Source organism: Tauraco erythrolophus, chromosome 7 (assembly GCF_009769465.1).
Source record: "Tauraco erythrolophus isolate bTauEry1 chromosome 7, bTauEry1.pri, whole genome shotgun sequence".
Lineage (NCBI taxonomy): Eukaryota > Metazoa > Chordata > Aves > Musophagiformes > Musophagidae > Tauraco > Tauraco erythrolophus.
In genome coordinates, this window is record NC_141471.1 from 50,220,099 (window position 1) to 50,336,841 (window position 116,743).

The 116,743-nt window shown below is 40.2% G+C and overlaps 1 protein-coding gene across 1 annotated transcript; it reads left to right on the forward strand.

Moving 5' to 3' along the window:
* Window positions 1–5,368: 5,368 nt before the first annotated feature.
* TRAK1 (trafficking kinesin protein 1) lies at window positions 5,369–113,599 on the forward strand. The gene is made up of 15 exons (XM_086615168.1): window positions 5,369–5,454; window positions 7,945–7,956; window positions 35,164–35,444; window positions 52,652–52,870; window positions 89,204–89,280; window positions 92,667–92,783; window positions 99,019–99,119; window positions 99,942–100,050; window positions 102,339–102,417; window positions 102,834–102,964; window positions 103,510–103,584; window positions 104,772–104,909; window positions 106,571–106,647; window positions 111,917–112,153; window positions 113,134–113,599. The coding sequence occupies exons 1-15, from the start codon at window positions 5,369–5,371 to the stop codon at window positions 113,597–113,599; spliced, it is 2,205 nt and encodes a 734-aa protein (XP_086471294.1).
* Window positions 113,600–116,743: the final 3,144 nt, after the last annotated feature.

Below are 116,743 nucleotides of genomic sequence, written 5' to 3' on the forward strand. Positions count from 1 at the left end.
GGATAGGACATGTGCTCGGTTTGCTTTTCTACTGACAACCTCCTAACATTGTTTTGTGGGCTTTTAGCATAATCAGGATGACACCAAGCCAAATCTTATTGAAAACCAGCTAACAGTCTGTTCAGTTTGTGCTGTCTGTCTGTCTTTAAACTGATTTCAGCAAAAAGCTGTGCAGTCCTTGGTACCTGTTCGCCATCTGGAGCAGCAGGCTCCCGTGTGGATAGAGGCAGATGTACCCAATGTCTGATGCAGCTTTCTGCAGCTGCTGGTTGTCCCACAGGCTGGCTGTACCTGGCTCTCATCCCTGTTCATCAGCCAGTCCCTGCAGGCCCCTGGCATGTGGGTGCCTGTGTAAGTCTGTCAAATGTACGCTGAATTCTCTAATAAATGACCATTAATGTTTCCTTCTTTCTTCTTTACCTTAAGAGCCGTTTTCGTTCAGATGCACTGAGTGAGCATCATTGCTTGTCTTCAACATCTGTCCTTCCACATTAATACTGAACAGTAAGGTTCCCTTTAAATGTAAACTTACTGCTCTGCTTATGCTGGTGTATGTTGTAAAACCTAAGCATGAATTGTTTGATGTAACTCAAAGGCAGAAAGCTTGCGCGCTGCAGAGTAAGGAAATATTTCATCTTTAAATATGAAGAATGAGCCATAGTGGTTGATTCAAACTGGAAAGCACTTGTTTACTTGGAGCATCACGAGGAGAGACATTTGCAACTGCTAGTGTCTTGTGTAGCGTGGGTACATGTGTGGAGAACACATTGTGTGTAGAGAAGGAGGATGGAGGTGGGGAGGAGACTTCAGGGTTTCTTTGGTTTGTTTTAATCCGTAGTAAAACTTTCTCTGCTGATGTCTGGAACTGGTGAATTTAGCTGCTTGATCTTTCTGTGTAACTTGTCATCGTGGGTGCGATGAGTACTGTTACAGGTATGCCATACTGAGGCATGGAGCGGTGTTTTGAAATCTGTTGCTTTCTGCTGGCTCCAGGGTTTTTTATGATACTATGCAGATTGGTAAAAGGCCTGAGTGTTTCTCCTCAGTGTGTGTGTTTGGGGTGTGGTGGTTGTTTGGAGTGGTTGTTTGTGTGTTTTTTTGTTTGTGTTTTTTTGTTTGTTTGTGGGGTTTTTTTTTGGTTTGTTTTTTTTTTTTTTTTGTGGTGTAGGATTGCCAAGGCAGAAAAGGACTATTTGGGGAACAAGCTGCTTCTTTAAAATTCTCATTTCTGAGGTTGAATTGCTTTTAGCTTTTTTAATACTAGGCCACAAATGTGCATTAGACAAAGAGGAAAGTGGAAATAGTTCCTCTGTTACAATACTCAACCCTATTTTTGCAAGACCTTAAGTCTTTCTAAATTAATTCTAAATTCTAAACTTTGTCTGTATTGTGGATTATAGCTTTCTTATAGTAGCCACATACCTTATTTGTACTTTAATATTAAGACAGCCTACTGCTTTGCCCGCATGCTGAGAGAATAATCTGCTGTTTACTGACTGTGCCTGGGTATCTGAAAAGCTGAGACACATTCCACATGTTCTATTTCTGAATAATATTTTATCCTGCCTACATACAGTATTTTCAGAGAAGCTGCAGAGGAAGGATTTTTGGATTGAAGGCATACTTGCTTGTGTGGGTGTGAAAGGGTGGTGTAGGGGATATTCTTCACTGGAAAAATGATACACAGTTTTCTCTGTAAACTTTCTTGGCCCGTCACTTCAGTTTGGATCTTTACACCCACCATGTCCAATAGCAGTTACTACAAAGGGCAAATTTTTGTTACCTTGCGTTAGTAAGACAACCCTAGTTATTAGCCCAGACAACTATTCCCTTCCTCCAACCTCTACTTAGATTATTTTTAAAAAGAGAGTGACTTTTTCCTTCCTGACCACCAAGCTAAGATGGTATTGAAAGTTGTATTACAAATTTATCCAATAAAATACTTTAGAAACGTTGAGTTGAAATATGTTGCAGGTAAAGGAAATAAAGAAATGTCGTGCTTTGCATGTAGGCTGATTCTGAGGATGGATTTGTTGTTTGATTGATTGTTGTTTTTTTTTCCCCATAGGAAATGGACTATTAAAGAACAGATGTACCAGACTGTAGACTTGAGTTAATTCAGATTCCTCTGCAGTACCACCATGAAGCAGACAGTCTTGAGGATATGCAGTGCGAGTAGATGGATGATGTAGGTCATGCAGGACTGGATTGTTCCTACTGGGATGGCATAATGTTTTGTGGATAGGCAGAAGACGTCTAGTTAATGCCTTGAGGATTCAGAGATCTTGTAGTATCAGAAAGGTTACTCTTGTTAATGAAAAAATCTGTGTGTAAACAGCACCAAATAATTGCTTGTTGCTTATAAAGGTCCTATGTTTATGTTTTGCAAAATCTTGGGTAACACTCAGGTGTCCGAATCTGTCATTTGCTGTTTTCCCTTTTCTTGTTATCTTTCTGTCATCTCATCCTTCAGGAGCATAGCTGATTGCACTTCTGTAAGAGTTTAATCTCACTGCATGTACTGCAAGTATGTTAAGTAAAACATACTTTGGAATTTATACATGCCTTTTTTTTTTTGTCAATTAAAAAAAAATGGGAGGGTAATCATTCAGTAGCAGCTTACCCAGGTACTGCTCAACAGAGTGTCTTGAAGGAAACTACTTTCTCCCTGTGGAAGTCAGATGTATAGTTGATGATTCCTTTAATTAACCTCAAATCAATTATTTAGATTGGAATGGAGTAGAATGCCTTGAAGGTCTGAGGTGTTCTGATCGGGCAATTCACATCCACAGTTACATAAAAAACAATGACTTGTGTTTCAGAATAAACTTTGCCAAATAATAAACCCAAGCAAATCTATACAAAGTTTAGTAGCCAGTCAGCTGTAGAGTTAAATCCTAATTTATCTCACTGAATGTTGAACAGTGATACAGTCTGGCAAAGGATAAATAATCTTACTGTCAGTTCATTCTTGATTATAGTGTCAGCAAATCTTCCTGCTGCTAAAGATAGATGGGCAAGACAGATGGAAGATGGCAATTACATGGACTCACTGAGAAATCTAAATGAAAAATGTTGGTGGAAAAATTCTCAATGCTCAGAAAATGTAAATTTTGTAACTGAAAAATAAATAAAAACAAATGGATTTTCAGAATTTGAATTATCTCCTGTGATTTCAGTGAAACATTTGTGGAAATCCCGACTTGTACACCAAGCACGTGAACAGGAAATCTTCCTTCTTAGTTCTGCATGTTGGTGAAAATAAATGTTTTTCTCTGAAATTTCAACCTTAAAAGATTATTTTATTCCATTCCCTCACCACTAAAGGGCTGTATTTACATATTGTTGCAAGTGTTAGTTCTGGATTGTTTTTAACAGATACTGGTTGCTGAAGGCCTACTGCTGTATTTCTTTCCTTCCTTTTTTTTTTTTTTTTTTTCATTTTCATTCTTGGGGAAGAAAGGGAAACTTTTCTTTTAAAAATCAGTTTTATGTATCTCTGCCTTTTAAAGTTCCATGGTACTGGAAAAAATGTATCTCCCTAACAATGAAACTAAGTGGTGTAAGTAACTTGGGGATGAGAAGATGTCGTACCTTTGAAATACGACAGGTACAATATTTTTCTCAGTGAAAAGTTCTATGTGAAATACTTTCATTTGCTATTTAAATAAACTTTAAATCTCATTACTTCACTATCAGGCTCAAATTTAATTTCTCCTATTGCAGGTGTTTGTGTTCAAGCTTAAGATGAAGTATAGAAGTGCACATGGGAATAGAATTACATTTGCAAATGTAGATCACCTTATCAAATCCACCACTGAGCGTATGGTGAATTTCAGTCTTCTGTAATCACAGTCTCATGCTTATAACAGTTCTTGCACTTTAATATGTTAAAACTGCGTGGGTCAGGACTGTTGTGAAGCAGGAAAACAGTGATAGAAAAGGCACTGCGAGTATCTGCAGCTCCACTGATAAAGTAAGTGACGGTTTATGTATTTTAAAGGTTGGACATTATCCAGGCATACTGTTATGCTCAGTCTTGAACTGAAGAATAATGAGATGATTGAATGCAAATCAATCTGAAAATATGCACGAGTGTAAAGGATTCATATAGTGAGAAGATCAGTCCAAAATGAGGAATCTTCTGATTAGAGTTGGGTTTTCAGCATCCAAAAACTTAATGCAATGGAGAGTGCTGTAAATAATCATCGATGTAGGTGTGAGCCTTTTGAATAATTACAACTGAACTTTTAAATAATCTAGATAGTAAGACAGGAGTGGGAAGGTAACTTCTAATAAGCAAGATCAGATGGGAAATGCTTAAAATTGTGTTATCCTTTATTTTGTCTGAAGGAGCATCTGGGTTTGGAGAGGTTTTGCAGAGGAGTCACGTTTCATGTCTACAAAGGTTCAAAAGTTTGTCATTGGTGCAGACTTACCCTTGGAAGACAATGTCTGCATGTCCTTTGTTTTGACACTGAGAGTTGGATCACAGTCCACAAAGAGAATTGGTACTGGGAGAAGAGGTGGCTGCAATTGCAAGCTTGTCCTGAATGTGAGGGGACAGGAGACTGTCTGAGAAGAGCTGTTGTGATGTGTCTTGGAGGAGAAATTAAGAAAGGAAATTGCTCAGTAGTTTTCTTGAGGAATGATAATTTATTTCTAAATTCTTAAAACTCAAAGTGTGCTGAGGTGAACAGTTCAGACACTGTGTAAAAATGCCATTTCGAGGAGGGCAAAGTTCCCGACAGGCTTTCCTTTGGAAGATAATTTCAGCAAAACAGGGTTTAATTTGTGGGAGTACTTCTGTGATTGCCGGATGAGCTCATAGCTCTGTCCTCTCATCAGTTTTTCAGGACTTGCAGCCTTAGTCTTTTGAAATGTGTGCAGTTTTGAAGTACTGCTTAATTTTGTTTTATATATAAATCTTACTTCTTTTGTGAAGGGTTTGGAAACATTTGCAGTGTTTTCATGATGGTATACATTTCCCTGTTTTGTTTCCTATGTGGTGTTAAAAGGAAAAGATTTGCTGTCATTTAATCTGTCCAGCGGATGTTTGCATACAGTTGTCTATACTGCTCTGTGCTGAAATTAAAAATTTTAGACGTGATTAAGAATGTAGATGTTATAAAATGCACTCCATAGACCAAGGTTTTAACGCAGCAGACTGAAGAGAGGAGTAGTCTAACCCTTTCTCTTTGACTCAGTTTGGTAGTTTGCATAGCTGCTTTGCCAAGAGAGGGTGAGGAATCTTGTGTGTGAGCCAAAGTTACAATTGCATTCAAATGACCTTACAGCATCAAGAACTGCTCATGTGAGGGGAAGCGCAAATAGAAGCGACACTTAAAGTGACGAGCCTGCTAGCCAAATGGTGAAGTTCTGGAGGGGAAAAGGAGGGTCGAGAAAGGAGAAACGCTATGCAGATGATCAAGACCAAAAAGAGTTGAAAACCAGGTACAGCAATGGCTGCTGCGGAGCTGTGATCCCCAGTACTGTTCGTCTCTCTCAGAGCTTCGCTTTGAATGTACTGTGTATGTAGTGTGTGTGCAGAGGCATTGCTAGCTGTGTTTTAAATTAATGCAAAGGAAGGGAACATGGCAAATGCTGCTTCAGTACTTTTCGGATTCCCTTACTCTGCAGTTTAGTTGAATGCTGTTTTTCAGCTGTTGCGCTGGATAACGTGCCTGACCTCTTTCTCAAATAATGCTGAGCTGCTGTTGTGCTGTCAGATGCAGGTTTTGTTTGGTGGGGCAGGGGGAAAGACTTATGCTTTGATGTGCAGAAGTAGGGCATTGACAGTGCCCTGTGCTTGAACGGGTCAAGGATCACTGCTCACCATGGCTGCTTTCTCCCTCCCTGCCTCAAGGTCTAAAGTTAGTCCTAGTAAACTGCCATGTTATTTAAAATGCTGCCACCGTTTGTTTGAGGGTTTTTTTTAGAATAAAACAGAAGGAATCTGAGATAGATAATATTTGTAAGGTCACAGATGAAACTGCTTTGGACATGAGATATCTTAAGTCGTGATATTATTAAACAAGTGATGGGAGTGGGCAAATGAGTGCAAGCTGAATTACTTGCATAGTTTTGGAGGCTTTCAGCTGCAAAGAAATTGCAGTTATTTGGCATACTTATATCGTCCTATATTGATAGAACAAGTAATTTGCCACTGATTTCTATTGGCAATCATGGAGCATCAGAGGCAGGAAATGTGTTAATATTTATGCCATATGTACTAATCTTTAGATACGCTGATAGATAAAGTTTTGCAACTTTAAGCCTGCTTTTTGAAGTATGCTATTAGTGATGCCTGTCTAACTGGTATCTGGACTTCATTCTGTTGTTAAAATGGAAATTCTTACAATATAAGGAGCTTAGACATGAGTGTTTCCTTTGAAACACAAGATAAGTTGTGCTGGGGATGTCATCGTTTTATTAAGCTCATTTTCTGGATGTGGTTTGAGTTTGCTTCTCTTATCTGTATTTAAATTTGAAACCAGGACTTTAAAACAGAAAAAGCAAAATGTTTAAAAATTGATGCATAAATTTTGGGTGCTATGAACTATTTTCTTCATAGAACTTTTTTTAAGAATATTTTTTTTAAAGCTTGATGGGTCTGAAATACTAGATTGCTGTTGGAGAGTTACATGCTTGTGTTCTGGTGGCTGAAAGGTGGGAAAGCTATTTAGATTGCCCTTTCTCCCCACCCCCTGCCTTGTTACTGTTAGCTTGTTTGCTTACCAATTAATTTTAATGTAATAACCTTCACTTCCGTAATCAAATGAGGAACAGCTCTTTATAATTTGCTGATTCCTTTTACTACTCTACAACTTGGCTGTGTCTGAACTCTGTTAAAAGAATGAGTACGTTTAGTGAATTTGTAAAAAATTTGCAACTGCTTCTGATCAAGTTAAAACAAGAAATCAAGTTTAACTTTATTTTTCACATGCTCTTTGTTACACAACCCATTTCATCTCAGAGCCAAAATAGTTTAAAGGGCCTTGCCATGGTTGGGAGCTTTTTCGCTTTGGAACAATGCCCATAATAATAGCTGTTCCTTGCTCTATGATTGACTGACTTGAAGGAAGCTGACATTTCTTAATCAAAAGCTTTACATTTTGAAATTTTATAAAAATGCTTTGAACGGGCACCACCAGCAATACCTAAAATCCTTAACACAGTCAAAAATCTCAGTGCCACGGCTGTTTTTAGACTGTTGTAGGAAAGCAAAGGGAAGGAAATGAGACGTTTTTGTAGAGTTGTTAGCATCTGTAACATGACTTTGCAAGTTATGGGAGCATAATTGTAGCTGGACAGAGATGGAGTTAGTATTGAGCAGAAAGAATACCCTTACTGTTAGCTCTTTGTATGTGCCTCCTTTTCTGTCCCCAGTATTTCAGGTAAGATTACATTGCAAACGAAGAACACTTAAATTCTGGTAGGAGCCCTTGTCTATAGGGATTAGACTAAAAAATCTAAAGTGTTTTTGAGTGATTTTTCTTGTCCGTTTTCATATGGCTCACTTTTTCCTCCTGTAAATTCCTGTTTCACCTGCTGATAAGGAACATAAAGGTACAGTGAATGCAAAGAGTAGTTTGTATTCTCCCTGTTTGCTTAGCTTACCCACACTTGTTTCCATTAAGGCTATTTCCAGTGAGATGCTTCATCACAGAATGGCTCAGGATTTGTCCCCATTTTTTTTATTTATCTCTAAAATACAGAGGAACACCTACCTTGCACAGATGTGGAGTGATTTTTAGGTCTTGTGGAGAAGGTCTTTTTGAAGGAACATGTTAAAATCGGAAATATTTTCAACAGACTTTTATTTCTTCTCACTCCACTCCCCCCTGCCCCTTTGTGTTTCCCAGATGTTGCTATTTCATGTATATACTACTGTGGCATGGACTGCAATGGAATCTTTGAGAAGAACAGTTGGAGGCAGAGGAGACTATGTGAAAGGTGCTGGTAGAAACTGCCCTGTACTCAGGAGGTCTTGTTCAGTGAGCAGCCTGGTTCTAAATATGTAAACCTTTGGATAAGGCAAAGGGCAGGTCTGTACTAAAACTTGCAATCTTTGCAGACTAGCAAGAAAACAGAGTAACTTAAGTCTTTAAACAGAACTGAAAGTATTGGGACTAATTTATAATGCATTTACTAGCCTTCCTAACTAGGATTTTAGTTGTATTTATTACAAGACAACTTGTTTCAAATACAAAATTAAAGACTGAGGTGGTTATTTGGCCTTTTAGAGCAGTACAGCTTGCCTTCAAACCATTACTAGTCATTGTGGGGCTGTACAGGAATTACTGGGAAAATCTGAGGATTAGAAGTGTATTTCACCTTGTTGTTTCCATGTTATTAGATTTTTAAATACTGAAACTATTTCCTCGTCAACTGTGTACTGTTCCCTTTGATCCCAACTCATTCTGAAATCCTTTTGCTGTAAAAGAGATGAAACGTGCTTCCTGATGCCTTTTAACTTCACACATACAAGATTTCATTAGAGAGCGGGAACTGAAGTTGAAAAATGTAGCTGACAAACATTCAATACAGGAGATGCAGAAAGAATAGCTGCCTAGTTAGGCTCTAAAAATCATGTGAACTTTAAGCCACTCAAGAGCTTAATTTAGTGGAAGACTGGCCCGAGAGGCTTAATATAGATAGCTCAGATATCATGTGGAAATTCTAATTTAGACATGTATTGATATAAGAGACCTTGAGCTTATTTTTATTTGTTCCTGGGCAGTTTGTTTGTTTGCTTTCCTCCCTTAAACTCACTCTTTATTCTCAGGAAATGCAGTACACTGACAACTGTTACTGTACAACTACACCTGACTGTACCAGGGAACACGAAGGAAGATCAGCCTTCTGATACTGGCACTTGTTTCAGTTTAGCCAGTTTGCCGTGGAGTTTTCAGTAAGCTGGAACTGCTCCTGGTAACTCTGACTGGGAAGGTAAAACAGCTAGTGGCTCTGGTCAGGATATCCTTCCACTTGCTGAGAAGTGTTGGTGACTTTTGAACCTGGCTTTTCCTTTTCTTCCTGTGAGTGAAGTTCTTGAAGTGGTGAGAGACAGCTAATGTGGTTGGGAAAATACTTGTGTCTCAAAGTTGAGAGGAAAGCAAGTAAGTTAACTCAGATGAATCACCCTCTCAGTTCCCTCCTTCCAATGTAAAATGAAACAAAAGAAAAACTTGAGTTTAAGTGTTTCTCTTGAAACAGCAAAATTTTTAGATCAGGCAAATTCTTCACTCTTCTCTGCCTCTTAAAGATGCAAGTTCACTGGGCTTTCTACTTTTTTTTTCTTTTTCCTTTTTTTTTTTTAAAGTTGTTTGAGCTCTAGTTTGCTTGCATGTTTCCCAATACTGTAACTTCAAATTGTAGCTATTACATCAACAGTGCAGTAATTTTTAACTCAGTTCAGAAAACTTGTTTCTGGCGTTGTCATTAACATCAGTAGGAGGGTCATGGTGTAACTGTTGTGACTTGCCCTCTGATGAAAGTGTCATGGGAAAAACAAATGGATGAATAGATTGGCTGTGTGTTTACAGTACCCATGGAGAGTTCTGCTTTGCTAAAATCTACATTAAGCTTAGGCAAAAAACCCACCCACACTCTAAAGCTTTAATTTAAAAAAATCATTGCCTTCAAGTATCACTTCAATTCCGCGCAGGAATTTATTTGGGGTAAAATGATATGTTGGTCTGGAAGCAGCTGGGGATTTTAACTGTAAGAGGTAAAATGCTTCTGAAGCATGTGTTCAACGTCTGGAGTAGGTGTAGTTGATATCACTCCCAGACTTCTGAAAATTGACAGCCCTTAATGCAATCACAGTTTATGACATGTAACTAACTGTACTTACGGATCTATAACTTCATAACTGGAGATTCAATTTGGGAGGTATCATTATGAAAGCCACTGTTGTCTTCCAGGTGAAGAATTAAAATACCTCAAGATCTTTACAGAAGCAGAGATGGAGTAGATAGAACACCTTCATGTTCAAAAACTTTTTGACAGGGAATGTTTCACTACTTAAATTCTCTGTGAACAATGCTGACTTCTATAAACCATATAGAATGTAAGTAATAAGAGTCAAACCAAGGCTCTTTTTGATGGATTGCAGAGTTTTTGCTGTAATGACACAAGAAGTCTGTTATTCCATCCACTTTGAGTAAGTCACAGTACTGTCCTCTGGTAGCAGTGAGCGGTGGAAGTTGCAAAAGTTTGTGGTCTATACAGGGAGGACAGTTTTGAGTATCAAGTTTCAAAGTCTTGCTAACTTTTTCTGTGTCTTTCTGAAAGATGGCAAGTTCTTTTTGAATTAAAAAGTCTCACATATAGATGCTGTGAGTCAAGGTGATTTTTTTAAGATGCCTAGAAAATTTTGGATGACACTTAAGTGTAGTTATACAGAGCAGAATGCCATCTTATGTGGCATCTGAAGATGACCTCCTTCTTGTCATGTCTTACATTTGCATTTGCCATATAATTTAAAAGTAATTAGAATCTATCAGTTAGCATACAACTAAGTTTTTGAAGGGGGAAGGAGGGAAATATTTATCTTTTGTCTTTATCGAACAATGTTGCATTGCTTTGCTACTGACAGGAAATGACTGTCTCAAGTTTTTGAGTGAACAGCTATGTGAAGGACAGCCTCAGTCTCCGATTCATTTGTATTAGGAATAAGTTTTGTTACAGCTGCCTTCCAAAATGCAAAATAAATGTTTTTATGTACAACTTTTTTGAATACCAGACTAATCCCTTATTCCATTAAATTTTTGCTGTTAAGCTGGAGAACTCAGTTCTAGAGATAGAAGAGAGAAGAAGCAACTGGGTATTTTTGGTGTTAAAGCACTCTTTTGTTCTGTGAAGTGCTATCAAAATTATCATACCTTCTCGAGGTTTGATGGAAGCATGCCCTGCATACCTTTTTGAGAATTTAACTGGCCTTTAATGCTGTAGCTCTGAACTTTGGATAATGGAGGATCTCGTGTGCATTTTTCCTGTAGTGATTATAGCATGCAATGAAACAACAGAACCCACAACACAAGTATCCACACAAAGTGACCTGGGCAAGCCTTTTAATCCCTCTGTCTGTTTAATTGCTGTTTTATAGTGAGAAAAATAGCTTTGAGTATGAAGAGCGTTGCACTTCACGTATGTGACATTTTGTAGGCATTACATGTTGTTTATAAAGACACCCAGAGAAACAGTTGTGGAAGACTGATGAATTGTGAACTAATACGTATTTAAGTGTACTTCATATTATCAATGTGTTTCTAGCATGTTCAGATTTTACAGTCAGTATTGCTTTTAACACAAAAAAAAGACATTTTTAGCAAAATTTTAACACAATTTTTTGAGATTGCCCGTAAAGTATCTACCACTTGGGGAAAGCGTTATACTTTCTGCCTGGGATAGGCATGGATGGGCATGCGGTAAAGGCTTTCCTAATTCAACAAACCATTCTTTAGTCTGCCTCTTTATTCTCTCATGTCATCAGACTGAGCTGTGGGGCTGTTACTAGGTCTGCAGAAATGTTTTCCACTGATAATGTACATGTCTTGTAGTTGAGAAGCTATTTTTAGCAGTCTGGTTAGACTCTTAGAGTCACTGAGGGACAGAGTCCTGGCGGAGAGATGTAAAAGGAGGCTGCCAAGGTTTGGAATGGGAAGGGGGAAAAACCAGCTTCCCAACTGTTTTGTCTATTTTTGCCTGGGTTGTTATTTCCTGGTAACTTGCTAAGAAAAGGCACATGTTTCAGGTTTATTAGCTTGTGTTAGGCTAGGAATAATCTAATGTTAGAATTGCACAGGGGGAAACTTCCATTTTCACTATGATGATATTCAAAGGCTGCCTGGATCTCAACAAACTGGCACCTTTTAACTAGAGTGAATTGGAAAAGTGCCGCTCTTCACTATATGTTAGTGAAAAGGCTCTGACCTGAGACAGTTTGGATGAAGTGGGAGATGTATTAGTTTGTACACTGCATGTGCTTATATGCAAGACTTTTTTCCTGGTTGCACAGTAACCGGGGAATGGTGATGCAGACAACAGTGCCACTGAAAAAGGATGTTGTTGTAAATTGTGGAACCTTTAATTTGACCATGATATACTGCTACAGGCAGCTTTTTAGTATTTAAAATTTGATACTTTAAAAAAAACTCTCATGAGCTTCAATTTGATCTATTTTATTCGCAGAACGATTGTACAGAAAGACAGCTGAGGTAGAAATAGCACAAAGCACAAGAGCGGCCACCATTTTACATGATTATGTGCTACATTATGAACTCGGGGCAGGAAAGCTGCTGTTTTTCCTGATGGCAAAATAGTTAGTGAGACTCCCCCAAATACATTGTCATGCTTTCCCTCGCCTCCATTCCAACTGTTTTTTATTTTTAATTTGTGTTTTGTTTTAGTGCCTAAGTTAAAGGTCATCCTCAGTGTTTTGGTCTCCATGTGCATGACTGAGTGGATGTGTTTTTCTTCACTTTCATGTTTATCTTTGCAAATAAAATCTGCAGGTAGAGAATTTAAAATGGAATTCAAAGCTGTTTGAAGCTTCTCTAAATGACATACCTGGGAACACTGCGACATAACAGAAACATTTCAGTGATGTGTGTTTCATTGGGGGCACCAAAGGTAAAGTGAAATAGGCTATGTGAGTTGCTCCAGTGTTTCATAAAATAACATTCCATGCAATTGAAGGTTTGCAGATGTGCTGAAGTGAAAGATTAGACACCTCTCTTTTTACTATTTATTGTTAGGTTTTTTATGTTCCGCCATGCTGTTGCTTCATATCAGGGTAGTGTTGTCTACCTGTTATGGGAAAACTAGTTTTGTTGAGTTGGTTTCTTTTTTCCTTTCTCTCAATTGAAAATATCTTTTGAAAAGTATGTTTTTCTTTCCTCTAGCCAGTCAGAATCGGTTCATGCTGAATCTCATCTTTCTTTATTTTGACTGGTGGACGTTGGTCCTGCTGAGACTATAGTATGGTGGCTGACTTTTGTGCTACGTGCAGTCTTGCAGATTTTGTTGGGCTTAATCTGGTGGTGCAACTTTGCATGTGTAGGATGATTGACTCTAGGAAAATTCTGCATATGGCATTTCAGCCTTGTCAGGTTAGGTATTTTCTGCCCGCTGTCATGTAGAACATGTGATGTGTTCTGGGTAATTTGCAAACTTGCTAAGCTAAAGTTGTTTTATTTTTACAACTGTTTGCAATTTGTTTGAAGAGCACTGACCATAATGGTTAAAACCTGGTTGCTGTGGTGGTGCCCCTCGTCTTGCAGCAAGGGGAACACATGGTGAATGCAAACTCTACTATGGTAGCGAACCATTAAATGCTTGGTGTTAAAGACTGATGGCATACATGTCTCTGTCACTGAGTCTGGTAGCTGTCCTAGGGAACATAAGGATGATGTGGCCAGTGTCCTCTAGTTGCCTTTTACTTCGCAGCGTGAATGAACAGGCAGTGCTGTGCAGGTATGTTTGGAGCAAGGACAGAGCGTGCTTGAACTCTAAATTCTCTTCCTATCCTCATCTGTAGGATACACTTCATCTGTAGGAATATATGTGCATCTACGTTACTTTAACCAGAATTGTTTTTAAAATAAAAATAACAAGTCCAAGAACTGAGCAAACAGATTCATATATCTTTAGTGACGTATTTATGGTGCATAAATGCAAAACCAAGCTTCTTTTCTAATACGAATACACTTGTGCAAGGGGAAAGAGGAAAAAAATCCATCTGAACTTGGAAACATACTGCTGCAGCTAAACACCAGTAAATCATATATGCACTCTAGCAGCAAGAAAATATTCTTCTTTATGCTGGCTATATGTTTGGGTTTTGTATGGTTTCTTCACTGCACTGTAAATTGGTATCTCTTTATTGGAGCCTTTGAAGAGCTGATGAACAGCTCTGTTCAGTGCCTTCAGGTCCAAACACAACGTAAAGCTTCAGGAAGAGTGGAGACCTGTGAAATTACACCATTATGCAGAAGTTAGAAGGAGAAAACTTGTTAAAAAAAAAAAAAAGCCCCCCCCCCCCCCAAAAAAAAAAAACAACCCAAAACGTAGTGCCAGTTGTTAAGTGATCTGCTGTCTGCTGCTCAACTTGTCTGTGTTGCTATTTCTGCTTTTTCTATTTCACTGTAGATCTAGCATGGATTATCTGAAAACTGGGAGTTGTAAAATACCCTTCTGTTCCATATTGACAGGGCTGCATGAGCACTCATTTGGCAGTAGGATTCTGTGGGAGACCCTATGAGTGTATGTTGTGTTGTTTCCATGCAGTTTCATGGTGTGTTCTGGGAAAAATGGTCTCTTATCTGTCCCTTATGGCATGCTGTGCAACTGATCTTAGCCTAGAAAGTCATGGATCCAAGTTGAGCTGCTGACCTTTTCCTCCTACTTATTTATAAACTTTCGTGTTTCTACTGCAGTCAGTGTCGGTAGAGCGAGACTGAGGAAGAGGGTGTTTCAGCACGGGCTCATCCTTCTGGGAAAGTGGCAGTGTGCCTTACTCACATTACACATAGATTGTTTGGGCTGTGGGCAGGGGCTGTGCACGCAGCTGGTGTGGGTTTTGGTGGCTGTGGAGCCTGGACTGAAGAGCAGCTTTGGAGCAAGGGCATGAGTGGTGGAACTGCAGACCTACCATGAAAACTTGTGGATCTGTCAAAAGGAAGATCTCTAGGAGGGTTCTGGTGCCACTTGTCACTATCAAGACATTCACCTCAGAGGGGCTGTGCTAGGCTTTCTACAGTTTAAATGCTGGCTCCCTTTTTTTAGCTAGAGGGCAGTGGCTTATTTTGGCCTTGATATGTCAGTTGCAGGTGTTGATGGTGATGGAAGTTTACAAGGGAATTATTGCTAGGCCTGGGTCATGAGAAACTTACAGTGCTTCCTGTTTTGGCCATGGAGATTCCAGCCTAATGATGGATATCAGTAGAGTATTTTGGTGATGACTTTTTATTGAATAATACAAATGAGGGATGTGCACACTCTTTTTCTTCTTTTTCTGTTCCCATGGTGTGGGACAGGTGTGTGAATACCGAGCTTCTCTGCTGTGGGCCATAGGACCTTACAGAGGCTTAAGAGCATGTGGAAGAAGAATGGAATATTATAAAGTGACAATTTTGAAGTGGTGGCAGAATATTTTACTGAGGAGAACAGAAAATTATTCTTAGTAGATACTGGAGGTCGTGTCTTTACTGAATCCTGCAATTAGTACAGATGAATAAACTAATTTTCTGAAAATTGAGTCTGGTTCCAGAACAGCAAGGAAAGTAAGGGTGGTCTAGTGTACCCCTGTCTGTACTCTGCAGTAGGAATAACTCCATGTTTCATTCACTGCATTCTGGTTAGGGGAAATATTGCAGTTTTTGGCATACAGTCTTGTCTTTTGCTTGAACTGCTGCATGACCTGTTTGGACTGCTATATTCTTCTGACCAAAAGGATGACCAAGAATTTGTTAAACAAAGCCAAAACTGTTACTCATACAGGATGATTGATGGCCTAGAGATCTCTGCTGGTATTTGTCAAACTTTTTAATGTCACTTCAGCATTTCTTGCTGAAAATTCTGTTGGACCTCAAACTCTCAGGCAGATGTGCTTGTGCTTAAAGCATGACTAAATTTAAATGGGAAGCTTTTCTACGTGTACTGTAGAAGGAGTTAAATATGTTAACTTCATTTCAGGGAAGTCAGTGCCTAGGTAGAATACAGAAATTGTTTTTCTAAAAATTCTCTCTTTTAATGATGTGATGTGCAGCCCTTTCCAAGTGAGTTCTTTTTTCCCTGTTTGCCACACTAAGTTTCAAGGAAGTGCTTCGGAGAGTTTCATGTTCTCTCTTGACAGTAAAAGTGATGTGATAAAGCTTTGAGGTCCGGTGCTAGAACATACAGGACAGAGAATCTAAAATTAATGAAAGCTAAATAATGAAATTGAGAGTGCGCAATCTCAAAGCACTTTTTAGTCTTATGACCTTCAGCTGTCAAATCTTGGCTTCTTTCTACCTGTTTTAGCTTGTGTAAGAGTTTGTATGTCAAATGAGCAATCTCCACAGGGAATTTACAGAGTAGGTAAAGAGATCTGTTCCTTTCAGGAAATCCTGTGTTTATATACAGGATTGTACTTGTAGGCCTTGCTTTCCATTTTGCTTGTTGATCTAGAAATCTGAATCTTCCACAGCTCCGTTGACAGAAGCTTGGGTCTTCATGCACAAGCAAAAAGTGTGCAAGTCTTTAAAACAGTCAGACAATTACTTTGGCTTTAGTGATACTTTCCTATGCTTTCCTAAAAGTCTGCAATCTTCAAATGTAACTGTGTGTACTGTAAGTCCAGCAGATGTTCCGATCTTAAATTTGAGTAAATATTCTTGTTATTTTAAAGAAGCTGAGTATTGGGAATGATAGTTTTGCTTGTGATAGAGTATGTGCATAAGTCAAGGAAAATGAATCTTAATTGTCGTTCTGAGACTGATAGGACCTTTACTCGGCCAAATTTACATAATTAAAAAAACCACACTTTCAAGGAAGACGTTTCTAAGCATCATAATATACGTTTGTTGAGAGATGCTGTCTTTTAAACTGGGGAACATTAGTGATATTTTTATATATTTTACAGTTGAATGAAGAAGTGCTTCAAATGTTGTGTTTTCCAACTCTGTAAACCTACATATTGTTCTTCCTACTTTTGCCTTTACCATATGTCTTAATATTTTACCAAATTTGTCCAGTTCCTCTTCCTGCCAAAGCAAGGATTGCTTTTGATGCTGTACTGAAAAATGTCACTTTTAGAGAAATGTCAGTCTACCAAGTTGTAGAGTACACATAGGAGAAAAATAATCCTTGAGATACAGGAATAAAGTTCATCAAAGAACTGTTTCCCCTTACTGAAAGCTGGCTTGGTTGCTTGCTTGAGGCTGTTGGTATACTCACAATGCTTTCTGACTGGGTGCTAAGATATGGGTAAGTCGTGAGGCATGCTGATAAGTCGGAAGCTGGATTCACTGATGGGTGGTGGGTCGGCTTGCCTAGTCCGCTTACAGAAGTTTTAGGTCTCCATCAACAAACACTTAGAATAGAGCAGCAGCTGGCAGGGGACAGTTTGGTCAAGTGCTCTCTTACTGCCTGTGCCATGACTCTGGTGAGTTAAGTGAAGTTCAGTGTTCTTCAGTACTATCTGTTGTGCATTTTAGAGAATATGTATGTGCATACAGGAATTTATCCAAGGACAACTTCAAGAAGCACTGTGTTTAAGTGTTATTGCAATTATTTTCCAAAATCAATGTCCAAATTGCTGGGAAACGTTTGATCTGTCTGTATTGAGTGACTTGAGATTTTTATTTTTGTGGTCCTTGAGGGAAAGCCACAATGCTAGATTTCAACTTCATTGTGTAATTAAGAAAGATAGTTCAGTCTGCAAATGAAGCAAAAACATAACATGTATTACATTTAATTTGCATTTTTACCCCTTAGCTTGTGCTTTTGTGCAGTTCTACCTTGTAAGGAAACATTTTGTTGTTGTTGGGTTTTGGTGTGCGTTGGTTTTTTTTGTTTGTTTCAAGACTGTATCATAGCATTGCTCTTGCCGTATTCATGTTAATGCCCCTGAAATTTTCTAAAAACTCTGTTCCCAAATCTTTGCTAGTGGGACTTTGACTTTAATGGCATTAAGCCATGGATAATTGGCTCAGTTTCCTAAAATTCCACAGCGTGTTGTTAAGATAAACATTTCTGGGTTCCCAAGAACACAGATGCATGTATATGGTAATATACTGGGTATACAGAGCAACCTTGTAAACAGCAAATTCTTATTTTCGTATTTCATTCTCAATGTTTGCACACAAACTTCATAAGCAGGAAAATGACTTGACAGAGTAATTGTGCCAGTTACTAAACTACATTGTAGCATTTTAAGAAAGGCTGTGAGATTTTTCTTTTGTTGTAGCCGTTAACTTCTATGGGAGCAGAGAGAAGCAGTTTTGCGTTGGCGTGGTGTGTTGAGATGTACCCTGATTAGTCAGCAGCACATGTCTCAGTTGCTGGGAAGTCCATGTGACCAAGGCTTTGGTATAACGCCCCGGATTGCTGGTTGTTCAGAGTTTGTAGTCTTGTTATGTCACCCCTCAGCCCTGATACCTAAAGTGACTTGTAAGGCCCACGTATCCACAAGCGTTGAAGATCTGGCTTTCTCTTTACTGAAAGGGCTGTGATCTGCATTGCCCCCAGCCCAGAGCTTTAGAGAGGGGCTACAATTATAGATCTTGTGACAGAGCTGGGTTCAGTTCACTCATGTCCTCTGAAACGTAATAGTATATGGTTGAAAGTGTTGCTCTCATACGTAACTAAAGACGACAAAAGAAAATGGATATGAGGCCCAGAGATACTTACAGCCAGTTAAAAAATTGGGATAGGTTCTGAGGAACTCGGAGCTCATTTAGGGTTGTAAGACAACCTTGAAGAGTGAGGGAGGTTCTCACTGGACAGTGGCAGTTACTGGAGCGTGTGGGGAGGCTTGCTGCCAGGGAGTGAGGGCCAGTGATGCTAGTGAGCCAAAGCAGGTCTTTCTAGTGTCTTACTCAGAGCAGAAGTTGGTGGTCTGACTGTCCTTGGAGGTAAGCTTCCTAATAGTCATTTTTAAAATTGCTTCTAGCAGCGAGAGAAAACTTCAAGTTCTTACCTTCTGCAAAAAATGGGATGTTCTTATTCAACAGATTGGGTTTTGATTTGTTTGGATTTTTTTCTTTTTTCTTTATCATCTTTTTATATGATTCAGCTTGGTTCAAAGCAGTTAACTCAGTCTGAAAGTAAGTGGATCAGGACAGAGAAGGTATAGTGTGTGGGGTTTTTTTTGGTTTTGTGTTTGGGGTTGTTTTTAGGGCAGTTTGCAAGGAATTTTGTTCCTTTTTTCTATCAGATAGTTCCTCTCACTCCTGCTCTCACTGTCTCTGTGCAGTAAGAAATCGTAAAGAAAAGCAGCAATCTTAATTCTGTTACATGGTATTTTGTGTAAATGTTTTCAGAAGGACAGCTATTAAAATTCGAAATAATGATACTTCTCCAATCCTGTAAAGCAGCATTTTTAAAAAATTCGTACCAACTCTGTGTAGACTCTTAAAAGTCATTGTGGAGAGTGAGAAATTAAAAAAATACTTCTGTAATAGGAGAACAACAATAGTAATGCAAAACAAGATTAAAATCCACACCCCTGCCCCAGGTTTTAAATCATGATGAATATCTGGTTTGAGTCAGTCTGTTCTTTGTTTAGTGTTACTTGAATAAAACTTAGTCCTAATTTGTTTGTAGTTAGATTAATTGTGTCTTTGTTTAAACAGTAGTGGTGGTGGTGGGAAACCACCATTCTAGCATGGTCTTTCAGCTGTTTTCACTGCTTTTCCTTGTTCTGTAATGTTGGCCTGAGGAAGAAGGTATGGCTTGGTCGGCTGATCAGGGTTTTAGCTTGGAATGGTAACGTATTTTAATTTGAATACCTACTGCATGCTGTCTTAGGCCCAGGCACTGCTCAGTAGGGTGGTTTGGGTTTTTTGTTTTATTTTCCCCTTTACTAGTAGCTAATTCGTGTGTGTCTAGTGCACTTTTGCCTCTGTGTTCTGCTTCTGGTCAAGTGCTCTTGCTGGTTCTTCTTGTGGGTAGGAAATGAGCTCAGTTCTCAAGAGGCGACACGGTGGTGTTACCTCCTCTGCTGTGTTTCAGAGATTGTGGTCATCCCCCAGCTTCTCCCAACTAGTAGAAAAGCAGTACTGAATACTCACCTGTCTTTTGAAAGTCTTTGAGAATTATGGAGAAGTAAAGAAGTGGGGAACTTCATGCTGTTGTGGTGTATAAACAAACAACACTTTTCAGGTTTCTTTTATCACTGTTCTGTCCGTAGATAGACCTGGTTTGCTGCTGGTGTAATAGTTTCTGCCATACCTGAACTGTTTGACAAATCTTTGATACCTGCCTTTTTTTAATGGTACAAGGAGATGATGCTGGTAGGCAGCATATGTGTTGATGTTCCAAAGCTGATGTTGACATAGTTTAGCTTGTGTATTGACTGTGTATGAGGCAGGAGTTCGTACAGGCTAGATACAACAGCAACCTAATCCCAAGTGATTTGGTGATTGGTTTGGTTGTTGGGTTGGGGTGTGTTTTTGATTTATTTTTGTTTTGCTTGTGTGTTTTGTTGGGTTATTTTTTTTTTGGGGGGGGGGGGGGGGGGGGGGGGAGAGGGGGAAGAGGGGTTGGAATTTTTTAAGTCCTTAGATCCTTGCCTTCACTTCAACTAGTATTGGACCCATCTCATATTGATCTACCCCAGTGAGCACCTTGCATGTGCATGGATGTGAATAGAACGTACATGTTTGAGGTGTTTATAGTTTACATTGCTGTACCTCTGAGCTTTGTTTTGTTACCTGATGAATTCTTTCTTTGACTGCACATGCAGTTCTCATACACTGTACTAGTGGTGGTGGTTGAACAGCTTTCCCTTTCCAAGACAGGTACACAGCATGTCTAGCTAACATCTCCCAGCCAGTAGCGTGATGCATCGCGGGAAAGGGAATGCACTAATTTTTAACTGTTTTCACTTTTATTTGTTCATGGAGGGGACAGTGAGGGCAAGTTTGGTGGCCTACATTAAATAAAAAGAAAGGGAACTGTAAAAAGCTCCCAGTGTAATGCGAGCCTCACACAAGGAAGACCTATTTATAGAACCCAGCAATATTTGCCTCCAGGAACTTCAGAGCCGAGAGGGGCAGCGTTACATAAAGCCGGGTCAGAGCACACTTGTGCGCTCACAGCTGCGAAGGTCAGAGCCAGGGCTTGTCTTACAGTGCACTTCCACTCTCCCTTGGCCGGAGGGGAGAAAAGAGTGATGGGCTCCTTTTGAAGGCCAGATCCTAGTGGTGAGAAACTTTGGTTTGTGGAGAGCAGTGAGGTGGTTTTGTTTCGTTTATGTTTTGTTTTGTTTTTCTTTTCTTTATGGGGCTTTTTATTTGTGATGTTTAGACTTGCATTAATTTTTGAGAAAACATGACTCTGTCTTGAATGATGTCTTAATGGTCAAATAAGGCCAAACAAGGTCACAGCAGCAGCTTTGGGGACCCTGAGATTAAGGTTTTATGCTGTACATGTTGATACTATCGTTTAAGTATCCTTTTGGTTATTGCTGCTGCTATTCTGGCTTTTATTCTCTAGTGGTGACTCTTCTTTTCCAAATGCCATTGCCATGCTGCTGGCAGTTAGCCAGGAATTGCTTTGGTTCTTGGATGCCTTCATCTGCTTAACACTTGTTGGTTATGAGGCTTTATAAAGAGTGATTCTAGAAAACCTTCAAATCTTTAGCTTGAAAGCATTCTTTAATGGTTTCATAGGCAGAAGAGCCCCTCTTGGGAGGCATATACCTGAGAAGATCCTTCATGCCATGTGATATAACCACTGGGTGTTGATACTTCTCTGAAAAGATTGTGTTTGGCTAGGTTAGAAAAAAAAAAAGCAGCACAGAATATAGTTTAAACATAATAGAAGGCTTGAATAAAGGGGTCTGTGTGATGTTGAGGTTGCAGATGGCTTTGGTGTGACTGCCTGGATCACTGTATGCAAAAGCACTGTTAAGAAAGCAAGGCTGTGTTTCCTCCAGAGCAATCCAGGAAAGATGCTTGATTAAAAGTTTCTTAAATGGCTTTTAAACTTTGGATAAGGATGTAGTCTAGAGTTGCCCAAGATGCTTATCCCTTTAATTTGCTGTAAAAATAATGAATCTCTTCTAACATGAGAAATGCAGAACTTGTTTTTATGTAAAGTATTTGAAGGTGGATAAACTACTTGTCACATTCTGTCATTCACCTATGACACTTTCACTGTTTATGCCCCTCTAGTTAGAGGTTTAACTAAGCAGTCCATTCTGCTTATTTAAAAGCTAGCTCCTGAGTGGAAAATAAAATGGTTTGTAAGAGGGTATATAATACAGGGCAAGATTAAAACAACTCAGTAAATTATCTGGGGAGGGGGGGTGGTGTGTAAAAGCCAGACCTATTGCAAATCGTTGTTTCTTTATGGTCTGACAAAGTGCTTAAATGGATGTAGGTGTTTTGACGGGCTTTTGAGCCCACCCACTCAGTGAAGAAATTGTTTTTAAATTTAAAAAAATGCAGACTTTTGTAGATGCAAGATGTGAATTAGTAAAGAAACAAGCAAGTTGAATGCTTGAAGCAAGTCTTATTAAGTTACTTTGATAAATTCAGTGATTATTTTCCAAAACACAGGCTGACGACTATATTCAGAATTACTAAGGGTAGGCCAGCATGTTAATCTGTTTCACAGATTAGACAGACAAACTGGCTTTGCTTTACTCCGGTGTCTACATGGGGCATTTTGCAGCTGAAGAAAGTTTTTTCATGCAAATGAAAAGCTTGAGGGTTCTTTTTAAAGAACTTAGTAAAACTTAGCAGACTTAGTACAACAGAGGTGTTTAATGGATTTACAAAGTGATGTACAAAACAGGGAAGAACATTTCTGGTGGGACTCGCTTGCAAGTACATTAAAAGGAGGAATTTGCACACCCTGAAACCCTCTGAAGTGTTTAACTGTCAATTAGTAGTTAGTAAATGAGAGTTAGTAAACTAGTAAATGAGAATACAGGATCAGAGCTCTGCAGCTTGATTCAGATGCTAAGAGTGGAAAGTTCTCTCAATCCCTGGGTACCCCGAGGTTCTATCTAAATTAGCAAATACTTTGGTGTAGTGGTTTAGCCCAGCCGGCAACTACATTCCACTAAGCTGCTCACTCACCCTTCCCTACCCCCAGGGAAGGGGCAAGATTAAAGGGTAAAAGGGAAGGATACTCGTGGGTTGAGATAAGAACAATTTAATAATAATAATATAAAATTAAAAGTAACAATTATAATAAAATATATATATATGCCACAATATGTACAAACAAGTGATGCACAGTGTAATTGCTCACTACTTGGTGACCAATGCCTGTTCCATCTGGGCAAGTGATCCTGAAACAGGTGAGTCCTGACACCACAAGGCCAGACAAGTGAGAGGCTCGAAAAGAGAATGAGAAAGAGAGAGAGAGAACTCTGAGAGATGGGGAGAGAGGACTCTGAAAGACTGAGAGAGCCCTTGGAAGAGAGTTCCCAGAAGAACAAGAGCTCTTCTTCCTGGTCCACCATCATATATGTACTGGGCATGATGTTGCATGATGTGGATTACTCCATTGGCTGCTTTAGCCCTCAATCCTTAATCTAAATTTAAATGATATGGGAGTTGTGGATCTTTTGTCCTGGCCATGCTCCCCCTCAGTCTGTTGTTCTCCTGCACACTGGCAAAACATGGGAAGCTGAAAAGTCCTTGAGGTCTCAGTACCAACTATAAACATCAGTGCAGCGTCAACATTCTTCTCATAGCGAATCCAAGACTAAAACCAAAACACAGAGCTCTTCTAGCTGCTAAAAAGAAAAGCTAACTCTGTCCCAGCCAAAACCAGGACATTTGATCAGCAGGGATGGATGAGTAGATCAAAGTTGTTGGCGCTGAAGCTTCTTAAATCTTCATTACTGATTTGGGTGGGTTACTTTTACATTAGATTTAGCTTGGCATCTTGAGCTGAATGTCCCACTTACCTGTGCAGTTTGAAGCTTTCTGAAGGAGAAAAATGTCATAGATACACACCAGACGACCCTGCAGTGATGTAGCCCACAGGGTTATTTGGAGTCTCATGTCTCTGTTTGGCAGCAGGTTGCATTTAAAGCACATCTTGGAGCAGAGTTTTCAGGTTCTCTTACTGTAAAGGGAATTGATTTTTCATGAGCACCAAAGTTGTTCTGAAAAACCAAGTAGTTCACAGTAAATGGTTTTGCTTCAAAACTGTGCTGCTGCTCTAAACCAAATAGTTTCATTAAGTATGAGAGTATGCATAGCAAAAGGACAACCTGGAAGAAAGGGCAAGATTTTGGTCGGAAGCACTAGAAAGATATTTTTTTCCCTCTTTTAAGGAAATATTTCTTTAAATTCGTAGATGTTTGCAGTGGTCAAGCTGCTGCTTTTGACTAATGAATAAAAGTGTTATTTGAAGCACAAAATCTGAGCTAGATAGATAGCTAAAAACTGTTCAAAGCTTAATCATCACCACAGGGTGCAGCCTGTGGTTCTTGGGTAGCACCTTACCTGTAGCAGTGTTACCGAAAATCTGAATAAGAAACTTATCAACACCAATGGGATGTAGATAAGCAGACACTTCTTTATTGCGGCGCCAGGTGCACGGGGGATATCTCCTCCTAGCGTGCGCACCTTGCACCAAAATTAAACTTTTTATATAGAGCTTACACATTGAAATCCATTAGGTAATCATACATAAACATATTGTTTCCCAAAAATCATTAGCATATTCTCCTCCCATTTCTGATTCTGCGCAATAAAAGTTAGAATCATCTAGAAATGAGTCTGGGGTGTGATATGGGTAGGTGGTCTGTGAGTCGGTGGTCGCGATCTCCCCCTGCCGAAATTACCTTTTGCTTAAGTTCACGGTTTCTGGCAGGTACCCATAGACTGTTACAAAACCGTTACGGTTGGCTTTGTTCATTTTCATTAATCTAGACCTTGATAGCTACATGTATTCTTCTAGTTCTATGTAAGTATCATAAATCAGTTTACAAATCAACTCGTACTACATGTTCCTATTAAATAATTCTGACCTATCCCGTTGATCCTGGTACGGGGCTATACAGGGAGTTCCATAGCAGCTTGTGGTTACTGTACGAGCTTACTTTTCATTAAAATGTTGCTTATAGCTTTATATTATTAAAATTAATTACAAACTATATTAATTACAAACTATTGATTAAATTTTAATCACCAAAATTCTAAGTATCAGTAACATTTTCCCCCTTTGAAAGTGATGAAAGCTATTTCAATACTTTTACCACTTTCATTTTTATTGTTCAATAGTTACTTATCATTTTCAAAGCTAATATTTGTTTCAGCATATTTTGGTGGTGAACCGTAGTCTGGTGGAATAGTAGGTAACTCTCTCATGATTCTGCGATTGATTGCAATTCTATTAGCAAACTGTTTTTTTAAACAATTGTATAATAGCATGATCATTAGGAAGACAATTAGCAACAGAAACAGAGTTTTAATCAAAGATAGGATCCAAGAGCTTAGATTCCAGCCTAGTCCTTTGAAAACTTTTCCTATCCAATCTTCTGACATATCTTCTGGGATTGATTCTGTTTCTTTTTTAACTTTTTCTAGCAAATCCAAATCATGCTCTACATCCTGAGTAATGTTTGGAATGTGTATACAGCAGTGGTCTAATTTATCATCCTTCTCTGAATATTTTGGCTTTTCCCTAGGAAGGGCTACTGTTTTGGAGGGAATTAATGCCATTTGGAATGCTTGTTTTTTTGCTACTTTCTTCGCTGTTCTGTCAGCTAAATTACTTCTAATAATTTCTTTTGTGTTTCCAATTTGGTGTGCTTTACAGTGCATGATTGCTACTGGTTCTGGTTTCTGAACTGCTTGCACTAATTGTAAAATTTCATTTTGATGCTTAATGTTTGATCCTTGAGAGGACAATAATCCTTTTTCTTTCTACAGAACTCCATGGACATGCACTACTCCAAAAGCATACTTGGAGTCAGTCCAAATGTTCACTTTTTTCCTTTCACTTAATTCTAGGGCTCGAATTAAAGCAGTAAGTTGTGGTTTTGGGGCTGATGTGGTGCTTGTCAATGCTCTGGCTTCTATAGCTGTGGTGTCTGTTGTTACCGCATATCCAGCGTATCGGACTCCTTGCTCCATAAAGCTGCTGCCATCTGTATACAATTCCCAGTCTGGTTGCTCCAGTGGTACATCTTTCAAATTTTCACGACTGGAATAAACATACTTGGTAGTAGCCAAACAATCATGTTCCAGTTGTCCTTCTTCCTGTGTGGAGCTTAAAAACACTGGAGGATTTACCAGGTTAGTTGTTCTTAGAATCACATCATCCTGTTCGGTTAGTACCACTTGGTATTTTATCATCCTGCTTGGGGATAACCAATGACCCCCCTTTTGTTCTAAAACAGTTGTCACCTTGTGTGGGACATAGACTGTTATTGTCCTTCCCAAAGTCAATTTGCGAGCTTCCTGTATCAGCAGCACTGTTGCTGCCACTGCTCGCAGGCAACTTGGCCATCCCTTACTCACTGTGTCCAGTTGTTTGGAGAAGTATCCGACAGGTCGCTTCCAACTGCTCATCTTCTGGGTCAACACTCTCAATGCTAGGTGTTGCCTCTCATGGACAAACAACTGAAAGTCCTTAGTTAAGTCTGGAAGTCCTAAAGCAGGTGCTGACATCAAAGCGCGTTTTAATTCGATAAAAACTTTTCATTGATCTGGTCTCTACACAAAAGGAGAAATCTTTTGGGCTTCATATAAAGGTTTAGCAATCAGCTTGTAATTCATGATCCACAGGTGACACCACCCAGCCATTCCCAAAAATGCTCTGAGTTCATGAATATTTTCTGGTTCAGGTATATTGCAAATAGCTTCTTTTCGCCTTTTTCCCAATTGTCGCTGCCCTTTAGAAATTTCAAAGCCCAGATATATCACAGTCTGGCAAGCTATTTGGGCCTTTTTCTTGGATACCTTGTACACATTTACTCCCAGAAAGTTCAAAAGATCTATTGTTACCTGGATACAAGTTGACTTCTCCTCTGTAGCAATCAGTATATCATCCACATATTGTAGCAGTAGATGTCCAGGCCTTGGTTTCTCTTGTTTCCATATCTCAAGTTCTCTCGCCAACTGATTTCCGAAGATCGTCGGACTGCTTTTAAATCCTTGGGGTAGCCTTGTCCATGTTAATTGCATCTTTCGTCCAGTCTGTGGATTTTCCTACTCAAAAGAAAACAGTTTCTACTTTCTTTTTCCAAGGGTATACAAAAGAAAGCATCTTTTAAATCAAGCACTGTAAACCACTGATAGGTCTCTTTTAACGAGGTTAGTAACGTATACGGGTTTGCTGCTACTGGGTAAATATCTTTGACTATTTGATTCACTGCTCTTAAATCCTGTACCAGCCGGTGTTCTCCGGACGGTTTTCTGACTGGTAAGATAGGAGTATTGTATTCAGATTCACATTCCTTTAAAATCTTATACTTCAAGAACTTGTCAATTAATTTCTTCAATTCCTGTCTGATTTCTGGTTTAATTGGATATTGTTTCAATTTGACTGTTTTTGCTCTTTCTTTTAATTCTACTTTAACAGGCTCTGCCAGTTTTGATTTGCCAGGGATATCTGTTTCCCATACTGTGGGAATCACAGCCAAATCTACTTCTGAAGGAATTTCTTGTCCTTCGGTTGTTTTCTGGATCATCAGAATTTCACCTGTTTTTGATTCTGGTATTTTTAAGAGAATTTCTCCTTTTTCAAAACTGATCTAAGCATTTAATTTAGACAGTAAATCTCTTCCCAATAAGGGTACCGGACTTTCAGGTACATAAAAAAATTCGTGGGTAATTATCTTTTTCCCAAATTTTAAATCCAGGGGTTTTAGGAATGGTCTGCTTGCTTCTTTCCCTGTGGCCCCTATAATATTTACTGGTTTTGTTCCAATTTTTCCTTTACAAGTGTTTAATACCGAAAATGTTGCTCTAGTATCCACTAAAAATTTAACTTCTTTTTCTCCCAGCTTAATTACACCCAGAGGCTCAGCTGGGTTCCCCTCCAGTCCCCTTCAGTCATCTAGCATCATGATTTTAGCCATTTCTTGCTGAGCATTGCCCTTTCTGGGGCAGTCTCTTTTCCAATGCCCTTCTTCCTTACACAAAGCACACTGATTTATTCCTAGGGGAGTGTTAAAATTCTTGCCACCACCGTTCACAAATCCTCCTCTTCCACTAAATCCTGAACCTCTTCCTTTGCCTCGTCCTCTATTCACTGTTCCTGTCATGACTGCTAGCAGCCTGCTCTCCCGAGATTTTCTTTCCTCCTGTTCTCTATTGTTATACACCTTCCAGGCTGCTTCCATCATTTTATTTAAACTCCTAGAGTCTTCTTCCTCTAACTTCTGAAGTTTCTTTCTTATGTCTGGTGCTGATTGTCTCATAAAAACCAAAGCCAATTGTATTTGTGCTGCCTCAGTTTCTACTTTTAAATCAGTATATTTCCTGGCAGCTTCCTTCAATCTCTCCACAAATGCTGAGGGAGATTCATTTTTATCCTGCCTTACTTCATATAATTTAGACCAATTCAAAGATCTAGGCATAGCATGTTTAATTCCATATAAAATCCATTTTCGATACCGACTCAATCTCTGTCTGTGCTCCGCATTATTTGGATCCCACTGCAGATCCCCAGATGGAAAATTCTGTTCCAAAGTTCCAGTCATATTTTCATTTAGAACTGCCGCTTCAGCCTGTGCTCTACCTGCTTTCAACACCCATTTACTTTTCTGTATCATCCAGTAAATTATCTAGAATCACCTGCAAATCGCTCCAGTCTGGGTCCTGCATTCTATTTATAGTATCCACCACTCTTCCTACTCTTTCCGGATCTTCTCTATGAAGTCCGGCTGCCTGTTTCCAAGCCAACAAATCGGTAACTGAAAAAGGCACCTTTACATACACCGGCCCATTGCTGCCAACTCCCTGCCGCAGGGGAGCTGTTGTGTGTGTTTGCTGTCGAGTTCTCCTAGAAATAGGGGTATGAATTACAACCTCAGAGGGACCCTCCTCGGCATCCTCAATGCCACTGCTTTCTGGTTCTTGCATCTGTTCCTGATATTCTTGACCCCGATTTCTTTCTCTCTTAGGAGGAGATATATCTAATTCTGGTCACTCATCAACTTCAGGAATAATCCTCTTTTTCAAACAATCCTTTCCAATTTCACATGTTGAACAACGCTTTTTCTCCTTTTTATTCCCTGTAGCAACAGCCAATATCAGACCATGTCAATCTGTTAATTTACACTCCTTCTGCCAATCTTTTCTTTGCCTTAAATAGAAAAACAAATCTACATAAGGTATTTCATCCCATTTCTCTTCCCTTCTACAAAACCACGTTAACTGAAAAATAGTATTATAATTCAAAGTACCATTCACAGGCCATACTACTTGATCTTCTAATGTGTATAACGGCCACCAATGATTACAATATTCAATCATTTTGTTCTTTCGCAAATCATCTCCTATATCTCCCCAATGTGCTAATAAGCATCCTAACGGAGAAGTTCTTGGGATTTTGTCATTTGCAGCCAAATTACTCATACTTTTACTTTTAAACAAATGAGTTAACTTAGATGCTATGATATAACTGTTTTACAATACAATATACAATCACTCAAATCTGTCACTTTGTTCTTCTCCGACTGCACCCCTCACGGGATAACAGAACCACGGATCCGAACCTTGCACTCACTTCGGAACTACGTCCCGTCTCAGTCACCCACTCACAAGTCCCACAGGAATCGCCTCGGTCCTCCACCGGCCAAATCCCCCGCAGGAGACCGGAACTGCGGCCAGAAAACTCCGCACTCGCTTCGTGTTCAATTGCACGTCTCTCTCTCATGGTGACACTCGCACAGTTCTGTAATTTATTATCTTGAGTACAAGCAGGAATAAACACAAAACTCAGCACCTTAGTACTCAGTCAAGAGAAACGATTCCACAATAGAGCACAAAAAAACCTTCTAACTTACGTTAGAGGCACAACTTATAGAACACTATGGCTAGCATATAGGTTCCAAGTCTCTGCTATGTCCAACCCTGCAATAGCTTTCGCTTATGACTTACGGGCAGACGCCTAGGCTTCCACTCCACGAGGATCCTCTGCCCAACCCTATGCAGCTTTCACCGCGACTGACAGGCAGGCTACAGCGAGGGGACTCAAACCCACTCGCAGTGGGACTCGAACCCCCTCTATGTGGTGAGACTCAAACCCACTCACAACGGTGGGACTCGAACCCACTCGTTTAAAACAAAGGAAGTGTCTTACCCAAAATCCAGGGGATGTCGCGAAGAACCTTATGGATTGGGGATCAATGGGTGTCCCTGAGAAATCCTCGGTGCCATCTGGAACCGATCAGGTCCCCGACTCCTTCGGTCTCCTTCAGCAAAGTCCCATCTGGGTCACCAAAACTGTTACTGAAAATCCAGAATAAGAAACTTAGCAACACCAATGGGATGTAGATAAGCAGACACTTCTTTATTGCGGCGCCAGGTGCACGGGGGATATCTCCTCCTAGCGTGCGCACCTTGCACCAAAATTAAACTTTTTATATAGAGCTTACACATGCAAATCCATTAGGTAATCATACATAAACATATTGTTTCCCAAAAATCATTAGCTATTCTCCTCCCATTTCCGATTCTGCGCAATAAAAGTTAGAATCATCTAGAAATGAGTCTGGGGTGTGATATGGGTAGGTGGTCTGTGAGTCGGTGGTCGCGATCTCCCCCTGCCGGAATTACCTTTTGCTTAAGTTCACGGTTTCTGGCAGGTACCCATAGACTGTTACAAAACCGTTACGGTTGGCTTTGTTCATTTTCATTAATCTAGACCTTGATAGCTACATGTATTCTTCTAGTTCTATGTAAGTATCATAAATCAATTTACAAATCAACTTGTACTACATGTTCCTATTAAATAATTCTGACCTATCCCTTTGATCCTGGTACGGGGCTATACAGGGAGTTCCATAGCAGCTTGTGGTTACTGTACGAGCTTACTTTTCATTAAAATGTTGCTTATAGCTTTATATTATTAAAATTAATTACAAACTATATTAATTACAAACTATTGATTAAATTTTAATCACCAAAATTCTAAGTATCAGTAACAGGAGTTCCAGGCGTTTAGTGACTACAGTAAACTGCTGTTGCTACAATCCAAGATGGTGATGAGAATAATGTTACAAGGTTACAAATGTGTGTTTTGTCATTGCTGGGCTCTGGGTAGGCACACTTTTTTATTTTATTTTTTGTTTTAATGACCAGAACCCAGAAATGGCTGACTGATGTGGAGATGTTTTTTCCTTTATCTCAGAACCCTCAAATCCTGGTTGTTGTCTGATGTAAATGTGTCTGTCAGATTTGAACTACTTTGTCTAGGTAGTTAGAACTGGATAACTTGGATTTTTTTTGTTTTTTTTTTTTTTTTAAAGTGGAGTACAGTACGGGCTAATGACAGCTTGATTTTGACTTGGCTTTTGTAATCTGGGCTGCCACAGGTACGCTGCAATCAGTACCCAATGTACTTCTTGAGGGGGTCTTAGTTACGCTGCAATCATTGTCCAAACTATTGTGTAGATCTACTGTTAGATGACAATGGTGTTTTGTGCATATAGAATTTAACCGCTTCATCTAGTAATCATGCAGACACTGTATTTTAAGCATTTATTGGGTTAGACTGAAATCTGGATATTGTACAGAGAAGGTGTGCAGGAGCAAGTCTTTGTGTTTGTGTCGCTATTCTTACAAAGTGCAAGTTTTCAATGAGTGCTTTTTAACAAACAGCTTGCAAATAAGGGTTTTTTTCAGAATCAGATGACCTGGTTAAAAACGGTTAGATGATAAACTTAAGGGAATTGTGCTCTCTTTGCATAGAGTTTTACACTGAAGAATTAAGTTCGAACATGACAAATTAAGTATTTCTTTAGACCCAGGTGTGTTTATTGGCCCCAAACTGGCATTGTATTTAGACTGGTAGAAATGGTGCAATATAGCCACTGAGGCAAAAGCTGAATTCTGTAATATTAGGTAGAAGAATTATTTAAATCCTGTGTGCAGGCTGCTGTTGACATCACAAAGTAGAAAGAATGAAATGCATGGTATTTTCATCAAGAAAAGTCATAATCTGACTTATAAATTGTTTACTTTTTGGATGTCAGAAGAAATAAATACAAAACAATAACAATTTATATCATCTTATTATGAATACTGTATATACAGGTGAGACTGACTAAAGAATAATGTTAATGTTTCATATGTTATGGGTAGGGCAGCTGCAGTGTCTGTTTCTCTTCCTGACTGTTTTGGCAATCTGGTGGTTACTGCTCAGCTGTAGTTTGTTTTTCATTTCTGCAACAGGAAAATTGGGAAGGAAATTTGAAAGAAAAGTGTGCACTCCTGGACTAGGTGGTAATATTTGCCTTGAAAAGAGAGGCCATTCAAACAGACCCACTATGGGTTTGATAGATAGTGTCTGAATAACATTTTTCTGCTGTGTGCATGGAAGTCAAGAATGTTAAATAAGTCTGAAAGGGAGCAGACATACTCATGTATGCCCGCTTTCTTCCCTTTGTTGTACAAGGTTTTACGATCAAGGCAAATTCTCTTCCTTAATGCAGAATTTGACTTTCTTGTGTCAATCTTACATGGGTTTCTGCAGCAGACCAGGCAGACTGACTTGTGGGTTTTTTTAGGGGGTGGGGTTTGTTGCTTGCTTGTTTTTTCAAGCTCTATTTGTTTATAGTTTCCATAACTGCCAACAGTGAAACAGCTTGTGTGAAAGAAGGGCATGTATTATTTCTGAATGTGCGTGTGTCTACATTGACCCGTTCTTAACAGTGACAAGGCAGCAGCTGTTGGAGTGCAGCTTACGGGAGGGAGAACTGATTCCATGGTACCTCACTGGGGTGAAAGTTAAGCTGGGTGGAGGGGGAGAGGTGAAATGCATTCAACACAAACTTCTAATGCAACTTGCAATGTTACGTTCTGGTCAAAAGTATTTTTGATGAGGAGTATGTGGGAGATAAAGCGGTGAATGAGTAAAAGCGATTGGATATGTCAGATGTCAGTGAGTCCAGAAAAGCTAAAAGATCTCAGGTTCCCAGAACTCACTTGAAGACTTTTACACACAAATCGCACTTTGGTTATCAGTGTTATTTCATTTGGTAGTGGCGTTATGTTCCTGGCTTTCTGTAGTTGCTAAGGCAGGGCATGGGGAGTAGGGGAGAGGAGGGCAACAAGAGCTGAAGAGTGCTGTTAATGCCTTCAGTTACTTACTCCCAGATGTGCTCTTGTTCATAACAACAGACTTATCTAACAGTTTCCCAAAACAAATGTGATTCACAAATGTGTGGTAGCAACCAGGACAAAGTGTAGCCCTTTTAATCAGTCTGTACTTCCAGTGTGTTTTCTTGCTTATACCTTAAGCTGTTTGTATCTTCAATGCAGAGGGGAAACAAATATTTGCATTTTGATTCCAACTTTGTTTGAACAACTAATTTCTAGTATTAGTAATTTTCCTAAAGAGCCACTTGAAAGGGGACCGTTTAAAAAGTAATCAGTGCAAGTGACCCCATTGTTCTTTTCAGTATGTACTGTGATAGTGCAGAAATAATGGATGCTCTGCTGTAAGATTTTCTGTTAAAGCACTCAAGTGAAACTTTCTGTAGCTGCTACATTACTGTTATGTGTGAGAGTATGGTATCATAAATTTATCATTTGATTTAATCTTTTCCTATAGCTGTTATGATTATATACAGGTTTTGAGGCCCTCAGTATGAGAGCTTAATTTCGAGGTTAAGTGATACCATGCAGAAATGCAAATGTATGGAATTGAGGACGACTTAATGAAAGGTCATTTTGTGGATAAGGAGGTTTTTTTTCCCCAGAGTTAATATTGCCCATCGGTTTTCCAGTAGTGGTGTTCTGAATTCAGTGTAAACAAGTCCTTGTTGACACCCTCTGAAAGGGGGAGAGAATTTTGCTTTTTTGTTCTTATGCCTGTGGTGAAAGGGGAAAATAGGCTGAGAAAAGACGATGCTTGTACAGTGTTATAACTTTGTTGCAAGGTTTTTCTGAAGCTTAGTCCCAGAAGGTCTAGAATGTGTAATCCGTATCTTGACAGGTTAGAGAGAGAGGCTTGAGTCTTGCAATGAGATTCTAGAAATACTGTCATGCTTTGGTAATGCAATAATGTTATTTCCTAGAAATATCAGAGAATACGATGCTAAAATCCTTAGTGTAACTTTATCAGCAAAATAAGATTACTGGGACATGTTCCTAGAGATTACAGAGAACCTTTTTCATAGAATTCTCCAGAAAACTTTTATTCCTTATTCTTAACGAAGTACTGAACATAGCATGCTCTGTTGCTGCACTTGCATATTGTTGCATCCACACCTGCTTGCAGGCCAGTGCATTTGTGTCTTCCTGCTGTCTGTCTGTCTTGCTTTTCCCACGTAGTCAGGTTGTTCTTGTGTTGCCTGTTCCTTATCTGCTGCTTATGCCTTCTAATACATATATAAAATCTTTTTTTCCTGCCGTTCAAGTCCTTTCCCAAGTCTGATTTTCAGCCATCTCATGCTTATGTTTTCCTTTCCTAGTAGTAACGAGCACTTGCATCTTTTCTTACACTGCTGATAACCAAAAGCAGTACCATACCACTAGTTGCTGCAGTGCCTTTAGCCCCTTGTGCAAAAGTTTCGGTGAAGTTTTTGGATGAGACGTGCTTTTCTTCATTCTCTGGCCAGTTTAATCTTTCTGAGGGCACTGGTATCTGTCTTTGAGGGACTTTGTTCCCTGTTCGCTGCTCCTCAGTGCTTCAGCCTCAGTAAGTGGACACCCCAGTGCACTTTGATTTCTGTTTCCTGTGCGCTCTGTAAAGGGAGCAAAGATGTCAGCTGGCAGTGAAGGGGCTGGGCTGTGCAGGGTGGCCCAGTGGAGAGGATAAGGCTAGCAGCATTATAGTATAATCTCCTAATCATTTCTGTATTGCTTAGCATCAGTCTGTTTCAAATGATGGTGGTGTTAAAGTATCATTAAATCAACTCGTGATATGCAGTCTGTCTGCATGGTGTCGCTCATGCAGCAAGGTGGGTCACACAGAACTTTCCTTCAGCTGACCTGAGAGAAAAGTAGTTGGTGAATGAGCCAAGGTGGATGGACTGTGCTTATCCAGATTTTTGCCTAACGCAACTTTGGGGTGTTTAATCAGCCATTAGTGAATAAAACTGTACAAGGAATAGCACTTCTACTTGATGTGACTGTGCAAAGATAGGCAGCTGCTCTGCAAAGACTGTTTGGTGTTTAGTATTTGCTGAATTTGTGAGGTTAAACTAATGGTTAAGGAACAGAAAATTATCTATTCTGATTTATGCTGTTTGGAATGACTTGAATTGAACATTTGTTTCCTTTGTGTTTTGCAGACTTCTTGAAGCAACTCTAGCAAAGAGAACGAGTTCTGTTTCTGCCAGCCGGACCCAGTCTCCTGTGCTGGTCCCCCTGATGGCAGTTTGTACAAGCCTGTGAAACCTGCCAAGCTGGACGCCACAGCTTTGCACGACTGCACTTTGGCCGCCACTGTGCCTCCTTCGGAGCTGTCGAGTCATGCAGTCCTAGCCTGTGACACAGGCATTCACGAAGAGCACTATGTAAGTGAAGCAGTGGAAGATAATGTGCCAGACTGCAGAGAGTACAGAGATGCCTGCACCATTACTGGTAAGCTGTCAAATCTTTTGTCTTGGAAAGGGTATGGAACGTATAGTTAAGCTTCTGTTGTTAAGCTGTTGGTGAGATATCTGGTTCATGGACGATGCTGCTGCTTTTCTGCATGTTTTTTTTCTGCTTCAAGAAGTGATTTCGCAAGCATCTGGATTTTCAGTGAAAGCACTTAGTAAGATTTAAGGCTCTTGCAAATAGGCTTGACCAAACTAAGACACTAATGTGCTTGGGAAGTTAAACCATTTGAAGTTTGTTTGGAAAATAAGCCAGCTGAAAGTCAGGAATGAGGGGAAGGAAATACTGCAGCTTAAAATTATGGAATGGTTGTCTTGATGTTCAACATAATTTAGGTTTTTATGTTGATAGAAGAATTGTTTTGTGGGAGAAGGCAATGGGAGAAACAGTATGTAACATCATGTTTTGGCTGTACGCCTTTTTGATTTTCAAAACCATTCCATTTTTGTCACATTAGTTCTGGAACTATAAAAGTTAATGTATACGGAACAGCTTCTTCTGCATGCTTGTATGAAAGGTTAAATGCCTTTTTATCATAGAGTTCATACAAATAAATGGAGTATGTGTTGAAGGGTGCTGTTTAAATAGAATTAGATTTTTAATGATGTGGTCAGCTGACCCAAATTTTTTGTGTTTGAATAATCGCTGTAACTCAGTTTAGTCATGGGTATGGCCATGAAATGACAGGCAGTTTCCATTCCAAATGCATGGCTTGTTGGCTGAGCTGTGAGGCTTCTTTTAGCTTAAAGTGACCTTGTCAGTTCCAAGGTCTTTTGGGAATGTTTGAGGAGTCAGCTGAGTTTTCATGAGGGACAAATGAGAGGGCTGAGAAAAACAGAAATAAGACTGGACCCCTCTAAGTGACTGCCAGATACCTTTTATCCTGAGTTACTTCCAGCCATTTCTAGAATCGTCTGTAGGTCAGAGAATTAGCCAATGGTGACTATCAACAGAGACTTTTATAGTATGCCTTAACTTAACCTAGCCCATATGCTGCGTAGTTGCTAAGGGTTGATATTCTGAAAAAAAGAAATGGAAGGGGAGAGATGGTCTGCATGTCCATCCTTGTTCCCTCGAGAAGACAAGGAGCAGAATAACACAAAAGTCACTTTCAGTCAGGTACATTCCTGCGTAAGCGTTTTGTCAACAGAAACTAACTCCCTACCCCTCCTCTCTTCTTTTCATGGGTTTAGAGCCTGTTTATAAACAGGTTACTCTTTTGGCTGCTCTCTAGGTATTTGCTTGGTAGAGACACTAGAGGCTCTACACATTACATAGGTGCGTTCCTGGTAGCATAACTGTTTCCCAGGTCCCTTGTAGAAGGATCTTTCTTGCAAGTTGTTCTGTTGTCTGTGTTGTCTCCTCTTTCCTCTCTCTCCTGTTATCGGGAAGACATTAACTTTCTGATTTTCTGTTTCTGACTACAAGCACAGACAACAAACTTTTTTCATGAATCAAGGTGCCTTCTTGATTATGGTTCCTTGAAAGGCAAGATAACCTCTGTCTTACTTTATAATTTTAAAAGTAGGTTTTGTTAAATGGGGGTCAGTGCACATCTTCCTACCTCACGCTTTTAAGCCTGATGTAGTTTCCGAATCTATTTCTTCTTGCTTAGTTGTCAGCCAAGTGTGGTTTACTTATTGATCCTGTAATGTTTTTTTATCAATTAGTTGTCTGCAGCAGCAGATTTCTACTGTTTGTGACCTGAGGACAACATGATAAGACTTGCAGTAGAAATAGTGGTGGTTAGATTTGGTTTAGTGTGGTTTGTTTTTTTTCCTTCCTTTTTTTTTTTCTTTTAAAGTGGATTTTTCTGAGTTTCAGCTCTTTGCTGTGCTTTAAAGATGTTAAAGGGCATAGACTGGGAGTTAGGAACTGGCATTATACTTCCTCTGTAAATCTCTGCTTCATCAGTAGTATGTGCTGATACTGCATATACTCCTGAAAGAAGCAGAAAGAGAAATACTTGCAGAGGAATAAGTGTTGTCAGAGACTCTAACATGAAGACTTTGTGTAGGTCTGATTGACAAGTTAGCACTATTTACACTTTTAAACTATTTAGTGGGACATAAATTGTTCACATCAAGTCTACATATACCATAATTTTCCTTCTGATGCTAAGCCTTGACTCATCCTAGAGCAGGCACGTTCAAATTCAGCAATCAGGAGAATCTGTTTTCTTTTAGTCTAGGATTAACACCTAGACCCTATTGTAAAAGTCATCTGCAAAAATTCTTGCAAACAAAGGCTTCAACACAGTTAAGAAAAAACTGGAGAACCGAGTTAATGCTGTGTGGTGATGCTTTCTGAAACATAACCAGCTAATGGTAATGTAATTGGAATTGACTCTTATGCAATTTAAGCCTAAGAACAAATTATATGATGTGCACATTTTGCTATTTAACTTTAAAAAAGGCCATTGGTGCTCAAAGAATTTTAAACTCTTGCTGCTTGCCTTTTTTTTTTTTTTTTTTTTTTTCCTCCCCTATTTCTTTGCTGGCAGGAGAGAGGCACTTCGGCATTCTCTGTTAGGAGCATGCTCTTTCCTGCCTGGGACCTGAGAGCAGATGTAATGTAGCTGAGGGTGCCTGGGCATTCCAATTGTGCCAAGCAATGTTTTCTTGGATGCAGGGCTGGCTTAAACATTTCCTGTCTCCAAACCACCCCAGAACTGTGCTTGTGCAGACTTCCGTGGGAGTGCAAACTGGAGATATTTTAGGTAACCAGTCTGGATAGAATTCCTCCCCCACTTTTGTGACAGAGGGGAGATGGGGGTTACTTTTTAGCTAGGTCACATCTCTGATCCATTCTGCTGTGTGCCTAGAAGCAGTTATGTTGGCATAACTGAGGGAATGAGCACTGCAGGGGTGGGCCTCAGTGACAAAAAACAGTGAGATGAAAAGTTTCCTTAAGCCAGCATTACCTCTGAGTGGGGGACAGCATCCTAAAATGCTACTTCTTTTCAGATCAATTAGATAGTAAAGTGATCCAAAACTCAAGAGTTGCCATAACTGAAGAGTTATGCCTGTGCAAGTAGATGCTTCTGAATCTGTGCTAATCTGAATGTGGATGAGCAAATGAAATAGGACAATTGATCCATTAAACAAAAAATAAAAAGATGTTTGTGAATATTTAAGAGTATTCATAAAAAAAAGTTGCTGATGGAGCATGTATTTTCTAAACACTAATAGTATTAAACCTGAAAATGGATTCTGTAGCTGCTGTAGTAATTATTTTTTTTTAATTATTACTTCATTTTGGTTTTGTTAGCAAGATTTAAGAGAAAAGTTCCATGTAGCCCGACTTAGAGTGCTTCTACTGCTGTCACTTGTGGAACTCCTACAGGTAAATGGGCAGAAAGAGACTCCAGTTCCGAGGCTGGTGAGCATTGGGACAGCACTGTATGATGTAGAACTGGCATTCTGCTACTGCATGTGTGAAGTGATTATTTTGTCCCGGTTTTTTTTTTCCTCCTTCGAACTTTTCTTGCTGCTACCATTCATCTGAGTGTTAAGATAGGCATACGGATGTAGCACCATCTAGTGTTCCTTTTGCTGGAGAGGGAGTCAAAGTGCTTTTAAAGGTGTCTGTCTTTTCTGCAATTGCGGTGCAGACACCAGTCAGGTGTCGATGGAAACAGCAGCTGAGGTTGGGGGCTTCCTTCTCTAACACCCTCCCATCCCTTTCTTTGTAAAGCAGGAAGGGCTGTAATCTTGACATGACAGAGTATTGGTAAGTTGCTCAATAGTACCAATTTTGTGAATTATAAAAGCCTTTAGTCTGATTGCCTTTTTTGCTTGTCCATCGGCTGCTGTCAGACAAATCCTGTCCTTCTGGAAATTGAGAGTAGGGTGGAGATAGAAATCTGAAATACCACTGGAGTATATATTTACTCTTGTGACAGATGTCAGACTGCCAGACTGTTTTTATAGGATGCATTTTTGTTTTTTTCTTTGTTTCTCTTAACTTACTGTGTTCTGCATATTTTAACATTCAGTCTGCTTTCTTATGTCTGCAGACTCGCTATTTGCAGTGATTTTGGCATGATATACTTTGCAGTTCAAGAACTAACTGCTTAATATGCCATGTAGGTTTCCTGCATCCTTTTCTGAAAAAGGAGAGAATGAATGGACTGTGATTTAAATTGCCTAGCTCCTTCATTAGTTTGCATGATTCATTTGTTCATTATACTAATTACTCCTGAATGCATGTAGGAGTGTGTTCTCTGGCTGTTGTGTTCTGGACAGTTTCCTGAGGGTTCTTGGGAAATTCTTAGTGGTGATAACCTGTTCTGTGTCTTATTTTGTTTGTAATTAACACCAGTTGATTTTTTTTTTTAATAAGTTTACATCGCTATGTGGGTCAAACTGTGAAATCCCTTATTCTCCCAGCTGGGAGGTACCTCTGAGAAGAGTTGGTGTTCTTTGACCTTGCAGGTAGTATAACTTCTACCTTATTGCACTACCTGCAATGATGGGTAGTCATAACATCCAGAGAAACCGCATTTTTCTTGCTCTTAAACCTCATGCGATCTCCCAGCAACAAAGACATTTGGGTGCAGAAATTTTTCTCTGGATTTTTGCCCTGCCTGTATCCTTATTCAGGCTTTAATTATGTTCTCATATGAATCAGGGCTTCTGTTCTCTTCCATCAACTATTACCACTCTTCATGGCAACGTCAGCCAGTTTTGATGCCTGACTGATCCTACAGACAACCAGTGTGATTCTGACCAATTTTCCTATAGTCATTTCATTTTAAAGGGTGTGTGTAAGGCCTATGGAATTTCCGTTTCAGTTCTCTCACGCCTCACACCCAAAGGTGCATGTTTTTGTTTGAAAGGTGGAATTTCTGTTCTTTCTATTCTGAATCTGACAAAGCATGACTGCCCTGAGATAACTCCTTAAGGATTTTGGTCATACAGGTTGTTACTACAATGCTTTACTCTTCTCATGCGGGAGATGGGAAAATAACCAACGCTGTGGTTGTCTTGTTTTGAGCGCATGAGGTACCACTAGACCGTGCATGCTTGGTAGTCTGAGAAGGTTGAACTGAGTGCTCTGTTACAGACTGGGTGGTTGTGCTCTAAGCAGTAAATGGTTACAAAAGTACTGATAAAACAATAACAATTTTGAATTGCTTTCCTCTATTTGAACCTCTCTGAGTTCTGTTGTGGTACTTTTCTCTTTTAGTGGTTGTTCCCTACACAGCATAAACTTGCTCTAGCACGTCCTTCTTTTGAGGTAGCTCCTTCATGTTTTTCTCAGTTTTGTCAATATGAGGGAAGAAGTGTAAGGTATGACTTGGTGGAGCTGGAACTCAAATGAAGAAAATAAGTAATGCTCTACTGGATGGGACCAGCTGTCTCAGGACTTTGTTTCTGACTCTGGCAACAGGAGATGCTGGGTCTGGAGAGCATGTGCACAGCCATCTTGGTCGTTACCTCTCAGCATAAGTACCCCTAGCATGCAGAACTGCTGTACTAGGGATATATATGTCCCTGCCTAGTTCTTTTAGTGTCTACTTAGTGATGGACCCTGTCTAAAACCTTTTCTAAAACCTTTCTGTATCTGCTGATTGTGTTCATGGTTTTTACTGGCTGTGTTCAGTGGTACTTATATGAATCTCCCGCTGGTTTCTGCCAGTATTTGTTTTTATAGTTATGCAGGATTTGGTGATATCAGTTCTTCATTCCCCTTATGATTTCTTTTTCACGATTTTGAAAAACCTTCAGCATTTTCACCCGCTGTTTTTTTCCTCTCCAGCTTTTGTAGTCTCTCCTTTAAAATTTGAGAACGTGGGCTCTTTGCTATTGCTGTCACCAGTCTCATTCTGTACGCTTGATGTAATCATGGTCTCTTCTCACTCTTCTTTGTGCCACTCCTATAAGCAGCTATTGCTAAATTCTGAGCACTCTTTCTTTCTCTAAAGCGTGCCAGAAGTGTTAGACCTAGTAACATGAGAACTCCCTCAGCATGACTGGAGCTGTTCTATGAGTCTGAATTTAGCTCTAGCATACTCTGACAAAATGATCCTATTCTCTGTGCCTGCTGCATCATTGCCTCTGTTTGAATTTCTGGCTGGCTTTTGGTGGATTCTGAGTCAACTTCACACAGCTTTATTTTTTTTTTTCCCCTGCTCTGCTTCCCATCGGTTGTTTTCCAGCTCTTACCATTTGCCAATAACTTAGTGTTTTTCCTGATTCCTTTCCTGTGACAGGTTGTTATGCTACCTCTTAGTCTATATTCTAGACATACCTTTTTTTTGTTTCAAGGATTATCGTTTTTGTTTTGGTGGAGATTTTGTTTGTTTGTTGGATTCCCTCCCCAGTAGAATTCTGCTGCTACTGCTATGTTCCTAATGCAGCCCTCTTGCTTACTGATACTCCTCTTCCTAGTATTATGTATGGGTTTTAGTGTAAACTGTCAATTCTAGAGTCACTATGAAAGCAACTGCGGGAATTACTGAAGTTCAGTGTGACATTTTTAAAATTTCCCTTGTTTTGGAAGCGCTTATCATTCCTAAGTATATGCTGTATTTGGGGTAGGGAAGTGCAAGAGCAGTAAGTACTCATCAGTATTCTGGGTTGGTTCTTTGGAGAAGGAGTTCCTGAAGGTATGTGCCTGGTGGTTTTTTGGGGGGTGTTTTTTTTCGTTTTGTATTTATTTTCCTGTTGCGGTGCACTCAAATAGTACTGGAAGACTAAAAAGCTATGTTTGGTTATTGGTGTATTTAAATATGTGAAAATACTTTTATTCGATAATTTACCTCCGTAACATGCTGACTAAGTACAGCTTTACCTTCTTCCCTCAATGTATGTGTGTGTATCCATCATGAGACAACAAATTTTCCATTTAAAGTCAACATCTGGAAAGAGCAAGCTACATAAGAATTCATTCTTAGGTTTTGTTTGTGAATCTAAAGCTTCCTTGGCAGCCATTGTTAGGGGCTGGCACATTTTGTAGCTGGGCTGAACAGCAAGCGAAAGCAGGGCAATTGCTTTTCAGGGTTTTCTGTACTTGGTGATTTATCAGTGGGTTTTTTGAGACATTCTCGGTCTGTCTTGGCAGCTGGAAGATTCTAATGCTTAATGAATGTGTTTATTCTTACTGCTGCTGAACAGTATGTTGCCAGCACGCATTTGATACATGAATAGCTTTTGTTCTTGCTCTGAAAGAATAGCTGTGGTGGTGGAGTTTCCTTTTATTTCTATTTAATGTACAAATAAAAGCACTAATATGGCTGCATTTATCTACAGGGAGAAACGTTTCCATACAGAAGCAAAATTTATTTAAATTTATGGCATAATGTACAGTAGGGCTTAAAATGGCATCTTATCACCAAGATAGGGACACCCAGCAGGAATGTGTGTGCAGAATGAAACCAAAGCAGGGAATCTTTAACCTAATGAACAACGACTTTCCTCTCACTGGAGCTGCAGTTTCTAATGGTTTTATCCTTATTAGCTTTGACATTCCCAACTTTGTCCCAGTATTTATTTGATGTGTTTGACTAAACCAAGTTTTCACCCAGTTTACTTCTTCAATTATTCTTCTATTGCCAAATGTAAGTAGAATTTCCTACTGATTAAGGTAACATTCTGGAAATAATAGTGCTCTAAGTACCCAAAACCGCGGATGTAGGCTGAGCCCAGTGACCTGTATGAGAAGACGGTTCTATGGCTTGTCCACTCTGCAGACAGACTTGGCCAGTGCATTTTTTTCTTCCCCTCCAGCTGGCAGCCTGGTCAGTGTAATGATTTTTCCTGCACAATGTTGTTCTTTCAGGTAATACTGAATGATCTGATCCTTCAATACCAATTCTGCTTTGTAGCAAAGGAAGAATTGTGATTATGTTCTGTGCAGCTTCCCCACCTTTGCATAAACCCTTTAAAACTTTTGGGGGAGAAGGGATATTCTTTCTTTTCCAATGATGAGCTGGGTTTGTTGTGGGGGAAGGGAGTGGGAGAGGAGAAGAAAAGCAAATGCTTAAAGTCTTTCTGCTTTCTACTCATATCCTTGCTCTTATTAGTGCGTGTTTGTATGAATTAAAATATGAAATGGCAGATAACTGAAGTGACATATGGTATTATATAGAGAAATGGTGAGAATCCCTGTTTGGGTTCTTCATTCTTCTCCGTGGGTTGGACTTCTCTTCTAGAATTCCTTTTCCATGATTCAGTATGCCCACCTGGCTACCATAAATACTGCCTACCTTTTCCGTTGTGCCCCACCTATGCAAGATGAGAAGTCCAGTTGAGATCTATATGTACAAGAGAGAAAGCTCTATGGGCCGTATTGAGTTACAGGTCAGCTGAAGCCTTGCTGTGGCAGCCTAGAATAGGGATACCTGAGATTGGCATGGAGTCTTTTGTTTTCCCATGGAAGACTGGATTTTGTGCAGTATTTTCCATGTTTAGAGGCAGAAGAACCACTGCTTAACCAACTTTGGTTAAAGGTGGTCAGGACTTGCAATTCCAAAATTCCTGTCACACGAGTCAGGTTACAGAAGCTGCCATGGCTGTTTGAGGAGTCTGAGTTTTAAAGTATGAAAGAACTTTATTGTTGACGAGCTTTTCTTCCAGCAGTTTGGCTTTGCAGCCAGCAATGAGACTTCTGATGTGTGTAGGATGCTAAGGCCAACTTTCCCTTTGGGCAAGTCAGTGAGTTGGGAGGATGGTGACTTTTCTTTTTATTAGAAGTAACCTTCTTTGCTCTAGAAGGTAATCACACGCTTTACATTAAAACACGTATCGTGTATACAGTCCTGAGTCAGCAGTAGTATTGTAAGATTTGAGTATAATTAGCCACATTCTGGGCATCGTAGAACTGAAATTGAATAGAAATATGGTGAGTTCTGAGGTTTTGCCTGTTACAGGTATACGTGCAGAGTAATTGTTAAATAGTGTTCAAGAAATACTTGTAATTCTGGACCCCAGTTAATATTTAATGCCTGTTTCTGTGTAGACCCATGGAACTCAAAATAATTAATGTCTACAGGTTGTTCCCTCTTCAGTAGACTAGCTAGCAGCGTAATTGCAGGGTTGACCTTTCATATCTGCCTTTTTGCTCTTCATTTTTATGTAGAGCTTCTCACAACAGTAATGACTAAGACACTCCATTCCATGATTGTCTAAATGGACAGAAAGCATTGGACAAATGAGGTTATTGGGCTGCTTCAAGCAGCCAGGAAATATCTGCTGGAAAAACATTTAGAGAAAGGCCATGTTTCTTTCTTCCATCATGGAATATGATTAGGATTTAGGTTTGTGGTCTGCTGAGAAAGAAGAATCCTAATGTAGTCATGGCCTCTTTAATGTAGTCACAGCCTCTTGGCTGGTTGTCAAGCTAGATTAGGTGACTTTTCTCAGAAGGAGTTTCCAGAATTTTCTCAGCCCAATGGAACAGGATGACTCTTCAAATTATGGAGTTGTATGTTTCTTCATCCTTTTAAAAATGGGAGTGATAGTGAATACATTGAAAATTTTAAACAGGGCGCTTCCTACGTAAATAGTAGAAAATGTAGTGCTCTCTTGTGTGAAGATACACATACTATAGGATATTATGTCTTTTTACATACAGAGAAACAAATTTGCCAAGTGTTACTGGTCTTTGGCTTCTAAGAAGGGGCACGGACTTTTGGTTTGTCTTCTCTGTGTGTATATGCATCTTGTGAAGCAAAAATAGCAGTCAAGATTCACTAGTATTTAGCATGAGATAGTCTCAAGTTGATGAACTTTTATTTCTTGCATTACATATGGCTGGACTTTAGTTTCCATGTAGTAGCCCTGTCTTCCAGAGAACTTTCCTTTTATTTAACTAGTAGGAAGCCAGCACTGGAATTGACCCTTTTCAGGTATTGTGTGCTTTTTAAAAAAATAATTTGCTTTTTATTGACGATCCATTTTCAAAGAGTTTTGGGTTACTCTGTTTTAAATTTTAGCAAGCTAAGTGTCAAGGGGAAGCACAATGTTCTGCTTCCTCCAGAGAGTTTTCTTGTTTCTCTCATCTTATTTTTCTTCCTGTGCTCTTATCTACTTCCCTTTACCCAACTGCCTCAAAAGGCTATGACAAATTAAGAAGTTTTAAATCTGTTGTGGGAAACTAAAGAATTTACCTGTAAGTTACTACAGAGACTTTTTTTTTAAATGTCCCTTTCCAAATTTTTTTAAGAAGGAGACGGTATTTAGACTGTCCCTTTCTGACTGTGGGCTGAGTACCAGCAGCTGGATAGTGATGCAGTGAGTAGCCTGGAAGATGTTCAGGGTGGGTGGGTGATACAACATGACAACCAAAGTTTGTGTTTTGAAAGTTGCAAAGCAGTGCTTCCCCAAGGTCACACCTAGAGTGTAGCTGCTCTGCTGGACATACCACTTCTGTGCAGCAATTGTTCCCTTTTCTTGGAGGACGCACTTCCACAAAGCACATCTACTTCGAGCTGTTGGCAAGATGTTGGCCTCCAGCAGGACCACCTGGGGCAAGGTGCTCTAGGAATGATAAGGTCTCTGGGCAGTTTGCTAGTGGTATTCCTTATCTTGACTTGTGTGTTCTGGTGTGTCCCTTCCTGAGCACAACCCTGACCTTAGCTGGTTCGTGGTGAGGTTGGGTTTATGAGTAGTTATTTTGCTCGTTTACAGCAACGGGCTGTAAACGAGAAACTGGCTGACAAAATGTCATTGGTGGTTTAGGGGTTTGGGTAATATGGCACTTCTTCACACCAGGTGGCAGTATCTACTGCCAGCAGTTCTGTAGAGACCTGGAAGTCCTTTTACCTTGAAAGGCGAGCCTCTGCTTGAAAACAAACCAATAAAACCATAAAGATCAAGGATGGTTTGGACCAGAATTCAGACAGATCCGAACTGAGTATTTTATTCCATGCAATGACCGTACCAATTAGCTATGTTGTATTGTGTTTCTGAAACTGGAGAGAACAGGCTTTGAGATTTGTGGAGTTTGTCTTCTCTGTGTATGGTTTTGGATATGTTTGGGTTTGTGTGGGTGGTGGTTTTTTTTTTTTTAATTAGTCCCCTACAGCCCTCTCCGTCCCTTCTCTTTGCTTTAGATTCTTTTCTCTGAATTTTTCACTACTTTTGTGTGAAGTTGATGCTGAAGTAGGTGCTCCTTGTTTATCAGTCAAGCTAGGTTTCATTTCTACAGTAAGATAGAACTATTCAGTTATAGCTGTAAACAGGTGAAACCCGAAAGCCTGGTAAGGAATGGAGATGAGCTGCTTTAGGTGACCATGTTGTTTGGAATGAAATTTTAAAATCCATCTACATATGGTTCATGTTGAACTTAGCCTGAGTTGAAGTAGTTCAGCTGATGTTGGATTGCTTGGTCATGGGATGCTGGCATAGTTTCTCCTATCCAGATAACACTGACAGCTAAATATATGTTTAACACTGTATGGGAAGTGACCTAATGTATTGCATGGCTGTGTTAGTGCAGGATGGAAATGGCAGTGGGTAACAGCACTCTGCACAGTGTCTTAGGATCTGGGTGACATGTGCACAGAGGGGGAGTGGCAGTTCTGGGAGCACTGTGCCCCTTTGATACAGTCAGCTCCTGTTGTTTTTAGAGTCTCACTCCATTTTCTGTTTGATCAACTTACTCGCTTGTCAACACAGGAGGGGTGTAAGTGTACATCCCAAAATAACCAAATGTAGTCCTATCCATGCTTGGTTGCCCTAAAAATTATACTTCATTCTTCTCCAGATAATTTATCAAAAAAAAAAAAAGCCACCCTTAATTCAATCTCCACAAAGAAAAGTTAACTTACTGTGCTTTTTAAATTGCTAGAGGTGTTGGTTAGAAGAGAGGGAATAGATGAAATAGTCAAGGGCATCAGATCAGCAAGTCCATAAAATTCCTTGAGGGAAATGTAAACAAGCTGAACAACCAGTGAACTTTAATGGCTGTCTTAAGTTGAGAGTGTGGTGGTGGAGAGGTTTAAGGTACTCAGACAAGGGAAAGTACGCCAGTCAGTCAAATGCCAATGTATGAAAAGATACAGAACATGCTGATAAGTAATCCATTAATAATTATCCAAGAGGTACTAAAGTAGGAAGAAATGCAGAAGAGAGCTCAATGGGAGTGTTCTGCCCCTTTTGAGTCTTTATTGCAAGAGTGGATTAGAAAATGACACAACAAAATCATCAGAGAAAAAGAAAGTCTCTGAAAGAATTTGATTTAATCTCATTTACAAAACATACAGTAGAGTGATGTCAGAAACTCCTGTAAAACAGACTGAGGAGCTGTATCTTCTGTAGATAGGTCATGGAGGAATGTATTTTGCACCAAAAAGAGGTGAGGGTGCTTGTACACGTGCCACATGTAAGCTATGAAGATAGCAAGCATTGGAATGCATTACTTGCAAAAATAATATGGAAAAAGAATTAAGAAGTGTACTTTGTTTATTTATAAAACTATTTCTAGAAAGTGGTGAAAGCTGTAGACTTCTACATTATGCCAGACCCTTAGAAAATCTTTAACTCTTTTCTTTCAAAAGCAGAACCTGGAATGACCCACAGTGTAGTAAGAATCATGAGTTCATGATTCATTTAGTATTTAAGTTTTTTGTAATTTGCTTGTAGAAGTTTCTGTTTGCGAAGGATGTCCAGAAATTGCAAGTCTAAAATTGCTTCAACAAAGCCCAGACTCTGTCACAGAGCAACTTCTGAGGATGTAGTTCAAGTGTATTTTGTTGTATCATTTTTATAATGATCCAATTAATGGTCTTAGGCTTATGGTGTTATATTTAACTCAGTAAATGAAGGTAGCATTTAGGACAAGAGAAGTGCAACAGTTTCATGCCGGCTGGACTTCAGTTAACTTAATCATAAAACATAAATGATGTCTCAGGTATTCTGAGTAGAGAACTTCTTTTGATTTGCATTATCTTTGCAGTTTTATCAGAAACATTAATAAAAACTGTCTGGAAGCACAATCAGGGTCTTTTATAAAATGTAGCTGGTGTTTCTGGATGGGGACTGGCATTTGTTGGCGTACTGTCCCGTAACAAGTTCCTGCACTCAGAAGGGAGGGAGGAAAAGTGAAGGGGGAAGACTGCGTAGTTGTAGCACTGAGAATATTGCTCTGATTTAAATGGTGAATTAATGTTTAGTCATACATGAGTGTAATTAGTGTCCTGTTTTTCTAAATAGGCAATTACATCAGAGCTTGCCTCTATTTCCTGCTGGTGTACAGATTTTAAAATCGCTATAGAAGTTAATGACAATAGCATCATAATAAGTTGCCTTTCCAGTTACTTATTAATATCTTTTCCAGTTGTTAGGCCTTTTGAATTGCTCAGAAACACTCAAGATTTGTTAAATGATAAAGTAGAAAAATTGTCTTGGTTGACTTGTATTCCGCTATAATTCTTATTTATTTACTGTCTGTCCATCATGTTCTGGTGAATTTCTTTTCCACATAAAACTGTATGGGTTTCTTTTGTGTGTGTGCATGTGAGGGGTTTGGGGTTTTTTATGGGTTTTTTCCTACCTACATTTTATTGGTAACTTTTGCATTCCATTTTCTGCTACCTTTTTTATGACACAGCAAAACCATTTTACTTCTCTGCAAGAATTACTTGCCTGAAACTTTATCTTTTCATCTGTTAAAGTCAGTCCATTTCTTTTGAAATACTAATTAAAAGCAGAAAGAAGACACTAAAGATTTGAATTTTTTCACACATTTTTATTTCCTTGTTCTCAAGAAGACGACTTCAGTCAGACTGTGTAGACTCTTACATTTTTCACAAGAGGTGAACTGACATTTCAGCCAAAAAAAAAACAAACAAACAAACCGAAAACCCAACCTCAACAAAAAAACTGAACCCCTTATTCTTGACAGTGAGATCAATTAGGTAATCCAAAGATATGTGTCTACATCTACATATCTATATAATGTAGATATATATATTAAAAATCTTTGTGTATGCATGTACATACACACATCTTCGAATGTTTAGTTGATATCAACAGGTATTTTTTAGGTGGTCACCTGGCTTTTCTGAACTCAGAGGGTTGCAGGCACTAAGATGGATGTTGTCAGCAATTAAAAAGGTACCCAGGGAAGAAGAAAGGTTTGTAGTTACAGGTTAACTCTCAGCTTTGGAAACATGGAAAACAAGTCTTGTTTCTCTGTGTGTTAGTAGTCCTGTGAGAGGGCTGCAAGGACCTCTTAAAATCGTGTGTGCAGGCTGACTCTCACATTGCATGGAGCTCCATAAAAATAGCATTGCTACACATGGGGGTACCTAATGCTACTAACTTTGCATATCCACTTCTGCAGAGAGGTTTGGAGAACATTTACATACATTTGTACAACAGTTAGCAGAACAGCCTGGATGAAAGCAGAGAATATTTCCTAGTAGGTAATTGCAGACTCCTTGAACCATAAGGTATAATGTAACTTTCCCGGGTGGATTTTAGTTTTAATCAATAGCATCCTGTAAAGAATATAGGCAGGAGATTAACAATATGAGTTATCTTTGTATCCACTGCTCTGTTCTCTGATAGAATAGTAATGTTCTTGCCACCTTTAGTGCTCAGGATGATACTTAAGATAACGCAATTGCTGGATTAGAAAGATTTAAAAAAAGAGGTAATTAATAGTCTATAGAAAAGTATATGTTACTTCCCCATTCCACCTTCTTTCCCCTCCCGTGACAGAGGGTAATTCTGCTAGCTTGCAGTGGAATTGCCAATTTGCTTCTGTCCCGCAATAATGAGTTTCTCTCTTACAAAAGTAGGTGTCTTTGTCAGGGAGCAGCAAGAGCCGGGCTGACTTACAGCCATGCTGGCAGCTGAGTGAGAGCACAGGATGGGAAGGGCAGGTCCTTGTTGGCAGAGCCCAGTCCCTTTGTTCCTGAGCAGGAACAAAGGTGCTGGCAGTAACGGTTTAAAACTGACTCCCAGGATCATCAGGCACGCACCAGATACTGAGTGGGTCTGTGGTCAGCCCAGGAAGTCCAGGCGATGAGTCAGTATCGGCAGGGGACAGCTGGGCACAGACCTGCCTGACAGCCCTGCGCAGGGGAGGGCAGGGGACGTGGGTGGAAATGGGGCTTCTGGGACGCTGGGCAGAGGGTGTGGGGTGGGGTCCTCAACGAGCCTGGTCAGAGCAGTGGAGGCCTGTGGGTGCTCTCGGGGCCTTGGCAGTCTCTGATATTTACTGTGCGGTGACTTGCGGCAACAGATGCAAGAGTTGTGGCACTGGTTAAAGATGGAGCTGTGTAGCACAGCATGTAGCAGCCTTCCGTAGTGCTTGCTCTTCCAAAATAGGTGTAGATATCTCTTTCTTATTTAATGAGTGGTGGGAGGGAGGCTGTGGTGTTCTTTTCTTTTGTCCTGACATGAAAATGGGAATGCAGATTGGTGCACTAAGTATTTACAGAAAACATACCAGCAGTTGCTCTGTTTCTTAATAATTATTTAACAAGATACTGTGGTTAATTTATATGGTAATTAAAATGTATATATTTAAAATTATCATGCCTGTTTGAGTATTCAGACAGACACAGAATTCTTAATTGTAGAATACTATAGGTTGGAAGGTACCCTTTGGAGGTCATCTGTTATGTCTTCTACTCCAAGCAGGTCTTTTAAAGTGAGTGCTTGTGACCTTGTTTAGTTGAGTTCTCTATCTTTCCGAAGTTGGGAGATTTCCCAGCCTCTCTGCACCCCTTTTCCCATGTGTTGTGGGTTAGGCCACTCCGGCACACAAACTGCACACCCCCCCCCCCCCCCCCCCCCACCCCCGCCAAAGTCGTTCACTCACCTTCCCCAGCCACAGGGATGAGGAGAGAATTAAGGATAAATGGGATACCCCGTGGGTTGAGATAAGAACAATTGTAATACAGATGATTTAATACACAGTGTAGATGCTCACCACCCCCTCGTATGTGAAGCCCGTCTCGTCCTGAGCTGCAATCCTTGATGAACGCGAGGCCCTGAAATAGAGAGGGGCAGAGAGAGAGAGAGTACTCTGAGAGTGGGAGTACTGGGAGAGAGAGAACAACAACAAAAAAGGCAATAGAGCAAAAGCGGCGAAAGAGCCAAAGCGCAAAAGCCCTGCTTTCCAGCTGTCCCTCACTTTTATACTGGGCATGACGCTGCATGATATGGAATACTAATTGGCCAGTTTGGCCCTCAATCTTAAGTTCTACCACAAATCACAAGGGGAATCGTGTCCCCCTTGTCCCGGCTATTCTCCCCCCTTATCCTGACGTGCTTCTGCACTCCGGCCACTGAAAAGTCCTTGGAGTCCTCACGTCCAACCACAAACATCAACTTGCTATCAACATTCTTCTCAGAGCGAGCCTTGAGTAAAACCAAACCACGGAGGCTCTTCTAGCTGCTAAAAAAGAAGAGCTAACACTGTCCCAGCTAAAACCAGGACACCATGTTTGATCATCCTTATGGTGAAAAAGTTTTTGTGTTGAATTGAAATTTTCGTGTTAATCTTCTCAGCTCCCTCTTGTCCCAGATTCAAAACTTGAATTTTAATTGCAATGTTTTTGCAGTTGTTGATGGCTGTCAGTATCCGTTTTTGAAACCATGTGCAACTGTGATATATTTGTGAACATGAAGGAACTGGTATCACAGAATGCAGGTCATGATAGTGTCAAAAGGTTCCCTAAAAGTTCCTGCAGCCAACTTTACCAGTGCATTTTAGCTGTGAACTGGGGACACTGTTTGGCTACTGCAATCCTGGATTTCTTTTTCTGAGAACAATCTGCAAGCAGCAAAGGCAAAAAATATAGTGGTGCTGAATTGTAGTCAAAGACCAAGTTAAGGAGATATGTAAAGCTTGCAAACTAAAAATAACCTGCCAAGTAGAACATCAAAATATAAATTCCTGTGTGCACTAGTCCTTTCTCCATACTCAGGTTTTAACTACCCCCGTCTTGGTCAATGCTTGCTTGCTCTCTATTCCCTCTTCACCCTCACCTTATTCTTCAGTAGATGAGTCTCTGCTTCTAGTGGTTGGACTTTTTGTCCCCAAGAGCTTGCTCTGTTTTGTACTGCTAATAAGTATGCTATTTTGGATCATTTGTGCTAGTCATATCTTCTAAACTGATAAGTATCGAGCTGTTTTCTCTACGCAGAAAAGTCTTGCTGATGCCAAAACAAACTACTGTCTTTGCTAGCTTGTATGTATGGTACGCAATTTGAAGAAACTAACAGAGACTGTCCTCTTTCTCTTACCCGATGTGTGCAACAGTACCAACCTTCCTGAAGTTGAAATCATCAGTCTACTGGAAGAGCAGCTGCCTCACTATAAGCTAAGAGCAGATACAATCTATGGTTATGACCACGACGACTGGCTTCATACACCTCTCATTTCCCCTGATGCGAATATTGACTTAACAACTGAGCAAATAGAGGAGACCTTGAAATACTTCCGTAAGTCAAAAATTCAGAAATTATACTGAGGGCCAAATAAAATAGTGCTATGTTTGTTACCTTCTCTGAAGTATCCGTGCAATTCTGTTACAAACTGTGGAAAGCAAGAGAGCTGTCGTTTCTTGCTTTGATCTTCAAGTTTGTGGTAGATAGGAAACACAGCAAACATTTAATCAGAATCAGAAGTTGCATTTGTAATCCGTGCATGCACCTCTCCACATTATCAAATATTGGTGAAACTGTGTCGTGGTTTAGGGTGCTCCAGCAACTAAACTCCATGCAGCTGCTTGCTCACCCTCCTCCACGCCCTCAGGATGAGGAAGGGAGTCAAAGGAGAAAAGCAAGAGAGACCCGTGTGTTGAGATAAGAACAATTTAATAATGCTACTACTAATTTATGAATATATACATCTATGTATTACAATTACTGTGTAGTTGCTCACTACCCCTTGACTGAGGCCTGTCTTGTCCCACACTAACGATCCTGAAACAGTTAAGTCCCAACACCGCAATCCTGGATGAGTGAGAGGCCCGAAAATAGAGAGTGAGACAGAGAGATCACTACAAGAGTTCTGAGAGTGAGAGCCCCAGAAGAGCAAAGGCCCTTCTTTCCAGCTGTCCCTCACTTTTATACTGGGCATGACTTTGCATGATATGGAATACTCATTGGCCAGTTCGGCCCTCAATCCTAAGTCTAAGCACAAATCATAAGGAGAGTCGTGGACCCCGTATCCCAGCCATTCTCCCTCTTATCCTGTTGTGCTCCTGCATGCTGGCAAGAACATGGCAAGCTGAAAAGTCTTTGAGACCTCAGTGCCAAACTATAAACATCAGTGTGCTGTCAGCGTTCTTCTCAGAGCAAGTCTCAGACTAAAACCAAAACACAGAGCTCTTCTGGCTGTTAAAAAGAAGAGCTAACTCTGTCCCAGCTCAAACCGGGACAACTGAAATACTTCTTTATGCTTATGTTTCTCTCTGGCAAGAGACTGAAATTTCTGTACATATACAGTGTAGAAAGCTCAGACCTGTTTCAATATTTGCTTTTTCTGAACATGTTCTCTGACACATTGTGCTGTTGTCTGATGGCACCGCATGCCAGCATTACGACATGACATCAAATAATTTTTCTGCAGCTTACACTTCTAGGAAAGACTTGTAAAGAACCAAACTTTTGAGCATTTGGTTGAGATGGTTTGTCCCTTCATTCTTTCTTTTGTTCATATTCATACTGTTGGACAGAAAGGTACCTTTTTGTGCCTGGAGGGAAAGCGCGTAGTGTTGTGACCTTCTTGGTTTTTCATTCTTTTGTTTGAGCCTGTAGATGCTTTTATCATGGTGAATGGATTCGTGTCTCTCTGGGTTCTTCCACTGTGGATATTGACTTGCTGTGCAAGTAGAGAAGAATTCTGTGATTGATCTCGTAATTGCTGATTTTTTGAGTAATGTATGGTTAAATGATTCTTCCTTTTTTCCTCTCCATGGTTTCATATGGAGGTGCAATTGCGTTGCATGTTAAAAGTCTGCAGTGTCAATCCAATAGGTTTTATGCAAAAGCTATAGTAGTTAGACTTATGTATTAGTGGATTTATATGGATTATAGTAGCAGATAGATGTAGGTAGACTTACAGAGGCACTGTGGAGCTCAGAAGGAATGAGTTATAGGGCTCCAATGTAACCTTTGCAAAGATGACTTCATTGCATTTTGAAGCACGTGAAGAATTCACTTTGTAAGGAGCAAGGTTGGTAAAGAAAGCATTAAGAACATGAGGAACTGAATTCTGAGTGTAATGCTCTAATAGAAGGCATTAAATATTTTAGTAGATAGCTTACATATGCTCTCCACCTCCTGCCAATCGGCCAAAACAGCAGGAAGGGGGAGAGGTGAGCTGAAGCTGATCTATGGAATCAGTTGTACTACAACTCCTTGTTTTCTGTCAGTCCGTTAGTGTTGTTATGGTGGCAGAAGTTGGCTTAAATAAATCTTTTGAAATGTCAGGTTTCCAAAGTCTTTAGTAACTGGATTAGTCCTGTCTCATGAGTAAGATTGTCTATGTAGGTGGTCTGCTGCAATAACCGTGAGAAAGATGTTTTGCTACTGAGACAAGGAAGGCAAAAATCCGCATGGAAGCATCCTAACTCTCCTGACTGGAGATGCTGGTGGGGCATGTCACTCAAAATAGTGCATGACTGTTGGGAATGGATAAAAAAATGGAGCTATGTACAACAGAGGAATCAGATCTCAGTAGCTGCTTGTAACTGTGAGTACTTAAAACCATTTTACCCAGCGTTTAGCTTACAAGCATGGTGACTGCAACTTTACCATGTTGCTGTGATCAAAGATTTAATCCAGTCAACTGGTTTGAATGAAAAGAATTTGAGTGTGATTCCTGTCACAATGTATGTTTTCTGCTTTTGTTGGGAAATAACTGCTTAAAGAAGAGGAATCGAGCAAGGAGAACTTCCATAAAGGAAAGTTTATTCCTTACTACTTGTATACAGACACTCCTGTATAGATAGTAGTTTCAGAGTTTAAGCAAATCTTGCATTGAGCCTTAGACTAATACCCTGGAAGCTGAAATATCTGACTTTACACTTGTTCAGTTACTGTGAACAAGTAATAAAATGCATCTATGAAAATATGTGTTATGTAATTATGGAAAAAGATTGAAATTATGATATTCATTGTGAACATTGGTTTATGTAAAAATTAATTATCCAAATAAAAATACTATTTTAAGTTGGCAGAAAGTCCCATGAATTGTACCATCATTACTTTGGAGAGTGTTTTCCAGGGCGTTGCTGCTTGCACAATGATTCCTTTTCAGTGCTTGCAATTAAGGCATTCCTTCTGTACCTTGATGAGGGGATAAGCAAATACTGTAACTTGTCTGTTGGAAAGTTTTAGTATCATCTTAAAATTTTCACTGTTTTCAAAACAGTGTCCTTGTAGTCTAAGAATTCTGTGGATGTAGTTAAGTTTAATAAACAACAGAAACGAATTTCATAATCTGTTCAAGTTTTCCTTAACTGTAGGAAGAATTCATCAATTTTGCTGCAATAGAAAAGGATTCACTGCAAAATAAGTACTTTTGTCAGAATTAAAATGCACTACCCATACAGATTGTTGCTTTACCTTCTTCACCGCTTCTTAGAGACACACAAAGATAATTCAAATAAAATTAATATTAAAACTTGAGATAGTGCAGAATAGTTTTAGATGTGAAATTAAGTCTTTTGATTGCTTATGGTTCCTGGTGTGTTGTAGTGTCGATCAGCTTCAAAACGAGGATGAGAGAGGGAGGGATATCTTGTGACTTTATTCAGGAAATATTCACAGACTAAGAAATACTGGACAACAAGGGGGATGTTTGTGCATATTTTAATGTATGTAAATATTATGCATTATTAATATATGTAAATATGCTTTTTGTAAGGCTTCCTGTTTTTTTTAGGGGACAGCTTATCAGGAAGAGCAACATTTTATATCCTCTCACCACACCAGTTAAGCTGTAACTACTTAGGTTGGAAATAGTCTGAATGGCAACACAGTAGTGACAATCTTGCACTGAAACTCATTGTTTTAACGATGTTCAGGTAGCTGCTGTGAACAACTGGAATTAGAGAAGGGGAATGCGTCTGTTTTTCCACTGGTTAAAACTGCATTCCCACACCCCATCCAAGGGCAGTGGAGGTTGATTTTGAGGAGTGGTAATTTAGAGCAACTTTTTCGTTCCTTCTGCTGTAGGTTTTGAACACATTTGTGGCCAGTTACCATGCTCAGTGACTCTTTAACCTCTGTCTTGATTGTGATCTATATCTCCAACTCTATCCTGGCTCCTTTTGTAAGTTTTGAACAAGATAGATGCCTGAACCTTTGAACCTCGGTACTAGATTACTTAAAAATATTTCAAGGCCCCACAGAATTAGGAAAGTGGAGTGTCCTACGTATATATATATAAAAAATTAATATTTATTTATTTTAAAAAATAAATGCATGTATACACACATATAGAATAATATATATAATATATGTGTATAGCTATACAATTGGATTTGTAGTTTCTTTTGAAAGAACTTTGAACTATAGCGACCAAATTTTCAATCTCTACTTAAAATGAAGATAATTCCTCAAATGCATTTTTTGGTTACCTTGTAAAGTGCCCTGAAGTTGATTAAAAAATGTGGCTGTCTTAAGCCTACTACGTAAACTGATTCTGAAAATAAATGCCTTCTAAACTGTACTATTGTCTTCATTTGTTCCTGCTTTAGAATGGCAACACGAAAGGGAGAAAAACTTGTCAAAAAAGTTATGTAAAAAGCTACAATTGATTTGCAAGCCCAAACCAAAATTTTAAGCTGCACTCAGAAAACAATGCTCTAGTTCTCCATTGCCCGACTCTCTCTGAGAACTGTACTTCCAAAGAATTTATTTGCTGTTTAAAATCTCATTTTTATGTGAATTATGACATGATTTCTGTATTAGGCACATGCACTTACATGTTCACGTATACCCATTGCGCATTTTATAATTCGTTCTCACTATCTATCTATGATTTTCTTTTTCTATAAAACAGACTTGTTAATAGGGAACTTGTGATACTGCATACCTATTTGTGACTTTCATTTTCTAATACATTTATATTTAATAAGAGAGGCTCTGTGGTTGTTTGATAGATGAAAGTGTCTCCAAAGACCATTATTTGTGAAAGAATCTTAATCGCTTGTAGTGACAATATTCTCTAGTTTGAGTTCATCTGTGTTTGCATTTGCTCCCAGGAGAAAATCCGTGAGAAATCGTACTTCTAGGGTGATTCAGCATATAAGGTAACTGGCAGATGCATTGCTGTCCCTTAAAGTAGAAGCACTGAAAGGACCGAGTTTTCTGAAGAGCTGATGGGTGTTTGGGGTGGTATATTATCAAGCTTTTCAAGTATACAAATGTATTTCCATTCAGTTGAAAAGTAGATTAGCAGCTGTGAATGCTCACATATACTTGTTTTACTGCGACTGAACAGGTATTCTTTTAGGGAACAGAGAGGGCTGGGTTTCCTTTTTACCATAGGAAGCATATCACAAGGGAACACTTGAATTTAGGAATATAGTCAATCATTTTTGAGTTAAAAGAGAAATTATTCGCTCTGGATAGTAAAATGAAAAGAGTATAAATGCTGTTAATAGGGCCACTGTCTTAATGGATGTCTCTGTTTTGGTTCCTGATGTTTTTTGTCGATTGCTTCTTTAGGTCTCCTTGGGTTCGTACATCCATTTTTAGAGCATAATGACATATTAGACCCTACTGTAAAGGATGCCTGGAGTACAGTTGTTCTCAAAAGTAACTTGATATTCAAAAAATGCCATCTTTTCTTGTATTTTATTATTTCTTCTTAGAATATGTAAACAAGCATTGAACATGTACTAGAAGCTAAGCACAAGTGTGCATGGAGGAAGAGAGTGCTTTATTGCAAAGATAGAGTAGGAAAGCCACTGTGGTCTGGGAAGGTTTTCAGTAAAATGAAGTATCTTCTGCAGTTTGTGTATAATGAGAAACTATAAACTAAACTAGTTTGATTACTGAGTTCCAGACTAGCAAAACTTGTCATATGAAAGTCTATTACAGAGCAAGTATTTACGCTACACTTGTTTCTTGGATGCCCGAGTTCTGTATGCCAGTCCACTTTAAAACTGACTCTTTTCTGGTTCTCTCGTCTGCTGAACTTGTTCTGCTTAATCTTCTAACTGTGTGTGGTGTTTACAGCTGAGTCAAGATATGACCTATAAAAATCAAAAAGCAGTGGGATATTTGAGGGCTGTGGATATGTGTGTACATGTGGTGATTTCAGTAATTACTGAAAACCTAGGTTCTCTGTTGAGCACATTTCTGGTCCCTGTCAGTGAACCAAATTTACAAGTTAGTTTTTTCTTCATATTAAGATGTTATGTTTTTGCTCACTAGTACTTTTCTGGTAGGCTTATATAAATGTTGAGTAAGTTGTTCATACAAGATAAATCAAGGATAATAATGCTACAGAAATATAAAATGAGCTAAAATCACTTTTCCAATGCAACCTTCAGATTTCTTAAATTCATTGTGATATTTGGGTGATATTTTAAGCTTTATAATTGCAAAATGTTGATTTCTGAAAACTTTGTTGCTTTTTTTCGGTATTTTGCAGTAACAAAGACTGTTCTTCTGTTATTATTAGAATCTTGGGTGCTTCTGTACTCTTTTCACTGTGAAAGGCAAGCTTTATTTAAGTAAAAATTTCTCTCAAACACTGCAACCTCATACTGAGACTTGTAATGTTCTGCCATTTCCAGCAAGGTTTTGTACTGCCTAAACTACTTTTGCAATGCACAACCTCCATTCTATTAAGATATCAAAACAGGAGTGGTGGTCTTGCCTAGTGTAAATTGAGTTGATTTCTCTGTAGCGGCTAAGAAAACTACGTACCAACGGAATGTTTGGATCCTTTGTCTTGAATCTCCTTCCACAACCTCATCAAAAGTTTTAGGCAAAATACTGATTGCAGTTGGCTATTTCATTCCTATGGGACTTCTTTTATAGAACTCACTGGTTTTGATTGGAATTCAGATGACTTCACAACAAGAGTTCTGCTTGGAATTTTAAAATCTATCCTTTGACTTGTATTGGTATTCTGTTAAGCTTCATAAGGCTTGCACACTTCAATGTCGTCATTGTAACTGTTCTGTATGAGCATGGGAGGTTTGAAATCTGAGCAATTAAGCAAGAAGGGCATTTGATTTCTGAATGGCGTATGAAAAACGTCCTTGTGGTTTTTTGGCGTACAGGCTGACATTGATGCTGGTTTATAACCTGCTGGTGGAAATCTGGTGCGTTTCCCTCTGTGTTGATCCATACAGGATAAGATTCAACAATGACCCTTAGCTATACTGCTGTGGCTTGTTAGAGTAGATTTGTCTGCCTTCCTGTGGCTTTTTGTCTTTGAGATCCTCAGTTCAATCCCCAAACACAAAGGCTGGCAGTAACAGAATCTGCTTGCAACGTCACTCAAGAGCTTAGATACAAGGCTACTTAGCCCTCCTTCTGAATTAATTTTTGAACCTGCTGGTAGAAAGATGAATATTTAAATATCTAAGCATTTTAATTCATTAACAGCTTTGGGGGGAGACTTAAGCTATAACCTGGATAGGTGGTGCAGAGAATTAGTTCTTAAAATTTGATTGGCAATTGGGAAATGAAGTCTTCACACTTGGATGAAGATACCTTTTGGGAGGAACTGAATAGCGTTATTAGTGCCACAGCTGTTCTTTTAAATTCCAAAACTCCAAGGCATACTTTTGTCATTATTTTGTTCACATGCTTCAGACTGAAAACTGAGCCAGTCCCTACCAAAGAAACAAAATAAAACTGATCTGACACTAAAGCATAATCAAATAAATCAAATGTCATCTCACCAGTCTCATTAAATTCCTGAGGCAGAGTGCCTTTTAAGCCACTCTGAAATGTGCTGCCTGAATGTATGTTGCAGCAAAGTCACATTCTGTCTCCCAGCCTCCAGATTAGGGAAGTTCAAGCACCCTTTGAGCTGGTGACCAGGGAAAGGTCTATGTGAGAGCCAAGCCCAGAGCACAGCTCTCTGAGGCAGTGAACAGACACAGCACTCCACAAGAGTCCAGGTTCTGCCTTGGGAGCTGATGGGAATGGGGCCCAGATTCACGTGGGGACTCCTGGGAACCCTCTGAGGAACTTGAGGGTGTCTGCTGCTGCCAGGCAGGGAGCCACAGGGATGTGAGCCTGAGGAAGCTCTAGTGGCTTCTGAGAAGCTGTCAGCTGCCCTTGATCAGAGCTGTCGTTAGGGAAGGTCAAGCACCTTTTTAGCTGGTGCTTGGGAGACCTCTGTGTGACAGCCTGGTCTGGAGCACAGCTCCCAGAGACAGCCAACAGATGCAGTAGTGTATGTGGAAGGGTGCAAAGAAGGGTCCTCATCTGAGTTGAGAACAGTCTAAACCTTCAGATACGGTGAGGATGTGCCATAGGGTACATTCTCCAGGCTTTGGAGTGCCTGTCCCTGCCAGGGCAGAAACTTCACCCCAGGCAGAGCTTCAGATGGCTGCACCTTGCAAGTCCCAGGCTACGGGGAGTGGCCAGGGCCTCTCCATGAGACAGGGAGAGATGGCCTTCTTTTGTGCAGGAGGTGTGCTGCTGCCAACAGCTGTCACCAAGCAGAGAAGTTGAGAGGAAGTCAGCAGGCTGTGCAGCGTCGGGGAGGATGAGAGACAGAGACAGGATCTGGGGAGGAGTAGGTGAGGCACCAGAGGAGCCTTGCAGAAAAGGTCCTAGGGGCGTTCTGGTGGACAGCAAGTTGAATGTCAGCCAGCAGCATGCCCCTGCTGCAAAGAAGGCTGATGGTATCCTGGGCTGTATTAGGAGGAGTGTTGCCAGCAGGTCAAGGGAGGTAATCCTCCCTCTCTACTCAGCACTAGTGAGGCCACACCTGAGTGCTGAGTCCAGTTCTGGGCTTCCTGATTCTTTATTCCTTCAGTATAATGCAACTTACATGCCTTCCCTCTCCCAGGAAGCTGCAATCATGACTGTCAGTGGGTTTTTTTCCTTGTAAGAAAAATAGGTCATAACCATGCTACTGTAGTATTTTTGTCTATCCAATCAAGCATGATGTTAAGCTCAGCTTCATTTTACAAATGTTTTTGCTGTCTCCAGGAAAAATATAACCACAAAAAAAAAGAGATTGTTGTAAAAAAGAGATTGTTGTTTGCATTATTTCCAGGTGGTGAACAGTTTGCAAAATCTGACTTTTTAAAGCTATACTCTTCTTTGTTTATGCTGGATAGGAGTGTATTCTCTTAAATGTCTAGCTCCTGCTATCATGGTCTCATTTACAGTATTTAAGTATGCCTGGTGGTACCTTAATTAAACTATCCAGCTGATTTTGCAGATAGGTTGCTGAAGACCACATCAATTTGATTTTATGCAAATGCAAATATAGAATCATAGAATGGCATAGGCTGGAAGGGACCTCAGAGATCATCTAATCCAACCTCCCTGTCATGGGCAGGGACGCCTCTCAACTAGATGAGGCTACTCAAGGCTCTGTCCAACCTGGCCTTGAACACCTCCAGGGAGGGGGCATCCACAACTTCTCTGGTCAATTTATTCCAAAGTCTTACCACCCTCGTACTGAAGAATTTCTTCCTAAGATCTAATTTAAATCTGTTCTCCTTCAACTTAAACCCATTTCCCCTTGTCCTATCAGGGGACACTCTTGTAAAAAGTCCCTCTGCAGCCTTTCTGTAGGTTCCCTTCAGGTATTGGAAGGCAGCTATTAGATCCCTTCAAAGTCTTCTCTTTTCAAGGCTGAACAATCTCAGCTCCCGCAACCTGTCCTCGTAGCAGAGGTGCTCCAGCCCTGGATCATCATTGTGGCCCTCCTCTGAACATGCTCCAACAGACCTATGTCTCTCTTATGGTGGGGACACCAGAACTGGATGCAGTATTCGAGGTGGGGTCTCGCAAGAGCAGAGTAAAGGGGGAGAATCACCTCTCTTGACCTGCTGACCATGCTTCTCATGATACATCCCAGGATGCGGTTGGCCTTCTGGGCCGCATGAGTGCACTGCTGGCACATGTTGAGCTTCTCATGTATAAATACCCTCAAATATAGCGCTCTCCAGTAATAATTTGGGGGAAGGGAGAAATAATCCTTTCATGTGGAAAACAGGTTTTCGTCCTTGAGTAATTTAATTTCATCTGCCTGCCCCTGTCTCATGTTAAATCATTTTGTTTCAGTGGGAGAACAGTTAGGCTCTTCTCTGCATCAGAAGAGCCTTTTGTCTGTATCAGGTGATATCAGTGTGCCCTTATGGTGCTCAGGAGGGGCCAGCTCTGTCCTGTCTGTAGGAAGTACCTGTACTATTTTGAAGTCCTGTATAGCAATCCCATTTTGACGGAGGAGAGTCAATCAAATCTGAAGCATCCATTTTTCTAAATACTGGTTCTGAAAGCTGCTGATACAATGCTTTCACTGTGCTGGTTCCATTCTTTTCAGGTTAAGCAAGTCACAGTGACTTCTTGCTAAGCAAAATATTACACTAGAAGAGATCTCTGTCCTAAGTTGCAGAGTTGTTTGCTCTTACAAAATGTGCAGTCACAGGATGTCTCCTGTTCAGCGTTCTTTTAGGTGAAACACCCGTAACTCTTCAGTTCTGTAAATGAGATCCCAATTTAGAAATGACAGTATGCCAGCCTGTCCGTGAAAATCAGTTGGGCTTTTATCATGGAATCGTAGAATGGTTAGGGTTGGAAGGGACCTTAAAGATCATCTAATTCCAACCCCGCTGCCATGAGCAGGGAAATCCTCCACTACACCAAAGCCTCATCTAACCTGGCCTTGAACACTTCCAGGGATGGGGCATCCACAACTTCTCTGGGCCACCTGTTCCAGTGCCTCACCTCTCTGAGTGAAGAATTTCTTCCTTATATCTAATATAAATCTCCCCTCTTTCAGTTTAAACCCATTGCCCTGTGTCCCATCACTACATGCCCTTGTAAAAAGTCCCTCTCCAGCTTTCCTGTAGGCCCCCTTTAAGTACTGGAAGGCTGCTAGAAGTTCTCCTCAGAGCCTTCTCTTCTCCAGGCTGAACAGCCCCAACTCTCTCAGCCTGTCTTCATAGCAGAGGTGCTCCAGCCCTCTGATCATCTTCATGACCCTCCTCTGGACCTACTCCAGCAGCTCCATGTCCTTCTTGTGTTGCAGACTCCAGAGCTGAACGCAGTATTCCAGGTGGGGTCTCACGAGAGCAGAGTAGAGGGGCAGAATCACCTCCCTCGACCTGCTGGCCACCCTTCTTTTGATACAGCCCAGGATACAGTTGGCTTTCTGGGCTGCCAGCGCACATTGCCAGCTCATGTTGAGCTTCTCATCCACCAGCACTCCCAAGTCCTTTTCCTCAGGGCTGCTCTCAATCCATTCTCCGCCCAGCCTGTACTTGTGCTTGGGATTGCCCTTATCTATGGGCAGGACTTTGCACTTGGCCTTGTTGAAATTCATGAGGTTCTCACAGGCCCACCTCTCCAGCCTGTCAAGGTCCCTCTGAATGGCATCCCTTCCCTCCAGCGTGTCCACAACACCACACAACTTGGTGTTTTAAATATACTTCCTTTCCTTTTTAATGCTCTTTAATCACTTTGGTTTTTTAAAGTAAGTTTAAAAAAGTCAGTTTGCAAAGCAAGTATTGTGACAGCACCTGACTATTAACAATATACATTGCATAGTGGTGAACTGTACAGCTGCTCCTGTAATAAAAAGGACTGCAGACGATGTTAATGCGTTGGACAACTTTATCCTGAGTGGTGGTGACTGTGTTGGTGACGGTAGAAAATAATGAAAGGACACGGTGCTTAATTATCTGAACATCCTGATGTGATGCTGTAGCTAAGAGAAGAAAGGTGACCCACAGTGTGATAGTCTGATGTGTGGGGGGGTGTTCTGGTGGCAGGGGAGGGGATTTGCTCCCTGTGCCACCAGATCTGAGTCCCATCCCCCCCGGGGGAGGTTGAGCCAAATTGGCGCCTCTGCGAATTGCCCTATTTAAGTTGGGACAAAGGGGCGGGAAAGGGCTTTTTGCTCAGGAGCGAGGAGAGAGCAGGAGGGCGCTGCCCTCGCTCCCGGCTCCCGGCCGGGCGGCTGCCCGGGCCCGGGCCGGCGCCATGTGCTCAGGATGGCGCCGGGGGAGCCGCATGGGGGGCTCGGGAAGCACCCCGCTCCCGGGGTGCCTGCCGGGCCGAGCTCCCCTAGAGAGGATTAATATCTAAGAGAAGACAACCACAACGACCGGGTCAGCAAAGATGGAGCAGGAGGAGGTGTGCTGGAGCTGAGGCTTCCCTTGCAAATCGGTGTGAGATGGCAGGCGGCCCCCCTGCAGCCAGGGTGTATTCGGCGGAGCAGAGACCCACTCGTGGCCCGTGGAGAAACCCACGTCGGGAAGGAGATGCCTGAGCCCAGGAGAGGTCGTGGAGCAGGGGATGCGCGACCAGGTACTGTTGATAATGGGGCATGGAATGCACGACGAGGTCGTGGAGGCATCTGGAGACCGTGGGACGACCCACACCGACACGAGTGGCAGCAGCTCCCTAAGAGGCCGAGACTGGTAAAGCCCGAACTGGTGCAATCCATGGGGAAGGATTGCAATCCTGCGGGCAGGACTCACGCTGGAAAAGTTTGGGGACTTTTTCTTTGTGAGTAGGGGATCCACCGAAGCAAGGGAAAAATGGTGTAAAGACTCCTCCTCCTTTAAGAAAGGAGCGGCAGTGAACAACATGGATGAACTGACCTGTACTCCCCCATTCCCTGTCTCCCTGCGCTGCTGGGGGGAAGGCAGAGCCAGGAGCGAAAGGAAAATAGGGGGTGGGGAGGTGTTGTTTTAAGATCGGGCCTTGTTTTCTCTTTTCTCCTCTCAAGTAACCGGTTTCGTCCCCTTTTGTCTTTTGTTAAGTAACTGTTAATAAATTGTTCTGGTTTATGAAGAAAGCCTGAGTCATGTTTTGCCCGAGACCATGTTTGGTGGGTGCTCCCTTTTTGGTTCTTGTCTCGACCCTCAGTCCAAAAACTACGACACACAGTTAATCGAATGGGAGGTTCTGTTGCAGGTGCTGTGGAAATAGTCCATCCAGCTCCAGTGTTCAGTTTCAGAGAATCCTCCTGGAATTGGAAAAGGTTTGGAGAAGAAGGCTGAGAATGACTAAGTATGGGAACATAGGATTTATAGCGACATGCTATGTAATGATACTCTTCAAATACTTTTATTTGCCATCAGAGATGACTTGCTGCTGCTTTGCACTCTAGTGACATGGTTCACTGCATTCTTGAGTGTGTTGCTACAGCCTTCTTGAGAGGCCATGTTTATAAATGGGGTAGTTGAAATTATCTTTAATGAAAATTCTCTTCAAACAAGGGAAACGGTTTGTGTGATTTTATTACCTGGTTAATTTTCGCAGACCCGTTTAGTGTTGACCCATGGCACAGATTTATTGCAGCAAAAGAGAAGGAGAGGGCTCTTGAGATTTTCAAGCCGACTTTTCTGCCTAATAAAACCTCTTTGTAACTTCAAACTTAAGGAGTGCTGGGTCTAGCTGATGAGAGTTGGCTACCAGAATCTTTTATTAGTCTGTATATTTTGTTCTGTGGAGAACAAATAAATGTATGTTTGTTTTAAAACTAAACAGAAAAATAGAACAAAATCCAGCAGCTGGAAGGGAATGCCAAATGAATCTGAATAATTGTATTTAGGGAAAAAGTAAGTCCCTTACAGTCACAGATCTATTACTTGAAATCGTTCTTACACTCAAATTTAATATGAACTTTTAGGCTAGTAACACAGTAATAACCCAGTCAAATGCGGTGTTATAATATGGAGATTTTTGAATACACAGGGGTTTAATGTTTGTAGAAGCAGTCCACCAAAAAAAATGTACCATTCTGGTAAGTTTTAGATAAGAGGAATCCGATATACAGCTGTAGGAAGGAAAAGTACAGCTGCAGAGGTTAAAAGAGGGTTCTGCAAGTATGCAGCTGCTTTGTTGGCCTAATCAGACTTTCCTGTCCGACTTGACAACCCTTCCAGCCCTCACTTTGTAGAACTACAATTTCTCGGACAATTGAAGGGATGCTTGAGTGTAGATACCTGGATATATAGTGTTCTGTCTGTCCAGAGTTTCTGTCTTCAAGCTGGGAACATCATATACTTATCCCATCTTTCCAAGTCTTCTGAGGAGTTCTGAAATCATTTGATCACACAAATTACTTTCTCCACAGAAATTTAGTGCCTTTTTGGATCACACCAGTATGTTTCCAATCAGCTGTGTAGAAAAATACTGTTAAAACAAACAAACAAAAAGCCCCATACCCCTGCCTTGAACAGTTTTTGTCTTGTCTCATTGAAGAGGGGGTGAGAGGGTGGTGGTGTGCAGGGGAGGGAGGACAGTGAGAAGAAAATTCTAGCATGTTGAAAATTTCCTTTGTTCTAAGCGTCAAGAAATAAAAAGGAGAGAGTTCCTGCAGCAATTTAAGCTGGTAGCCAGTGTTCATTCTTTATATTTTAAATGCTTGTTTTAATGTTGTTACCAGACTGAAATTACCTTTTGGATGAAAATAATACAAGTGGAACAAATAGCTTATATGCAGCGCAATTGAGTTAATGTTGCCATAGGAACCTTTATGTTTCTCTGACAGTATTTTAACAGTGTAGCCTTAATTGTATTTAATAGTATGTGCAGTTTTTGCCTTGTGAGTATGCATAACTGAAATTCTGCAGGACTGAGCTAGGGCTGGAGTGCCATGTCACATTCCTCTGTTTCAAGATGGCACAGTGTGAGAGCAGAGTGATCATATTTGGAAAAATGCTCGCAGCATTAAAAAGAATTTTTTTTTTAAGATAATTGTATGACCCTTGCATGTCCAAAGGCTTTTAGTGGCTTTTGTATAAATCCTTTGTGATTTACTAACTTAAATCACAGAATCACAGAATGTTAGGGATTGGAAGGGACCTCAAAGGATCATCTAGTCCAATCCCCCTGCTGGAGAAGGGCCACCTAGATCAGATCACACAAGAACGCGTCCAGGCGGGTTTTGAACATCTCCAGAGAAGGAGACTCCACAACCTCTCTGGGCAACCTGTTCCAGTGTTCTGTTACCCTTACTGGGAAGAAGTTCTTCCTCATGTTTAAGTGGAACCTCCTATGTTCCAGCTTATGTCTTAAAGTTCATGTACACTTAACTGTATTGCTTTCAGATAAATATTGAGCATACTAAAAATCTAGTTAGCAAAATGAAGTAAAAAATAATGTGATCCCTGTCAAAATGAAAGTATGTTTTGTTTTTCAGACCCTTGTATCTGTGTGTGTCTTGATTTCAGGAAGGCTAAGGTTAGCTTGATGCAAAAGCAATGGCTAGGATAACCTCTGTCTCCTCTGTGGGAAAACAAGAATGTGTTTGTGCCTTTCATACGTAAGGCTAGAAGCTAATAGGGCATGAAGAATTTCCTGGACTCTGGTGGGTATGAAGGCAGCAGCCTTCATTCTGGCAGCCAAAGCTCAGGTACAGGCTGTTTGTTCAGTTCTTTTTGGCTTTGCATTTTGATATTCTGTAAATGGGGGGGAAGTGCCAGTAAATGGAATGGTTCCTTGATTAAGGCTGTGCTGCGTTGCTTTGAGTTAACCTACCAAGAGTGGCAGCGCTTCAAGCCTAGATCAGGTTGACTTAAGTATTACACCAACTCAGTTGTCCACCAGCAATAACTGAAGTACAAACAGTGGATCTCCTCATCTGGAGGCTGACTGATCGCTGTCCCTGCGGGAGAGCTGCAGGCCTTGGCCCCAGGTGCTAAGACTGGCTTGGGGAGGAGAACCAACAGGGACGTAACAGTAAAGTTAAACAATGCCAGTGGAAGACTGCATGGAAGACACATGGACTGCAGTTTGCTACCAAGCCAGGAATATCTCATAGGGGCAAGGGGGAACTGTATTTGAGGAAGAGCTCTAGCACTTCAGTCTCTGTGAATTTTTAAAGTTCACAGTGATCTGAAACCATGTGCCCTTGTTCCTACTGTCTAGAAAGTTAAAATTAAGTATTTTGTATAATGAAAGGCATTCAAAGAATCTTAGTCTGTGGCAGTTAAACAAATGAAGTAAATGGGTGGAGACCCTTGAACTACAAAATCACAGAATAGCAGAATGATTGGTGTTGGAAGGAACCTCTGCAAATGATCCGGTCCAACCCCTCTACTCAAGCAGAGTCTCCTAGAGCAGGCTGTGTCCAGTGTTCAGTCACCCTCATGTTAAAAATAAATAAATACATAAATAATTTTCTTTATGTTCAGTGTGAACCTCCCATGTTTCAGTTTGTGCCCATCGCCTCTGGTCCTGTCACTGGTTACCACTGAAAAGAGCCGCCTCCGTCCTCTTTGCAGCCTCCCTTCAGGTGTTTATATCCATTGATAAGACCCATCCTGAGCTTTTTCTTCCCCAGGCTGAACAGTCCCGACTCTCTCAGCCTTTCCTCGTAGGAGGTATGCTCTGATCCCTTTATCTTTGTGGCACTTTGCTGGACTCTGTCCAGTATGTCCATCTCTTTCTTACCTGGGAAGCCCAGAACTGAACACAGTGCCCCAGGTGTAGCCTCACCAGTGCTGAGTAGAGGGGAATCCTGTGCATATTGCCAAATAGGTTACTATATTGTAGGATGAACACAATGATTTTTTTCTTTATTTGCAGTCTTAGAAACATGTTATTTTTCCAGTGAAATAATGTAATTGCAAGCAAAGGTGTCTTCCAAATTTGGCCCTGGACTGGAACTTTGGACATGAGTGAATAGCATAACAAATTGCCACTGGCAATCATGTGGCAAATGCATGAACATATCTGTTAACCTGTGCTTCAACTATCAGTATATAAAAGGGATGTGGCAATTCCCAAGCTCAAAGATACCGCAGTGATAATTTTTTATACCAGTAAAGCTGAAATACTGATGTGGTCATGAAACCAAAGTATTTTCATCTGTATAGCTTGACTATTCCTCACCTATTTCTGTTACAGTAAACAAAGTGGTACCAGTCAGGGAGCAGGGTAAGTGGTAACAACCTAGAAGAGCCATGAGTGAGGGGGAGCTTAACAGAAATCTGCAAAATCGTGAGTAACTGGACATGAGAGATGAATTAAGATTTCTAGAGCTGTAAGCATCAAATTAAGTTAGTAAGAGTGCGTTGCAAAGCAAAAGATGAGGGTTTCTTACATCATGGATAGTAGATGTATGGAACTCCTTGCAAGATGATGTTGGAGGTGAGGAAAACTTATGTGGGCTCAAGAACAGAGAAGGCCAGACCTTCAAGAATTGCTAAAAATAGAAACTACGTCTGTCTCTGAAGCTGGAAAAAAAAATGGAGGTTGGGAGGGCAGTTGAAGGAAGTACTGGCCAGTTCTCCCTTATCTGCTCATGCCTGCTCTTGCAGATGAAGTCTTGGACTGGACAGACACCTCCTTGGTCAGACCTAATATGGCCTCTTACCTTGTGTGATTAACTTACATCACAACTTAATCTGTCCTGATGCTTTTATTGGTGTTCACAAAGAAATACAGTTTCCTAAAAAAGGAGGAGAAAGGGGTGAAGAATATGTGGCAGTTATGAACAAAGTGGACAGTGGCTTTGGTAGCTGCACCTTTGGTATCTGCAGCTGCACAGATTCAGACATGCTTTTTGAATTGCTGTTTGTGATGATGATGATTTAATGGCATCTGTTCTCAGATGGATTCTCTTCTCATAGCTTAAACACAATTTTATTGGATGCTGCAAAAGTAAAGTCTGTTCTTTCATTTCCAAAACACTGAATATGGACATTAAGCTATTCTGTGTGACAACCTTCAGCATTTCTAGGAATAGGGTAGTGGAAGTTTGTCCTAACCTCTTGTTTTCATCTATGAAGCTTAGATGCTTGGCTCGGGGGCGGGGAAGAGGATCAGCGGTTCATGCAGAGGGCAAAAAGTAGAAGCAGATTAGCTGTATTGCAAGGTGAAATGTATTGCTGTCCTGATTTTTCTGATCCTTTCATTTTTTGTTTGCCACTTTTGCAGTAACAGGATGCATAAAGGATTCTATTATATCAGCCCAGAATAGTGTAACAAAGCAGTAATGTAGTTTCATTTTTCATGGGGAAGGCAGGCTTTTATCAAACTCTGTGGAAGAGAGTAGTAATGGACTAGATTTTAATTATTAATGTACTGCATGTGCCCAGTGAATTGCGATGGCATGATGCTGTTGTTCTGTGGGCAGTCAGCAGAGAATTCTATCATCTTCCTGAGCGAGGATTTTTGTTTCCAGTATGGAGGAGTACTCCTAGTCTGTAAAGCCAGAAAGAGCAAAATGCATTTTCTTCATCTCTGCATCGCTTTTGGAGCCAGCTCGTCTCCATAGCAACATGTTAGCCTGAAAGAGATGTGGAGACTAGGGAGGAAAGGAATGAGTTAGAAACAGCCAGGCAGTGGTGTGTGTCCCCCACGTCAGCGCATCAGCCTTTTGATAGGATGATTTTGTTAACACCCATCCGAGGCTCCTGTGCAGAGCTGCTTTATTAGAGCAGCCGCCAAGGCTTCTGCTTCTCCCTTCTGCATCCTTTTTCTATTTTATTTTATTTTTTCACCCCAAATACACCCTCCACACCCCCCTTTTATTTTAGTTGCAGCCTTATTGAAGATGTACAGGTCATTTTCAGTCTTCTGGGAGCTTCCTTACGATACGGTGTTTGGCAAAGGCAGGAAGGCATGGCTGCATTTCACTTGACCTTAGCAGCGAAGTGAAATCTCATCTATGTTGCTGAAGGATACTGACTATGCAGAAATTTATTGAAGCAGATTATTATGAACTGGACTGGTATTATGAAGAATGCACAGATGGTAAATATTTCTTTCTAGTCTCTTTTTGCAGAATTTGGAGCTTGTAACAGTGGAGCATCGTTATTCAACGCTTTTAAAAATGAAGTACCTTGAAAAAGGGCAGCACCCTGGTGTAGCGGAGATGCCCTCATCTCTGTTGCACCTCAGCATCTCTTGTGAGCATGTTACAAGAGACTCTGCTGTATAGCTTTCTCTTTTTTCAAAGGGAGTGGCAGAGGAGCGTAGGCACTACGTGAGGATATCTTTGGGCAGAGGGAGAAATATTTGAAATGCTAACTGTATGTATAATAATTCAGCTGAATTTAAATACACTTATTGTAAGATTCTGTATTGATTTGTGGTTTAAGTCTCTGTGGGTTTTCTGCATTACCAATATGCTGTAATATGTATATATTTAATGTGTTAATAGGCAGTTCATGTTTTTTTCTCTACTTATTTGTCTATGAAAGATATTTAAAACCATAGCTTCTTAAAAGTAAGCAAGTTAACTTTTTGAACTGAAAAAATTCCAAACTCTGGCAAGCATGATCTTCGGAGCTTCTGGTAATTTTTTTCATGTTTGCTTGGGTGATTATTTCTCTATCAGAGCAGTGCATGTTTTCATCAGACTTCTGATAGAAGGCACATAGGAAGGGCTAAATCTGTACTCTTTGCAGAGTGGAAAAATCAAGATTCTTCACTGATGGCACTGATTCAGTGGTAACCTCTAAACCAAAGTGCAGCCCTTGGGAAAACAATAGTTGTATCTGGATTTTTTTATGGTTGGAGAGCTTGGCCTAAATGAGGCAAGTCCAAGATCACAGTCAAGCCAAGAGCAGAAAGGAGTAAGAAGCATAGGCCCAGGGGATGTTGTACGTATGTAGTACAGAAAGATATTTCGTAGTGATTTGGTAACAATATCGGAGAGGACATGAAGAGTAGAGACGTGTGTGACAAAATTGGAAGGTGTTTTAATGGTCTTTTGAGTGGCATGTGCCTCCATTTGTTTCTCTGTACTAGATTTTGGAACTGAATGCAATTTCAGAGGCTTGTCAAACTCGAGCTTCTCTTAGCATACCTGGACAAGAATAATCAATTAAATATAAGAGGAAAGGTGCATATTTATTTGAAAGATCTGACTACTTTAAGTTGGATTGAATCCATTATGTAACATTTATCCTCTAGGTTTAACCCTAGTAAATGCTGTAGCATCTCATTAATCTGCATGATGTAACAGTCTGAGTTGGCCTGATTTTAGAAGCTTCAGAAATAGAACAGTTGTACTGTCATTAATATCTGTAGCTGATTTTCCCCAGTTAGATACAGATAGCTTTCTCTTTATTGTTCTTTTTTATGGTCCCTTGTCTGTCTGGTGAAAGGGTTGTTGTGTGGAAGTGTGGCCTCCTTGAATGTCTGAGCTAAGAGCTCATCTGCTTATCAGATTGGTCTTAAGGTGCATGCTGCACTGATGAAACAATGGGATTTCCACAATAATGAAATAAGCAACAGGTGTTGAGCAAGTGTTTAAATTCCTTTTGGGATCAGGGCCTCAGGAGCACTGTCATGATTGGTCTGATTCTGAGCTTACAAGTTTTCTTGTGAGTCCTGAGCCTCCACCCAGCATGATTCTTCCATAAGTGGAGATCTACAGAGAGTCAGCTAGAGTATGTGCTGGCTGGCTGCTTGAAGTACTTGGGGAGTTCTCCCCAAAGACAAAGCAGGGTTTAAACTCAGATAGGGAAAATATCTTCTGTAGGTAAGGCACAATGCTTCATTTATTTGTTTATTTTAAATTGAAATATTACTTTTTACATGATGGAAGGGTATTTCTATCAGTCTTGTCTTGATGTTTCAGGTGAATAGCAGTCTCATAAGGTTTAACGGAATTTTATGGAGATAAGCTTTCTTTTGTTTCTCCCAGTTGATGTGTGGGAGAAAGAGAGAAGGATTTGAGAGGTGCGGTAGAAGGCATAGTCTTTGGCCTGTCATACTGACGTATTAATTTGGGTTTAAAATATTATTGATGTTTCCTGTTGATGGAGAAAGGTATTCTGATTGTAGTGGGAGACAAAAGGCATCTTTAAAGTATAGTAGAAAATTGAACTTTTTCAAAATGTAGAGCAGGTGGCATATTATGAGATGCGCCCGTTTCTGGAGTGATGTTTGATTTTTTCTACCATGTATTTGTCAATAGCAGAGTCATTTCTCTGAGATGCTTTTTATATTCAGTAGAGTGTGACAGCTGACTTGTTTTGAATATCTATTTTAAGACAAGATGAAGTATAGTGAGAGAGCTTATTTTTCTATATCTTTGTATCAGAAATAGCATGGCCAGCAGGACTAGGGAAGTGATCATCCCCCTGTACTCAGTACTGGTGAGGCTGCACCTTGAATACTGTGCTCAGCTTTGGGCCCCTCACTACAAGAAAGACACTGAGGTGCTGGAGAGTGTCTAAAGAAGAGCATCGAAGCTGGTGAAGGGTCTAGAGCACAAGTCTTAAGAGGAGTGGCTGAGGGAACCGGGGTTGTTTCGCCTGGAGAAAAGGAGGGTCAGGCGAGACCTTATCACTCTCTACAGCTACCTGAAAGGAGGTTGTAGTGAGGCGGGTGTCAGTCTCTTCTCTCAAGTAACAAGTGATAAGACAAGAGGAAATGGCCTCCAGTTGTGCCAGGAGAGGTTTAGATTGGATATTAGGAAAAATTTCTTTACCAAAAGGATTGTCAAGCATTGGAACAGGCTGCCCAGGGAAGTGGTCGAGTCCCCATCCCTGAAGGTATTTAAAAGACTTGTAGACGTGATACTTAGGGGCATGGTTTGGTGGTGGACTTGGCAGTGTTAGCTTAACGGTTGGACTGGATGATCTTCAAGGTCTTTTCCAACTTAAACAACTCTATGATTTTGCTATACGTGGACTCTCTGGAGCTCAGATGTTTGTGTGCATTCAGTTGCTAATCCTACCCAGTTTGCTGTTTCTGGTGACTATATTGGAGCAGAGCCAGTGGTATCTTGAAACTAATAGAAAACCTCACAAGGTATTATCCTACAGAATTATTTTTCTGATTAAGTTGTTCATACATTCTTTGTCAAAGTCACTGGGACTCAAATTTCTATCTAAAAGGTGTGACTTCACTTGTTTTACTTTTTAAAATAATTATTTTAGCAGTGGTATGGTTTCTTGTTCTTCAAGGAAAAAAGTACTCCAAAATTACACCAGGATATAAGGTTTTAATGCTGCTGTTTAACTTACTAGATAAAGTTAAGTGATTCTCACTGTTACCTTAGATTTACTGAACTTCTGTATGGACCAACATAGTAATGATGTCTTAAACTTGCATTTGGTGGTGGTAATTTGCAAAAGTAAATTAATAAGTGCTCCAAACTTACAATTTACAAAGACTTTCTAGAGTTGGAATAATGAATTAATCCCTTTACATAAGGTCTTTCACAGAGTTTAGTTTTGGTATGAGTAGATTGAATTAGACAATAAAATGTCACATTCTGTTTATCTGAAGATTGAATCACTGGTGTTAACTAACATTACAATAAATTGAAACTTCTATAAATAACAACCATTACACTGTGCTTTTTAGATACATTTTCAAGTATAATATGTTACAATATGAGTGACAGTTGCCGCCTTATTTGGCATTAATGAAATATATTGTGTAGATGGAATGGGGAGGAGGAAAGTGCTGGGTGTGTACTCGAGTAGCAAAGTAGTTATTTTCATAGCAGACCTCAAGGCTGACAGAACTAATGATGAAAGGGGAAAAGGTGAAACTTTTTTTGCAGACTTTTATCATGAAAGATAGTACAATGCAACTTGGGCGAAAAAATAACGTGAAAACCCCACAAACTCCCAAACAGCTAAACAAACATAAGTACACGTAGAAATCTTAATGAATGGCCTTCTTCCCCTGCCTCCTTCTTAAGCCAATATTTTTCATCCTTTTAGTGAATGATGCTTTCCAGAGAAATCCAGGTTGACTTTGGATCAAATTACTTTTCTTGTTTCTTCCATTACTCGTTTACTTCTAGCTGAACAACTCCACACTAATGCCTGAGAGTTCATTGCCTGCAATGCCAGAAGAGGTTTGTGTATGTGCAACTGGCTCCTTCCTCCTTCTTTTAGTGGCCATGAGTTTCAGCAATTTCTTGGGGAGAAAATAGCGTCTCTTCCGTTTTTCCCCCTCCAGTCACACTGCGTTCCCTGTTTGTCACATGTGCCGAAGCTTCTAACCCCTTTTGTGTCTGCCTGAAGAACTTTAATCTCACTCTGTGTCATTCTGGCACTCCTTATCCTGCTTTTGCTCTTCTCCCGAACTTTCAATTCCTACTTGTATTTTCTTCCTGCTCACATTGAAATGTTTTCGTCTCTTGTTCTGTTTGCAGTTTGGACCTCCTCTCCTCTGTTCTATTTTCTGCTTCACTGAAACGATTATCAGCAAGCTCCCTAACTTTATTTTCAGCTGAACAATAATTAACAATGTTAATGCCTGTTCTCCTTGACCTCTCGGCTACTTTAAGCATGATTACTTATCCTTGTCTTGCTTATATTAGTGTGCCTTTTCAGATGTGAGACTATGTCCTGGGTGTGTGTTGTGTGTGTTGTTGGTTTGTTTTTTTTTCTTTTTGAACGATCCTTTAAGGTAGCATTAGAAGAATATTTCATATTCCCTGCTGCAACTCTTAGAGTTCTTGGTTATCCGTGTTTCTTCTCTGTGCGCCTTAGTTACAGGTAATCTCACAAACACACATCTGCCAGCTCTGTGGGTGGCACAGTCAACCTTTTCACTTAAAATATGCCTCTCGACACCTTTTCCCTTACAGTAGGAGCTTGGCTGATGGTTGGGCATTTATGACGATTCGTCTCCCTCACACATTAGTCCCTTTTGTCTCCATCCCTGCAGAAAGAGTAACCCTGGTGTTAAGTGGATGCTGACTGTGGGTATGCCATCTAAATCTGAGAATCTTATGAATGCCTGTGGCGTGCAATCTCTGAAACAGCTCTTGCTCTGTAGGTGTGCAGCTAAAATTCTCATTCAGGTTGTTCTTGTTTTGCTCCTGTGTCCTTTATCTCTATACTTGATAAATATGGTTGAACCTGGCTTATATTCATGTAATCATTGATACCATTTTCCTAGTTTTTTGCACTTTGCCATGTCACTTCTTTTTCCTTATTCCTCTATTTACATTCTATTCTTTATCCAGTCAGACCTAAGCTACTTCTACTTGTATGTTGTCTTCACGTGTCTTATTTTTCAGTGTAGAGATATTTTTCCTCCTTATTCTGCTCAACTGCTAATTTTCCAGATAAGCATTTCCCCTCTTCATCCCATTTCATTCCCTTTCTGCAAAAGTAATGTGCTGTCCTTCTGGTTGAGTGACAGAAGATAATTTGGGTGGGATTTTGGAAGAGTGAGAAACTTGCAGAACCTGTAAACATTCAAACAATTTAACTTAGTTTGACTGTGTGTCTTAATAGAAAACTCATGTTCAACGACCAATTTATCCACCCTCCCTGAAAAGCCCACCCCAAAAACCCCACATTTCTTCATCGATGTATTTTTAAATATGGGTGCTGCTGTTTCAGCTGCTGTTTTTAGGACTTGGTTGCTTACAGAGAATCTCTTTGTTCTAAATGCAGCATTGCTATTATTAGTTAATCGTAGTCAAAATTAATGTGGTTAATTGTGCTAGAGTCTAGATATTTTTATTGATAAAGGAAGTTAAATTTATTTGAATGCACTGGAGTTCCTTGGAAAGAGTGAGTCAGGATATGAGAGTGAGTTTGTATCGTATCCAGCCTCACCCTTCTTGAAACTAGCTCCTGATTTGTGTGTTTCCTGTTTGATTGCGAAGTTACTGAAGGCGGTCTGTACCTTGGTGCAAGCATTACATAAGAAAAGTGTATCTTTGTGCTTTAAGCATTGCAACTCACTTAGCAAGCTTCCTGAAAGGAGTTAAATCTCTTTAGCTGCTAATTCAAAGTGAGGATTGCAGCAAACATGCCAAATTTACCTTGCAGTGGCAACCCATGAAAATGAATGCTCAATCTGGTATGTTCTTTATTTCCCTGAGTATGTGTTTACAGGAAATATTAAAAATCTCTTTTGAATCTTTCCTGATTAGAATGTGTATTTTCAGAACCATGCACAGTTTAGCTTTTTGCTGTTATGTTGGAAAGCTGGCTCTTAATCTTTATCAAGTAAATTCTTCTGCAGTAGCGAAAGGTTTTAATGCAGAATAACTTTGAGTTGATAGTGTGAGGGTGTGGTACGCATTCCTTCTCCACCCATTATGAATTTGCATCAGCATCTATCGTCTGCTGATATCAAAATAGGCATTGCAATGCTTCTCTCAGCTTCTGAGTGTCAGAGTCCTCCTGCGTGGCATGAGTTGACATGAGTCACAGTCCAGAAGTCAGCTTGTGGGAATATTCGTGTGCTCTCCTTACATTGTCATGTATATGGGGCAACAACATGCATGTTTTTAGTGTGTCACCCACTGCCCCGCTCTCCTTTATAAACTAGTTGGTTAGCTGTAGTTGAACACTTGTCAGCAATATTAAAGCCATACTATGTCAACAGGGCTGGAGTTTTCTGTCCCTAAGCTTCAGAAGGTGCTTCTTGCATTCTTTTAAAATGGCTTATTGTTTTGGTTACTCTCTGAATTTCTATTCTCTAGCTATTACTGAAATGTGGTAAATTGATGCTAGGGGCAAGTAGGTACTTCAGGCTCTTACTGTCTGAATTTTTTATATTATTTTGTTCTCTTAAGAGTTTTGATGTACTCTTACAGGGGAGAAATGAAGACACAGAAAAGCTCCAAGGAATCAGAAACAAGAAGTTTCCCCATTACATTATTATTAAAATGATATATTTTAATGTCATGATAAGGGGAGAAAGAGATAATCCTATTTTTTTTTCCCCCAACTGAGCTTTTGAGGCTGTTGCTGCTGACGAATATTGCAGTAAATTTTGGCAGTCAAAGGTCAAGTTGTTAGGTTTGAGTAGTAAGATCTTTCTTTATTCAGAAACGAATGTTCCTTTCCTCAGCAAGCACTTCTGTGTTATTTCATATGCTTTGGCTATTGTTTATATAAACATTGTTACATTGTTTGTGTATAAATATCAACACTTTAAAACTTGAAACAGAATAATTAATCATGCTTGTAGAAGATTAGTTCCCTCCCCTCTCATAGTACCTCATACTTTCCCACCACTAGAGAAGTGGTAATAGGGAAATTGTTCCTACATGACTGACTGATATGTTCTGCTGGGTTCTAGTGTTTGGCTCCCTCCCTCCCTAGCGGTTTTGTCCCCGCAGAGGGTGAGGAGCTGCCTTTGCCTCGCAGTGCCCCCACTTTGCCTGCAACTGCTTTGCCTTGTGACGCAGATAGGAATGCTTTCTGCAAGCAGCAAAGGGCACCGATTTGCCATTGAAAGTATGGGAGGCAACCTGACAAACACTAAATATCTATAGCTGCAAAAAGATAAATAAGAAATTCAACCTGCCCTGTGTGCGTGGTCAGGTTTGGCATACACGACCTGTTGGAAACCAAGAGGTCTGAGCACAAGGAGTTTTGTTTGTTGTTGAACAGATACGTACGCCCTTGAAAACGCACTGGGGTGCCGTATCTGGACTTGAGGTCTTTTGTTCCCCACAGAAGAGTAAAGATAACTGTAGGAAACACGGCATTTGACAGCTGATGTGGTATGTCCGTTAAATGCTTTGTACAAGCATAATGTTTTTTGTGAAGGCAATAAAATAAGCCCCAAACACTCACTCCCTTCCCCTCAGCCCTATTCTTCACACCATGGATTTCACATGTGGCACATGCTACAGACAGCCGTGCTGTACAATAGCTGCAGCTCTCAAGGTCCCTCCGCCGGGTGGGATTAGCGCGTGCATGTGCACAGGCTTCAGCTCTTCCCTGCTCCCGCGAAACCTGTTAGTTGCAGCATCCGGCAACTTGAGAGGTGATTTAACTCTGAAGGTGCACACCCTTCAGCGGGTGTGACAGTCAGAGGCTGGCTCAAGCTTCGGTGCTGCTGAGACACCGTGGGGAGCTACCACTTCACCTGGAGGAGCAGGGGCAGAGGAGACACAACCATGTCCATGCGAGGAGGGGGCTTTCAGCCCACGTACTTTGTCTGAAATGTGCTGCTGGAGCTGCGGAGGAAAAACCGGCTATGCTCAGAGCCAGTATGAGGAACAACATAAATCTTCTAGTAATTATTAGACAGATGGTTTCTTCCCTCCTCCACCCCATCTGTACAACACAAAGCTGTTGTGCTAAGGACAAATACTCAGTCACTCAGGAGCTCCCTGGCTGAACATGTGAGCCAAGAAAGATGGTATCCTGCTTCGTGGAGACCTTGCCTTGCTCTCCCCAAAAATGCAGCTTCCGAGGGAATGACTTCCTTGCTCCTGTGAGACTAAGGCATCATATCGTGTCTATCTGGGATAACTTCAGCAATGTCAGTAAACGAAGAGGAAAGCTTTGAATATGACTATGAAAAGGAAAATAAGAGAGAATGCACATTTAGCAGACAGACCCTTGAAATCTTGGAAGAAGGTACTTCTCACCTTTTGGTTTTACACTTTTACGGTAGTAGTGCATGGCAGCATATAAGTGATTTGAGTAATGGTTGAGGATTTTATAATTTTTTTAATGTTTAGCCAGTACATTTGGATGAAATACTAAGAAAATACTCATATGAATAGTTTTAATCTTAATTTATGTATACTTCTTTACAGTAGAAATATGTGATCCACAGATGTAGGCTATGCAGTGCCTTTTTTATAATGAAACTGGATTTGGGAAATTATCTATCTTTGGAAATGTAGTGCATTTTTTATATGTACATCTTGTGTGTGTGTGTGTGCGTGTTATGAAACTGTGTGTTAGGTTGTCATTCCCAACAGGGACTTCTAAAAATGAGTAAAAGAACAGGGCAACAATTTTGTGCTTATCCGTGAACTTGGAATCACATAGACAGAACTAATCCAAGTTTTGGGTCTTGTGATTTAACCTTTCAACAAAACAGGAGACCCAAAAATCTTGTCATACTTCGTGGAAATAATGGGCATCTGCAGTGTTGCAGGAAACTGGCCCGTTAGGGTGGGAATGTGAATATATGTGCTTAGAAAATCATCCTGTGCACCTGCTGTATAGAGAGTACGCATTCAAGGGCTGCTTCCAGCCAGTCCGGCAATTTTTTTCAGGAGTTCGGGTACCAAAGACTAAATGCACCATTTGTGGTGTTTTGTGTGTTGTAAATCTCACTCCAAAACAGTGGTTTTGTGATAGAGAACTGGTTCTTCCAAATACACTCTCATAAAGCTGGTGTAAGGATGCTTCGAAAGACTGTTAGCACAGTGAGTGTGACCTCCTGTGAATTTACACCCTTATTCACCTCGTGGGTCCAAAGCCTCAAAGGATGTAACGTGCTCTTTGAATCCTGTCGCATAGAACTTTACAGGAAATATTTCCTCAGAATCAAATATTCCACTTGGATTTCATTAATAAACACTAATGTGGACTTCAGTCAATAAACTGTCTATCTCTCCTGTTGTGGGTCTCTGAAGGAAGCTGAGATAACTTCTCTGTCTGTGTGAAAAAGAAAGGTGCTTGAGAGAATATTGGTAAAAGGAATTTTTAAAACTGGGAATTCAGGTGAGGAGGAAACTTACCGAGAGAGGCCAACCAACATTGTTTTATGTTTGATTCCTTTTTTTTTTCTTGAAGTGATTACACAGTTGCTGAAAAGTACATCTTGCTGTTCTTACTCTTCCTACTGACTTTAGCTTTGATGGAGATCTAAGTACAGTCTGAAGCTGTTCTTGTTGATTTCAAGAGAAGAAAGTGTTGAGTTCCATCTGGGTTAAATTTAGCCCTGTCTTTGTACAGTACCTTCCCCTCAAAAACTCAGTGTGTATTTGAAATGCCTTTTAAAAATGCTTTTTTTCCTCCACTTACACATTCAGGTCACCTACACGCTCAATGCAGTTGTGACATAGATGCACAAAAGTCACGTATATTTCTGTCTATCTTTGCTCGTGGGTGCGCTTAGAAATGATAGTATTTCTCTTGGGAATGAGTCAATCCATTCTGTAAGTAAAGCAGATGGAAACACCAGCATGTAGCCTTTCCATGCTGAACAGAAGAAAAGTTTTAGCTATATCTGACTATAAATCTAGTATCAGGAAAGGCCAAGTCTGAAAATATGCTTTGCCTTAACCATTTATAGTTATTTGAAAAGAAGAGGGTAAAAATGATTTAATTAAGACTCCTTAACTGTTTGGCCTATTCCATGAGCAGAATGTACTTGCTACTTCACTATTATTTCTGTGGCCATTTTGATGTGGTGAAGTTTTTCCCTGTTGTGACATTTCGATCCTGTGACTGTCCTCAGTCCTGTGTCTGAAGCCTGTGTCACAGAACTAGCATTACACGTGGTAGAGTTACAGAATTGGTTCCCTTGATGAGTATGGGAAGCACCTTCATAAAGGTCCAGGCAGAACAGTCCTGCAGTCCCAGGGTATTACTTTGGTGTTTTAAACTTGCCTGACAGCAACGTGTTTACTCTTCATGTCATAAACTGGTCTTTGAGCTGACTGCAGTGAAACTTTGTGCAGAGATGTCTGTTGATAGTGTCTGCCCAGTTTTCGTTGATAAACCTGAGCTGTGAAAGGACAGCCTGCCAGTTTTCCTTGGCTAGTGTGTTGGTGGGTCAGCTAATTCTGAAACTGGGCTGTGTTTTGGTTCTTGCTTTTGGGTGGGACAGGAAAACACTATTTCCTGTTTAGGACCTGTGATGGCAGCCAGTCATTACTACTTCAATTTACTGATGTAACAGTAAGATTAAAAGTCCTCTGTATCTAAAGTACTGGGTAAATGCAAGCTAAGAATCTAGCTTAAGTTTAATTAAAAAAAAAAAAAAAAGTCTTGTGACTGTTAAAATCTCAAGTTCAGGCATGCCAGGGATCTGACTTACAGAAAATGAAAAATATCTCGTTTATCTTACAAAGACATTGACTAGAATGGAGGTCGTGCAAGGCTCAGGAATCTTTAAACACTAAAGCAAAGAAAAAGAAGACTAGTAATTCTTGAAAGCTTTGGCACAGCCAATCCCTCCTAGAGTCGGAATAGGAAAAGTTCATGTATTTAAGAGAGGGAGACAGGTGACAAGCATTTTAATATGGACTTGTAATATCACTTTTTTCAAAGATTTACAGTCCAGATCCTTGTTTAAACCGTACACCCATTTATTAGTTGCAAGGACTGCAGTCCAGACATTTCTTGACAAGAAATGGATGGAGGACAATGTCAAGACAGTATTTCAATGGCTAGTAATCGAAAATCCTGTGAGGGAAAGTTTTACTTTTAACAGAAGAGCTATGCTGAGCTGTATCAGTAAGTGGTGTGTGCACTATGATGGTGGTAAGTTGTGGGGCCCAAACATGGTAATAAGGTAACACCTTTGGTTCTCTTCCAGGTGTTTTTCCTTATCTCCTTAGTTTTACTTTGTGGCTGTATTTTCCAAGTTACCACATTTGATCTCTGTTTATGCTAATGGAAGGAACAAGTGTGTGACGTTCTTGTTGAAATTTCCTCTAACTTGATTATTCATTCACCACAAGAAAATTCGCTGTAGTTCATATCCTGCTTAGAGGAAGTACTTCAGAATGGCTACCAACTTGCATTTTCTGCTTTACAGAAGAAATAACAGCAGAGTTTTTCCCTCAAAACTGAGATTAAGTAATAACATAGATTTTTATGTGAAGATTTGATGTTGGATTTACTAAGCTGTTTCAATACTGTATGAGAGAAATGTCAGTAAAAAAACACCCTTCAAACCATAGCTTCAATGGCAAGATAAAATCTCTTACTCTCTTCTTCCAGAAGAGTCAATAACTGCACCTTAATATTAAAAGATTCGTTTACAAACTCCACCACTGAAATCACAGTAAGCTAGGCTGTAACATTTTAAAAGAAGGAAAAAAATAATCTATTGGTGTTCTCTATTGAACTTACAGTAGTTATTTTTGACCGTGCTAATGTGTAGTTGCTGAGTGAGTGTGTGTTGCTCACAACATTGTGTTCTTTCAGACTCCTCCATGGAGCTCGCCCACAGTGTGACTTGACAGTGGTGAAGCAGTTGGCGTGCAGTGACCGGTCTTTATCCCTCTAACCAGGGTCACAGCCACCCGCTGAACTCCCCAGCAGCCTGCTGGAGGGACTGGCCCCTTGCTGTGCTTGGAGACAGGTGGGGGAGTGACTGCTGGTGTGTCTCCTAGCAAGTCGTGCCTCAGCAGCACATTTGTCAGGCTCCTGTGACAGTAGCCTCTGAAATTTTTTAAGCTCTTTAAGATGAATATGTTCTCTCAGGGCCATCTCAAATGTGACAACTTGAAGCCTCTGCTCCAGTTTCACCAGGGCTGCCAAAAACTCTTTAGTGGAGAAGCTACCATGTTTACCTTTAAACATGTCAAATATTTCTAGTCTGGGTCAGTAACAGAGCTGACAGCACATTTTAGGTATATTTTTGAATATATATCTGAAAACGAATATAGGTAATATGGCACAGTTTCAGAATTTCTCGTGCACTTGGCTCAAGTCGATGTAGCGCTCACAGTAACCAGTGCCAGAACATAACTGTTGGTGGCTAAAAAATCACAGCTTCAGTTCTAGAGCAAGTGCTTTATCCTTGGAGCGCAAAAATAGCCTTCCAGAAATGAAACCAACAAGCTGAGGAGTCCGAGTCTGCCAGGGTCTCTAATTGCCAACGTTTGCCAAGTGATATCCGGTAGTACTGGCCCGTCAGTGTTGCTGTGTCTGTTCTATACATCTCGATGTGCAGCATTCAGGATGCCTTGAACTTGCCGTTGTATCTCCAGTGTTTGGAGAGAGCTCTGAGCAGAGGGGAGGCAGCCAAGCTACTCGTGGAGCAGGGCTTCTCCTGACTGATCAAGCCTTGCCATAGTTAAAGGCTTTGGGTAGGGAACTGCTGTGAAAAAAAGCAGAACATTTGTCCTCTGCTGCCACCTTGCCAATGAGAAGCATCAGTATTAAAATTGCCAGAGATCTATGCTCCATTAGCAGTATTCCCTTATCCTGATGTAGTTTCTGAGGAAATAAATTTTGGTAGTAGGGAAACCCCCATGCACTGGAGCCTTGTCTGTTAGACTCTATACAGGTCAGTATTATCTGTCCAAAAAGTGAAACTTTACCATAACATCTTATCCCCCTTCTGTTTCCCAGTATTTGGAAATAGATGGGAAGAGGAGCAGTGGGAGCTGGGATTTCTTCTTCAGTCATTGCTGCTCTCTTTTATCTCTTCAATTTGTCCCTGATTGATAGGTCTCAAAAATGAAGAGGAGGTGTGCCTCGAGGAGAGGTGCAGGGAGCAGGGGCTGAGGACGCCTGTGACTGCTGGCTGCTGTGATGTTTTTTGTTCTGAATCCTCTGTTTGGAAGGTGGTAGCTTATTGCAGCAGCTCCCAATAGTGGTGTTCTTGCTCCGCTTCCCTTCCATGGTTGTATCCTGTTTGTGGAAAGATACTTTTCCTCTAAGCAAGCATGCTAGATGACTGTGTGACTTTCAGGGAGCAATCCAGGAGGATACATACTTTCCTCCCTTCTCTCAGGGCATCTTCAGCTTTAGTCAGTGTCAAGGTCAGAGCCTGAAACAAGCTTCCAATCAGATGCTGCATTAAATAGATGGTAAAAAATAAATGCAGTGTACCTTGAGAAACACAGAAACATGGGTACCCATAAATTTGCAAGGTTTAAGAGCATATGAAGATGGTGCTAGGTACTTTAAGGCTTGATCTGTGTAGCATTTATCTATTGGTGTGTTTGGCTGTTAAAAAACCAAGTACTTTGAACTGCAAATATGTCCCTGGTAGCATGTATGTAATACAGTTACGAAAATAATGTGGTAGAAGTTTTCTCTGTTGTTTCCTGTTTTGGATCTGTGATGTTAGTTTCAAAGTAGTTACCAAAACATATTTCCTAACTCTGTGTTTCTGGAATTCTGTGGTCCTTCTACTTACTGTAGACTTTTTTTTTATTATTTATTTTTTCTTTCTTTCTTTGTATCTAACAACCTTCTCCATAAACTGAGAGTGCAAAGTGTAATTGATTTGGATGTTTGTATGCATCCATCCATTTAGACGCTGTGCTTCCTATCACCCTCAAGCAAAAATACTACTGATGTGCAAGTTATTGAAAAGAGGTCAGTAAATTGGCACTGTAGGTTTTGTCCAGAGTGTTGTCCTTCATTTGCTGCTGTTTTATCTTTATGGTATTGTTACCAGGCTTTCACATTCATCAGAAACTCCCGCAGGCCAGAAACCTACTATGCAGAATCCATTAGAGATGTGGAGTTTGGGGTGGGGAGAGGGGGGCGGGGGTTCCCCTCCTTACTTCACTCATCAGATCTCAAAATGATTATTCTAAATAGTGTGTCTTTTTCACTGGTAGATTTTTTTGAACACTAAGGAAATCAAAATCACTGCACTAGCAACTGGCCAAATGTTACTTGTAATCCGTGGAGGCTGAAAAACTACATACTTAGACTCTGTTCTGATTTTTTTTTTCTTTCCAATGCTTCTTCTGAATTGCTTTCTCTCCCCTCACTTTTCACCTTCTCTTCCCCACAAACCTTGCTGTCTGAGGAGTGTTGAGCAACACCTCTTTGCAAGTTTGCCTTCCTTCCAAAAGGAAAACCTTACTTTTAGGTAGTAGCTCTGTGCTTCTGCTGTGTTGCATGTTGAGTGCTGATAGGAGGTTGTTGACTGGAGCAGATGTTTTATTATATGCAATCTAGTGAAGTTTGTTTCCACTTGAATGTCAAAGAGGATGCATAAGGTGTCGTTTCTGCTTTGAAACCTTTCCACATTGGCAGAGTAGTATATGAAGACCTCTGTTTTAACAGTGATGAACAGAAGTTTGATGGAAATTTTGAGATACAAAAGCTAGCAGTGACCAGGTCGCTACTGCTTTGCTAGTAATAAGTCTGTTATGATAAGGCCGTGGTGTTACCCTGCCATGTTAAAGAATAAAGGGCAAGTTCTGAAGGAATAACCGAGCGAGCAGCCACACAAATCAACCTTTATCACTCTTTCTGCCAGCTGAGTGATTTTATTCTGTCTGTGGGAGCATTGTCCTTTTATCAGCTTGGATTTTAAGAAGGTTATACATTCACCTGAATTAGGATGGTGTGAGGTTGCCAGAGTCATAATCACTGGTAATTTATTAGTGCTAGGTACAGAGTTAAAATGAACGTGCTAATGACAATCTCAAACATCATTTTATAGTAGAGAGGGAATGTTGTAACCAAGGGAACTATTTAGTGTACAGTTGTTTTGGAAAATAAACTGCTGTCATCAGGATTTCTGATAGACATTTTATTGCATGACTTATGATCTTACTATGTTTGAAAATACTGGTTTTACGGCGATGTTAATTTTTTTTTTATGGTGAATAATTTTTTTTTTTTTATTATGAATTGATAGGACAAGGGGCAATGGCTTTGAACTGAAAGAGGGTAGATTAGATTAGATATAAGGAAGAAATTATTCACTCTGAGAGTGATGAGGCACTGGAACAGAGAAGCTGTGGTTGCTCCATCCCTGGAAGTGTTCAAGGCCAGGCTGGATGAGGCTTTGAGTGACCTGATCTAGTGAAAGGTGTCTCTGCCTATGGCAGCAGGATTGGAACTACATGATCTTTAACATCTCTTCCAACTGAAACCATTCTATGATTCTATGAATGGTCTTCTGGATGTGACACAATCCGTCTTTTTGTGAGGTTTTTATAGAAATCGTATATTTAGCCCTTTTTGGTGCTATAGCTGATGTTCTCTGCAAGTGACTTTTTTTTTTTTTCCTCTGTGGAATCCTGATTAGTCTGCTTTTCAGTAATACAGCTTGTAGTTTACAGATACACTGTATTTTTGCTTGTGCAGTGGTTTAGTTATTCTTAGTATTTCTATGTAATTGGTATCAAATTACTACTTTAAAGCGTAAACTTTTTACTGTTACCACTTTCAGACTGAATTGTTTGGGTAAGTGTAATTCTCTCTTGAATGGCATTCTTTGGAGTTCGCTGGCACTACAAATGTCACTAAGTATTGTAAATGTTTTCAGGATTTGATCCTCAAAAATATGAATTGAGAAATAGGAAGATAAACAGAAAAAATTATACTGTTTGCTGTAGTTCAAGCAACTTTTTGATGTTCAAGCATGGAGAAAAAATATACCTCTAACATTTCAACAGATACCTAGGTACCGTTGCACTTAATATATCATTGATGTGCCTTAGTGGTGATCAACTGTACATTTATGTGTATTGTATATTTTTAAATTGAGTAGCTTTGTTTCCTTAGGGTGGCAGTCTCCTGGTAATATTACTGTACTGAATACACTTTTTTAAAAAAAATTTAAATCTCATTAGGCCTTATCTGTCTCTCCCCAGCATTAATGCGCACTGGAGCAACATTAGCCAATCTGTCAGATTGAGCTTTAGCTGACAATTGTTAGGGGTAAATCCCCTGAAGAACAATTTGTGCTACAGCAGCCTGATAAGCAATAGTCATATGATCAACTCAACTTCATTATCTGTGCCTTTTTTCAGAAGTATAGGGTTTGATGAATAAGTGTAGCCAAAAATAAAAAGAATGTAAAGGTAGAGCAGAAAGTGCTGTTTTTTCCTCTGCTTATTGGTGGGTTTTTAGAAAACTTGCACACTTTCAGATAAGTCAGTGTAGCTTCTCAAAGGATCAGCTGTGGTCGTAGACTAACCTGCATGCTTTCTTCAGCATAGCAAAACTCCTGGTTCCACCTTAGTGATTAATCGTCTCATCCAGTCTTAGTAAATATTTTTTTATGAGTGATACTGTGTCCACCATGATGTGGTCTGGGTAGTATAAGAATCATTTATTATTTCGCATGCATTTTTTATTTACTTTGCTGTCTCATACCATAAAACCCAGTTCTTATCAACTTTATATGATTTCATGGTTTAGCCCAGCCAGCAGCTAAGCTACCACCCCGCCGCTCGCTCACTCCTCGCCCTTGGTGAGGTGGGGAGGAGGGAATCAGGAGAAAAGGACAAAACTAGGGGGTTTGGATAAGGGCAATTTAATAGGACAGTACAAGAAAGACGAGAGGGGTAATAACTACAATAATACTAGTACAAGAGCAATACGAAATGAGCACTACAACTTCTCACCACACAGAACACGGAGCTCTGCCTGCTCCCAACCAGCAAAATGAACACCCCTCGCCTGGCTAGCTCCCCCAAGATACACTTTGAGTGTGATGCCACACAGTATCTAATAGCCCCCTGGCCAGTCTGGGTCAGCTGCCAGTGCTGTGTCCTCTGTCATCTTCCTGCAAAAAAGTTAACTCTATCCCAGTCAAACCCAGGACATATGACGTAGTATCTTTATGTCGAACAGCGTTACTAACAGTATTGGAGATTCTTATTTGTGGAGTAATTCTGCTGCACATAATACAATAACTTTGTGACATGATAGTATCCTGATTATGTATCGAAGAACAGCTGTTTTCACATCTTCCTTGATTTTTTCTTTTTTTTAATGGTGAATAATGTGATTTTATGTAATTAATTGTGAGTAATACTTAAGACATTGCTCTTCAGAGAAGAAAGTTTTAATGGTTTGTTCTGCCACTCACAAAAGCAAATGCTTATTACAAAAGAGGAACACTTGCAGTCTCAGTTTAACTTGAAGCTTTTTCTTTTAGTATTTTTTTAGTTTTTGATACACTTACGCAAAAGTTGGCATAAGATGAAAACTTTGTAAACCAAAACTCTCTAAAGGACATTTTACCCCAATGATTCTGACAATATGATTAATGTTTTATTTTATTTCCTCACAGTTTTATGTGCTGAAAGAGTGGGCCAGATGACTAAAACATACAATGACATAGATGCTGTTACACGTCTTCTTGAAGAGGCAAGTATTACATCTTTTTAATACATCTCATATTCAGTATGAGAAAGTAGTACAGAAATTATATGGTACCACTAGTAAAGACTGTCCTCAAATGGGGAGGAGTACGTATTCTGAGTGTAGGTACATTTTATCTCATTGGTAAGGTAAATATAAATAAAGGTCATGTGTTTACCTCAGTCATATGGATTCATTAGTTGTGCTTTTTTTTCAGTTGAGGCCATTTAACTTGCTTTTGGCCAAATATTTTCTATAATGAATTGAGGTGGAAATCATCTTAAAATGACACATGTTTTTACAGTATATGTAAACTGTTTACCAAAAAAAGTTCACAAATAGTCTTGTATTCATAATTATTATCTCAGATAATGTCTTTCCAGAGAAGTGCATAGACACAAAATTGGAAGAATATCTAATGCTCCATTTGTCTCCAAGCCTTGTCGTCTTTGCCTGATGTTTGGTTGGTTTGGGTGTGGGGTTTTTTTTTCATACCATTATTACGTAAATTGTTATTGCTGTAATCCTTGGCATTCAAGAAATGGCAAAAAGCTATTGTCAAGCTGTGATGCTTATGTTCAATAAATATCATAATAAATAATTTGACTGAAATTGGCTGCTTTTCTGCAGTAAACTTGAGCAATGAGTATATTCTTTAGGTGAAAACTGTTACAGTTGTATTAGTTCATGGCTGAGTGTAATTTAATCTTTCATATTTATTTGCTTGTTTATTGCAATAGCAATGTCAAAAATGGGGTCAGTCTAGCCAAGATACATTGGGTGGTCTGTTCGTCCTCTGATTCTGCAAGGCAACAAGCATGGGAATGCTCACATCTCCCACTTTTACTGAGATCAGATGTATCGAGCATGAAGTCCTGCATTTTGTGCTTTGAGCTGAACTCTTTTAAAGAACTTTCCATGAAATACCAGTTAAAGCTGATGCTTTACCTAAAAAACTTGTCCTGGAATAATACATTGACTTGTAGCCACAGTTTGTTACCTGTTTGTGTCCTGTTCCCTCTATCTTGTTTGGCTCAGATTTACTTGTGTTTGTTTCCATGGCTTCTTCTAGTAATGATGCGACATTCTGCCAAACTGCTTCCTCCCCTGAGTCCATGTAGCCAAATGTCTATAGATCCAGAAATCACACTAATGGGAACAATGCTAGAAGGACTTACTGAGCCAGTGTTTTAAAGCTTCTGATGTACTTCCCTCTCAGGACAATAGCGAAGGAAAAATGAGGGAACATGTAATAGATGAACCTTTAGTAAAACAAGCACTTTCAGTGAGCTTTTTTGTTTTATTTGGCCATAATTTCTGATTGAATCACTGTATCCCTAGGCAGACATGCACTTTTACAGCTCCTTTTTCTGTTCCCCAAATGATAGTTGTCCCAAGAGATTACATCTGGTTGCAGAAGTTAAGGTGTAATTCCTTCTGCTACCCTCACACACGTAAGCAAAAAAAGAACCACCCCAAAAGCTACCCCTTGTCTGTCCTTTGTGTTGGCAAGCTTCCAATGAATGTATTACAAAGTTGGCAGAGTGAAAAGTGCAGCATTTTGGGGAGGAAAGATTAGATCTCAAAACAACAGTGTGCAGATATTTTTAAAATCTGTGCCTGTTACCCTGAAACTAAGCAACGGGAGTGGCACCAAACCTGCCTGGGTATGTGGTAAGAACAGGAGTAGATTCCTCTGTGAACCTGCTTTCTCATCCCTTTCTAATAATAGTGTAAATGTGTTTGGCTTCAGTATTTTTTACGTGTTGCTGTAATAAATCAGTTCCTTATCGCTCTGAGTAAGAGGCATGATCCCAAGCTGAGTTTTAGAGCTGATTGTGTAGGAAGTCTGGGGAGGTTAAAGAGCCCAGAAAGACACTTAATATTCCTCAACTTCACGGTTAGAAACTTTGCTGCTAGAAAATTCTTCCTTTGTAGAGTCAAAGCTGCAGTGATATATTTTTTTCCACTTCGTATTTATGAAGAGAGCCAAACTATTGAACAATAAGTTGGCTTGATCCGTAAACCAAATGGTTTTTTGGATAACTTCATGCGATCTATTATTCTGAAAGATTGTACATAAGATTATATAAAGATTTTATGGCTAGATAATGCCAGTAGCTTGCAATGCAAATATAAGCCTGACCTTCAGAAACCATCTGGAAAATGCTGTTTGTAGATACAGCAATGATCAATAACCTGTCTTTTTATTTATTGATTATTATGTAACTTCCTTTTTTTTTTCTCCCCACTACAAAAGCCTCTTCAATCAAATTCATTGACTTAGATCAGTGTGATCAGTAGCTGTAGGTTTTGTAGGCTTTGTCATTGATGTGTACATGACACAAGGTAGCTTTTAGTAATAGGATCTGGATAGCTGTCAGGGATGGTAAATTTGCCCCAAACAGTATTTCCAGTGACAGGGAGAAAACTTTCCCTCAAATGATGTTGAACTAAAAGTAAGTGGGAAGTTACCCTTAGCACCGTTTTCCCGCTATTGTAAGGATCTAGTAATTGGATAAGAAAATGATAAATTGCTTGATGAATGGTGCAAAGTTTTAGGCAGTTTATCATCCTGTTCCAGGTGGACTACAGCCCTATCTCTCAGCTTTGCAGAAGCTGAAACAGGTATAGGTCCATGTCATCAACAGGATAAGCTGCTAGTTTTTATTGGTGCCAGCGGTGAATTGTCTAGATCAGTTATTTTCAATTCTGTGCATGCGGAGAGGGGGAAAAAGGGGGCAAGCATGGCACAAGAATAACTATTTAATGTAGATTTGGGCATCTGCAAAAAGGAAAGGGGTAGGACTTGGTTTTATATGAAAGTGTTACTGGATGTACATATGCAAGAAGATAGGAGCTGAACATTCATTGTGGTGGAATTGGCTTCTGCTCCTGCACAGCTTACTACCTTTTATTTCAAGGTGGAGCAAGTGGAAAGTGAAAAATGCTTTGAAATGCCTAAGTTCTTTGCTATTTTTACTGTGCTTCTTTAGAGGTTATGTTTTAAAGAGTTATAATGTTCTGTCATTGCATTCTGCAGGTGTTATAACAAGGTGATGGAATAGTTTCCCTCAGTAGTTTCTCAAACAAAGCTGTAAGAGCGAACTAGATTTTGTATCACTTACATTGTTTTACATTAGACCTTGAAAGCTGTGCTTTCATGTGTATGATTCAATAACTCTGTATGGGTCAGTCTTTTCTGAATAATGTGGGTGTAACATAAGCAGGAATAGAAAAAGAAAATTAGCAAACAACCAAACTCTCACAGAAGGAAAAAGTCTTTTTATCGTTCAAGTACTTGTTCTTTCCTTTTCACAATAATTTTACCCTCCCTCTGATCCTTTGGTGAATAAAAAATCTGAAATTAGCTTTTTCTTTATGCTTCACAGAAAGAACGGGACTTAGAATTAGCTGCTCGGATTGGCCAGTCACTGTTAAAGAAGAATAAATCACTGACAGAAAGAAATGAGTTCCTGGAGGAGCAAGTAGAACACATCAGGGAAGAGGTAAGATTTTTACACCCGAGTGCTGTATCTGCAGTGATGGGGAGAATTTTCATTCTAGCTTCACCTTGTCCATACTTTATTCTAGGGCATCCTGTCCATAGCAGGTTAATCTGTGTTGTAGCAGTTTGGTCAGCCATATTTATAGCATGTACACTTTTAGAAATGGGACCAAAAAAGTAGTTTGACCTGTTGGCTTCAATCACGTGATTTGAGGGAAAAAAAAACCACAAAACAACCTCCAGCCATTGAATTTTGCTCTGCATCCGATTTCATTTTCCTCTGAAAAAAAACCAAACCTGCTCTTTTAGTTTTGAGTCACTATACCCACAGTTTTCTTCTACCTGTTTGTCCTTGTTCCTCTGCTTTATACATAATTCCCCTCTGGTTTGATTATCTCACTCATCACTCTTTCCCTTTTCCTGCCTCCCTTTGTGTGCAGCTCTTCTTCTTGTTTCTCCCCTGAATCTTTCTCAGTCCTCTTCTGTTTCTTCCTCACCAACTGATGTTTCATTGCTTTTTCCCAAATGCTTCTCTGTTCATACTTGAGTTGAATTTGGGCTCTTAGAACATAGCATTTAAATGCTGGGAGTGCTTCCCTTTGCTTCTCAAACTGAATGTGATACAGGTATCACGTATAAGGTAAATCACTTGTTGTATTTATGGAGATTTCAGGGTTGAATGCTCACTGAGATCATGTGCATTCTGCCTTTTCCAAGCTGGGACAACTTCATAAACTTGTGTTAAGCTTCCATTGTTCAGATGGGTAAGGATATCTTTTAGTGATTGGTAATTTTTATTCAACGTGGTCTGTATGTTAGAACTTGTCAATGTTAGGAAGCATTGGGTTATGTTGGGAAGCAAACGGTTATCGGCTGAGACCTGCTACCTTCTATCCAGATTACTCAGATCCTGCAGCTTCTTGTGATTTTGGTCCATCTCTTTCCAGGACACCGTGATACAATCTATAGAGGCATGGGTCAGCAGCCTGCTGCAGTAGTGTGAGCTGACTGCAGTAGTAATGTTTTAGACATTTGATGAACACGTTTAGGATATAATATGCTGGTGCATGTATTTTCTGAATTGGCGTGAGCTATAAAAAGTACCTGAAAATTTACATTGTTTCAAGTAACACTTTGTGTCTTCCACATACCATTGAATTTTTAATCATGTATTTATACAGTTGCTATTTCTTACTGTATTTCTCTGAGCGACGAGTTGGATGCTATGGATACTGACAGGTTCTTGATAGATGTATCTTGGATGGAACTGTACAGGATGCGTTAAGAGTTCTTTATCTGTACTGCAAGTGTCACTAAACTCTGCTGACTTATTAACCGAGCTGGAGGCAAATGTCATTTCTTCTATTCTGGGACAGTGACCTTGGTTTGTGAATCTTATCCAGATGTAGCTTTGAGCAAGAGGGATAGAAATCTCACAGTTGTAGGGCATGAAGGAGAACAATAAACCACAGTGGATAAAAAACTTTAAAAAACACTATAAATAAAACTGCTTAGAGATGTGGAATTACGTCCGAGATGGGTCGATGAATGAAGCATGGATGGATCTCAGTTGTGCGATAAGGGGTGATGGAGCGCACGCATTGAAATAATATCTTTTGGTGTGGCCTACCCTTTTTGGCATGGAAAGCGAATTGTCTTATGTCCCGGAGGAGTGCTATTGTTTGCCGTTCAAGTTCCATCATGTGACAGACCAATTTATTTGTGCATTGGTCGATACGACATTTACTAGGCATGTGCATACTGACTGGGCAGGGCAATGTGTTCATACAATACATGCAGAATGGAAGATTTGATTGAGGAAGGTGGGGGACAGGGATGGGCTGCCTCTGCCAGGTCTAATTTTATTTAGAGGGACTCAGGAGCGGCATTAGGAAAAGAGCCACCAGAAATAAGCTGCTTACCAGGTGGCTTGATATGATGGGCCATATGTTCTATCAACACCCATCTTTCATATTGTCATTGTGACTCCTTCAGAAATGGATGTTTTTGAGGCAGAGCTGATCAGGCTTTAGAGTTATGACACTTTTCTATGTTGAAAATCTTTCTTTAGTAGATTTCAGATCTTCCATTAATGCTGATTTTTGAATATTTGAATAGAATGGTAACTGTCTCTAAGGGCAAGGGATAAGATAATTGAAGTGATACTTTTCAAATTCTGTAAAAACTGTCTAAAAATGGTTTGTCTGAGGGATCTGTGGTTTCTCTAATACATAGACAAGTTTTTCTGGTGTGTGGTATAATGTTAGGGTTTTCTTGGTATATGTGTCATGGCATGAATAATTTACCTTTTTGTCTCTCTGACCTACCAAATTTGTCCTGACAACACCTTCTGACCATCCCGTTACGTAGCTCAAGTTTTTCCTGTGTCCTTGTAACGTGCCACATTTATAGGTACATATGAAAGTAATATAGACCTATGCAAAATGTATTAGATTCTTCAGTTTGTCTTTTGAATTTGTATTGTCAGGTGCTGCTTAGGTTTAGGAAGGGGCTGAGATCATGTTCAATAAAAACTGATGGAACCGAGACTTTTCCTGTAGTGTACTAAAGAACAAAAAGTGAGTGCACTGAAGCAAGCACTATACTGTGTGCACAGGCACTTTAGTCTCATCTTACTGTTCCAGAATTATGTACTGGAAGCAAAAACATTATATTGACAAAACTTTCTTAATTGTAAATTGTTTTGGTTACAGAGATGAGTGTCTGCCTTTTCAGCAGCAGAAGCGTAGTTCCCAAGTACAGTGTGTCTACCTGCTGTTGTATTGCCATGTTGAGTAAGAATGCTGCAGCTCCAGTCTCAAGATGTGTCCCTTTTTGCTGAGATGGTGCTACCTACAATTTGATATTGCCCCCTTTGAAATTAGAGCTCGGTGTCAAAGCAATGTAAACGGTCACAATGTGAACTGTGCTTGAAATGGAGTAGGTCGTTAGGTTTTAGCTTCTCCTAATCTTCCTAAATTTCCCAGTTTACACTTCTTTTTCCTCTTCATTTTGTCATGTGTTTCTGAAGCTAAAAAGGCAGCCCTTCAAACACAGTGTCAGTTCTCAAATAACACTACCTCAAACCTGTGGTAACATCTGAGTAATACAGCCCTCTAGTCCTGTCGTTATAGTTCCAGGTCATGTATCAGAGTTTGTGTTTTGGTGATAACTGGTTTAAAAGTCTTTTCCAGATTTGATTTTGTTCTGTGTAAAGTGAGAGGAAGGGAAAAGCTGAATTATAATCTGGAATGGTGGCCTTAAAAAGGGAACATGGGTTTTGTTCTATTAGAATAGAAGGTAACGTTGGAAAGATAGAAATGCTCTTTGGTTTGGTACTTGCATGCATATTATTTACATACAGTGTAACCGGGTGTCTTCATTGAATAATTCATACCTGTTAAGCATTTAGCTGCTGTTAGGAAAACAATCAGCTGGACTCTGGAAATGTTGTTCATGATTCATGAACAGGTAGTCTTGGGAACCAAGCGTGGTGACAGCTCATGGCCCTTGTTCCTTGCGGGACAAGGGCTCAGTCCCTATTGCTTGCTAACAGTACCTTGTGCAGGAGTAACGTGGTAATGTTTACTTCAGAGGATTCACATGGTAGTGGCTTGTGAAAACGTAGAAGAGGTCCTTTCTCTTCATAGAACAAATCCTATGTTTTGCAATGTGAAAATGTGTATTCGGTCTGGTTGGGATGGAGCTAATATTATTTGTGGCGGCCTGTATGGTGTTATGTTTTGGATTTGCAATTAAAACAGTGTTGATGACAACCAGTGTTTTGGCTATTGCAAATCTGTGATTTCACAGTGTGGAGGCACTCTCTTTTGGCTTTTTCGTTGTGTTGGTTGGTTGTGTTGGTTGGTTGTGTTGGTTCAGGGTTTATTCCTCCACTCTGGCCCCATCTGTGCAAGATGCTGGGAGGAGGCACAGCCAGGATAGCTAACTCGGACTGACCAAAGGCATATTCTATACCTTACATTGTTATGCACAACAATAAAAGCTCAGAGAGGGAGGAAGCAGCTGAGACGTTCATGGTTGGTTATAGTGTTTGTCTTCACAAGTAACCATTAGCTGTGCCGAGGCCTTGCTACCCATGAAGTGGCCGAACATCTGCCTGTCAATAGAAAATAAATAGTGAATAAATTCCTTATTTTGCTTTGCTTGCACAAGCAACTTTGCTTTACTTATTAAACTGTCTTTTCTCATCCCACGATTTTTTCTATCTTCTGATTGTCTCCTCTATCCTATGGGGACTGAGTCTGCGCTCACCTCATGGGTGCTTAGTTACTGGCTGGGGTCAGTGCACAGCAAAATGCTACATCAAAGGAAGGTGTTACTGGACGTTGCTGCAGTGAATTCTTTTCATGTTTCACAGCACGATTGAGGTTGGGAGTGACCTTTGGAAATCATCTTGTCTGAGCCTCTCTGCTCAAGCAGTCAACTATAGCCTGTTGCCTAGGACTGTATCCAGACAGTGTTTGAGTATTTGCAAGGATGGAAACTTCATAATGTCTCTGGGCAACCTGTGCCAGTGATCAGTCACCCTCACAATAAAAGAGTTGTTCCTGATGTTCAGGGGGGACCTCCTGTGTTTCAGCTTGTGCCCATTGCTTCTGGTCCTGTTCCCATAAAAGGTCACCTTTTCTGTCTGTTTACCCTTATTTGGAGAACTGGAATGCTTGGAACTGAAAGTAAAAAAGTATCCTCAGTCTTTTTAATTCATAGAGGAAAAAGTGTAGCAAAAGCTGGAGATGATCTAGCACCCACCCACTGACAGTATCTGCATCCTTACTGCTTTAAGAGGCTAAGCCATATTGTGCTGGAGGGAAGCAAAGTGTTATTTTTGGTTCAGCTTTTTAGCTCTTCCTGAAATGGAGAAGTGAACCTCCCAAAATTAATGCATGGATTTTGTTTCATGGTTTTCTGAAATGTGATTGTTTGGGATTTCCACACCCCCCCCCACCCCACCCACCCCCCCCCTTGCATTTTAGAACCAACGTCTGAGGAGGACTTGGTGCCTTAGTGTATCTCATTACAAAGAATAGCATTAATAAAGTAAATGAGCTTGTTTGCTTAAAATTCTGCACAGTTTAAGTGCTTTATGGCATTGAGTCTGCTTTTTCTTTGATGAAAATGCAGCTGAAAACTATTTTATTGATATTCTCTGTTTTTTTTTTGCCAGTAATAACTACAAATATAAATATGCCTACAATACAAAAAGCAGAAATCTAATAGAAACGAATGCACTCTGCAATTTGTGCACTGGAAAGTGAAAACTGAGGACCAAGTCTTGCAGCACAAGTGGAAGGGAACAGATCTGTCTGACCAGTTATACTATTTATAGCTATGCAAGTAAAATAAAAATTAATCTCTTGTTACTGGGGTCTTAAATTGCACCTATGAAGTGGTGTAAGTGCTACTGTGTAATTGGGCTTTTAACGCCTTCCTCACAATATGAATTAACCAAGGTTAAGTTGGCGGAGCTCACAGTTGCAGGGTGTCCTAACCATCCAGTTTTGATGTTTTGTTCCTTTTTGATATGTGTATGTGTGAAGTACAGGACTCTCACATACTGCTTTACTAGACTTGTGTTTGGAGTCATCAAAAGCCTGAGATACACTCAGAAACTGACTGCAGCCTCCACCCTTGCAGCAACCTCAGAATGCCACTGCATGGTGGTGTTCTGCAGCTCACCAGACAGTTGAGGCCCAAATGTAACCTTACTGCACAAGCACTTTAGTAATTTCATCTAAAGTCTCTTGCAGAGAAAGAAATGTCTGTATCTAAGGTGTGCAAGGTCTGTATCCAAGCCAGATGATGACAGTCATCACACAAAATGACTAACAAAGTGATGTTTGGCTTGATTGTACCATGTTAGTTTCTTGCAGTATCATTGCAATATATCTCTTTCTCTGGATGTGAATCTAGACTAATGCAATAGTGAATCAGGATTGCTCATCTTAAAGAAGGTGAAAAAGAAATCTGTCTAATAGCAGTGGATAACTTCATTTTTGAACTTCTAAAAAAGAACATTTGATGGGTAATTTAAAAGATACCCTTTTAATTCTTTCTAAGAAATAAAGGAACTGGTTTTGGCCTGTCCCAGTCTTGGCCTCTCAATTTAGTCTGAAGGTGATGCTTGGAGGATGAATAACTAATTTATAGTGGGTTTACTTAAGAATGTGCCTAGAAAAGCTGTTTACCTATCTTCAACCTCTTTCTTTGTGCAGGTTTCTCAGTTGCGGCATGAGCTCTCCATGAAAGATGAGCTGCTCCAGTTCTATACGAGTGCTGCTGAAGAAAGTGAGCCGGAGTCCATCTGTTCCACCCCGTAAGTTATCAGTCTACAACACTGAACCTTCATCTGGTACTCAGCAGGGGTAGTTTGGACTATTTGATAGCTTTAAAAGTAGTAAAATGATCCCTTTATTGGCTGGATCTATAAATGGAACTCTTGAACTTGGTGCACGGCACCAGCTGGAAGGATTTGCGTTGGACCAGCCGGCTGTAGTGATGCCAACAAGAGTCTGGAGGGGAAAGTACATCGAGAGGCTTCTTACGCAGCACTGTGACTTTAACAGGAACTAGGTCACTGTGGTGGTGAGGTTGACGTAGGTCCCACTTAGGGTACCCCACTACACCACATACCTTTGCATGCTGTACTAGAACATGCTACGTGTGTGACCTTTGTGCTTAAGGACCTGAGGGCACTGTGAAACGTTCTGTGCAGAGGGATGGAAATAAAGAGTGGCTTATAGTGTGGGTTCCAGGCAATTAGCTGGCTGAACAGCATCGCAGGCTCTGGGGGGCTATCTGCCCTTGCTTGCAGAGTTATTGCTGCATTCTGGTGAAGCATGTGCAAGATTAATCAGGAAGCTATTGGGTTGCTCCCTGTAGTAAGGTGGTTTCCTTTCTCATAGGTTTGGCTGAATAACTTTTTCATAGGAAATGTGGAGAATAATGAATAATAATAAAAAAAATGTTCTCTTTTAAAAATCACTGTAAATTCATTGCTGCCCAAACACACTGTCATGAACAAAGCTGGCTTTCTTGTGACTTTGGCTGGTTTTGAGACCTCTGTTCAGTCTGTTTTCCTGTGAGATTGGCCATAATACAGATGAAAATTAGTTAAAACTGTCGTTTTCGTTACAAGGCTGAAGAGGAATGAATCGTCCTCCTCCGTCCAGAACTACTTTCATTTGGATTCTCTTCAAAAGAAACTCAAGGACCTTGAAGAGGAGAACGTTGTGCTTAGATCTGAGGTGAAATTGCTCCCTTTGTCTTTTCCTTAATACAGTTGTTTATTTAAACAGCAGAGCACAGATATTGAGAAGAGTGTATTAAATGTTCAGAGAGTCTAATTAAGAGTATATAATTCCACATGTGACAGATCTCTTTGTGGTTGTTTAATCACCATCCTTTATCCGTTTGAATGAAGGAAAGGCTAAAACATGGAAGCTACATGAAGCTACATGCAAAGCAGTTTCCTTGCCAAAAGAATGCGCAGGAGCATGGGCAGGTTTTGGAGTCCAGAATTGCGCTTTGAAACAGATGTTAAAGGGCTGACCTGGTAGATGTGTGTGACTTTAGCTGCAGATCTGAAGTTTGTAGGCTGGCACGGTCTCTCTGGTACAAATTCAGTGGTTGTCAAAATAAAAACTGCTAGCCTGAAGTTGCATTAAATATTAAAATTTGTGTTTCAAGTCAGGCTGATAACATTTTAAGTTGAATGTGTTTTTCTTGCCTTTTATTTTTGACAATATTCCGTTTGTTTCACAGACAAGACAGTTTTTAAAAGTGTATTTACTGTTCCTTGTCTGTCAGAGATAACACTTCATAATTGAATATCATATGAATAATTTAATACTAATTTTCAATACAACTTTTAAGCTTTGGGAGCATGTTACCATTTTGCATACGTGTAGCTGAGTGTCGTGGGTTAGGCTGAACCTCCCCACACAGCCGGTCACTCCCCCTCCCCCACCCACAGGAATGAGAGAGAGAATTAAAGGATAAACGGGAAACCGTGGGTTGAGATAAGAACAATTTAATACAGATGATTTAATACACAGTGTAGGTGCTCACCACCCCCTCGTATGCGAAGCCCGTCTCCTCCCAAAGCTGCAATCCCGGATGAACGCGAGGCCCCGAAATAGAGAGGGGCAGAGAGAGAGAGCACTCCGAGAGTGGGAGTACTGGGAGAGAGAGAGAAAAAGAAAAAACAATAGAGCAACAGCGCAAAAGAGCAAAAGCGGCGAAAAAACCAAAGCGCAAAAGCCCTTCTTCCTGGCTGACCCTCACTTTTATACTGGGCATGACGTTGCGTGATATGGAATACTAATTGGCCAGTTTGGCCCTCAATCTTAAGTTCCACCACAAATCACAAAGGGAATCGTGTCCCCCTTGTCCCGGCTATGCTCCCCCCTTATCCCGCCGTATTTCTGCACTCCGGCACCCTGAAAAGTCCTTGGAGTCTCAAACATCAGCTTGCTATCAGCATTCTTCTCAGAGTGAGCCTCTGAGTAAAACCAAAACATGGAGCTCTTCTAGCTGTTAAAAACTCTGTCCCAGCTAAAACTAGGACACAGAGTATAGCAGAGGAAGTACTTTTGAGCTAAGAAGGAATGTAGGAAAACAGTATTATTGTCATTTTCTACTGCAACTGCAAGACCCATTGCAAATAGGTAGTGTCACCTCTTTGGAGAAAACAGTGCGTAATGGAGAGTGCTGTACGCTTCATTGAGAAATTGCGTGAGGAAGATGAGTGATTGATCGTTTGAGAATAACAAAGGTGGGGTTAGAACTGAGGGGGCCGCTGCATCAGGAGCTGATAGTAGGACCCCGCATACCACTGACTTCCCTTCCAGAGAGATGTAGTCTGTGCCAGCGAGGCACAGGATGGAGCCAAACCTGAAACCCTTGAGCTGCGTATCTCTCTACGGATGCAGTCTGTGGATGTCTGTGCATGCCCCCAGCATTGGGAATAGACTACAGACCCACCGAGGTGGTGCCAGACTGGTGTAGCCACACTCCTCTTGGCAGTCCCAGAATTGGAGCAGGAAGGACAAAGCAGGGAAGGAGGTAGCACTAAGGTTTTAAGTGGGATATATGGTTACAGTACCAGATCTTTTCTAATACTATCTGACTGTTTTTTCGATGCTTGAATGCTTAATTCAATTATTTAAACCAAGCACTTAATTAGTTTGTGATGATACCTAGCTTTGTTCAGGTGACCAGATCAAGCTCTGCAAATGTCTCTTGTGTGTTCAGCACTTCTTTTTATTTTAAGTGCAAAATATGTGAGTGACATCTAGTGGGGATGTGATGATAATGATGCAAGTTTCTCCATGCAGTAATGTCTCTGAATATTAACCTGGCCCCTTTTTCCAGAACACAAGGGAGGGCAGGCAAAAAACCTGTAGTTTCTCACTGTCTTCCTGGAGGAGTGATTAGAGAAGCTTGTCTTTCTGAAGCAGATGGAAATGCAGGAACAGACTGGCAAGGAACAAATGTGCTAATATAGCATATTTGATGTGGATTTCTTGAATAGGCCTGTCAGCTGAAGACTGAAACAATTACTTACGAAGAGAAAGAACAACAGCTTGTCAATGACTGTGTAAAAGAGCTAAGTATGTCCTTATTTCTTGTCCCTTCTTATTCGAGATTGTTCAGTTAAAAACCAGACAGCTGAGATCAGTCAGTCATGTTTTTCTGTGGTACTTATTTTCCCTATATATGTGGTTGTGAGGAGAAAATTTCTGACTGAAATTTCACAGCAGATGATTCTGACTGTAAGCTAAATCTTTCTCAGCTGCAAAATAGTTTTGCATAGAAAATGTTATTGTTAAGGAGAAGTACAGTCTCCTTCGCCACATAAGCACTTTGTGTCTTTCTGGTTTTGTGTCCTACTGCTGTTTTTGAAAAATACCTCACTGTGTATTGGGGAGGGATTCTGCTGAATCAGGTGATGTTCCGAAAGAACATCTTTCTGCTTACTTTTCTGCTTTTGGGTTTGTAATGTTAATTGTAATCACTTATCTTGAAGGGGATGCAAACATCCAGATTGCCAATATCTCCGAAGAGTTAGCAAAGAAAACTGAAGATGCAGCCCGGCAGCAGGAAGAAATCACCCATCTTCTCTCTCAAATAGTCGATCTGCAGAAAAAGGCAAAAGCTGTAAGGAATCCAGTTGCAAGACTACTGTTGTGATTTGCTACTGTTGTAGCTAGAAGACAAGTTACAATCCTCTGTACACCAGAGCCTTAAAGAAATTTTCCACCCTCCTTATCTGGGTGATGTTATTTGATGTTTAATATCCAGCATACTTGACTAGAAAGCATCAATTTATTAAAGGATGCGCAAACGATATATTCAATACATTTATTAAATTTATTTAAAATATTAGATGTGAAATTCTGCACTAAACTTCGTTACTTTGGTGAGACAAGAATGTCAGTACAAGTATTTCAGTGGGCACATACTCATTAGTTTTAGGATCTTGGAGGTTCATTTAGCAGGGCAAAGGCTGATGCTGGGTGGTCTTGTGTTAACATTTTAAAGTGTTGTTTAAATGCTTTTAAACTAACATGTGTGGACTAATACTGCTGCAGAGAGGGTCTTGAGAAAAGTTAGAATTTTCCTACTGACCTGTAGTGTAGGATACAAACATCATCACAGAACAAAACATCACAGTGTTTCTAACTTTTTTTGGCATTTTTTAGTGTGCAGTTGAAAATGAAGAACTTATCCAGCATTTGGGAGCAGCTAAAGATGCACAGAGACAGCTCACAGCAGAGGTAAGTACATTACTGAATATCACAATAATTTAGTAGTAAGACAATGGCTGTTCACTTTACCATGGGAGTTTTAGTCTAAGCTGGAGCAGAAGTATTAAGTAATTTTTCCAATGTACATGCAACGAAGGAACATTTATGTTCCTGGTAGAGTTCAAAATATTTTTTTTCCTGTTTTCTTCTCCTTCAACTGGCACACATTTTGAAAAACTGAGGCTTATGGCCTGTATAGGGAACCCCTTTAGAGGTTGACTTCTCTAGGCTGGTAGTTCAGCCTGTTTTGAATAGTGAGATAACATGGAAGAGCTCATTCGTATTGTATTTGTTCAGCAAATGAACAGAAGACAGGCCAGGATTGCTGGTTGTCTTCTGAGTGCTACATTCGCATGAACAAAATGGATGAAATAGAATGAATAAAACTTTATCCTCTTAACAATGTGTCTTGCATTTGGAATGCTTGGTGTTGAAGGTGGGAATGCCCATAGAAACTTTTCCTACTGATAAGCCTTTTGTGTCTTTGGTGCTCCACAAAGTTTGAGCTCAAGCTTCTCCATCCCTTTCTTGGGAAAGATACAAACAGGATCTCTGTTTCTAAGCTAAGTAGTTTATTTTTATGAAACTTGCAAGAATGTGGTATTTCAGATTTCAACTCCTTTGCCAAACTTGGTTGAAATTACTGGTGAACTCAAAAACTATGAGAGTACACAGACATCTGCAGACAGAATGATTGTATAAGATGTGTTTCCTCAGAAAGTCAAGCTAAAAATAAGGCATTGTCTTAGGCTGTTGGAGGTTATATGTATATATATGTATGTAAGTAAGTCTTGGTTTTAAAATTCCTGAGTCCTTTGGAACACTGTGAAATGTCTTGTCCTTTACCCATGCTGTTTGCCATTGTGGTCATCATGGCAGTAATTGGGCACTATACCTGATCAGATGAAAGATGCTTTTAACTCTGTATCTTCTTCTTGACAGTGGCTTCATGTAGATATGTGCGATAGGAAATGGAGCAAGCAGTTCCTCCCCACCCCCAGCCCTTCCTGTTACTAATTCATGTTGTTTATTATTTCTCAATTGTATCCACTCTTCGGAGTTCTTTTCATTTGAAGTGGGATATTCTTCCCTACACTATTATCCTTTACCAGATAATGCAGTTTGTAAGGTCTTGGACTCTTTTCTGTATGTTACAGTTGCGGGAGCTGGAAGACAAGTATGCAGAGTGCATGGAAATGCTTCATGAGGCTCAAGAAGAGCTGAAAAACCTTAGGAACAAGACTATGCCAAATGCCATATCACGTCGGTACCACTCTCTCGGTCTCTTCCCTATGGTAAGCAGATTTCAGGAAAAAACTGCACACACCAGAAAACAACCAACCAAAGAAAATGCGAGTGTTTGCATCTGACCTACAGCTTCAGGGAGGGATGCTCAGCTGGACATGAGCATGGGTGAAATGTGTATTTATATACTGTTAAAGGATATCTGAGTGATCAGTTCTGTACACCTGGTTCTGAAACAGAGATGCTGTGCAGTTACTTGTTTTACTGGAGTATTATGTACAACCTGCAGGTGGCTGTGCTTATGCTGTGACTCATGGATAGAATTAGTAAGTCATTACACAGTTCTATACATCTTTGTTACGTATCTCCTGTACTGTGGTGGCTGATTTTCAGTAGGAGCTTCCTGTTTTTCTTCAGTATCCTTGGAGCTGTAACTTCCGAAAATATAACTAGTTATTTCCAGACATGGCATCCTTCTAGTCAGTTATGATATATATTCTAGTTCTTCAGTACTTGAATAAGTTACACACGTATTCTTGGTTTAGGGTCACTGAAAACTCAGTGGTTCATTAAAAGAATATTTGTTGCTAATATGTATCATGGCAACATCAATTATGGTAGTGTCACTGGTGTTATCAACTTTGTTTACCTAGTTTCATTTGATTATGACACTGTACATATAAAGCATGGGGAATATGGAATACCCTCAAACAAATGAGAAAAAAAGAGCCTGGCTCTGCTTGCTTGTGTATCTCTAGAATAATTACATTACTTCTGAGGGCAATGATATCAGTGAAGTTTCTTTTGAGTTGCATTAATGTAATCAAGCAGCAGCAGCAGCAGGATCTGACCATCCTTGACTTTAGCCATGTCTTGTCTTAACTGCAGAGGAAGAACAGAGATTATATTTGTGCTCACAAGAAGTAGATTGTCAACAAAGTCTTAGCTTGCCTTTTTATGTTCCCTTCTGAGACTAAACACAGGCCGTTTTAAAGTGCAGACATTTAATAATGCTAGTTGTACTTGCACAAATACAGTTGAAAGCTGCAAAAAGTATGCTTGTGCTGAGATAGGTTTATGTGTTTTGTATAAAAATTATTTTCAAATGTTGAATCATGGTACCAAAGGTCATTTAGATTTCTAAATGTTTGACACTTAGACCTGCACTTAACTACATTTAGGCAGTAAAACTTACTGACCAGCAGTGAAAAATTCATAGTCTGTCACCTTTAATGCTGTAGGAGAAGTATAGAATACTTTATGCCAAGAACCATGTCTTTTTTGTTGGTGGGTAACATTGTGAAAGGGAGGAGTGTTTTCTGTTTATTTTAAATGAATACAAATTAAGCAATACTTCATGCATGATGAAAGGTGGGTGTTACTGAGTGGAGAGTTTATTCTGGGAAATTGGAGCACCTGAATTCTGTTGTTGCCTGTGATGTTTTTTTAGGATCTTTGACAGATATTATAGGTCTTCAGATGGTAAGTACTGCAGCAGTATGAAGCTAAGCCATTATTTTTCAGTGGTTTAGGTACATTCATTAATCTGTCAGCTTTCCGGACAATTTCATTTTTAAACCTTTTTTTTTTTTTTTCTGGAATGACTCCTTATTAGTTATTAATTATTTTATATAAATAATTATTTTTTTTCTACAATGACAATGTATTAATACTATGATATTTCTTTTTCTTTTGTGCTTATTTTTAACAGGATTCTTTGGCAGCAGAAATAGAAGGGTCAATGAGGAAAGAACTGCATTTAGATGAACCCGACTCTCCTGACCTGGCGTACGATTGAAAAGAATCGGTTCCTAATTGATTGATTATATCTGAAGTTATTTACTAGTTGATGAGAAAGGAAAAGACAGGAAATAGTTGAGCTAGGGATTTAGAAATATTTCTGGCAGAGTGTGAATGATAGAGAGAAAGGAAAATGAATTGTCTGGTTATTGGGGTGGTTATATTTTCTGCTAAAGCTAGCAAAAGGAAATGCCTATATTTAGGTTTTGCATTGTCTTATGAACTTCTTGTCCTCCTTCTTGAATGCTGAGAATAAGAAAAGGTTTGTTTTCATAGAATGGTTTCATAGAATGGTTAGGATTGGAAGGGACCTTAAAGATCATCTAGTTCCAACCCCCCTGCCATGGGCAGAGAAATCCTCCACTACACCAGGTTGCCCAAAGCCTCATCTAACCTGGCCTTGAACACTTGCAGGGATGGGGCATCCACAGCTTCTCTGGGCAACCTGTTCCACTGCCTCACCACCCTCAATGTAAAAAATTTCTTCCTTATATCTAATCGAAATCTCCCCTCTTTCAGTTTAAATCCATTGCCCCTTGTCCTATCACTACACGCCCTTGTAAAAAGTCCCTCTCCAGCTTTCCTGTAGGCCCCCTTTAAGTACTGGAAAGCTGCTATAAGATCACCCCGGAGCCTTCTCTTCTCCAGGCTGAACAGCCCCAACTCTCTCAGCCTGTCTTCATAGCAGAGGTGCTCCAGCCCTCGAATCATCTTCGTGGCCCTCCTCTGCACTCGTTCCAGTAGCTCCATGTCCTTCTTATGTTGGGGACTCCAGAGCTGAACACAGTATTCCAGGTGGGGTCTCATGAGAGCTGAGTAGAGGAACAGAATCAGTTCCCTCGACCTGCTGGCCACACTTATTTTGATACAGCCCAGGATACAGTTGGCTTTCTGGGCTGCCAGTGCACATTGCCAGCTCATGTTGAGCTTCTCATCCACCAGCACTCCCAAGTCCTTTTCCTCAGGGCTGCTCTCGATCCATTCTCCACCCAGCCTGTACTTGTGCTTGGGATTGCCCTGACCCACGTACAGGACCTTGTACTTGGCCTTGTTGAACTTCATGAGGTTCTCACAGGCCCACCTCTCCAGCCTGTCAAGGTCCCTCTGGATGGCATCCCTTCCCTCCAGCATGTCCACAACACCACACAACTTGGTGTCATCTGCAAACTTGCTGAGGATGCACTCGATCCCACTGTCCATGTCTCCAACAAAGATGTTAAATAGCACTGGTCCCAGTACTGACCCCTGAGGAACACCACTCGTTACAGGCCTCCACTTGGACATTGAACTGTTGACCACAACTCTTTGAGTGCAACTGTCCAGCCAATTCCTTATCCATCGAGTGGTCCATCCATCAAAACCATGTCTTTCCAGTTTAGAGACAAGGATGTTGTGTGGGACAGTATCAAATGCTTTGGATAAGTCCAGGTAGATGATGTCAGTTGCTCTTCCCCTATCCATCAATGCTGTAACCTCATCATAGAAGGTCACCAAATTAGTCAGGCAGGATTTGCCCTTAGTGAAGCCATGTTGGCTGTCACCAATCACCTCCTTATTTTCTATGTGCCTTAGCATAGTCGCCAGGAGGATCTGCTTCATGATCTTGCTGGGCACAGAGGTGAGACTGACTGGCCTGTAGTTCCCCGGGTCTTCTTTTTTCCCCTTTTTAAAGATGGGGGCTATGTTTCCCCTTTTCCAGTCATTGGGAACTTCACCAGATTGCCACGACTTCTGAAATATGATGGATGGTGGCTTAGCAACTTCATCTGCCAGTTCCCTCAGGACCCACGGATGCACCTCGTCTGGTCCCATGGACTTGTCCACCTTCAGGTTCTTAAGATGGTCTCGGACCTGATCTTCTCCTACAGTGGGCAGTTCTTCATTCTCACAGTCCCTGCCTTTGCCTTCTGTGGCTTGGACTGTGCCGCTGGAGCTCTTGCCAGTGAAGACTGAGGCAAAGAAATCATTGAGAACCTCAGCCTTCTCCATATCCCAGGTAGCCAGGTCCCCTGTTTCCTTCCGGAGAGGGCCTACATCTTCCCTAGATCTCTTTTTATCACTGACATATCTATAGATGTTTTTCTTGTTGCCCTTGATGTCCCTGGCCAGATTTAACTCTATCAGGGCTTTGGCTTTCCTAACCTGATCTCTGGTTGCTCAGACAATTTCTCTGTATTCTTCCCAGGCTACCTGTCCTTGCTTCCACCCCCTATAGGCCTTCTTTTTGTGTCCGAATTGGTCCAGGAGCTCCTTGTTCATCCATGCAGGCCTCCTGGTGTTCCTACTAGACTTTCTCTTTGTTGGGATGTACCGCTCCTGAGCTTCGAGGAGGTGATCCTTGAATATTAACCAGCTTTCTTCTGCCCCTCTTCCCTGCAGGGCCTTGTCCCATTGTACTCTAGCGAGGAGATCCCTGAAGAGGCCAAAGTCTGCTCTCCTGAAATCCAGGGTAGTGAGCCTGCTATGCACCCTCCTTGCTTCTCTAAGTATCTTGAATTCTACCATTTCATGATCGCTGCAGCCAAGGCTGTCCTTGAGCGTCACGTTCCCCACCAGCCCTTCATTGTTGGTGAGAACAAGGTCCAGCAAACCACCTCTCTGTTGCTCACCAGCCTGGGCTGCGGCACCAAGGATGCTGTTGCATCTTCCGCAGCCAGGAGGAAATGGCCTGCCTCTTGTAGGCAGGGTCGGTACCTTGAGTTGATTAGTTAATTAGTCATTATATTCAACTCAATCCAGCTGGCTAATAATGACTGGATGCCATAATTCCCCCTTTTTGTTTTACTATTTTTTGTTTTCACAAAGGCTTTAAGGTGAGCAGAGACCCGGTCCATTCATCCAACTCCAGCACGCTTCCCTCCCGTGAATACCACGTCGAGGCTTGCGGCTTTACCTTCTTCTCCGAAGGACTCTCGCTTGGGCTCCCAGCTCTGGGTCTGGCTCCGGCTCGGCTTGGGCTCTTGGCTCCGGCGAGGGAGTCGGGGCTTCCCAGGGCCTCACCGATGTATCACGTCGGGGTCACCAGTTGTTGCTCACCAGCCTGGGCTGCAGCACCAAGGACGCTGTCGCATCTTCCCGCAGCCAGGAGGAAATGGCCTGCCTCTTGTAGGCAGGGTCGGTACCTTGAGTTGATTAGTTAAATAGTCATTATATTCAACTCAATCCAGCTGGCTAATAATGACTGGATGCCATACCTCTCCTCGTTGGTTCCTCTACCACTTAGAGAAGGAAGTTATCATCCATGCATTCCAGGAACCTCCTGGATTGCCTATGCCCTGCTGTGTTGTCCTTCCAATAGATATCAGGATGGTTGAAGTCCCCCCATGAGGACCAGGGCTTGTGAACGTGAGGCAGCTCCTATCTGTCTGTAGAAGGCCTCATCCACCCAATCCTCCTAGTCAGGTGGTCTGTAGCAGACCCCTACTACTACGTCCCCTGTCCCTGCTCTCCCTTTAATCCTAACCCATAAGCTCTCAGTCGGGACCTCATTCGTCCCCACATTTCTTATGTGTTACCATGCTAGGTTTCTTCAGTTAAGGAATAGGGAATGAATTCTATTCCTCAGGTTTTCTGTTCAGGTGTTATAACAGAAGTTATGAGGCAATTATTGATCTAATCCAGTTTTTACAGGGAGAACATCAGTGCAGAAAGGGATTCAGAGTGGTTGGGTGCTTACAGTGTGATGCCTATTACACCTGTGCTAAAGTTCTCTTGAATTAAACAAGAGTGCTTTGAAACAAGTTAAGTACTTGTGACAGTCCAAAAGCTATAGACAGATGCAGCTTGGCGGAAATGGCCTTACTGACACCAATTGCATGTGTTACTCCAGTAGGTTTATTTCACCTATTTGTACAAAGCGTGAACTGATTAATTTGAGACAAGTTAATCCTATTTAGAGAGTCTGTTGGGGAAAGACAGTTTACGAAGAAAGGACAGAGAAGGTACAGTAGCCACTTCCCAGAAACCTTCCAAGAATATTTACAAAAAGCTTGACGCATACTAAATCTTCTCTGAGCATGAGCCGAGAACTGTAAATGAGCTTTGGACAGAGTGAAATGTTGATTAGAAAAATGTAAGATCAGAAAGGTGTGAGCTTGCTCAAACCCCATAGGGTCCTTTTGTCCTTCCAGAGTAATGTAACTTAAGGATAGTTTGACTTCTTTAGAATGTCTTTTATATTACTATGCAGGTACCAAAGAAGAATACGTGTTTTTTTTTTGTTTCATGGCTTATGTTGGTTTTATTTATTTGCTCAGCAGTAGTAACTGTAACCTTTGTGGGACTGTTTATTGATAGGTGCTCTTAGATTCAGCCTCCTAAAGATATACAACTATAGACTTGGAGCCTACACACAAAGATCGCAACTGTTGAGCACTTGTAGACAGGAGGACAGAAATTTTAATGACACTAAATGGCATAAGGCATGCTGTCATTGTTATACCCTGGCAGTGTTACCTTTCAGCTGGAAGGGTTGCACTGTTCCTGTGTTCAGCCATTGTTGAACTGTATAACAAAGCAGCAATGGCACTTCTGTAGCCATGATGTAGGGCAGGTTTATTTTGTCAAGAAGTTTCTACTGAGGTGTCATCTGATCTTAATCTTGAAGTAGAGAAACAATGTTCATTACAATAGCAGGACAATGGTCATAAAGAATTAACTGTAGAAGTAGGTCAAAAATTAGGTTTCCAGCCTTGACCACCTCTCTCTAGACTTAGTCCATTATATTTCTGATTTTTCTTCTTTTTTTTTTTAATGCTATTTAAGGGGGTTGGAAATTGGTTTCAACAAGAAAAGATACAAGACTTGTTTACATAGAGACACTCAGTAGAGTAAATTAAAATTCTGTATTAAAATGGATTAACCATTTCATAGTTAAGAACTGAATGGAGATCAATTTTGGTTTTTAAAAATTCATTTCCACACAATGGCTTTAAGGCATTATTAGCTGATGGTACTGAATGCTCTTTCAGTTAATTTTTATTAATACGTGAGAGGATCCATGCACATAATTCTCAAATGTTCTGTCTAAAATATTCTAGGATGATGGCAGTATTATGTTGATGGATTGAATGTAATGGCCAGACTGTAGCAAGTATGGGACCCTATGCATAGTACTTTACAGAAACTATTATAAAGACAAGATGATTGGTGGAGCTGTGTATAGGAAGGGTCGTTAACAAGCTGTTACCTGTTTCTCTGTTCCTTCTTGAGGTAAGAAGACACTGTGTGATTATTAACTGTGTGTGTGTCTTACCAGTCATCAGAAGCGTGTCTTTGAGACGGTGAGAAATGTTAATCAAGTTGTCAAGCAGAGATCCATGACTCCATCACCAATGAATATCCCAGGCTCTAACCAGTCCTCTGCTATGAACTCCGTCATTTCTAGCTGTATCAGCACTCCACGTTCCAGTTTCTATGGGGGAGACATCTCTAACATTATGATAGACAACAAGACCAATAGTATCATCCTAGAGACAGAATCCTCTGATAATGGGTCAGTACTGCAGCACTGGGCTTTGCTTTTGCTTTGTTTCTGACATGAAGGCAAAGTGTTTCTGTTTTCCTCTTTTTGTCTTACATGATGCAGTTAGCACAATGACGTGCGTCTTCAGAAGTTACTTTATTTTGTGCTTATAGTTCTCGAGTGCTCAATTTTATTTAAAAAGGAAAGCTTTTTGAAAGTACCGTGTATCAGTGTCTGCAACACGCAACTGTTCTGAGATGGAGCAGCACCAGATGATGTAAAACCACCCTTTGTCTTTGCAACTGTGGGTCAACACTTAAAACTGATTGTATTTTCACCATTTTACATTAATGCCAGGGAGTTCTGATCGGACTTGCACCTATACCTAACTCTTTTGAGTTATTTTAAAAATAAAAAAATAAAGTGTGTGTAGGTTACCTAATACGAAAACTTGTGAATGAAACCAATCAGAACTTTGCTCTTCTAGCTACTTGTCTCTTCCCCTAGTACAGCTCCACACTATGCTATGTATATTTTACAGTAAAAATGACTTAATATCTCAAAACAATGAATATTTATCAGCATAATATACTCTTGTGACTCTATGGTATTTTTGCAGTGTTGGCCCTGTAAGATGTGGCCTGGTTACTTGAGTTTGTGTATCTGTAAGAGACCCACAGGAAGTAAGCGTCTCTCATCTCCTTGTAGGAGGAAGCTCTTAAATAAAGCACAGCTTTTCCAGCCAGGACTTTCCAGGCAGGAACTAGGATTCAAAACGGTTTTAGTATGAAAGAGAAACAAACTATTGGTGTTTGCCTTTGAAGTCTCCAGGAAAGTTGCAAGTTGTTCCCAGACATAGTAATTTAAAAGTATTGGTGAATGTCTCAAAATTGTCATGTGGATGTGGAATTTTTAAGCATCTCTTTTTTCTTTTTATTTTTTTTCCTCTCCCTCCCATTTTTTTTTTTTTTTTTGGGGTGTGTGTGTGTGTGTGTCCTATTATGTTTTAGAAATGAAGACAGGATGAAGAAGCCTGGAACTCCAGGGACTCCAGGCTCCAGTGACCTAGAGACTGCTCTTCGTAGACTGTCCCTCAGGCGGGAGAATTACCTCTCGGAGCGGAAGTTCTTTGAAGAAGAGCAGGAAAGGAAGTTGCGGGAACTGGCAGAAAAGGGTGAACTCCATAGTGGTTCTGTTACCCCCACAGAGAGCATCATGTCACTGGGAACTCACTCAAGATTTTCAGAGTTCACGGGATATTCAGGAATGTCGATCAGCAGTCGCTCCTACCTGCCAGAAAAGCTTCAGATTGTGAAACCACTAGAAGGTGATAACAAAGGGCCTCGGCCTTTATCTGTTGTTCTTAGTGACTCTTTGTGGTCTCTTATCCATCATCAGAAAGCAGGAAATCTTTGCAATACGTATTCTTTTTACTTTAGAGACAGTAATCCACGCTGTTGGTTTGAAATCTTCTAACTACTATGTTTTTCCTCAAGCCTTAAAAGTGTTAGGAAAGAATTCCAGCCACAGTGTTGAATTCCAGTGAATGTTGGAATTAAATAAGTGTTACAGGCCACACAAGCATCAGCAGTGCAGCCTTACATCTAACCCAAATCCCAGTGTGGCTGTTTCATACTTAGACAAAGGTAGTGGTTGAATATCCGAAATCTAAGCAACTAGAGTATTAGTTCATCAAATCTCAGTTCTGCAAATCGGTGTCTGGAAAGACCTTTACCTACTTCATATAGTCCACTTGGTCTAACAGGACTATTTTTGTGATTGAAAATGACCTCTGGACTTTAATTGGCTGTTGGAGTGGCCACACATGAGTCTCTATGGCTTTGGTCTCATGTATGAAATGAGGTGAGATTTTTTTAGTCAATTTTCTCAATATATTGTCTTAGAAGGTGGCAAGAGATAGGTAGATGGTAGTCAGAGCTAGAGCTTTGTTTCAGAGTTAAGTGTGTTTTTGTAGTCTGCCTAACAAAGATGACAGAGCACAGTCTACCTGGCTTTCTTCAGTCCTTTCAGGTTGTTGCTGGAAGTTAAAGTTGAGTAAATTCCTTCAGATTTTAAACAAAATGAAGCTGTTTTCCTATAGTACTTCACAGATATGCTAGTTACACAATTTAACTTTAATTTCTCTCTCTCTATTTTCCTTTAACAAAACTCTAGTGTTACATTACATTGTCTGTGTGTTTTAATTGCAGAAATTCCCTTTTTCATCTTTTTAGAACAAATATATTTCACCTATAAGGAGCATTTAGCATGACACATATGCAAAAGCAAAAATAACTCTTCCTGTGTCCTGAAGAAAGTGATGTGCTGTATCTACCTATTCAAATGAAACTATAGCCATAGCACACAAGTCCATACTGTTTAGCAGATATTAGTAGTTTTTCATGACTGCTTTTAAATGGTCGTAAAAATTCTTGTACCAAATGAGGGAAGGGATGATCTAGCTTTGTTTCAGTTACTGATTGCTACCACTGTAATAGAATTCTGTCACCATCCCATTATATCTGCTTTTTTCTTTCAATAAACTCTTAAAAGTCTTTATCATCTTTCTATCTGTCTGGGTTTTTTTTTCCCTGGTCTTGTTCATTGTTCTCTCTGGGTCATTTTTTTCCTTAAAATTATTTTAAACCATTTAAAGTACTTCTCATGTATAGTTTTACATCTCATTTGTAGTGTGTTTGTGTCTGCCTGTTTCCTAAGTTTAGTGTTTGTTATCTTTATTAAATACGTGTTTATGATTCTGTTCATCACTTCAGATTATTTTATATCCTGAGCATTTTCTGTGAGATTTAACTTTTTTTTCCCCAACTTCATGGATACTTTCAAACTATTGGGGCAAAATAGTCTGCTGTACCTACAGACTATTAACAGTAGTTGTGCCTTTGGTTTCTATATACTATTTTCTTAAGGATGCTCACGCCCGTAAAATGGGGAAAGGAAAAAGCAGTTCTGTAATACATTTCAGGTTAGTGGATTTTGTTCCTTTAAAGCAATCTTTTAAATCCCACAGTAAAATAAATTAGGCGACAGAAGCACTAAGAAATGAATCCTCTTCTTTCACATCTTAAAAAAAAAAAAAAAAAAAAAAAAAAAAAAGAAAGAAAAAAAAGGGAACAACCAAAACAAAAAAACTCTTTTCTTTTAGTTGAATAGAACGATTGCTTGATTTGACTTGCTTTATTTACAGTCTGATGGAAGTTTTGGGTTGGTTTTTGTTTTTAAACTGTGCATCTGCAGCTTGTGATACCGTAAGCACAAAATAGCACTCCCTGTGTCCTGTAGGAAAAACTTGAACCTTGGACTGATTATGTCTTCACTCCCTTTGTTGCAATTGTGGCAGCAACACATCATCAATTTGCAAGCTTTCTGACTCCTATGCTATACAAGCAGTGATGCAAATATCAGGAATAGAAGAACAAACTCTATTCATATACTTTATTTTGCTCTTAAATTTCTTCTCTCTTCAGCCTGACAGTCCCACTGTTGCACACTGATTCCCTCATAGCAGCTTTCTCTGATAGCATAATTTACAAAACTGTCTAGCAGGAGCCTGAGACTGAATATAGGCCAAGGTGTTGTATACCACCCTTCAATTGGGCCCTTTTTTAAAAAAATAAATAAATAAATCACAAGATAGTTGACAACTGTTGCATCGCTTTCTGCTTTAGTGTTAAATTTTCTGTGTGGAAAAGTTAAAGCTCACTTTCAGATGTTTTATGAGATCAAGATTAAAGTAACAGAGGTGGGGAGAAACTCCTTTTTGTGAGGAAGCTTAGGCCACTTTGATTTCCAGTTTCCAAAAGAATCTAGTAACATGTAGTGTCAAAAGACATGTAAAACCCATAATGTAGTTATTCTGGTGAATATATTTCCATAGGAGATATACAAAACATTATTAATTTAATGCTTGTACTCTGCAGAGTTTTTCTCAGTATAAATTTTGATGAGCTTTAAGGTGAAAAAGATTACATCTTCATAAGGTTGCATATAGAATTTAATTAGCAACAGGATTTTATACTTGCATACTGTGCAGAAGGAAATTTTGATTTGTGGTGTTTTTCTGTAACTTTTGAGGGTATTATCATACCAGAAAGCTCTACTCTTTGCTTAAGACTTGACAGTATCTGACACTTCTCCACATTCTGGAATATTTCTTTCATGTAAAAGTGAAAAATCTTGACCTTTTTGACAATTCAGGAATAAATACAAGTTACACAAGATAATAGGGATGTCGTCTTTATTAGTTACTTATTTTGAGGTTGTAATCGTTTCTACTTCTTGAGCCTTAAGAATACCAATCAGTCTAAATCCTCTTTAGTCCCTCAAAAATTACTTAGAAAAAAAAATAGCTCTGTTATCCAAAGTAATCTAGCAGATCCAATTATTCTGAGCTAAAAATTACATGGTTTAAAAAGTGAGACAATTAAAATGCTCCTTACTGATCCCAGTCATCCTACAGAAGGACGTTTTCCCTGTTCACTTCCTATTTACAATAAGTTTCCTGTAATACAATATCTGTATTGTGAAATGATGATTTTTCTCAAATGCAAAATAACATGTATAAGAGCCATCCCTTCCCTAGTTATTACCGTGGTTTAGACT

What these genes read in the sequence shown, in the direction of transcription:
- TRAK1 (XM_086615168.1), top strand. Translation starts at nt 5,369, where the DNA reads ATGGTGAAGTTCTGGAGGGGAAAAGGAGGGTCGAGAAAGGAGAAACGC. An exon ending in ACGTTGTGCTTAGATCTGAG is followed by an intron (nt 100,051 to 102,338) that starts GTGAAATTGCTC and finishes TTTCTTGAATAG; the next exon opens with GCCTGTCAGCTGAAGACTGA. An exon ending in TGACTGTGTAAAAGAGCTAA is followed by an intron (nt 102,418 to 102,833) that starts GTATGTCCTTAT and finishes CTTATCTTGAAG; the next exon opens with GGGATGCAAACATCCAGATT.